This window comes from Malaclemys terrapin, chromosome 13 (assembly GCF_027887155.1).
Source record: "Malaclemys terrapin pileata isolate rMalTer1 chromosome 13, rMalTer1.hap1, whole genome shotgun sequence".
In the NCBI taxonomy this organism is placed as follows: domain Eukaryota; kingdom Metazoa; phylum Chordata; order Testudines; family Emydidae; genus Malaclemys; species Malaclemys terrapin.
Window position 1 is genome coordinate 4,845,445 of NC_071517.1, and position 144,179 is coordinate 4,989,623.

Consider the following 144,179-nt stretch of genomic DNA (forward strand, 5'->3'; position numbering starts at 1 on the left):
CTCTAGACGTTAAGTCTTCTGACATGCATTTTCGCTTTCCACACGAGGTTTTCCTCAGGCACCCAGAATTTTGCAGACAAAGTTTTATGTTGTCTGCTCCAAATCCCCCTTTTAGGAGGCAAAGTGTTAGCAGATCCATCCTGGAACGTGTAACCAGAGAGGAGCATTTCCCATCCTGCCCCAAAGAGTTTCCAGCTCATCGTAGTTGTTCATCTTGGACTCAGTTCAGATTCGAATTCGAGAGTGGGTGGACAGCAATCTGTGTTTAAATCTCCTCTTTGCCAGGGTGAGACGTTGCATAACGCTAAGGAAAGTATTATAGTATCCCTGCTAAGCATCCTATCTGAAGTGTCAGATACTGACAACAGCTTAGAGACAGAATACTACCGGATGTGCGGGTCCAGTGATGCCTCACGGCTTGTTTACTCAGTGGGGTAATGCACACTATGGGGTATGATTTCTAAAGTGTACTATGTGTTGCGCATTAATTGGTCCGTGTGGACCCTGCTGCTGTGCACTAAAGGTCCCCTAGTGTGCTTTAACATAGCAATGTGCAACACATTAGTGCACTTTAGAAATCACACCCCTGTAGCGTGCATTGCTGCACTGTGTAGACAAGTTCCACTATCTCAGACTATTTGTTATGAATATTTGAGCAATTAGTTATGCGGAGTTCATGAACTACAATATCTAAAGAAACATACAGACATTACAGTGGGGATGAGCACAGAGAAAGCAACCAGATCTGATCATTCCCGATTGTTACATGAGTATGGATCTACATTTGACCTTTGCACCCTCCGCTAGTCTCTCCAATAAATATTTAATACGACAGTCCTACTAAATGGATACTAATGGGACTGATAATGAGTAGAACTGTCATTTGATTTTTTTTTTTAACAAAAAAAATTCTTTTTGTTTTTGAGCAAAAATTCTGTTCCTTTGCTAAATGTCCAAGATTTTTTTAATAAAAGTGGATTTTAAAGAAAAATCATTTGGGTTTTGTTTTTAATTAAAAAATTTAAAATGGTAAAAAAACATTAAAAATGGATGTTTTTTCCATTTCTTTTGAACATTTTACTGGAAAAGAATCACTTGCCTTTCACCTCGTTGCTGGTTTGAGCCCTCCCCAGCTGAGATGCATCAAACATGGCTACTGTTTTCTTTTGATAAACCATCTGATAACTCATGGGTAGCTCATGTGATCTGAATTATTTGTTCTATGTACCAGTCTATGCAGCAGTGGACCAGTGGGGGGATTTGATAGCTGCTGTCAACTCCCTGAAAGGGGATTCCAAAGAGGATGGATCTAGACTGTTCTCAGTGGTACCAGATGACAGAACAAGGAGTAATGGTCTCAAGTTGCAGTGGGGGAGATTTAGGTTGGATATTAGGGGGAAAAATTTTCACTAGGAGGGTGGTGAAGCACTGGAATGGGTTACCTAGGGAGATGGTGGAATCTCCTTCCTTAGACGTTTTTAAGGTCAGGCTTGACAAAGCCCTGGCTGGGATGATTTAGTTGGGGATTGGTCCTGCTTTGAGCACGGGGTTGGACTAGATGACCTCCTGAGGTCCCTTCCAACTCTAATCTTCTATGATTCTATGATTCATAGAATAAAATTGGGGGTTGGGTTGCAGGGCTAAAAATTGCAGGGTACACATTCCCGAGCGGGCTAGAGCCAGGGCTGTGAAACGTAAGAGTGAGGGTCGTTGAGCCTGGGTTCCAGCCCAAGTAGGAATACTTACACTGCTACTTTTAGCCCCGCAGCCTGGGCCCCACGAGCCTGAGTCAATTGACCTAGACTCTGAGACTTGGCGCCACAGGGGGAGAGGGGTGTTCTTTGAAGTACAGACATATCCACTGAAAGACATACACATAAGTCCGTCCACCACAGGAGCTTTTAGGATCTTAGAATGATGGTAGTTAGAGATAGAAAAGAGATATTCAATCTTCAGGTCCAAGTAAACGTGAGAAGTTTCCACACTCCTATTTTTTTCTTCGTTGTTCTTTTTTTCATGCAAATATAACCCATATGTGTTTTTAGTTAAGATAGAGGTAAATAAGCTTCTGTTTACAAACTATGGTGGGGACCATAGAGAGAGAGAGAGGACATCCAGTGAAATGATGCCTTTGGATGGGTCATCTGCAGCAACTGAATCCAGGACCTCTGGATCTGTAAAGCAGGAGTCTCCTACATGAAGGACTGGAATCAGTAAAAGATCATTTCTTTTCCAGAAAAGGGTTAACAGGATAATTTGATCCATTGCGCATGATCTTTGATAAGTTTGAACAAAAACAAAATTTGAATGCAGAATTTCTCCAACCATAAGGCATCCCCCTAATATGTGGGGGAATAAAGCAAACATCGCAGAAACCTGATTCTGAGCAGTTCTATGTGGTTTGTTTATGTTTGAAGAGAGGTATGCAAACTGGTTTGCCAAAATAAGTCACTCATATCCTGACATGGGGTACTAGCTTTCCCCTAGTGTTCAAGTGTTTAGTTATCTACATTGATACTTAGGAAAGAACCAAACGAAGTGTGTGTCCACCTGGTACGATATGCTTAAAATGTGAGTCAAAGGGAAATGCATTGTCATGTTTTAAATCCATTATCTAGCTGTACCCTGCTGTAACTAATCAGACAGTGAGCTGGTTGAATCATTAATTGTGAATAACTTCTGTTGTACATTCAGCCTTTCTGTTCTGTTTGCAAACCATCCCCGATCTCTACAAAAGAGTTTGTTATTCGTAAGAATTCGGTGGCAAAAATTGCTTGAGCAAAGATCATACTATCGTTTGCTTGTGCACTCTTCTCTTTGAATATTCATTACTCATCATTTGCAGAGAGTGATTCGTTTCTAAAGTCACATGGTATTTAGTCGGCTTCCTCATAGGATAATTAAAACTATACACAGGAGCATAACTAACGGTGAATAATGAATAGTGAACAATGCACTTGCCAGTCTGCATTTTCATTGGTATTAAAACTTCATGAAACTTCTTCAAAGCACAAAGGTATCCACAGGGACCTGGCAACCTTCCAAACATTTGTGAACAGTGAATAATCTGACGCAACAGGTAGCACAAATCTGAGCTCTTTGCTTTTATTTGTAAAAAATATTTGGAAATTTGTGTTATTTGACCAGCTCAGTTAAACAGACATATGGATACACACATGTGTCAAGGCAGATACTGCTGGATCACAGCAGGAAAAGAGTCACTCCAAACCATAAAGGAAAGAGGATTTTTTAATCACAGGCTGATAGAAAATAATATTTCTCAGTCACAATACGATATGTGTGACTAGGATCTGAAAGTCCCTCTCTAACACTGGCTGTTCAGTGCCACCTCAAGTAGGGAGCCTGCAGCCAGACTCAAACTGTAGCAGGCAGGCAGAGCTTCTAGACCTTCTTTCCGAAGCTTTTGAACTCACTGCCACTGCTCCATTTAATTGTGCTCAGAACGAAACGCCAGCCCGGAAGCCGCTGAGATTTCTTGAATGGATTTGACAGCTCCATATGGGTCTGTCAGTGAGTCAAAGAACCAGAAAGATTTCACAAGCCCAGAAAAAAAAAAGAGGTGTTTTTTTTTCTTCTTGGAGATTTCTGCATTGCCTTTGAGTTTCCTTTAAACTTGGAAAGCTTTGAAAGTGTCTGAGGTTGTTGGGTTGTTCTTACAGCTCTCCTCTTTTGTAGTATATCACAGTCAGGGACCCAGTGTGCCTAAGTTACACCCCTGCTACCTTCTAGCTGCCAGTGGGGTTGTGTTAGCAGACTGTGGTTCTCTGTATTATCGGGGGATCTGACTTAGCACTAATGGATAGGACTGGTTCACAACATTTTGAAGGAAACATTTCAGAATCAGGGAGTTTAAGATCCAGAAGGGATCTCCAGATCATCTAGTCTGAACTCCTATATGCCACAGACCACTACACAACCACCACCACGGAGAGTTCAAAGTATTACAGCCCTCAAGAGACTAAGTTTTTGTGTGCCAAAGGGAGAGAACAAGAGGGACTGAGGTGCCCCAAATGCCTGAGGCCCCTGCAATGGCAGAGAATTGATTAAGTCAGTGTGTGATGGGGAACACCCTCCTCCCAACCAGAAGAAGGCTAACAACCTCCTCTGGACTCAACTTTTACTAAACATTCAGAGATTGAATGTCCCCTTAATTGAAAGACCCTTTTACCCGTGAATTCTGAAATACAGGAAGAAGCTTCCCAAAGGGGGAAAGGACTTTGAAAGGGAAAGAGACTCTGAAAATTCCCAACTGGGACCTAGTAAAGGTCCATCCCATCACAGAGACATACACAGATGATTCTAGCAAGTGACCCTCGCGCCATGGTACAAAGGAAGGTGATAAACACCCAAAGTCTCTTTCAATCCGACTTGGAACAAATTCCTACTCACCTCCAAATGTGATGATCAGTTAAACCTTGAGCATGTGAACAAGACCCAGCAGCCAACTCCTGAGAAAGAGCATTCTCGGTACCACCTCAGAGCACTATCCCACCCCTGTTGGGCAGTGTGCTTTTGTTGACATCAAATTTTCTGTGGGATTTCAGTGAATTCACTGTCACACTCCTGAGGAGCTACAAGTTGATTTTTTGATCAACAAACCCCCCAAACTAGCTGTTTTGATCTGGGAAACAGATGTTAGTCATATTGCTTAAGGCACTACCAGAAAGTACTCAGATGATGCAGTGAGCAGGGTGGTGGAAGAGAACAGAATAGGAATCTGTCATTTCAGTCAAAAGGAAAGGTTTTGACATTCCCAAATCAAATTTTTTCCAGAACTTTTTGCTTCGTGCAAAGCTTGGCTCTGAATTTTTGTCTTGATTTGGGGCACAAACAAAATTGGAATTTCCTATGGGAGGAAAATTCCATTTTTGGCCAGCTCTGCTAATATATATTCTTACTGAGCTGGAAGCTATAGAGTGAAGGAATAATCCTGCCAGTGTTTATTCTTTCCCGGAATCTCACTGGTTTCAATGGGATTATGTCCTGTACTAAGCATATTTGTGGAACCGTCTGTAGATCTGGTCACACGCAGACTGGGAATAATCAACCCTGCATGTTTCACTTACCATCTAAAGGTATGCTGCTGCTGCCCACAATTACTCTGCTCACTGTACCTAAGAGAGTCTCCGCTGTGGTTTTAATTATAACGGTGGGTCACTGCTTTCATCCTCTGCTGACTCAGATCTAGTGCCCTCCTCATTCTTCCTTTTATCCCATTCATGTGACTGTCTGCAGTGCACCAGCCTGCATCAAAGGAAATGGACGCACGTCAGCATTTCTGGATCCCTTAGAGAAGTTTCAACAGTGGGGTGCTCTGGTCCAAAGAGGTCGCTCACATCTGATCAAGGGCTACATGATGCACTATATGAGTGAATGGTTGTTTTTTTTAAATGGAAGATAAACATGCAAAGTAAATATTTACCTGTGAGTTTCACATTGTATTCTACATCCCCTCCCCAAACCCCCTACACAAATAACCTTCCCATTGAAATCATTTTACAGTGTGTCACATTAAAAACGATGCAAAGGGAATTTAAACTCTCTTTTTAATCAGTAGAACTGGGCTTCATAATCTACAATCCGTACAGTATATATGCTGCTGGAGTCAGGGCCGTAGCAACAAAGAACGTGGCCCCCTCCGAACGGTGGCCCCCTCCGAACATATGTCCGGGCGGGGCCCCTTACAATGCAGAAACTGGAATGCGGTATTTATTTTGCCACTTTTAGGGGCCCCCTTCCTTGCGGGCCCCCTCCGGTCGGAGGGTACGGTGGGCTCTCGCTACGCCTCTGGCTGGCGTGCCACGGATTATCTATCATGCTCACAAGAAGAACTCATCAAACTATTTGTTATATATATTATGTTTTGTCAGCAAATTATTGGCAACCCAATCCTGATTTCAGCCTAAAATTGCTAGCAAACTGTTTGCTTCAAATGTTTTAGACATGTAGTGTAATGAGTTACATGAGATTGCGGTCCTTATTAGATACCTGAAATGGGAGGCTAATGAATGATGAATAATGAATAACAACATTTAGTTATGGATTTTTGGACAAATAGCCATTCATACTAAAGTATGTGAAATTTGGAGATTTGTGAAAAACAGCTAATGGCTTCAATGTAGCAAAGCACTTAAGCCCATATTTAAGTTTAAGCTCGAATCCCTTCTTATTCAGCAAAGCACTCATGATATAAAACATAATGCTTTTATTAGCAAAAATGTTTAAGAACATCTGAAAATTTGACCAGCACTGGTTGCTAAAGAGTCGCACCCATGTGGCACAAATTGCTATCTCTATTATGCTACCAATGCTTCCAGACCCTTTTTGGGAAGGGTATCCTGATTCAGCTATTTACTTCCCACCTTAGTAAATAAATCTGGGGTCTGTTGGACTATCAGTACATGACAAATTTCCCATTCCCCAGAAAAAGTCTGGAATAATAGAAAGGCAAACAGGTGAGAATGAGAAACAGAATTTGGCAGGTTTGGAAGGGTGTTTTAAGCTGGAACTAATGGAATTCTGAGTTATTGTGATATGTAGTAATGGTAGAAGCATTCTGAGCAATAGGACAGAACAATGTTTTTAAATCAGCATAAAATAAATATATAAAATTCCAATACAGCTGGCAAAATCTTTGTGATGCAGCAAAATTTTCCAGGCATTTTCTCTCCTGATTTGCCTTCCTTTCTTTTTGGAAGAACAAGATTCTCATGTGAACATCTTAGCTACCCTGAAATCAATAGGTATCCATCACTTTGACACACTCTCAAATGACTGATGCCCGGCAGGAGGCACAGACCTTGCACTATATGGTCAAAAATTATATATTCACAGAGTTTTCTTTTCTTTTCTTTTCTTTTCTTTTCACTTGTGTAATAAATGAATTGCACACAGATCCAGGATGGAGTTTCCAGCCTGAAAATAAAGATCTGCATTTGGTATTGCATTTAGTCACAGATAAAAATTAAATTTATAACACTTCATTTCGCAGGATATTAACCCCCTGAGAGGTGAAAGGGAGACCTTAAGTGAACAAAACTCCTTAGTGCAGAGCAGGTAAAAATATATAGATGCCAGTTTTGCCTGTGCATGTTACAATGGTGTTAAGGTGACTAGCCCAGCTCCAATGGGTTTGTTTAACTTTCTCAGCATTAATCACAGCACTCTGGGATTAATAATTACTTAATCAAATAATCGCATCGTGATGCCAACACCATCTTCTTTTTTTCAAGGAGGCTGGAAACAAGACTCGTGAATATGTAAATTGGAACTGATTAGAGGATTAGGTTTCACTTTTTTTTTTTAATTTGGAATAAAAACAGCCTGAAAATCCCTCTAAGCCAAGCCAGGTCTCTGAATTACAACACCAGCGCCTGTCAGCTGTGATAATTTCACTTCATTAAGTTCCAGATATAAATAGAGAAGTCTCCCCACCCGCCCCCTCCATGCACCACCTTTAATAAGAGCAGAGACTGGAAACACAGAGGTTTATTGATCCACTCAGCTGTTTGCTGTTGGGTCTTTGAGAGTCTAATGTAACAGTGAAGCAAGACGGAACACCTTATACCTGTTCACTCATGCAGCGAGGGACAATTCATCTCTGTCAAACCCATTTTAACACTTTCACTTAGGCTGCCAAGGAAGCCTTGCAAGAATGAAAGCTGTCAGCTACCCCCAAGAACTGAAATGCAAAACAAATATACTTCATAGGTCCTGCACAGTATATAGCACTGAATAATATTAATAGGAATAAGGCCAACATTTGCAAAATTGGGTGTATAAAGTTAAGCCGCTAAATGCATACATAGACACCCAGATAACTGACCTGATGTAGTGCTAAGCTACCACAATGCCCACTGAAGTCGGTGGTAGCTGCATGTGCTGAAAATCAGGCTACTTCTTCATCTATCTTAGATATTCATAGGGCCTCCATTACATTAATATCTGAGAACCTCATAATAGTTAATGTACTCACAAAACGCCTGTGAGGTAGGGTAGTGCTAAAGCCCCTGTGGTACAGATGGGGGAAAGGGCACAGATAGGCTAAGTGACTTGCCCAAGGTCAGGAATTGCCCTTGAATTTTACAGTGGAAGAAGGGTACCATATACTGATATTTTCCTGAGGGATTTAAAGATTCCTATTCCTACTTTTCAGATCTTTGTGAAAATTAGTCACTGCCTTTTGGGGGGATAACATAAGGAGAAGGAGGTACAGATGTTTGACAGTGAGGGTACAAACTTCCAAAAGACGTGGTGGACTCTCCATCTCTTTGAATCTTCAGAGCAAGTCTGAATGGCTCTCTGGAAGAGATGATTTGGACAAACACAAGATATTGCACGCAGCATAGGAATAATTGGGTGAAGTTCTATGGTCTGTGTTATACAGAAGATCAGACTAGATGATGTAATGATTCCTTCTGCCCTTAAATCTATGAATCTAAGATCCAGAGACTCCATAGAGATGACTAAGGACTTTGACTTGCTAATGCGTTTTTTGTCTGAAAGTCACTCAGTTAGTACAGTGCTGGGCAACAGGAGGAACCCAAAGAGAGATAAAGAACACAGGAACCTCCCGGTCTTCAGTGTTGATGATTGAGACAATGGGGTGTAATGTATCGGCTTGGTCTAATTTTTCAGACCAATGTTTTTTTCTTTTTTTAATAAAAGGTTTGGAGATTTTTGTTTTGTTTTGTTGTTTCTTCATCGTGTCTGTAATTAACCCCTTCCCCCAGGAATAACAAGTTAAAATGAAAGAAAAAAAAAGAGAGAAAGCTCAGGTTCATGACAATGTGGCAATATGATTGAGTGGGGGAAAGGGAAGCAATCTACTGCACATGCCGCACTGCAAATAAAGCTCTCTTTGTTTTAAAGCTAAGAGATCTTTGGGGGTTGGGGACTGATTGCTGCTCTGGGCACCTCTAAAGACCTAGGTTCAAAATTCTACGTAGGTCAAATGTGAAAAGGAGGTTGGAGGGTCTCTTAGTTTAATCCCTATTGCATGTCACAAAAATCAACACAAAAATTGGCACAGTCTAGTTTGAGTGGCAGTCTTTCTAGGCTAAGGAAAGAACCCTGAACTGGAATAGCAGGGATTGCTGTAGGGCAGGATTGAGGTGCCTTGGTAAATCTGGTTTGGAAGGCGTGGGGAGTAACCCAGGACTGAATAAGTAATAAGTGATGTCCTGACAGAGCTATACGCTGGGGGAATCTTGCACAACGCCTACCTACACCAAACCGAACGCCAACCAGTTATTTCTATTAATCCCTTATTTTTACAAGCATTAATTTTATACAGAAAAATAAAAATAAACAGACTTGGTGACCAGAAGCCACAGGGGATTAGAAATGGGATATAAATTCTTTCACCTTGTGGTCACAGTTTTGTTAGCTAAGGGAGACATTGAGCTTTGCTGAAACACGCCTTTACTGTATTTATAACTTGACTCCTGGGGGGCAGAGGGGACGAAAACATGGTGGATTCCAGGCCAGGGGGCCTAGAGGAAGGATCAGTCACTTGTACAGTATCAGGCCCCTATATGTGGAAGTCTGTTGTAATCCTCAGATGGAGAGGGAGAAAGGGGTAGACCCATGAACTGTTAAGCGCTGACAGAGGAGTTGATGTATCCTGACTGGACTGTTTAGTGAAGGGTGTTTCTGTGTTCTCTGGCTCCTCAGGGCAGCTGCTGACCGAGCAAAGTGAAGCTGTGCTGATAGGTGGGGTGGGTTGAGAGCTGCAGGTTGCCAAGAGACAGGGTGGAGGCCATGCCAATGGCCTGGGTTTTTAGTGCATCCCCAGCATTTTGCCTGATGTCAGTGGACTCGTCAGTGCCGGGTGTCCTTAACAGAATGATCTGTTGGAAGCTCTGACAAAGAATCAAGAAGGAGATTCCTGTCCTCGAAGAGCTGAGACTCTTTCCCCTTGCAAATGTACATCTGAGAAGATTTTGCAGCTTCAGAAGGGAAGAGCCAGTCCAAGGTGGCGACAACTGAGAGCATAGGTGCTGGAAGTAGGGGTGCTGGGGTTGCTGCCACACCCCCTGGTTTGAAGTGGTTTCTATCGTATACAGGGTTTGCAGACTGGTTCAATGGCTCTCACCCCTGATTGAGAGTAGAGGAGAGTGGACAGGTTCTACAGGGGTAACTCTCAGCCATACTCAAGCCTGGTCTACACTACAAAGTTAGGTCACCTTGCGTCGACCTATTTGCACACGTGCCTACACTCAGATTTGTCTCTAGCCAACGTAAGCACAGCCCCGCTTTGTTCTGTTAGCAGCTGCCCTGGAGATCCTTTGGCGACACGGTAAAACCATCTCCCCGAACAGCACTGAGCCATGGTCGACCCCCTGAAGTTGATGCAGTACGAGTGTAGGCGGCATGTGACCTCTGTGGACCCTAACAGACGTCCAGCAGTTGTCCCAACTGTGACTGCTCTGGTCACAATTGTGAACTCCACGGCCCAGAGGTCATGGAGATCAGAAGCCCCCCTGCCCTGGACAAACTTTGTGTATTTGTGAAATGCCTTTTTCTGATTGCCCACTTTATCAACACTTGTCCCACAGTGGGCTGAGATCCTTTAATTGGCAGGCTTTTCGGGGGATGGACTGTGTTTTCTTACATATCTGAAGAGCCATGCACACATATCTTCTCATACCAACAACACTAATCATTTTTTTTATGATCCACCAATGGATTGAATCTGGTCTTCCCAGGTAACAAGCTCAAAAATACAATTATTATAAGCATTATGAGGCCTGAATCTATTCAGACTTACTTGTCCAAATCAGAGTAACTGCATTATAGTCAATGGAGTTATACCTCATACACCTCTGAACCCAGCCCGGAGTTTAACTACAGATACACAACAGGAGAGAATCCCATGGCCCTGGTAGCCCTAAAAAATCCAGGAGACACAGAAGAACTATTGCACTTATGTGAACAATTGTATTAGATACATTGTCACTTGCCTTTCCTGCGTCACTATAACAGTACATGGTCTAAATGCAGACTCAGACCTGGGATACTTTGGGGCAGATGTTTCGTATGTTACAGTTGTGTATGAAAAATCAAACAGCATGGCATCTTTCCAGACTGGTACTGTGGCTAAGTGACAAGGAGAAATTGAGTGAAAGACTTGGCTGGATGCTCAGTCTCTGTAGGATCAAGCTAAAAGGCGTTGTTGTTTTTTTTTTTTAATAATGTCATACTCATGGGGCTTGTTATATGTTACTGACTATTATACCAATTCTTATGGAGTTAGGAGGGCCTGAAGCTCTGTGGTAGAGTCTTAGCCACTAAAACCAATTCTTATAAGCACCTTGTGGATTGTGGATGTTTTGCAGACACTGTTCAGGGGACTCTGATGGTGATTTCCTGGGGGGAAAATGCTTTGCTGTTAAACTGTAATAATGCTGCTCAGAAAACCTTGATGTTTTTAACAGTATTCCCAGGTACTTTAAAGCTAGGTGTGCTTGAGATTGGAGTCTGGGAATTAGAGAACACAAACTTCATTTATTCAGGAGCAACTGGAAAACGTGAATGTGTTTCCATGGAGATGGGGTTATTTCCTTTCCCACAATTCAAGTCTTTTCCACAGGTTCTGTTTCATTCTGGTCACCCTAATGTTTTGGTGAGGGGGATTTTTTGGATTTTGATCTCGGCAGTTGGCTGGGCTCCAGGCAGAACAATGAAAAAGTCGTAAATCATTTTAATAGATATAAGAAAAAAAGAAGGTAGGGGAATGGGGAGATTGAAATACAGCAGTCACAGCACATCCATCAAACACAGAATACTCTTCTTGGGGTGGAGGGGAACACACCAATTAAGAAAAGTTTAGAGCAAGCTGTTATGGTGTTATAAGTGGCTCTGATGCATGAGATGCCATTTAAATTTATTATATATATATATATTCATTGAGAGCCAAAAGGAGTCATTGTGACTTGGTACATTAATCTCGAGGCCCAGTTTTCCTTCTCGGTGTGGTGCTACTTGTGAGGCAATACGTTAAAATTCACCTGGTGGATATCATAGGTGTGCAGAAGAGATCTAGCTTCCTTTGAGGCTACAGGATGGTTTGATATTCCCAAAGCTCCATTCTCCGCTCTCTGTGTGAGAATCAAGAACATGGCACATGCTGTAGAAGACATGGCTTCTGATCTTTGTAACCCTAATGCATAAAACTCCATCAGCTTCTGTGGAGTTAATCTGAATTTATGCCAGTGTAAATCAGAGCAGTATTTGGGCCTATACATGGAAAACATCAAGTGCAAGAATCTGGCCCTGTAATTATACACTGAATGTGGTCAGATAATATTTGTCAAAATGTATTTGTCAGATTTCTGCACCTTTTAAAAATGAACAATTTGATGGATAATTATTTTCGCTACATACAAGTGTTGAGAATCATTCTTTTATAGAACAGATTACAGTTTGCAATCTGAAGAGAACTATATGCATTCAAACCCTTGGTTTGATTATAAAATCTTCAATGGAGTAACTACGGTATGGCTTTAGCTCCACTGGAAAACCATGGGAGATGGTGATGGTCTACAAGCAACACCAAGCAAATTGGAATACTATTGGTTGAGGGATCCCAAGGCATTTTACAAAGCAGTTAGGTCGTTCCTGTGTTAATGCAGTGACTCTGTAAGTTAAAGCAGCAAAAACTGAGTCAGCTCCTCAAATGATGTAAATCAACATAACTCCATTGAAAGCACTAGATAATCTATACGCAATATATAATCCTGCTATTTTACATCAGTTCAAGTTCTGGCCCTGTGTGTTCAACAGCTGCTAAGACACAGTCTAAGACATTAGAACTAGAGATGAACCCATGTAGCAAAGTTCTGATCCAAAATTGGGTCTGGTGGTCCAGCTCAGGCTATCCTAGCGATAGAGCTGAATTGCAAAGTTTAGGTCCAGATGTGAAGCTCCTGAAGTTTGAGGGAAGATGTATCTAGTACTCCCATGTTGGTCCATATCTACTTTGAATCTGTTTTTATTGAGAAAATGATGGAAACGAGGATACGGGGGGGGGGGGGGGGGGTTTAAATGAAAAATGGACTTTAAAAAGGGTATGGAAAACTTTTGTTTCATTTAGAATTCATGGGAAATATTTATCATTTTCTGGCCAGCTTCAGTTATCATTCTGCCTCTTATGAAAAACATCTTCAGATATCTACCTTCTACCTATTGGGCCACCAGAAACGCTAAAAAGCGCACTTGGCTTGATACTACATCTAAAGAAGAGCACTTTTGAAAACGCAACACACCCTCTCTGGTGCTGTAAGACAGCATCAGCACTGCAAAGTAGCCTAAGCAAGCCAAGGCATGAGACCTCAACCAACAACCTCCTGACTCACAAACAAGGCGGCTACCAACTAGTCCTTTGTGATAAAGAGGGGGACTCTGATGTAGGAGGCAAATCAAAGCTTTGCATAATCAAAGCTTTGTGACCTCTTCCATTGTACACAGGATTAAAAAAAAGAATGTTGCCAAATAAAGGCAATCAATTGACTTATTAATTGTGCTTACAGAGTGCCAGTCGCTTTAGCATTTAGGAATCTCTATATTGTTGATTGTTGGAAAGTTGTGCAATGATGTTTGTTTTATTATTTATTTGTATTACACAAACCCTGAGTGGGTCCGAACACTTGCAACATCCAATGATATCAATGGGAGTTCACAGCAGGTGCTTAGCATAATGCAGAATATTTTGTATTCATACTTTGACCTTTCAGAAAATGCAAGCAAATCTGAAATGGGCTTGTAGTGATTTTGAGCGGCATAACGGGGAACAAGAATTATGGAGCATATTTTTATTTTAAGACTGATATTTTTTTTCAAGTCTACTCTAAAAGTACAGTATACACAACCTTTCTTCTCAAAAGCTGATAAATGGTTTAGCCATTATTTAAAGTTTGGGAAAAGGCAGCTACAGAAATAACATTTTAATGTATTCCAGATTAGACTGCATGCTATATTTGTAATAAAGACTTGTTTCCAACATTGGTTGGCAGATCACTCATACGAACAATTATCCAAATAGCTATTAGGATATGATTGCACTCATTTCCAGGCAATGCAAGAGTGCCAGAACTCAGCTTGGCTGGCAGTTGGATTTTGGTTTGACTTTTGGAGAAAACCACAAGAATTTGTCAGTCGTCTTGGCTGCAAGGGAGTCACCTTGTCTTGAGGCTATTCTTTTTCCTCTTCAAATATAGAAAGCAAACTTGTTTTTTTGTCTCTTCCTTCAGAAGCCATTAAAACAAAACCAAATAAAAATTTAAAAAAAGAATTAATACCAAACATGAAACAAGTTGGGGGGGACAGTGTGAAAAAATTCCAAGGGAAGAGGAAGAGGGATGTGAGAAGAGACGAGTATGGATTCCAGAGGGTAAAAGCCAAAGAGGAAGTCAAAGGTCACGAGTTTCTGGTTCTGGCGGAAGGGAGCTTAAGGGAGAGAGTATTTAATGCCAAACTAAATCAGTGTTAGTTGGGAACGGAGACTACCTCCTTTTATACATTAGGCTTGTGTATAGTTTGGCAGTTCTGAATCATGTTGGCTAGTTTAGTCAAATACTGTAGTCTAAGAACACTAACTGCCTCAGAAAAAAAAAACATATCCCTTTGTCTCATGGAACATGTTCTGTGTCGAGATGACGTACTTGCTTAAGACACAGATGAGGTGGTCATCAGGAAACCTTTCGATATTGAAAGGCAATTGAGGTATACGATGATCTAACAAACTCAAAGGCTGTGAAAGCTGTTTGCCCCTGTTATAACTAAAAACCAAAAACATGTTCCTTATTCTTACTCAGTCTAGCATGGTGGTGGTGGGAAATAGTAATCAAGATTCCTAGCTTTCTTTTCTCCCAGAACTCCAAACAATTCCCTGTACGACCTTAAACAAGTTATTTCCCTTTTCTGTGTTCAGTACACCTATATGTAAGATGAGGATAATGATACTCACCTCCCAGGGGGCTGACTCTGTTGGAATAACTAACATTTGTGAAGTAATTTGAGATAATCAGATACCAAAGTAAAGTATTAATTAATGATGGTGCTCAGAACTTCTGAAAATCACCTCCAAGGAAACCTCTCCTTCTCGTTAGCTGGTTATTGGTGTGGAGAATACTAAAATCATTTTACCCATATGATGGATAATCAAAGACACACCTCACTGTCCTTCAGGTGACAGGACTAGTGAAAATGACTTCCTGTAGGCTACAAGAATAACCTACCATACCATCAATTCACATGAAACTCAGATCCATATGTAATTGCCATGTAACAGGAATGTCAGCCCATTGCTACTAAGACCATTTTAAAATTTTCTCACTAAACTCAGCCTGGGTCCCCCTCAGAGAGTTTTCCATGGGGCGAATACTGCAATGTTTTCTGTGTAGAAAGCCTTTCTTGCTGGCTATGTTCCAAAAGGGACTGCACCACAAGGGCTGAGGTATATCTTACCAATGGAGCAGAAAATTGCTTCAAGGCTAATTGCAGTAATACCTTGGTGAAGCGAACAATGTAATTAGCAATAAAGCAGCTCCCATGTCCAATGGGCCTATTGAGTCCCATATATGATCTTGCTCTTTGGTCCAAAGGAGAAATGTGTGTGTATGTGAGAGGGCGCATACAGAGGTAATCCCATACAGCGTGTTAATGATGAATGTGCTGGAGTTGGCATAAAGGGGAACATATGCCAACATGAGGCCCTCGTGTTCCTTCCAATCCCCCCCCTACATTCTCCCAAACACTGCACTATATTTTTAGCATTTTTATTTTCTTGGAAAAATATATAAACTGCAGTTATAAAATGTGTTTAAGCAAATGAAATGGAGCTAGCAGGTGTACAAAAAGTCCTAAAATGCTTCCCATGGCTGCAGTTAAAAAAAAAAAAAAAGTAAACTTAAACAGTTCCATAGCTGGAAAAAAGTCTATATGTACAGTGTAAATGTCACTTTTCTATACCGCCCAGTCATTCCTGTTTTTGACTCCTAAAACATATCAAGAATCAATTTCCATCACTTTATTCATGTTTTTGTTCTTCTCATCTCTCCTAATTTAAGGAGTTATTTCTCCCATCAATGCCTGGGGTGGGAACAGCACTCAGAGAAGTACCATGAGCATAAACTCCAGCTGAAATCCCCAGCACATTATATGGAAAGCAAATTTCCAGAGATGTAAAGTTATATTATCATGTACTTATTACTTTTACTCTCACAGCAGATGGGCTAGAGATGAAAATTCAGGCTCAGAATTTGGGATTGTTTTTATTCTTATTTTGATTATTATTATTTATATTACAGTTAGGCCAAAAGGCCCCAGTTGAGGCCCATTGTTCTTGGCACTGTATGAACATAGTAAGAGATGGTGCCTAAGAACTTATAATCAAAATAGACATGCTGGCCAAGAGATATAAGGATATACAGAGAGATACGTGATTTACTGGAAGTCAATAGCAGAACTAGAACTCAAACCCAAGTCTTCTCAGTCTCGGTCCAGTGTCCCCTTTGTTGGATTACATCGTGTCTTGTTGGTTCATCTATTATAAAAATAGGGACCATTTGTGAAATTTAAATTTGCATGTGGTTTTGGATTCTGCCATCTCCTTGCTCTCCGGAAACTCAGAGGTTTGGGGATTCGGGTGTCGGGGTCAGGGCTATTTCTAATTCTAACAACTGCTGTGCAATGCTAATTTGGGAAGGGGAAAGAGAGAGAGGAAGAGTTTCATTAGCTAAGTGATAAATCATATTTTGCCATTTTCACTCCCAGTACGAGATTTTTTGTCCATATCGTCTAAGACAATTCTTTCCCTATACTTTGACTATTTAGCAATTCATCCTTCTTGTCTAGCCTGAAATATTCCCCTCTTCATCTTCCATCTCAGAAATCTTTCCCTTCCCATCCTTGTCTTCTTTTTCTGTTTTTGGAGTGAACTGGTAATAAAAAGTGCCAGATGAACAGCTGTGGAAATTGAAAACCTTTATGTATTCACAGATCACGTACAACTCCTCACATGCTGGTGCACGTTTGTGTCTCAATCTTATCTCTGTCTCTAGGGGTAACTCAGTATCCATGTAGGATTGATATTTTGTGATGTGGACCCATCTCCACCGATAACTGCAGTGACACAAATATTCATTTCACACGGGCCACCAAAGAGCCATGAGATGGCAACAATTCTTTGTCACTTTCAACAGTCTCCTTCATTCTTAAAAAAAAAATCCCTTCATTATCTTCTGCTAAGGCTCCAGAATTCTGCTATAATTCCTAGGTTCTCTCTAATTTCTTTCTGGCAATCAAGCAAAACATAATACATTATTTTTAAATTAAACAAACCTTGATTTTTTTTTTCCATGGGAAATTACTCAGAGTGCAGTAAAAACGTGTCACATTCACATTTCCAAACTTTCTAAAATGGGTTGGTTCTCTGAGTAATTTTTTTTTTTTTTTGTTGAACCCACAAAGTTCAAGTAGGATCAAAATTTATTGAAACATGTTTTTCCATTTCTAACTTCTTTCTCTTAGTGCAAGACATCCTGTTTAACTCTATTTCCAGCCTGACAGAATTGTTACAAAGATTCTTCTTTCTAGCCAATAAAGGTCATAATTATTATCTGAAAATATGCACTAATCACTGTTGTTTTTAATAAGAATTAATGCTTTTCACGTGGAAACCAGCTTTCAGCCAAGGATCTCCAAGTACTTTATAATTGTAATTAAGCTTCATAACTATCATGTGACCAGCTTCATAACTACCAGGTTCTGCTCTGGCCCATTAATTTAAATATTATTATCCCCTCCACTAAGTGTGCTAGAATGAATATTAATGTGGCTATGTTTACACATGAATATGGATGGAGTTTTTACATTGCCTGTCAAATTTCCCCTTTGTAGATAATTGTTATTTGAATGGATAATTCACTCTGCCACTGGTCCACAAAGTTAAAGAAACATATTTGAAATGCGCTATCAAGCAGATGATTGATAGTGGCGACAACTTCTGCAAACTAATGTGGATTCCACTTATTCCTAAAACGGGTATGCTTGTGAGAGAAAGAGTCAGAGTGGATGATGACAACTCTATAATAATGCCAAGTGTCATACATAAAAATAAAGACAAGCTTCAATGACTTAAAGTATTCTAATTTCTATAGGGTAGTCAAAAAGGTTATTCCCCTTTGACTTCAATGCCAAAACTCCGATTGACTTCAATAGGGCCAGGCTAGTTTTTGGAGGGAGGGAGGGGGGAGGTCACAGTGTAGACATATCCTAAGTGTTTTGCTTTTACATAGTACCTCTCATATAAGAATCATAACATAATTTAGACACAATTAATTAAGCTCCACAACTTCACCATTTTACAGATCAGTTAAGGCAAAGTGGGATTAAGTGATTTGCCCAAGGTTGTGCAGTGAATCAGCAGCAGAGCTGAGAGTAACGCTTGCCAGGCTCCTGCTCTAACCACTAGCTCACCCTCTGGAATCATGTGTAATTGCATATGTACATTGAAATGTTTCTGGAAGTCTTTTTGTTTCTCCTTCTCACCCTCTTTGAATAAAATTAGAAACCTAACCATTAAGAGCCATTCAAAAAAACTCACTAACGCGCCCAAGCAGAGCAAAATTGTGGCTTCATTGTGCTCTGCATTCCAATTGGCAGATGACATAAGTCGGACACTAAGTATATTTACTACAAATCATGCTAAGCTTTATACGACATATGGATCATGTGTCATAAGTAGTTTCCCTCCTGAAACTTTAAAGCAGTAGAGCAATATATTAAAGATTGTCTACATGCACAGACAAATGAAAGCTCTTTAAACAAACTGGGTGAGAATTCTTGGCTCCCAACTGGTGTCGCTGCTCCAAGTCCCTGCTTCGTGGTTTGGAATCCCAGTCCGCCGTTGGCATTCCAGTTCACCCTCTGCCTGCCACAGCTAGATTGAATTTGCTATTTCTGGACTGGAATATTGAACAAAATCCCAGTGCCTCAGGTAGGGGATGTTTTACCATAGAGGAAGAAATCCCTGTCTGAAGTCTCCATCCCCTGAAGAATGGAATCTCCTGGCTAACAACTGGCAAACCTACAGTATAGGTATTAAACTGCAGTCAGTAGCTAACATACTGAAGAAATGGCATTTCATTTCTCATATGGAAAAAACGATGCATTTCCTCAAAATGGTGGCCAAAACACAGTAAAGTGCAAGAAGAAAGGTAGCACAATTTCATAGCATTGGATGTTGAAAATCAGCCTTGTGTAGAGAGTCAGCAGAAAGCCAACATGCCATTGCATCAGCCTTGGGCTACCCCTCTGCACAGCAGTGAATTTCACACACTAGCTACTCTGAAGCCAGTGAATGTGCACCAGAGAACAGTTTCTCCCCTAGAGTTTTAAGAAAATAGCTATATTTTGGGTAGTAGTGGATAAATCTGATATACTCTCACTGGGCTGGAAACAGGTCTGCAGACTGTTGTGACCAACAATAATATTTGCATCCATTCACCACTGCTGCTTCTGGGAAATGCTATTTGCTCTTCGCAGAACCAGCGAAGGTAACTGTATCCCGGAGAGGAAGGGGATTCATCCCTGGGCCGAGACAGGTGGAAGACATGAGTGGATTTTGGTTAAATTATCTGGGATTGAAACGAATGGATCGTGATTGTGGTAGGGAGGGTAATGAGAAATACAAAAATCCTATTTTGAATAAGGCTCCTTTAAATGCAAATAACTCATTTGTAGCCACGGGTTGCACAATATGAAATTTTCATTGGCTGGGGACCAAATTAGGGACAAAGCTACACATGAAACCTGCTCATTTGACCAATGTTATGGTTTGTTTTCATCAGCGCTGTCCTCAGAATATTAGATATTCTGGCAGTTATTAAATAAGGCAAATGCACACAAGGAGCTCTTTAAGGTAAAAGTAAAATAATCTCTATTTTCTCTTCAGGAGGTTTTGGCAAATGTGAAAAGATGGGAAGGAGGGAATCTAAAGTGTATGCGAAACAAAAGGTTTAACAGTCTGTCTAACCAAATAGGTATAATTAAGTTTTACTTTAGCCCTTGAAAGACCCCAGGGAAGTTTGCGGCTTCCCAGTCCGTGCGCATATTAAGCAGGGGATTATATAACTTTCGTGCAGTGTTGGAAAAGTTCATTTTTTAAGAGTTATGTTCTGCTCTCATTTACAGAGGTGGAAATCTGGGGTAACATCACTGACTTCAACAGAGTGACTTTGGATTTATATTTGTGTATGGTGACTGAAGGCAGAACTGGGTCCACCGAGTTTTCTGAAAACACAAGCTGAAGCAATTTAAATCAGTGGAGAGATGTCTGTTTTGCTAAATGAGGGAAAGTCATGGCCAGAGACCCTTATACAGGGACTAGGGGAGCAGGGCTGATATAGTGATGGGGCGTGCATATTAAACTCTATAAAAAAGGTGTATAAAGGTCACTCTGGCTGTCTTCCCCCATCTCTTCCAGAGACAGCAGCCCCAATTCTCCACTGCCGCCAAATGCCAGTTCTCCACTATTTCCAAATGGCAGTTCTCCGCTATTTCCAAACTCTGCTCGGTTATCATGGACAACAGCAGCCTCGAGGAGCTAGCTGTGTCTCCCACATCACCAGCAACTCAGCCCTGGATGACATTAGAACAGCAGGAGAACTACACTAGTTTCCACTGCTGTGTAAGCTCCAGGACTTGCACCAGTGGGGGATCAGATATGCTGGAGCTTGGGACCACTGGATCCACACCCCATTCTCAGTCCACACCCCTCGATGTTAATGGACAGAGACTGGGGCTTCTTGTGTCTAAGGCCTGGTCTACACTAACCCCCCAATTCGAACTAAGGTACGCAACTTCAGCTACGTGAATAACGTAGTGAAGTCGAAGTACCTTAGTTTGAACTTACCGCAGTCCAGACACGGCAGGCAGGCTCCCCCGTTGACTCCGCGTACTCCTCTCGCGGAGCAGGATTACCGGAGTCGACCGGGTGCACTTCTGGGTTAGATTTATCGCGTCCAGACAAGACGTGATAAATCGAATCCAAAAGTTCGATTGCCTGCCGCCGAACCAGCGCGCAAGTATAGACAAGCCCTTAGGGAGGTACAGTGCCTCTCAGAGCTCCTGGTGGGGTGGCAAGTGGGCCACATGCCATAGACTTGCCCTCAGCATATATCACCTGTGACGATATAACAGTTGCACTATAATAAATATCAGAGGGGTAGCCGTGTTAGTCTGTATCCACAAAAACAATGAGGAGTCCAGTGCACCTTAAAGACTAACAGATTTATTTGGGCATAAGCTTTCATGGGTAAAAAAAACCCACTCCATGCATCTGAGGAAGTGGGTTTTTTACCCACGAAAGCTTATGCCCAAATAAATCTGTTAGTCTTTAAGATGCCACCGGACTCCTCGTAGTTTTTACTATAATAAATGAATATCATGAATAATAATTCCCTGAGATAGTTATCAATGGCCTCTCCTAGCAAAATAATTATTGAAGAGATTACTCCTAGTACTAAGGCGGCATTATCCAATAACGGGTTGGGTTAACAAATAGGTATTATCGCCTTCTTCTAAATACACTTATCTGCCCAATATAGCCCATGCTGCTCACCCTAAACACAACTCAATTACTTATTTAGTACAGAGGATCTAGTGTCACATCTTCATCCTGTCTTTCCTCAATACTTAAAACTATCAGCTTACACTAAAATTATTTATTCAGTTCAGCACTAAATACATGGGAGAAAATCCTCATCTGGCACAAATCATTGCAGCCTCACCGAAGTAAATCAAGAAATCAGAGCTAACCTAGAACTAGTTGAAACGTTTCATTCCAAACATTGTTTTTCAATAAAAGATGGCTTTTTTGTGAAAATGAAAATTTCCATGGGAATTTTTTTAGCTAATTTTTTCAGCTTTTTCACCAAGAAATGAGAAACGCTGAAAATTTAATTTTCTTTTCCATTTTCAGCAATGGCAAACTAACCATTTTTGAAATGTTTTGGGTTTTTTGAAACCAAAAACTGAATTTTTTCCCAATAAAAACCTCTCCAGAAATTGTAGAAAATGTTGGTCAGGAATTTTTTTCCAGCAAAATATTTGGCCAAAATCAAAAACGGTTTTCATCCGTCTGTCAGCGACACTGATTTACGCCAGCTAAGGAGCTTGCCTTGTGTACTGGTGTTAAAAACCAGAAACACCTCACACTGAATATGCCACTGCTGGCATTTTCCCCTTAGCAACAACCAGAGAGCATTCTCCAATTCTGCCATGGCATTTCCCAGTTTAACTTTGCCATTTCCCCCAATGGTTCTTTCTTCCAGGTATGACTCAAGTCATATGATAGTGCCCTCTGTTGATTAATATTAGAACTAGTGTGAAAATACTCATGAACAGAGCTGAAGAGAATAGGGGAATATTTTTTCTCCATGATATTCATTTACATTTTAAAGCTAATTTCAATATGAGTATATTTCTACCCCTTTGGTGTTAGCTTTCTTGGAACATCTGAGTGCCCGGATTCACAGGGGAAGACTCACAAGAATTGTTAAGCTGTGATGCTCCAATATTTGCCGAAAGTGAATTTTGAATTGCCTATTTTAGCTGATTATAAGATTCATGGTTAGTTGCATAAACCTTGTGGTGTTGTGCCTGCTCCTTGACTGCATGATTCATGCAGATAAAAAGCACAATGCAAGTTGCGAATAATTCTGACAGCTACACAAATGGAAATTCAAGCAAGGTTGATTAGCTAAGTTAATTAAAAAAAATAGTTTTGATTTTGTTTGAATGTATTTCTCTAGGTTTCTTTTAAGAGGTCTGTCCCAATGGCAGTATGTACCTTTACAATATATCAGACATACAAATAGTCACACAACGTAGTTGCATAATTTATGGCACAAATTGTATAATGCATGTTCATTGCAATTGGAAATGCAAATTCCCGGCAGACCAAGAATTCTTTGTGGAAGAAATAATTTCATTTTATCAAGATTTTTTTCCCCATTTTAATGATTGTCATTGAAAAGGGAAGCATGAGTAGATTTTGTGTGGAGGCTGGTAACCTTTCATGACAGTTTGCAAGGCTGTCGTTGGAGTGAAGTCAACATTAGTATGCACCATTTTGTCAATGGGGATAGAGGGGAAATCACTTGAGGTGTGACAAAGTCACATAAGTGTATGAACCTAGAAAAGTTGCCTATCCATAAATCTCCAGTTCCTTTTTATAACCAGTAGACTACATTCCTCACTGTATTCAGACCTAATAATACATAGCCCTAACCGACAGACATTAACTATAGAAGCTTTTTTGTTGGGAAAATATAGGCAGAAGGGGGAAAAAATCATCTGAACAAGCAACAGTGTTATCTGACATGTCCTTCTCACAAGATGTTCAGTCCTTGTTCATTTACATTTTGGGCTTGCAACCAGAGATATCTGAGCTCTATGAAGCACGATCGTTGGAACACAGATGTAGCCTTTCCCAATCTTCCTCCCACCCCCAACAGCTGTGGTTCCTGAATGAGCTGCTCTTTACTGTGCATATAGGTCACCTACACACCAAAGATGACAGAGGGAACTACAAATAGATGTTTTGTGCAATGCAGTCTGTATGAAACATTCCTTAAAAGAGTGCTGTAAATTACTCCCCACCCTAGTGCTGCCTATGATTTTATTATGAATCTCAAAATATTTGGCACATTTCTTAAAGTCCCAACTCCTGGAGTCATGTGAATCTCAACTTATATTAAAAGTAAGTGCCTAGTCCTCATGCTTGTCGATAAAAGCCTGAAAATGCAATCCTGAGTGTAACCTAAAAGATTCAAAAAGCAGAAGTGAAATGAAAAGAAATTGAAATGTATTTTTTTAAAATGTTCATGATTTTTAAGCCACTCGCAAGATTTTGGAGTCCTGACTCAGGATATTAGAATGCTTGAAGTTGGCAACATTGTCATCCCTGGGCTGTCAGTGGCTATTTTAAGTGCAGAACACAAGAATTCTGACTTCCGGTGACCTGCTCTAACCATTCCCCCTATATCAGATTTTCATCCTTTACACCTTTCCTTCTGTGATCAAGTTGGCAGATAACTGTGTCTTGGAATGCAAGGCATGGAAGAGAACAGCCCTAGTTTCTTTATATCTGTAGATATGTAAATAGAGGGGAAAGTATAACATCCGATAGACAGTGCGTTACACCATGGACTATATTAATGGGCAGTTTAATGCAGAAAAATGGCTGTGTTTGTATATTTCAAAACTCTACCATTTGTGACATAAAACTGACCATAAACGTACTCCATAGTGTAACCCACTGTTCATTGTGTGTTAACTATTCCTATCTAGTGGTAAGTCCACAGAAGATATGTGTGTTGTTCAGTTATTCCTTTATCTCAAGTGGTGACAACTTATGCCTTTGGTGATTGAAGTCCTAGGTTCAAACCCCTGTGATGTCATTTGCTACAGCAGCACTTCCACCGTTGCCCACTCAGAATGGTAACTGATGGCCTTTTATAAACACATCTTTCTCCCTTGTCCTTTAGGTTACTCAATCCTGCTCCTCTTGGGTCTCTGGTGGAAGCTATTTCTTCAAGGATATTTTCCTTCAACTTCACTGTTAAAAAGCCTCCAACCCTTGACATTGCTGATGCTTTGCCTAGTGCGTTAAGTCTTTACTTTGATCCCTCTGGCATCAAGTCTTTATTCCTCCTGTAGCCCATTAGCCCCTTTGCTTCTCCCTCTGAGCAACAATCCACTTCGAGGACTGAAAGCATAAAAATCACCCCACGTATCACATAAGGGTTAAAAACGTGATAGGTGGGCGATTCCTTTGCCTCCCCCCACCTTTTTTACAAGCTTGGTTGAAATTGTGAATAGAGACTGACAGCTCGCCTGAGTGTTTGTGGTTCAGTTCGAAACCACAAGGTCCAGAAGCACATGGTTTAGATTCAGTGTCTTTCTCTAGCTAACATGAACCATTTGTTCAAGCAGCGTGGTTATCTGTTGGAGAATAGCTTTGCACTGGGATCTGCCTCGATTCACCCCAGACGGCCAAATACATTCAGATGGAAACAAAACAAAAACAGGGGGCGGGGGAGAAATTTCCCAAACAAAAGCCTGCATTTACGTTTTCTTGTTTATTTTTGCAGCCTGTAAAGGAGCTACCAATATCCTGCTTTAAAAAAGTATGAAAATGCCAATCAAAAGTAGGTCCAAATTAGGGAATGCTTTTTTTCCATATGCATAACTTTTTTTTGCAGCTAACTCCTGTAAAATAATAATGTCATGGAGGGCAGGGACAGTACTGACATTTTAGTGTCCTTGAAATATCCTTAGACAAACATTTCAAATATGGGTGCCTAAAGTGAGGCACCTAAGTTCATACCAGGCACCTAAGAAAGGTCCCCATTCAGTTCATTTCTCTTCATCAAAACACTTAAGCATATCCCATTCAATGGGCAGTGGGACTGAAGCACATGAGCATGTGGTTAACTTCACGTAAGTGCTTTGCTGAAGAGGGTTGGACTGAAGCATGTGATTAAATGCATCGTTGAACTAGAACTTGGTTATTTTCAGATTGTCTGAACACCCTCACATCAAGTTGGAAAATTAAGATACTCAACTATGGATGTACGTACCTCACTTCTAGGAGCCCACGTTTGAACATCCGACTTTACTGCACATCTGCAAAGTACTTTATGGGCATTAGCTAAGTGAGAGTGAGCCAGCTAGGGTGACCAGATGTCCCAATTTTATAGGGACAGTCCCGATTTTGGGGTCTTTTTCTTATATAGTCTCCTATTATTCCCCCACCCCCGTCCCGATTTTTCACACTTGCTGTCTGATTACCCTAGCACAAGGTTTATGCACCTACTCAAACCCTGACTAAACTGGTCATCTACAGACACCCTCCCCCCTGACTTATGCAATTGCTCCGTTCCGGAAAGTCTTGCATAACTTGAATTTTGCATAAGTCGGAAACGTCTACCTGTGCATCACGCAAAAATTTCCCCAACTCGAAAATCCTATTTCTGGCTTATGGAACTTTTTCCGTAAGGGCGAATTTTCATAAATCGGGACTTGTGTAACCCGGGAACCATCTGTACTAGTACTGGTCCTCTGCGTGGGGTGATTGTAGTACAACACCTGCATAGACCACATATGATTATTACCATTGTACAGAGAGATAAATGAAGTTTCCAGGGGCACAGTTAGGATTAGAAGTCATGAATTCCTGGTTTCCGGTCCCGTGGTCATTCCTCTTGGTCACAGTGGTGGCTCCAGGCACCAGCACTCCAAGCGCGTGCCTGGGGCGGCAAGCTGCAAGGGGCGCCCTGCCAGTCCCTGTGAGGGCGGCAGTCAGGCTGCCTTCGGCGGCTTGCCTGTAGGAGGTTCACTGGTGCCACGGATTCGTCAGGAATTCGTCGGCGGGTATGCCGAAGCCGTGGGACAGGCGGACCTGCCGCAGGCATGCCGCCGAAGGTAGCCTGCCTGTCGTGCTTGGGGCGGCAAAAAAGCTAGAGCCGCCCCTGCTTGGTCATGCTGCTAATATCACATCACCTACCGTAAGGTTTTTGCCTGTGTACCACACATGCCCTGTACTGTGTCACTGCAATCTCATAGGTAGTTCTCTTTGCAGCATGGCAAAAACAGACCAACAGACCCAACCTGCCAGAAGTACAGTGGGAAGGCAATGACACAAGTAACATAGTATCTACTATAGCCCAGCATAGGAAAGGACAAACCAAAATACAACTACATTATTTCAAATAGTGTGACCCAAACCCTTATTTTGAATGCCTTTGAATTGGCATCTTGGTATTTAGTGCTGGCTAAGATACCTATTCTTATAATAAGAATGCCACTAAGGTTGGCCTGTTAGCCCAATTTTTTAAAAGCATGCTTTTACGTTGCCTGAGTTGCCTGCACAAAGCACCGTATGGGCATCCATCAGTTGTAGAGTTGCACACACACATGCGTTTGCAAGCATGCAACTCTGACATACGGGAATAGGTTTGGCATTTTGACATGATAAATTGGAGAAGGTTCAGGGAAGAGCTACAAAAATGATTACAGGATTAGAAAACATGCCTTAGACTGATAGATTCAAAGAGCTCAACCTATTTAGCTTAGCAAAGAGACAGGTAAGTCTGTAAGCACCTACAGTGGAAACAAATATTTAATAATGGACTCTTCAGTCTAGCAGTAAAAGATATAACATGATCCAATAGCTGGATGTTGAAACTAGACAAATTCAGACTGGAAATAAGGTGTAAAATTTTAATGGTGACGGTAATTCACCACTGGGACAATTTACCAAGTGTTGTGGTGGATTCGCCATCAAAGACAATTTTTAAATCAAGGCTGGATTTTTTTCCCCCTAAAAGATCTGCTCTAGGAATTATTCTGGGGAATCTCTGTGGCCTGTTTTATATGAGAGGTAAGACTAGATGATCACAGTGGTCCCTTCTGGCCTTAGAATCTATTAATATGAATTTTGTGCTTTTAACACGGTCATTAAGCGTGCACTCAATAATGCGTGTATGTTTGCATATCTAGGGTTTGTCTTGATTAATATAAAAGGATTGTTGTTGTTTAGAACATGCTAACTAGCACATTACAACTAATACATGTCACCCAGCTACCATGTGCTAAAGAACAACTTGCCTTGTCTACACTAGAGTTTTAGGACATGCTGTGTACAACATGCTTGCTAACAGGTTCTAAGAAACCAGTTTTTATCCTTGTCGACACAAACCCCAAAAGAGGCCAGGATCATGGTTTTATATCTTATCTGAAGCATTGGGGGAAGTGAAAAGTGAAGTAATGCAATGAATTACTGTGGCTTGGCAACAAACCAAGCATTCAGTCACCCCAAATCACAGGTATTAGGGGTTGAAATGAATTCTCCTAAAACAATTTCCCATCATCTGAACCTTGGAATTGTTTGCTTTATCTTTTTCTTTTGTGGTATAAATGTGGTTCCTGGCTATCACATTACAATAAATTGAACTACCTACTGTACTTATAAGTTAAGTACTTTGGAGGGAAGAAAGAATACTTCTCTGCTATGTATCTCTGCCTCCTCTGACCGTAAAATCCATGTATGTGTGAAACCACAATATATTCCCCTGTTCTTTCATGAAAAGCCACTCAGAACACAAATTGGTGTTTGGAGGAGGGAAAATGGCCATAAGATTGTATACCATGAATTTCCTTCCTAGCAAAGATGATTCCTGGGAATTGGTTTTAATTTTATTTGTATTTTACTATTATGGGAACGTTGACCAGGCTTCTAATGATACCGCCCCTTAAACTACTATATAATCACAATATAATATATATTAACAAAAAAAAAAAAAAAAAAAAATCCAAACCTTCAGAGACCTGCAGCAGTAGCTGCAAAGTTAATGAAGTGAGTGTGAGGCATTGTGGGGGGTTGACACTCCATAGGTACAGGATCGGGAAAAGTGGTTTGGCAACCTCAGAGCTGAATGGAAGTGCAGATTTAACTTTCACTTCAGTTGTTTAAATCACTTGGCGAGGCATCAAGAGTCGAGCTATGCTGAGCTGTTCACCAGAGATACAAACTCTGGTGAGTTACATTCTCCTCCAGGGCCCTCGCCCCCACCCCACACAAGGTTGCAGCCTTTAACCTCACCAGTTCCCCCTCTGCAATAGAGTGGACCTAAAATAATGCCCCAGAGGTTTGTATTGTGAAACCAAACATGCAAAATAACCTGCTGAAAATGCTGTAGTTTAATAACTGGAAAAGGCAAACTGTTCCAAGCATTCAGGCCCATTAGAGTTACTGAAACCATAATGTAATGCTTGTAATAAGATTGCCACATCAAAAGCTCACTAGGACCATAGGGGTTTATATGTGAATGCCAGTGTATCAACATTTGGGGATAACAGAAAGATGTGCCTGAACTGAACCCCAAAGTGCATTTCATAATTATTCTTAATTTAGTTGGCCTCAATCCAACCTCCTATCATTTGAGAGTCAATGACTGCACCCCTATCATTCGCTCTCAAAATATGCATCATTCAAAACCTGCTGAAGAGAGAGAATGTGTCACTTAAAATGTGTTTTATGCTCAGATTAATAATCTACTGTGCATACAGAGGGAAGTAGGGTTCATTGAGGACTGAAAAATCCATCTCACTGAAAGCGGTAACTCTCTGTCCAACAATGCAAATGCTGTTATATGTAGCATCGCAGAGGTAAATGGCAACACTGCCCTTCTCTGGTTAAAGTTGTGGTCAAAGAGGCTATCACAACAAAGGATAGTCTTTCAGGCATGACACTACTTTTCTAAAACATTAGGAAGGAAAGAAAACCAAAATTGGTTAGTTCTTAAAACATTTTGTTTCCATTAGTGTGTTTCACTTGCAAATGTGACTTCAGATGTCTGGGGTTATCAGATGCCTTTTGGTGGATGACAAATTATTTCGATTGATGTTTTCTATTGGGACAAATTATGTTTATGGAAATACAGAAGGGAACATAAGAATATAAGAATGGCCATACTGGGTCAGAGCAATGGTCCACCTAGCCCAGTATCCTGTCTTCCAACTGTGGCCAGTGCCAGATGCTTCAGAGGGTATGAACAGAGCAGAACCAATGGTACCCTGTCTTCCATTCCCAGAGACAAGCAGTCAGAGGTTTAGGGACACCCACAGCATGGAGTTGTGCCTCTGATCATCTTGGCTAATATCCATTGATGGACCTATCCTCCACAAACCTATTGCATTCTTTTTTGAATCCAGTCATACATTTGGCCTTCAATACATCCCTTGACAATGAGTTCCATAGGTTGCCTATGTGATGTGTGAAGAAGTACTTCCTTATATTTGTTTTAAACCTGCTACCAATTAATTTCATTGGGTGACCCCTGGTTTGTGTGTTATGTGAAGGGGTAAATTACACTTCCTTATTCACTTTCTCCACATCATTAATGATTTTATTGTCCTTTATCATATCCTTTCTCGGTTGTCTCATTTCCCAGTCCCAATCTTGTTTAATCTCTCCTCATATGAAAGCTGTTCCATGCTCCTAATCATTTTTTGCCCTTCTCTGTACTTTTTCCAAATCTAATTTTTTTTTGAGATGGGGTGACCAGAACTGAACACAATATTCAAAGTGTGGGCTTACCATGGATTCATATGGTGGCATTATGATATTTTCTGCCTTATTAACTATCCCTTTCCTAATGGTTCCTAACATTCTGTTGGCTTTTTTCACCACTGCTGCACAATGAGAAAACATTTTCAGAGAACTATTCACAATCACTCCAAGATCTCTTTCTTGATTGGTAACAGCTAATTTAGACCCCCGACATTTTGTATGCGTAGTTGGGATTATGTTGTCCAATGCACATTACTTTGCATTTATCAACATTGAATTTCATTTGCCATTTTGTTGCCCAGTCGCCCAGTTTTGTGAGATCCTTTTGTAGCTCTTTGAAGTCTGCTTTGAACGTATCAGTCTTGAGTAATTTTGTATAATCTGCAAATTTTGCACCTCACTGTTTACATCTTTTCCCAGAGCATTTATGAATATGTTGAACAGCACTAATCCCAGTACAGATCCTTGGGGAACCATGATATTTACCTCTTTCCACTGTGAAAACTGACAGTTTATTCCTACCCTTTGTTTCCTGTCTTTTAACCAGTTACTGATCCATGAGAGGTCCTTCCCTCTTATCCCATGACTATTTACTTTACTTAAGAGCCTTTAGTTAGGGAACTTGTCAAAGCCATTCTGCAAGTCATAGCTCAGTGGTTTGAGCATTGGCCTGCTAAACCCACGGTTGTGAGTTCAATCCTTGAGGGGGCCACTTGGGGATCTGGGGCAAAATCAGTACTTGGTCCTGCTAGTGAAGGCAGGGGGCTGGACTCGATGACCTTTCAAGATCCCTTCCAGTTCTAGGAGATGGGATATCTCCATTAATTAAAAAAATAAAAATAAAGTCCAAGTACACCATATTCACTAGATTATCCTTGTCCACATGTTTGTTGACACCCTCAAAGAATTCTAAGAGATTAGTGAGGCATGATTTCCCTTTACAAAAGCCATCTTGATGTTTCCCCAACATATCATGTTTATCTATGTGTCTGATAATTTTGTTCTTTAGTACCTGGCAAAGTGGCTGAAACTATAATAAAGTTAGGTTTACCAGCCTGTAATTGTCAGGATCACCCCTGGAGTCTTTTAAAAAATTCATGACTTTTAAATGAAGAGATATATAGTTGGATCCTTTTTATTTCCCATCTAGTGTTGGAAATTTTCAACCTTCTCTTGACAACCTAGAAGGGTAGAAATTTACTGTCCCCTCCCCATACCTCCCAAATGACAGCTGAGGTTCTCAGCTAATAACATAAGTCCAGGAGTTGGGGCTTTAAGAAAAATGCCAAGTATCACAAATTGCGCCAGAACATCTCAAGAGTAGGTAATGCTAATGTTGGAAAAGAGGGTCTACTACCCTAATTCCCAAGAAGACTATTCACAGCTCAGGAGGTACATGAGGGGCACATTAGTTGCATTTGCTCATCAGTTAAACAAGGTATAAGATTATGAGGTATAAATGACTAGCACTGTTTTCTCCACATAGAGGAAAGATAATTCGGAGGATAGGGAACTAGTCGGGGATTCAGGAGACTGAGTTCAATTTGTTGCTCTGGCACAGACTTCCTCTGTGGTCTGGGGAAAGTTACTTAGTCTCTCTCTGCTTCAGTTCCCTATTTGTAAAATGGGGTAAGAGCACTGCCCTACCTCACAGGGGCATTGGGAGGATAACTACACTGAAGATTGTGAGTGCTTAGTTTCTACAATAAGTGTGTGGGGGGAGCATATAAGTATCTAAGGGACATAGAAGCTGTTGGACAAAAGTCTTCTTTGCACTACTCCAGTCCTGGGGTGCTCAGAGATTGTGTTTATTTCCTGTGTAAACCCGTGCAGTCAATGCCTTCTCTAGTTTACCCAAAATGCCAACAGACTCAAGAATAGAGCTGGGCAGGAACCAAATTTGATTTCTTTTCCCTTCTGAAATGGAATGAAAGCCAAAAATTTCAAAATTTTGTACGAAACAAAATTGAAACAAAACAAAAAAATTGGGTCGGTCAAAACATTTTGTTCTGATTTTGACCTTTATAATGTTTTTAAAATATATATACAACACAGTGAATTTCAGTTTGAAAAGTTGTTTCAAAATGAAAAATTGAAATGTTCCATTCCAAAAAATGTTTAAACTAGAACGTTTCCAAATTATTAAAATGCTTCATTTTGGTTTTTAGCCTAAACAAAATTTGCTCAAACTTGACATGTTTTTCAGTATGCTTTGATTTTTTTTAAATGATTTTTTTTATTGAAAAACTATTTTGATTAAAATATTGTGAGCAGCTCTACCCACGCAGCCATTATTATATCAGGGACCATTCAGGGATGCCCTGGTCAGTTACTCCTCTCCCCCTCCACTCGGAACAGGGGTGGCAGTTAAATCAATGGGTCTACTCCTATGCATAATACTTGAATCTATGTGTTTGCAAGATTTGGCCCTTTGATTGTAAGCTCTTTGGTGCAGAGACCTTTTTAAATTAAAAATTAATGGAGATATCCTATCTCCTAGAACTGGAAGGGACCTTGAAAGGTCATCAAGTCCAGCCCCCTGCCTTCACTAGCAGGACTAAGTACTGATTTTGCCCCAGATCCCTACGTGGTCCCTTCAAGGATTGAGTTCACAACACTGGGTTTAACAGGCCAATGCTCAAACCACTGAGCTATCCCTCCCTCCTTTTCTTTTTGTACAGCACGTAGTGCAATAGAGTACTGATCCTTACTGGAGCACTTGGGCACTAATATAATACAATTGATAAATAATGATAATGACAACACAACAGGGAAGAAATAGACTTCATCGAACAGAAACTACGAGGGAAATGTTAGCCAGCAGAATGTGGTTACCCAAACTAGAATTTCTAGTAACAAACTATAATATTTTCCAGATCACATGAGCTGACAACCTTTTTCTTGCAAAAAATAGTGCCAGATTTTTAATGACTGCAAGTGATCAGAAACCAGAATCATGGTATAACATCTTACATGAAAGATGGTGCCCACTAGCAGCATAACACTTTCAGGAGAACCATTACACAATGGTAAGAAAAGTCCCAATGATTGCTATGAGGTTTTTTATCCTTCCCCCTGTTTCCAAGGCAGGGTACATCAGTTGTATATGCTCCTCAGTTATCTAAGGCAGAAGATTAGGAAGTATAAATGTCTAGCACTGCTCTCTCAAGAGAAAACTGTCAATAGAAGAGTTGTTTAAAGATCATATGCACTTACCACTGCAGGTAAATGAGTATGTGACATTATTGAAGAGTGAATAAGAAACAAGCAAATTAAATATTTGCCTCCTCTTTTCATTCAGTTTTCTACGTAAGCAAATTACAGGCCTGTTTCCCATTTATGTGGTGCAAAGGGGCCTAACTGGAACCTGGCCCTGTTTCCACTTGCACATCGTGGCTATAGCACTGTTTCCAATCTGATTTTCTCTATGTGGATCCGATCCTGTGGAGAAGCTGAGCAACACAGCGAGTACCTGGTGTAAAAGGTGCACAGGAATTTACAAGGTCAATCTCTGTGTGCCTCTGCAACCATTCTCTGTGGTGAACAGGTTCCCTTAGCTATAGGACATAGCAGCACTTCCCAGGATCAAGTCCAGAGTCTTTGTGCCCTCAATTGGAAGATTGGGCCCTGATTGATCTGAATCACTATTTCATTTCTCGATTGCACAATGGGCTTATTTTGTAGCAGGGCTGAGGGTGCTTTCTGCAAGACAGAGAGAGGAAACCATTGTGTTTGCAAAGCCCTACAGTGATGAACCAGAGGCTTTATGGTTTAATGTAACCTCCTGGACCAAGGGCCGTATCTTATTTAAGGAGCTGTGCAAACACCCGTGTGAGCACAAAGGAGACTGGGGGTAGGTGACCTTGAACACCCCAGACAAACATTCAACTCCAGGTTACAGCTGACTGGAATCCTGAGGTTTCACTGGCTTGAGGCCAGTTTGAAACCCACTCTAACCACCCTAGTATTTTATAACATTGTAAAGACCGTATTGTTTGAAACATTTCAAAATTTTAACACACAAACTGGCAGCCTCCCAAAACCATCTCAAATGAGCCAAAACTATCACCAGCCACCCACCTTCCTGTCCATTACCCTCTGATTAATGACATTCCACCTACAGGGTCCGCCATTAAGAATATATCTACTGAGGGACCTCTGCATAAATAAGATCATTGAGACTTGTAAATTGTCTGTATAGTTTGCAGCTGTGTTTTATATAGAGGTGTCTCTTTTTATAATGTGGTGACCATACAGGAGGGGATTCTCAGTGGATAGAAGGAGAGAGATCAATGCTCCTAGCATCTCGTAAAACCTTAATTGGACACAATGAAGCATGAGAAATGTCTGGAGAAAGCATTTGCTTCATCATGCTGGCTGCACCATAGTGTGTCTCTGCAATAATTTTTGTGTTGCTTACCAGTTAGCATCGTACCTTCTAGGCTGAAATATCCATTGTAATATTTGTTGTGAATAAATTACCCAACAGATCTAGCCTTGTTTTTTAAATATATGTATTGTCTTTTATAGATGCGCCAAATAAGTTATGGGACAGATGTTATTCAACCAGATTCAGCAGTGACCATGATGTTCCGTTTTGGATTCTGGAACAGCAGGGTATTTTCCAGGTAGGAAGTTCAGAGACACACTGCCACTGGAAATTATGTTAAAACATCAATCAGAACTGGTGTTAACCGGTGAATGTTTCCAATGAATCCAACCTTGTTTTTTATAAATAGCACTGGAGGGGCTCTATGTGTGGGATTAGCCTCAGAAATCAAGTGGGCTGAATGTACTTCAGAAATAATATTCATCTTGTCCTCTGGCCTCCAGAGCAGGTCAGTCCCAAATCTTATCTCAAGGAAATAACTGGGGGTCTGACACTATCAGCCTTCCTCAGATGGCTAATTCCATCTTCAACAAAGGGAATATTTGTGTGAGGACGAGTTTTAGACACAGGTCCTGGGCGATGATGGGCTCTCTGTTCTCTTCGGGAAGTGCAATGCTTGTATTGAATTCTGAGGCGGTTGCTCATTTTTCACTCAGGCTCAGCTCATTGACGTCCAAGGGAATTTGCCAGAGGATTGAATAAAAACTTAGTATGCTTAGGAGTTGGACTTTGTTAGTAGGATATCCCAGAATGCATTGCTCTAGGTGATTTTGAACACGTCAAGCACTGTGGCTAGCCGCAGCATGGCCACCGCTGGCCCAGGTCAGCTGACTCAGGCTTGTGGGGCTCAGGCTGCAGGGTTATAAAATGGCGGTTTGAGCTGGAGCTCGGGCTCTGAGACCCTCCCCTCCTCACAGGGTCTCAAAGCCTGGGCGCCAGGCTGAACCTGAATGTCTAATAGCAATTTTATAGCCCCACAGCCCGACTCAGTTGACTTGGGCTCTGAGACGCCCTGCCACGGGTTTTTTATGGCAGTGTAGACATACCCTATGTGACACTTACACCCGTGTCTGAACGCAGTACATCAGCTGATACAATATCACAACCTGGCATTTTAGCTTTGCATGTAAAGGAACCACTCGTTACGATCTAAAAGCTTGCAGCTGCAGTATTTTTTTGGCTATATGACATTTCCTTTTCTATTTTTTTTTCTCATTTTCCATTACTCTGCCACTAGCCGAATTGAAATACAAAGTAAAAACATGAACAGAGCACGCACTGCTGTTAAGTCAGAGGTTCAGACTTACTGAAATACAATATAGTTTTTAAGATACTTGGGGTATGGAACAAACTATTAATAACATGCTTGAAATCTTGATGTGGTACAGGTGATCGAGCAAGAAGCCAGGAGCCATGTTAAACGTACGGACACTAGATAGTAATATTAAACCTCTAGTACCAAACCATGGTATTGTTTCAGAATTTAGATTACAAACCATTTAGGAGATTAGTCTCAGATTTCAGTGGGCAGAGCAAATTGCAAGTTATTTTTCCATCCATACTGATTATTTTGTCAGCTTAAACCTCACTGCAGGGAACTTTCTTACTCAGACACACTGAAGCCAGCTGGGTTTTGCCTGAGAAATGGCTGAGGGATTAAGCCTCAGATGTGTGTAAAATCATGTGTCCGGACCCACTATGGGACAAATTCTGTCGATAGTTTAATTTGGTCAAGACTGTTAGTCAGTTTAGTTTACAGCAAGGAAGATTCAGTTAGATATTAAGAAAAGCTTCCTACTGTAAGGATGGTTAAGCACAGGAACAGGTTACTCGGGAGGTTGTGAAATGCCTCTCATTGGAGGTTTTTAAGAACAGGTTAGACAAACACCTACCAGGAATAGTCTAGGTATACTTAATTTTGCCTCAGTGCAGGCAGATGGACTAGATGACTTCTTGAGGTTCCCTTCTATGAGATCCAGTCCCGTTTATATTATTGGTGGAGTTTGTCTCAGTCAGTTTTGCCACTGTATTGTACTTAACTTTTACTCATCAGGGTGATTTCAAAACATTTGGGTGGCAAGTTATACCTACTGCTTTTAAACAGCATGAGCTCTTGAAAATGAGGCTTGTGTCAGATACAGTTTGAGCAGGCAATATGCAAGCTTCCCCAGACAGATCCACCAATACACTTCAGTTCTGACATGCAATATTCCCAGCAATTCCAATTCTGGTCCTCCTTGAGCAGAGACCAACAGTGGTGTTCAGTTGTAGCAAAGAGAATAGCCATTTTTTTTATGTGGACAACATTCTTTGTGGCCTAGAATAGGTGATACAATACACTCATTTTAACACATAACCCAAGCCAAGATCTGAATGAAAATCTCAAGAGGAGAAAGACTAATGCGCCAACTATCAAATTCAATTTGTTGTTGAATAAATCAGTACCCAGAACAATCACTAGGCTTATTCTGTAGGTAAATATAACGTTACTCTCGAAGGCAAACTTGACTATTTAATGTCATTTACAGATGTATCATTAATAAAAAAAGACTTTGTTTTTACAGAAACATAGGATAAAATATTAAAAATAAGAACATCTCACCTTTAAAACATTCTCATGATCATTAGAAAAAACCTTTCCCCTCATCTATGAATGCAAGAAAGATGGTTAAGTGTCACTAATATTACTTGACACATATCATCTTTAACTTATCTAGCATTATGAGGTATTTTGTATGTATATCTCTTCATGGGTGTCCTTTAAAATAAATGTTTATGTGTGTATGTATATGTATGTATAGTGAGTGATAGTCTGTAAATGTTTAAAATGATACGACAAAGATATGCAGTAGTCATCATACTACTTGGGAAGCCAACATTTTGACTCTTTGATTTCCATATCCAATATGGAACAAAATATGTAAAAGGTTACTTAGACTTCATTACATTTATAAAAGGTTCAATTCCTCAACGGCAGTAAAAATATGAGGAATTTGTTTACATTGAAATAATGGCAAAAGTGTTTATTTTTCCCAAAGCAAGAACTCTATTTGATAAGTAGGTTGGACTCCCACTCACCTCTTTAGACTGTTCGGAGCATATAGGATTTGTTAGCATGGATTTCATGTCTATCAACCTGTCAGGATGCTTTTGCTTCAGGCCCCACCCAAATCAGAAGTCTATGTAGGGGACCAGACATCCTGATATTAGGGGCTTTGTCTTATATAGGCAACTATTACTCGCCACCCCGATTTTTCACACTTGCTATCTGGTCACCCTAAGTCCATTTATATTCATAAAGCACGTAAGCACATGCTTAACAAAAAGTAGGACAGAATTTATCTTTTTTTTTAATTATTAGCATTTTCCAGCCACCAATAAAACTGATAAAAAAAGAATCGGGGAGAGGGAGAGGGATTTCTCAGGTATATTAACAGAAAAATTATTTCACCTTTTCACTTTAATGTTGAACTCTTCCAAGCAGCCCTACTGACAACTGATACTGCATAAAGAGGCTTACAGGCTAATGGTATGGTATCTTAGACTGGATAATAAAGGTAGACATCTTGGGCACCTGTGAAGATAGTGTGATCTTGTTTTAATACCATATTATAAACAGAAGTAGGACAAGGGGCTTACTTGGTAGAATTATATTTTCTGGCTTGCAGCCCTAGTAATTTGACTCAATAATTCCACAGGAAACAAGGTTTTGAGGAGAATTCATCCAGTCTTGCCTAGACGCACAATACCTGCTGAACTGAGTAATCAAGATAAAGGCAGTATCACAAGAATTCTCCAAAGTCCCCTTCCTGTCCTCACATACGTTTAGACTCTTGACATGGTTGGATAAAGTTTATTTTAGTCCCTTCTTTCATCATGGCAAGAACTTTACATTTAAAAGCTAGTACCTAAGACTGAAGGTGGGAAAAAACTTTTGGTATGTAGCTTTATACCTTTACATTACCCCTTAAAGGTCATTCAACTAGGATATAACATATTTGGGTAATGTAACTTTCTCTGAATATTTTTGTTTTTTTGAATTGTGTGTGTGGGGGGTAGGGGGTGGCGGGGAGTGGAACACTGACTATTATTACATAACACATTTTTTTTCCAGTGATCTGGTTTTCCTAAGGATATACACATGTAGCAAAGGGAAAATGTAGTAGTTGTTGAAACCACTGGAGTAGTGTCATTTCCAATTCACTGTAACAAATTTGGAGACTTCTTTACGGTGTTTTTAAGTTATTGATGTGCAAGTTAACAAGCCACATGCAGGCTAATATGAGGCAGGTGGTATAACTGTTTCTTGAAACAAGCCCAAATACTTTGAAACCGGTGTTAATACTGTATGTGGACCAGTCCTGGCATGGATTTGGAGCCACTCTGTATTAATTTATGGAGAATGCATATTGATCTGGATATTGGGATCTTTATTGTATGGATACATTGGTTTTGTTTAATACAGGCAGAGGGGTTTGGAGTGTGGGAGGGGGCTCTGTACTGAGCCTGGGGCAGGGGTTTGGGGTGCCACTCTGAGGGAGGGAGTTTGGGTGTGGGAGGGGGCTCAGGGTTGGGGCCGTGGGTTGGGGTGTGAGGTGCAGGCTCTGGGAGGGAGTTTGGGCTCAGGGATGGGGCAGGGGGTTGGGGTGCAGGAGGGGTGAGGGCTGCAGGTGCCAGGTGGTGGTTATCTTGAGTGGCTCCTGGAAGTGACCGGCATGTCTGGCTCCTAGGCTCAACGCTGGCCAGCTGGCTCCACGCGCTGCCCCTGCCTGCAGGCTCTGCCCCCGCAGCTCCCATTGACCACAGTTCCTGGCCAATGGGACCTGCAGAGTCGGCGCTCAGGGCGGGGCGTGGGGGCAGCGTGTGGAGACTCCCTGGCTGCCCTTGTGCCTAGGCAGCCAACATGCCGGCCACTTCCAGGAGCTATGTGGAGCCAGGGCAGGCAGGAAACCTGCCTTAGCCCCACTGTGCCACTAACTGGACTTTTGGCCTATTAAAATCTCCCAGATTGCTTTTAATAGTCACAGGGAGATTGAGGCTGATTTCGGTAGATTCCTGGCCAATCCAGGAGGGTTGGCAATCCTACTTAGGTAAGATAGACATGTGTGTAGGCTGTTTATTGTGCAGTAAGAACAAAGCATTTAGAGAAAAAAAGGATTTTTAAAACAACAAACAATACTTTGTTTTAAAAAAGATTTTTTCCCCCAATATATATTATTGGTCACAGATTCCTGAAGGAAAGAAATGCAGCTGTTTGAACTCAATCAGACCTGATTGGTAAGCATGGTTAATGCACAGAGTACTGTAGATCAGGGCTTACCCTAAGAGTGGGAGAATTGAACAAATCCACCCTGAGATAGTTTAAGGCATGAAGCATGATACCTGGGCGTGGGGTGGGGGCTCTGGAAGACCTGAAAGGGAACAGAAAGGCAGCTAGATCTGTATCTATGAGAAACCCTATGTTTAGCTCCCCTTCCTAACCCAGTTCTGCACTTCTGTACCTCACAGAGGTGTTGTGAAGATAAATACATTTAAAATTGCAAGGTGCTCACATACTATGCTGATGGGAGCTATACCAGTACCTTTCAAAGATGGTAACTTCTTCATGACCCCATTCTGCAATGTTACTCATGGTGTCCCCATGACTTTCTGAAGGAGGCACAGGTGGAACAGGTGACTTCTGTTGAAGATTTCCATTGCAAGACAAAATAGCCATATGGTAGGTGCATATGCATATCACCATCCAGAATTTGGTCCTATATATATATATATATATATATGATATGCATATGTATGAATATAGGGAAAATATATATATAATATATAATTTTAATAATGCTTGACTTCTGTGAGAAGCTACAGGGTAGGTTTTCATTTAGCAGTGACTCATCTTTGTTAGCTTTTTTTTTCTTCTTACTGCTTCATCCAAGAAACTCTGACTAAGTCAGTTTTGCCACGTCCCAAGTGTAGCCGGGATTCCTCACAGCTTTTGATGCAAACAGAGACTAGTAATTCTCCTCAGAAATAGCAAGAAATTGCTATTTGTGGGCTCATGCTTTACGCAATGATGACCTTGGCTGAGGCAACCTAAACAGAATGGGCCCCAGTGCATGGAGTCGATGCCATTGTGGTAAATAAAGGCAGCGCCAACAGGGCATGATTTCAACATGCATTGGCAAATGAAACCTGCTTGGGCAGGGGCACTATGCTCGTAAGCTATATTTTCATAATGACAGACTGGGAACCTGATGACATTATGTCATAGTAAGACAATCCAGGTTTGTGTCTCAGCTCCTTTTTTGTTTGTTTAAATACAGTTGCTTTTTACACTACATATATTACAGTTTTATTATCATGTGTTTTAACATGATGAATGGTAGAGATAGGCTAGAAGGGAAATGACAGATACTTTCAGCAGCTCAGCACTTCAGGTTTTGAGTTTGACTTTGTGGCTGATCACATAATGCTTCTGTTTGGGGACATAAACCAGCTGTTACCTGATGGAGGCTAGGAAGAAACTTCCCTTTGGGGCAATTTATTCCACTCTGAGGGCTCTTATCCCTTTCTCTGAAGCATCTCGTGTTGGCCACTATCAGTGACAGATGGACCATGGGTCTCATCCGGTATAGTAAGTCCTTTGTCCCCCCAATCCCCACTGCCACCCCTCCCCCAACCACGGTTTTTCTATATGAAATTTCAGGTACCTGTGAATGTACTAAACAGCCTTCTAAAGGTGGAGTGATATTGGCACCAGAGTATGTTCATTTCTCAGGGGGTTGTGCAAACATTGTTTTACCCAGAGTTTTGTTGCATGTGGCTTTTTTCTTTTGGTTTAGGACCATCCTTACACTGACATTCAAATAAAGCCAGATTGGGGCTCAAAAAAAACAAACCTGTCCCAAAGATGTAGGCACAGATGGAACTGGAGCCAAATGTCCCACAGGTTTGGAGAGATTCAGATTTTGTGTTTTGTTTCAGCATGCTGTAGAGTTAGAACTAAGCCAGGACATTTGTAACCCAAGATTCAGAAAAACTTTCCCACAGTTCGGAGCAGATGGGTTCAGAACAGGAAAACCATATAAAACCACCAAGTTTGTCAGGGTTTCTGCCTGAAACAGTAAGTTGAATGAAAACCCAGCCCAAAGCAATGTGAAACGTAGTCCAGATGCACCAAAAGGCTAACAAACTTCCGTGAACCTGGCCCAAATTTCAGATCTGTAAGGTTGTCCTGGCTTTGGGTGTCTGTGCAAATTATCCCTTAGTAATGCTAAGGGCAGCCAAGGCAGAGCGATTAAGATGTTGACCAAGGGTTCTCAAACTGGGGGTTGGGACCCCTCAGGGGGTTGTGAGGTCATTACATGGGGGGTCACGAGCTGTCATTCTCCACCCCAAATCCTGCTTGCCTCCAGCATTTATAATGGCATTAAATACATTAAAACGTGTGTTTAATTTATTGTGGGGGTTGCACTCAGAGGCTTACGATGTGAAAGGGGTCACCAGTAAAAAAGTTTGAGACCCACTGATGTTGACTTTAGGCTTTGGAGATGATCACAAGACACGACAAAATAAAATCAAACATACAGAACCCTTCCTCTTGTTGTGCTCTGGTGATAAGCTCCCAGATCTTGGGCTTTTTCTACATGACTTTGGGGAAGTAACAAGCCTCCTATTAATACCTGTGTCCTAGTGACTGGCTTTTGGAGCTTGGGCTTTCCACCAGTCGTTGCTCCACTAATTGCACTCCACTCTATTCTATTCTAGTTCTTATACTACACCCATCAACACTGTATCCAAGTACCTTCAAATAGCTTTGGTAGCCCTGACTGTTGGACATGGACACTGTGTGCAAAGATCTTGTTTCAAGTGAAGTTAGATTTTACCCAAACTATTCACAAGATAGGGTCGCTGTATGTAGAACTTATGGATCTTCCAAATTGTTCATTGTAACTTTACTAGGTATGTTCTGGGGTCTGTTAGTGGGTAGTTTTTATCATTGTCTCTCTCCATATCTATTTACATTGTGGTTATTTCACTTGAAGCATATTGTGTGCTCTTTAGCTATTCCCTATTGTTTTATAGCAAGAAATATTAACTCAGAAACACACTCAAGGTACATTGTTTATGTTAAGGTTTCTCCCTGATTCTCAGCTTTCTCTCTTCAGGACAGTTTTGTTAAGATGATATTACATCTCCGGGGCCTACTTCGTAGCAGCATTAAAGTTGTGATGAATAAAACAACTGTGGTGAGTCTGCAATAAATTAATTGCTCCATTTTATATGAACAGGAGAACTAGCAGGAGACTTGAGGCTGAACACAAATATGACTATTACTTGGGATCCATGGTTGAAAGAGTGAGAGGAAGGGAGAAAAAAGATGCCATAGCGGGTCCAGGAGAAAAGGGAAAGAATTTGAGAAACAAACCTCTGCCCAGAGCATTGTGGTTAATAATAGGCAATTTGGAATGTCATTTTCCATTTGCCTCAATAAATGGGAAATCTGAAGTTGCTCAATGTTCAGATTTTAATTTTACAGGGATGTAATGAGCTATGAGAGAGTGCCATTCTCCTTTTCTGGATAGAAACTGAACTGCTCAACTGTGTTTCCTAGACCCTCTAACTGCTAATGGAGATTCTCCTTAAACTCAAGAGGCAAGTGCCTTTTTGTTTGTTTGTTTTTAAGGTAGACGCTGAGTTCTATCCCTCCTGTGACTGTAAAATTCTGCTGACAAGATCAGTCTGGAAGACATGCCACAGAGCTGTTACACTACTGTCCCAGAAGTGAGATCCATGAAACTCAGATGCTCAAGGATAAGTTTTGTCTAAGAGGAGTAGGCAATGAATTGACTGATGTGCACTCCCTTCTACCGGGCAGAATCAGAACCCTTTGTCATGTACTCTACATTGCTCAAAGCCATCCGAGATTCCCCTTTATTTCTAGCACTTAGGACTTTTGCTTTCAGAACTTCTGATGAGAGTTTTCTCTCTGGTGCAACCACGAAGTTCAGCGTGGCCATGATGTGCAACATAATAAAAATTGTGAAGATCCTAGGTGACCACCTATTTATTACAATAATCTCTCGCTATCATAAGGCCAGAGTTTGCCTCCTTTACTCATGCTATAAAATACCTCATTCTGGAAATAGTCCCATTTTTCATCAATGAGACTCCTCTTGAAATGAGGTGCTACTCAAGGTGCATCAAGGTAGCACCCTAGCCCTTAGTATCCAAGTAACCTCAACAGCTGGCCTCTTGTATCTTGGTATATGCCATTTTTCTGTCATTCCCCCACCCAGAAGGAAAGAATGGTATGTTCTGGGAGCGATTGCTAAAAGGAAGTAAGTTCTTCAGATGCACAGTAATTGTTTGACAATGCACAGTTTGTTTGCAGAGGGAACAAGCCTGAGTTGTCAGAGGCCATTACTGTGCTGAAGAGACAAAAAATACAGAAAGAAAGAAACCTTGGCAGGGAATCTCTAGGCAGGACAGCGATTTCTCTCTGAAATTCCCTGTGTCTGCAATGCCATTAACACTGACTTCGCTTGGGTCACACTTGCTTTATTGTTTTCCAGTACAGTAAGTGGTGCATGCAAACTGGTTAAAGGGCCCACTGCCCGCTAGTGAACTTCGGCCTCGTTCTTTCTTTTTTGTAGATAAGCATGTCCTTCTTCTGCTGTTGCCACTCTCTCTCAGCTACTCCAGGAGAGGTAAGAGAGCAGCTAACCTGTTGTGTGCAAAAAATTCCTGCATACAGAACTCTTGGGAGAGCAGGGATAGGAAGGAGGAAGCGGGGGAAGAGGGTTATTAATGTGCACAGTGGGGGGAAATCAAGCAGACTAATAATAAAATATTGGAAACTGATAACTCCTTTCTTGCCCTAGAATGCTGGACAAGGATGATCTTATGTGGGCAGAGCATAGTTGCTGAACTGATTCCACTGTACAGAGAAAGTTAGAGAGAGGGAAACGTAGGTGTACTTACCCAGAAATCCCATATATGCCTATGAAGGGTCTAATTGTGAACTGGTGTATGTGTCTACGCAGGGATTTAAGATGACGTACGATGACCCATTACTCCCCTCCACAGGCTAATCTCATTGCAGATGGGGAACTGCCACTCCCTCCTACTACACAGGTGGCCAGGGACAGACCTCTGGCTCCACTTCCGCATGGTGCTGGTCTGCACAGCTGCGTCTATGCACTGTGAAAGTAAGCAGTGACAATTTGGTGTCTGCTTTGCTCCCAGGGCAGCCTAACTGTGTGCTGTCCCTTACTCAGGGCAGATTGCAAGGCGCCAGTCTGACCATAAATAAGAGCGAAGGCAGACCGTAAATTACTACAGCTAAGCACATTTACCAAATTTGTGTTTGGTACGTTATTTTGGAAAATGTTTGTATTTATTTTGTGGACCCTGCAGAGAGCGTATGAGCTTCTAAGCTCTTTGGGGCTGGGTCCCTCTTTTTGTAGCCCAGTGTGGATCCTGGTCCATGAATAGGGCTCATGGGCCCAATTGCCAAACAAATTAATACGTGAATAATAGTAATAATTAAAGGGGGGGATCTTTCATATTATTAATTGTTAAATATGAAAAAGTTAAGAAAAGTCAATTAGCGCCTTTTTGCATTCACGTGCCAAGGGATAACAGGCTCCAAATTGTACGCTCCTTAATAGCTGCTTATTTTTCTGATTAGTTCAGACACCCAATTTTCTATAAAATAGCTAAGATTGGGAAAAGTATTCTTGGTACTAGATTGCAAATAAACACATGGGGGCAGAGTCTCAACTAGAGTAAATTGTCCAAGCTACACCATAATTTACACCAGCTCAGGGTCTTCAGCATTTGTTGGTCACCTTGAAACTTTTGTGATCCGATTGAAAAAAACCTCCCAACTTTTAGAGTTATACTTGTAAATAATATCCAGTACATTGGGAGACTTCCTCTTGGCTAGTCTTTAATATTCCCCTCCAGGTAGGAATACACATAACCTTAGGTGAAGATGTCAGCATTGATTTAGCATAAACAAAGCTCTTTCCCCTTCAATTTGACCCCTTGCATAAGACATAATAACTTTTCTTCTCTTTCACAGAGGGAAGCTCTTACTGCACACTATCCAAAACGACCCTGTCAAGACATTGGCAGTGGTAAGATTTTAACTATTTTCCTTGGATGTTTTATTTTTAGATGATGGTTGAAGTGATAATTAGTAAGTTCTGGTATTCACCCCAAAATGTTTCATTGCTGAAAGCATATATGTGTGTGTGTACATAGATGCACACGCCTACATATTCTCAGGCTCCCAGCTGACTGCCCCCCCTTCCCCGGGATTTGTAAGCATGTGGTTATAAAAGAGCATATCAAAGGGTAATGTTCTCACATTTGTAAAAAGCAACAGAGGGTCCTGTGGCACCTTTGAGACTAACAGAAGTATTGGGAGCATAAGCTTTCGTGGGTAAGAACCTCACTTCTTCAGATGCAAGACATCTGAAGAAGTGAGGTTCTTACCCACGAAAGCTTATGCTCCCAATACTTCTGTTAGTCTCAAAGGTGCCACAGGACCCTCTGTTGCTTTTTACAGATTCTGACTAACACGGCTACCCCTCTGATAGTCCTCACATTTATATAACAATTTTTATCCCCCCAAAAAACTAAACTACCAAACATGTATAGGAATTCACTTCAGTGCTGCTGAAGTGGAGCCATATTTGGGGTGGAATGCAGCAGTTTAGGTCAGGAAGTGAAGAATACCAAATTTAGTTGAAACTGGAGGATCATTGAAGGAGGGAGAATAGAATGTAATTGACAAAGGTGGATTTTCCCCAAGGCTAAAAACTCTGTTTAATATGCAGTATGTTCAATGGAATATTTAAAGGGGTTAGAAACGATGGTGATAGACATTATAGTAATTTATGAAGGGAAGGCAAGTGTCAAATTGGGACAATTCTTACAGCATCAGATAGGTCTTCAGCTAAAAATCAAAGTGTTTCCGATTTTTGGTCATTTGGTTTTTTGACAAAAGCTCAACATTTTTTGCAGAAAGCAGAGACTTACCATGATATTTTTTTTTGTCTTATTGAAATCTCTATTCTCTGTCAAAACCCAGCCCTAATATTTTACCTGGAAATGGGATAACTGACAGCTAGCTGTATAGTAAGCTATCAGCTTAGCATTCATCACAGGTTTCACAGTTTCTCAAATCACTTTTCTACAGTATTCAACAAAGCTGCCAAACAGGTATTTGTTTCAGACAGACTGAATAAGTAAATAAAAGATCCACCTGGAACTAGATAAATGGCCATATTCTACTTTCAGTTGACTATGGAGTAACTCTCCATTGCGTTCAGTGGAGTAATTCTGGGTTTTCCCTGACATCTCAGAGAGCAGACTCAGACCTTCTGTTTAGTTACAAATGGATTACTTGCACTCTTAATTTTCCTTTTTGTTGAAGAAAAGTATTTTCTTTCTCTCTTTTTTAATAGAACTAAGACACTTCTTGAAAACCACTCTCAGCATTAATCTGGCAGTAAGGAAGCATACTGAAACCTACTTTTGGAGAATAAAATCTGACTAGAGTTTTCCTTCTTTTAAAAAAAATTGCTGTGACATTTGTTAGAAATATTACTAGTAAATGGATCATGTGTTCCATCACTCGGGAGATGCAATTAGATTTTCTGCAGGTTTGTAAAACAAACTATGGTCTAAGTGTGTTGTCATGGAACCATTGGTCTGATTTCCAGTTAGATACCTCAACTTTTAATTAGGATTCTAGTACTTATTTTGGTGCAACTGTTTTTTTTCAAAATCACCTAAGGGATTTGGTTCTCAAATCCCCATTAAAGTTATTGGGAACTGGGCAGCCAAATGCTCTAAGTGGAGTTGAAATTCTTAGCCTACATGTTCTGTTAAACATTATGTGCAAAGAATAAGAAACATTTGCTTAGTGGAGGAGATTTGAGCATCTCACAGTCATTAAAGGATTTTATCCTCCCAACACCTCTGTAAGGTGAGGAAGCATTATCTTCAGTTTATGTATGGGAAAGTGAGGCATAGAGTAGATTAAATCTTAGAATCATAGACTGTAGGGCTGGAAGGGACCTCGAGAGATCATCTAGTCCAGTCCCATCCACTGAGCCAGGACTAAGTATTAACTAGATCACCCCTGAGTAGGTGTTTGTCTAACCTGTTCTTAAAAACCTCCAGTGACAGATTCTACAGCCTCCATAAGTCATTTCATAGAATCATAGAATCTCAGGGTTGGAAGGGACCTCAAGAGGTCATCTAGTCCAAACCCCCGCTCAAAGCAGGACCAATTCCCAGCTATGTTCCAGTGCTTAACTACCCTGACAGGAAGTTTTTCCAAATGTCCAACTTAAACCGTCGTTCCTACATGTTCCAGTTCCCACTTTGTTCCAGTGCTTAACTACCCTGACAGGAAGTTTTTCCAAATGTCCAACTTAAACCGTCGTTCCTGCATTTAAGCTCATTGCTTCTTGTCCTGTCCTCAGTGCATAAGGAGAATAATTTATTGCCCTCCTCTTTATAACAACATTTTACGTATTTGAAGACTGTTATCATGGTCTGCCCCCATCCCAGTCTTCTCTTCTACAGACTAAAAAAACCCAATTTTTTCAATCTTTCCTCCTAGGTCATGTTTTCTAGATCTTTCTCTAATTTGTCCACCTCTTTCCCAAAGTGTGGTGCCACAAACTGGACACAGTATTCTAGTGGAGGCCTTATCAGTACTTAATAAAGTGGAAGAATTATTTCTCATGTCTTGTTTACCTCACTCCTCCCAGTGCTAATACATCTGAGAATGATGTTCACTTTTTTTACAACAGTATTACACTGTTTACTCATATTTAGTTTGTGATCCGTTATCATTCCCAGATCCTTTTTCTACAGTGCTCCTTCCTAGCCAGTCATTTTCCATTTTGTATCTGTGCGATTGGTTATTCCTTCCTAAGTGGAGTACTTGGCATATATCGTTACTGAAATCCATCTATTTATTTCCGACCATCTCTCAGTTTGTCATTTGCACAAGGTCTCACAGGATATCTGTGGCTAAGATGGAAATGGAGCCGAGGTCTCCAAAGTTTCAGTCCAATGCCCTGTCCAGCCTTCCTACCCTAAAATGGGATCTACTGGTCAAAACTCTAAGTAGAGGATAGGAGAAGGATGATGATGCTGTAGTTAGCGTAGCACTCAGGAGATCTCAGTTTAGTTCTCTGCTCTACTTCTTGTGTGACCTTAGGCAAGTCATTTAGGGTAAAGTTTTTAAAGATGCCTAAGTGACCAATCCCATTTTTAAAAAGTGACTTAGGCACTAAAGTCTCTGAAAATTGGACTTGTGTTCCTAGATCACTTAAGCACTTTTGAAAATCTTACCCGTCATCTCTCTGTGCATCAGTTCCCATCTGCAGAATGGGGTAATAGCACTTTGCGGCTGCACAGGGGTTTTGTGAAGATAAATGCACTAAAGATCATGAAGTGAGCAGATACAATGGTAACTGGGACTTGATAAGCACCAAAGTAGATAGACAGATATCTGGCTCCAGCCGGTAGTACCAAGAGGACTGCTAAATATTACTATGAGTTTGTAATTGAGCATGGCCGGTAGCCCAGAGTCTTCCATATATTTCATGCAAGTCTTTTTTTTTCATTTCCCATTTGATTTATTATTTTGCTAACACTCCAATTCCTGTGGGTCTTTAATCTTTGCAGATGTCTTCAGTAAGGAAGGGACCCTCACTATGAAACTGGTCAATGTGCAACAGATTGACACACTCTTTTCAGATATCGCTGAAACTTTCAACAAGCAGCACGGGGATCACTGGGCCATGAAGGAAGCCATCCAAAGGCTGAAAGAAGTCTCTGGCTGTGCTCCCACTAATAGTCTTGCAGCCTGCATAGAAAATATAAAGCAGGAGCACGGTAAGCAGACAAAGACTAAGAGTGAACTGAAGCCAATGGTAAAACAGTGAGTACCAAATCCTCAGACTGAACTAACAGTGCCCTCCTGCAAGTTGATGTGGGCACAGCATTGGCTGGGCTCTGTAGGGAATCTATCTAGTCCTTGTGGCTACTAGGAAGGTCAGCAATGAAGAGGCTGCATTTTACAGGAGAGCAGCAGAGATTAACAAGTGTATTAATAAGGATTAGCCCTCCGAAGCGGTGTGTCAGACTATGGTTACCTTCGCTTTCTCCCAAACAACATGTTTCACACTATTCAGGAGGGCTATGTTTCTTGGGGGCTGCATAAGAACACTGCACCTAGTCCGATTCCATCCTTTCACAAGGTTTCAGATGACCAGTGTGTGTGTGTGTGTGTGTGTATGTCACTGTTCCAGGATAGGAGTCACCCCACTTGTGGGTGGAATTGCATTTACACCGCTTCTTGTTCCTGCTGTACTCATGAAGTCCAGGAGTGGGATTGAATCCAGGTCTCCCATGTGGCAAGGAAAACCTTAGACAACTGAACCAGCCCTGTTTCGAACTTCCCTGTTATTTAACAAAAGCATATGACTGATTTGCTAATTCTTATCAGACCACTTCCTGGTTTTCTGTCGCAATGTGCCATCAAGATGCTAAGAATTTTGGACACCCTTTTCCACCTGCCATGCTTCTAGCTTGGTTCTACATTGTAGAGGAATACAATTTTTTTTCCCAGACAGGTTCAGTGACCTTACAAATCTGTCTCAAGTTCCCTCTCTTTAGATTTGGCTTTCTAGTGCAGTAACTCTTCACTTGGCAGTAAATCCAAACCTTCCTATGTAATGTTAACCTTCTGAGCGACTGCAGCAAAAAAAGAAAAAAAAAATCTAAACAAGGAGCTAAACAAATCCCATATGGAGCTAGAAGCACCATCTGTTTGTGAAGCCAATAATAAGAAGAACAATGATGCGTCTCATGGAAGATTAGACCAGATTTTCAATACACTTTTTATAAAGACTCACCCAACACCTGATGGTTTGCATTGAAAGAATGGCAGGTAAAAGACAGAGGATTAAGGGTCAAATTTACTCAGGTTTAACTCCAATGACTTCCCTAGAGGGAATATCAATATGTTTGTACCAAGGATGAATTGGTCCACGTGTGTTTAAGCAAGTGGCATGGAGGAACTTGACTTACTACTGGGAAATGGTTCTATTGTACAAAACACACACACACACAAAACACAACCACAGATAAGGAAGTTGGAAAGAACCTAATTTTATGGCATTCCTTTCCCAGTCAGTCACTGTGAATAGCTCAGTGGTGCCAAGTTTAGGTTCCTAGTGACAAAAGTATTTAGACATCTTTCTTGGATCAAAACCAGAACCAGCTAAATCCCAAGATATACATTGTTTTGTCTTTTAGGTGCCTGCAATGTACAGGTGCACATGGAGGGCTATAGGTTTTCCCTCGTTGCAGAGGAAAAAGAAGTGCCTGAAAAATTGGAGCAGGCCCAACGGCAGGTGGGGGAGCTGAATCATGCCACGAAGTGTGTCCTTGCTACGGAAATGAAGCTCCAGGAAATGGTCCACTTTGTGCTTCAGCGTCAGAGTCATCTGGAGGAGACTGTGAAAGCTGCAAACCCAGAGTACCTGGACCAAGTACGTCTAGAAGTTAATCTGAGAGAGAACTTCCAGAAAGTAAGCCTGGCCAAAGACCTCTCAAAGCAGTATGGAGAAGATGCCAGCAGGGTGCTGAAGGAAATGGCCCAGTTAGCTGGCCTGACCCTATAAAGGGGCTCCAGAAATAGGGATAGAATTGGAGTTTATGCCCTGCATTTATTACCTAAGGATTGTGTACATAACGATGAATTAGAGCCCACCCTGGTACTGCAGTCATCATGTGGACAACAAATATGCACTCAGCAAATAGCTTATGGGTAGCCCTGGGTATTAAGTTTATTCTGTACACTCAACGAACCTTAGCCAGGGCACAAGCATTTGTCCCCAGAGGGCCTTTGACTTCCATCTGGAAAATCACCGATGGACAGAAGGTACCTCCTCCCTTTAGTATAGCAATGTCAACACTTGAGTTCTAATGCAGGATTTCCACCCCTACTCTGTCTTTCTGGCTGGAGGCCACCCATAGATTCCACTTTGTGCAAGGTGAATTCCTGAGTAGCAGGTTAAGTCAGCTTTCCAGCTGCGTTGCCGCACTAGAGCAATGCAAAGCAACCAGAACTAGGCCAGAGAGTGTATGTGACTTGTCTAAGACAACCTGTCTGTCACAGTTTGTATTGGAATTCAGTAGAATTCCCACCCTTATTTTCTAGGTCAAACTAGGCTGCCTCTCAAATCTTAAACACAGCTAGTGTGCTAAAACCAGGTGTCCAGATTAAGGGCGGGAAGTACCCATTGAAGGTATAGAGATATACTCTACATTGCTTATTATTGCTACAGATAATCATCTGAATTTAAAGGCACGTATCTCCTGTGCTACTAGTTGCTGCTTTTCCTCCTCACTCATCTCTTGAAATTCCCAAAGGTGCGCGTGCTTCCCACTTTCATTGAGACAGAACCTTGAGGCAGGCAACACGTTACTAAAATAGCATGGGTGTGTTGCAAGTTGGTATTAAGATGCATCAGCATAGCAGTACAGGGCCCCAGGACTGGGATAACAGGAGTTGTTACAGATGTGGATTAAACTGCATTGGAAAGGTTGGCAAGACTAGGATTTCAGGAGTGCTTCTCTTTAGGTATGAGGTGTATTGACATAGATGTGTGGGGATTGAAGAGCATCAGGAAAACGGTGATGGGGGAGTAGGACTGGGACAGCATGGATTGGTATGCTGAAGGTCAAGTGTGAGGGGCATTGCCAGACTGAATCGATTAGCACTATAGTGGATTATTGATAGCACTATTCCATCACTTCTACAAGAGCACTACATGAACTCAAACAATGGAAATAGGACAACCTGCAAATATCGGGTGCTTGTCATGAGAGTAATGGGATCTTGGCTGAACCGTTTGCAGGGTTGCTAGCCTTTGAAGTCCAACTGGATCACAGCTGCAGTGCCTCACGCACACTCAGCTGAGCCTGAGGGGAAAGGAAGGTCAGAATAATTCCATAACACTTTAGACCAGGAGGCCTGTCATTAAAATGGGCCTCTCTGGAGAAAGGACTGTGTGACTGGGGGAGGGTGGGATGGTTTTGCAAATGCTGGACCTGGCCGGTGGTTGAAAAGCTCATTGAATTTGTCACATTTTTGAGAGATGATGGAGAAAATAGAAACCACAAGTGAAATCCTATCCAGCCTGCTAGAGCTCCACAAATAACTACAAAGGGAGCTCAATCTCTGGGTTTTTAGACTCTCGCTCCTGTACCCCATACTGTTGTTTTAAATGTTGTTCTCATTTGCCACTGCTCACTCCCAAAATACATCAGAGATCCCAAGAGACTTATCTTGCCCTTAAACGTCCTCTCACCATCCCTCAGCTCATCACACACCTCACTGGGGCAGCGTACTGCAGGTTTCTTTGCTTTCTCGGCAGTGAGCCGCTCTCTGTAAATATCCACCAGACTCTGTCCTGCCAGAAATCCAAACTATTCAGACATTTCCTTTTGGAGTTTCAGGATGCCCGCTTGCTAGACGCCGGCTTGGCACAAACTCACCAAAACCCAGCAGAGAAATGCTGATCGCTATTATTATTTTCTTGAACCTCAATGCAAGCAAATGCTCCTGCATTCAGATCAGACTGGGCATATGTCTCCCCTTCCTTGCCTAACTCCCAAACTTTCTCTCTCGCTCTAGTTCTTTTCATTTTGTTGTTGAAGGAACTTGGGAAATAAGGACATTGCCACAGCTATTTCCTGCTGCTTTGCCGGTAACATCTTGAAAACTGCAATATATGCCTCTGATAGTCTCACAGGCATGCATTTTTCAAACAAATGGGCATTTGCAGTTGTCAATGGCTCTCAAAGCTCACCTTCTGTATTTACTTGCTTGGTGGGTTGAGTTCTCTGTGGCCTGTCACTGCCCCTCATGAAGGAAAATAACCCAGATGGTTTACCCCAACAAATCCTGCATTCCCTGATTATCATAGCTAGATAGCTGTGATCACACTATGTTGTCTGCTAGGACTGTGTTGCATTGTGTGTGGCTCTTCCTGATTAGGGAGGGGGTGGGTGAGTGTGTTAGTCAACAGGGGGAGAAAAACTGTCTTCTACATACTGTGTTTATGATCCTTTTAACAAAATATACATAATGTACACAAAATAAAGCGTTAGTTCAGCTAGTTTTTGTGACATTTCCTCTGCGTTTGATGCTACATTTCAGATGCATTCTCCCATGCCAGACATTTTTAGTAAGAGCTGGGTGACTGTGCACAGTGCATTTCATGAAACATATATGGGCTATATTAGTCTTATGTGTCCGGGAATTCTCATATAGGATTCTTTTGCTATTGTTACACTCAGACACACCACAAACCTCATAATGTCTGTGGTTATTTCAGTCCAATGCACTCAGACATGTCTAAGGCTATTTGGAAATGGACATTCTGGAACCCACCAGCATTCCTCCCCTGCCATCTTCATGAGAAGAGGGTTCTCCATCGTGATTCTTTGAATCTAACACATACAACAGGCCAAATTTGGACCGGGGGTAAACGTCTCTAATTTTTTTTTCTAAAAAATGTTGTTTCATCAAAACCAGAATGGTGTGGGAAAATGTGTCAATTTGTATTAAAGTTTTGAAGGGACAGTTTCTCGAGTCCAGAATGGATGAGGGAGGGAGAGAGAGAAAGAGGTAGAAAGAGATCAAAAGCCTGATTTTTTGGATCTGAGAACAGATGTTTTGACACAATTCCATTTTGCAAAAACCATCAGAAGATTTTATTTTTGTTCAAAAATATATTTTGAAACCTTAAAAGTTGTCGTGAAACAGAATTGTTGTTTTCTAGCCAGCTCTGGTAACTACGGATACAAGCAGTCCCATTAAAGACAAATGAGTATGATTGCTTTTCATGAGTAAGTGTTTCTCAATGTGCGGAAGGGCTGTAAAATTTGGCCCATGACAGGAGTGGAGTTAAGTGTCCCTGCCCATTGGTCCTGAAGTATATTACATGAGAGAGCAAGAGAAAGGCTGGCCTAGCAGTTAGTGTGCTAGCCCGGGGCTGAGGAAACCTGGGTTCAATTCCCTGCTTTTCTATACACTGCCTGTGTGACCTTAGACAATTCAGTTAGCCTCTGTTTGCTAGCTGTAAAATGGAGATAACACTTCACAGGGGTTAGGGGAAGAGCAATATAATTGTAGATTTGTGAGGTGCTCAGATGCTGTGGTAATGGTAGCTATGCGAATGAGCAGCTTTTGGGATTGGAGAACCTCAGAAGATTAAAATCAGTTGCTCACATACCCGAAGGTAAAGTCTTGGGTCTGCAAAATGAGGATGGAAACCTTCTGAGCTTCCCAGTACTCACTACTTCTGCTCAAGTTAGGAGTAGGGCATTCTTTCACACAGTATTACAGTTCTTCTGTTTCTGCTCATGGCCCAAACCTGGGAGAACGAAGGCTGCTGCAAAAATAAAAAAAAAAAAAGATGGGGGTGGGAGTCTGATGAACCAGAGTTTTTCAGCTCTTGAAAAATAATTTGGCTTGGGATAAAGCTTGGAGTCAGAAGAGGGATTCAAATATCTCAATCCCTGCTGAATCCCTCCCATTTTCCTCCTTCACATCTGCAGTTACACATTCAGGGTTCCAGGGATCGCAAGGCTGACCTGAGTCTGAAGTAAAAATGTGAGGCCTCCATTGCTGCTCAGTCTTTCTAGGAAAAAGGGCATTGCACACAAATATTTGGATCCCTAATTGGCTTTATTAAAGAAGCTGGCCATCTGGAGCCCGCTCGGTCTAATTAGTCATCAACGGGGTGGTGTTTCTGTCATAAGAAATCCTCCATTCTTACCCTGTCTTCGTACACAGGCGTTTCCAGGCTCTCTCCTCTGCTTTCATACCATGGAGAGTGGATGCGCTCCCATTTAATAGTCATCCGCCTTGGAGCTCACAGGCCAGTAACTTGTTACTTGGCAGGGCCGCCTGTAAATTGCAACAGGCTGGAAAGGTTGCAGCTAAATATGGTAAAGGAGCCAGAAGCATGTGACTTACCCCACCCTCATTTGTAAGTCACTCAGATGTAAGGTTTCCAAACTTCATTACCCTGCAAAAAAGCTAGTGATGGGGAAAGCAGGTCAGGGGAATAAGCGGGGTGAGAAGAAAGGGGAGGAAAAACCTGGACAACAAATGAAGAAGGGTTCCGTGCATTGTAGCTGTTTTGCATGAAAGTTCTGGGTTTTTAGTTATTCGCTTTACTTTCCAAAACAGTTTCTCTCTGGTCACCATTTCCTCCTCACACTAGCGCTGCTGTTTAGCAGAAGTGGAATTAAGTGGATTGAATGAAATCTTTGATTTTCATGCCTTTCTGGTATTAGGACAGTGAGTCTATGACTTCCTGCCTCCTGTCCTCCTTACGTTCCTCTTGGCTCAGACGGTTTCTACATAGGTGGAATAACCATGTGTAGCCGTTCCAGTGCCTTTATCACAGGCTGTGCTTCATCTTCAGCCCAAGAAGGCTCACACTGGGTTTGCCTCTCGTAAACTAAAAGATACATAAACCAAAACAAGAACAAACAACAAAAAGTGCTTGATTCAAAATAAATGCTAGGAAAACTTTGAAGGAATGTGGGTGGGGGGTGAGAGACTGCAGCAAATGAATCCTGTTTCTTCCATCAGCGGTGGAGTCAAGTGTAGGAATCAGTGGTGAATGGACTTGTATAGGTGTAGAGGTTTCTCTGAAACTTTCTAAGGATATCTTCTTATGTGTGGTCCTTCCACAATTTCTTGCTCTCCCCTCCTCTGGAACACTCCATCTTCCCACCTCTTCCTCCCATAGAAGCCCTCCCCGCTTCTTGATGATCTGGCGGCATAGACTACATCCAGATTCCTTAACCCACTCCTGCCCAGAATACATGACTTCCCAATCTGTAAACAGAAAGGTCTCTAGCACACAGTGTAGGTACAATCAGTCAACGGAGCAGGCTCTAGTGTACACTACAATAAATGTTTAGAGGTGAGCCCAAGATCCAGAGTTCTAATCTGAATCCAAACTTGTTCTGTAAAACAAGTGCTTGTCAAACTCCGGGGTTTGGTTTGATTAAAGACCTGGGATCTGCCTCAAAGTTCCAAATCCAAATCCAAATTCAGTTGGTGTGTTGGTTCAGACAAGTTTTATGATTAATCTTCCTTTATTTTGAGGGGGGGAAGCAACTAGTTTCTCCCTGCCAAAGAGGAACTTCAGAGTTCTAGACACAATATTAAAAATATTATTCTGGCTTGGGGGAACGGAGTTTGTATCAGTTTATGAGTCATTATTAATTATTATTATTTCGCACCACCTCTAACATATAGGAAAAGGCCCATAAAGGCAAGACACCAAAGGAACTTTTCGATTTCCTACCCATCTGCATTAAAAATACCCATCATTTTTGAGTAATAATAAAACAAAGAGCATTGAAGAGAGCAACAGCAGAAGGCTAATGTAAAGTGATATATTTCAGGCCCAGGGAGTATGGTGTAACTTACTCTTGCCTCTGCAGCTTGTTTATTGTGTTTGTCTGGTTGCCCTGGGAACCAGCTCACGCCGTTTCACTCATTTTATAATGTTCCTGTAAATGTTAGGTAGGGTCGGGATTTATTATACACTGTCAACACCTAAAATGGAACGCGCCGCTTAGCATCGTTTATTTGGCGAGACGCCTCTCCACACTCCTAAAAAAAAAAAAAAAAGTCTTTCTTATACAGATATATACGTGCATGTGTATCTCTGTAAAAATAAATAAACCCTGTCAGTTTTCCAGCAGAGCCTTCGTCCAGGGAGAATTGATGTCGGGTGGTATAAAGCTTGTGTCAAAGGAACGTCTGAGCTAGACGGCAGCCGTGACCTGCTATTGGGTGGGATCTCTGACTCACATTATTTGCAAGAGGTGAATGTTTAGGGGACAGAGGGAAACATGTTTACCAGCAGTGTTTACCCTCCCTCAAAAAAGCAGCACGACCCCATCACGGCTGTCGCAATAGGCCTCTGTTGATTCAGGAGATGAGTCATCAGAATTATTAGGGCTGGAACGGGCTGGTTTCCTTTCCTTCATCTGTCCCCCGGCATGACTGGGCAGATTTGATTGCAGACTAGCGGCTGGTGAGATGAAAATGGGCTTTTGGGGTTGTTGGTTTTGGGTGGTACCAGCCAAGCTGACATATTCCATTTAACTAAGGAGGCCGTTAACCCTTTAAGTGCTAAAGATGAGTGCAGTAGACATCTATACTCCTTACCGAGGTACTGGCGGTGAGCGTACATGTCAGTAATCCACACTTCTTCTCCTTCACCCCCAAACTGGAGCCTCACCTTCAGCCCAGCTCCTGCTTCTTCCCTCCCAATGCCCACAGAACAAGTTCTCACATCTCTCTGTCTCCTGCAATGAGTATCAGACCATCCTCTCAGAGACCGATAGAAAGCTTTATGGCTCCCCACCAGCCTTCCCACACAATGCCAAGTACTAGCTCTATATCAGCTCCTTCTTGCCATTAGCTCCTGATGCAACTTGCCTTTCCACTACAGAAGGGTTGGGACGTGGCAGCCTGTGAAGGTTGGTCATGCTGGGAGCACAGGCCAAGGAAGGAGGAGGATCTATAGTGGGGTTAGAGTCAGGAAGGGTGGACTTGCTTCTCTCTACAATCCCAAGATGGCTCTGCCTTTCAGTGACCGGAAGCCTGCTTCTGCTTCTTGGCACAGTGCTCCCACCAATGGCCAGCTTCAAACCTTAAGAAACTAGCCCATGCCCAAAGCACTAAACCCCCCGGGGATCAGCCATTGCCTTAAGAATTAAGGCAGAACAGATATAGAATCCCAAACAGGTTTAGAAATAGTAAAGGAAAAGGCGATACACTAGGCAAAACTAATGGTGACAGTACAGCCCTGAGAGAGGAAAATCACATAGGGGCATGTGGGCATCCACTTGAATGCTCAGTTGCACACAGTATAAGCTTTCCTTTCATTAGTGTCCGGGAAGCTGGGTTGACCAATAAACATCGGACTGAGGAGTGAACTCAGTTGCTTTTTGTGTGATGCTGAGTCACTTAACTAGTCCGTGCCTCACTTTGCCCATCTGTAAAGCAAAGCCGTGTGAGGCTTCATTAATTCATATTTGCAAAGAGACTTAAGATTTTTGATTAAAGACTCTACACCAGTAAGTGCAAAGTATGTGTGTTTTGTGTGAGTATCTGTATTTGTACAGATAGGTAGATCAATTAATTTTTTTATTTGTTTAAAGTAAATCAGGGATTAATAAGTGCCCCCCTCCTTCTCTTTTTTTCCTGATGCACATTTTGTAAGGAAAGTGTACCGTGTGTTGCATTCACAAATATGGATAGCATTTTTTCTTAATTTTGGGTTGAAATTAATGTAGGTGATTTGTGTATATGTGTGTGTGTGTGTTCATCACAATAGTAACTCCTCTAGTTATAGTTGCAGCTCACACCCCATATATCACATTTAAGAAACATTTGTCCTCAAATGTTGGATCAACACAAGAAAATGTGTATTTTCTCTTTTATTAACATAGAAGTTTATTGTTACAGGGAAAATACATGGCAAAGCTCCCCGTTTAATCAGTCTAACGTGCAGCACATGTGACAGCAACAGTGGCAGGACTGTGTCAGTGAAATCACAGCTGCTCCTTTTAATTACCTCCTAATTTGCTCTCTGGTGCTGGCTAATTGGAACAATTTGCCTGCAGAAACCTGTGAGGTCTCAGATGCTAATTGATTTTGTCTTGTTTAATCAGCCCCCGCAAGAAACAGACCCTGTTTCATCCACTGTTTCTTACACTGAGTGCTGGCATTGTGTGATACAGTGGAAAGAAAATACACACACGCACACGCGCGCACACACACACACACACACACACAGCCATCCACTGTCCAAAATCAGATTACATCTCAAAGCCAACTCCCTGTATTGAAAGGTGAGACTCCGCAATTTATTAGGACAGCCCTAGAAAAAGACCTCAAATGACTCTGCAAACTGTTTGTGTATATATACCAAATATAAAAAGGCAATACCTTCAGCTCATTGCAGGTCAACAGTGCTCAGAGATGTGGGCTTGTGAGCATTTTTCTTCCTTGTGCTTGGTGGCCAGATACGTTTCAATGGAAAAATAAGTCATACCTCACAAGCATAGCAAAAAGAGAAGAAATCATAAAACAGGCTATTTAATTTTCTTTTAAAAAACTATTCAGGTTCTCAATGCTATGATTTAAGGAAGCTCTGTTATTCTATTTCCAGAGGATTTATTATTATTATTTGGTATGGGGGAAGAATGGAAGAGGCAGCTCACAAAATGCTGATGTATCTAATAATTTCACTATTTGGGGATGGAGACTCTCTTTAGTGTCTCATATCAAGCTATGAAATATTTTAACATTATTTTAAAACCATCTGACTGCTGGTAAAAATCATTGGCCAGTGTCACCAGCCTATTAAGTCTGCTTTGCACTGATCTCTTGGTACCAAGCAGACTTAAAATCTGCCTCAATCATCTACTTCAGGATATTTCGGAGAACACCAGTCCGCACCTTCTGTGGTGCAGGGCTGGTGGAGCTGCGTCAAAATAGCTTGTGACTCAGCTGTGCTGCATCAAACCAGTGTTCCATGTAGCCTAATATTCTTTCTATGGCAGAGGATAGCACTGGGAGCTTCAGAAGAAGATGCAAGAAACTCTGTATAGAACAATTATGGAATGCTCAATCCATTCAACATTGGTGAGGCCTCATCTGGAGTACTGTGTCCAGTTTTGGGCCCCACACTACAAGAAGGATGTGGAAAAATTGGAAAGAGTCCAACGGAGGGCAACAAAAATGATTAGGGGTCTGGAGCACATGACTTATGAGGAGAGGCTGAGGGAACTGGGATTGTTTAGTCTCCAGAAGAGAAGAATGAGGGGGGATTTGATAGCAGCCTTCAACTACCTGAAGGGGGGTTCCAAAGAGGATGGAGCTCGGCTGTTCTCAGTGGTGGCAGATGACAGAACAAGGAGCAATGGTCTCAAGTTGCAGTGGGGGAGGTCCAGGTTGGATATTAGGAAAAATTATTTCGCTAGGAGGGTGGTGAAACACTGGAATGTGTTACCTAGGGAGGTGGTGGAGTCTCCTTCCTTGGAGGTTTTTAAGGTCCGGCTTGACAAAGCCCTGGCTGGGATGATTTAGTTGGGAATTGGTCCTGCTTTGAGCAGGGGGTTGGACTAGATGACCTCTTGAGGTCCCTTCCAACCCTGATATTCTATGATTCTATGATTCTATAAGGGAAGTTTCTTCCTGACACTCTAATCTCTAAGAGAGAAATTTTCAAAGATGCAGAGACAGCTGAGAAACCTCTTTCATGCATGGACCATCGTTTTATGTTTGTACAGTGCTACCCCTATCCAAATTGTACTACAACTAGTAAAGATCAGTTAAGTGCACAGCTCTCTTTGAATGTTAATGAGTGTTGGGTGTCTAACTCTCCTCTGTGCCTTTACATATCTCCCATGATGTATATATTTTTTAAAGTTTACCTATTTAATGAATCCTTGTTACTTCTCTTTGTGTTTCCTTTCTTCCCACTCGCATAGACTGAGAGTGCTCCTGAAATTACTGATGTTTCTGAGGTTCTTATCATTGCTATAGGTAAGTTATTGTAACAAGAACAGGTGTCACCCATCTTTGGTTAAAGCTTAGTTGGGCTATTGACCTAACAGCAAAAAAAGAGCATTAGAAAGACGTGGTGTGCTGTGGCTCTTTCAAGGTGACTTTCCCTGCTATTGCCAGTGGGACATTAGGAAATGAAAGCACCTTTGAAATTGGGGCAGGTGAGAAAGAGCTAAAAGTAACTCCCTTACAACATTCTGAGCACAAACCTTACAAAATGGGAACTCAGCTAAATCTGAACTGGTGTTTGTTCACCATAAACTCATCCCATGTGCTATTTCCAACTATTGCTTTTTTTTTTTTTGCACTGTTGGTCAATGGAACTGATCACCATGCATGTTTTCAGCATCAAGTCCAAAGACTAACCCCACTGATTCAATTGTAAATTTCCATTTCCCATTATCAACATAAAAAAAAGGAAGCAAATTCTAAGTCTATAAAGATTTATAGTTCCATTGTAAGATATCTATCATTTTAAATACAGCCTTGTTGCTGACAACTACTGAACTGCCAGGGATAGACTGGTAAAGTACTTAACAAAGAAAGAGACATTACATAAAACAATATCTCCAAATATGTTTAAAGAACCTTTAAAGAACTTTGAAATATATTTCTCAAACGCCTGTGTATATTTCAAGTGGATTGGTTTTTGTTGTTGTTGTTTCTTCTCCTTACCTATAATTCCTAATTACCAAGGCTTTTGTATAAAGAGATGTCTTCCCCTTTTTAAACAACCAGCTTTCTCATCCTATGCTGACATCACAATATATGGTTTGTGACATCACCAGGTGTCACGTGTGTCACTACTATGTAACAGTGTCAGGATTTTTGTGGCATCACTATTGAAGGTGCTTTTTAAAAACCATTATAAAACACAAGTCAGTAGATTTAAATTGCTATATAAGAGTTTACCGGAGTTCTCACAACAGTCTAAGACTTGAGGACATTGAGAATTGTGCTCCAGTACGAAGCAAAATTTGAAAACACTGCCCTAAAGTTGTGTGAAATTATTCTGGCAACAAGAATATTTACCTAACATCAAACATTAAACATTAACACCTGTTAAAATTCGCATTATGTTTGCCCTGGGGTAGGTGGGTAAGAGGGAAGAGAAAGAGCAATTATCTTTTCCCAAGTTATGCACCTGGTCAGGAGACCAGTCATCAATTTTGGGACAACTACTCCTTTGAAAATAGGAATGGGAAACATGCCCCTTCTTTTATTCTGGAGAATTAAGCCCCACCAGCCTTCTTCTCAGCTCACACAATGTTGAAACTCACCATGCACACAAGTATCAGAAGGGTAGCCATGTTAGTCTGGATCTGTAAAAGCAGCAGAGTCCTGTGGCACCTTATAGGTTAGGTCTACACTGGGGAGGGGGGTCGATTTAAGATATGCAAATTCAGCTACGTGAATAGCATAGCTGAATTGGACGTATCCGAGCTACTTACCCCGCTGTGAGGACGGCGGCAAATCAACCGCCGCGGCTCCCGCGTCAACGGCGCTTACTCCGACCTGCGCTGATGAAGTACGCGCATCGATTCGGGGATTGATTGTCGCGTCCCAATGAGATGCGATAATTCGATCCCCGAGAGATCGATTTCTACCCACCGATCCAGGCGGGTAGTGAAGAAAAGCCCATAGACTAACAGACGTATCGGAGCATGAGCTTTCGTGGGTGAATACCCACTTGGTCGGATACATGTAGCGGCATAGACTAACATGCCACTACATGCATCCAACGAAGTGAGTATTCACTCACGAAAGCTCATGCTCCAATACGTCTGTTAGTCTACAAGGTGCCACAGGACTCTTTGCTACCATGCACACAGTTTCCCCATCTAACAAGACATGGAAGCCCCATGTAGTCACTTCTTATTAACCTTGCCCAGTGAAACAGAAAATGCTTTTATATTGAAGTTACTAGCAAGCTGCAGACAGTGTTTCAGCCAACGGTGCAGATTAGTTTTGTAACAACTGGGCATGTTCTTACATTTGTCCTTTTTTCTCCGCCTTCCTTATGATTTTTTTTCTTTAACCATGTGGCTTTTTTCCCTCACAAAGACAAGCTCGGTGGAGGTACTAGAGTGGTCCTACATACCTGCAACATGTAATCTCATTCCTGATACCCAGGAGTACTCAAAAGAGCAGAAAATCCATCAAAGCCAAGTCTCTGTGCAATGCAAGAACCACAGCTCCCAAAAGCGGGGGAATGGAGAAGGAAGGGCTTGCAAGTCTCTTGGTGTTAAGAACCAATGAGGCAGAAGAACCAGGGACATGTGAATTGTGAAGACAGATACTTCCTTCCCACTGCCCCATTTTCCACTTTTCCTTCCTTTTCTCTTCTTTACTTGTTGGGGTAATTTAAAGCCCTACTGGTTTTATAATGGCGCTCTTAACAAAGTTATGAAGTGGCTGTTAGGAAGCTCTCCTGAACGTCCTGTTAGAACTAAGGAAAGATTAGCACAAAACCAAAAATGAATCAGAGTCAGAATAAATTAGAAAATGGAAGAGGATTCCCAAACCCCTAGCCTGAAAAAGCCCCTGACCAGGAGACAGAATTGAGAAGTTTCTGCACAGGCATCATGTCTTGCTGTTTAATCATTTCTATGAATTTAAATGTCCTTTGTGCTATACAAAAACATTTCACACAACCACACCCATGCTGTGTATGCAACATACCATAAGTTGGCCTTGATTTATAAACTATTTAGCAACTTACTTAATCAAACACCCTTGCACTGTTATTTAAAAAAAACCAAACAGGCAATATTCAGATTTTCCATGCATGTTGGGATTTGGCCATTCATTTTCAAACTCTTAACTTAACCCCAATCAAGGCAGAAGTTTGAGTCAAACTCTTATCTTCACTTAATGAGGCTTTTGCCTGAATAAGGATGGCGAAAACATTGACAAACGCGTCAGGATTTGGTTTGAAAATAGCATATTTTAGGACAAGGTGAGCTAGGAGCCAGGGTACTAGTTCTTCACGTCTGAAAGTCTTGGTTTAAATTCAGGTTTTAAATCACAAGCTGTGGCACCTAGCCCCATAGTCCATATCACAAAATGTAAATATAAGTTACACTTTTCATCGTGGGAGCTGGTCTCTGTTAAAAAAAAAATCTAGTATAAAATTATAATAGCTGGGGATTCTTTAGATCCAGATTTAGTTTCATAGTCAGAAGCTGGGAGAACTCATATTTATTCAATCAGCCAGCGACATACCAACCCCTTTGATATAACTCCTCCACAAATACCAGATATTAATCTAAGAGATGCAATTCAGAATCAAAATCCAATATCCAAACATCCCCAAAGTATGAGGTCATTTGAAATCCAAAACCATTCCATACAGTAAATGGTGTGGACTGAACCAAACCCATTGGATCCAGCATCTCCAAACTTTCAGGTGTTTGAAATCCAGATCCAAATATTATGACTTGTTTATTGATTTCACTAGGTGCATGATGAGGTTCCCATATTTGAAGCGCCTCTTTCTGCAATTCATTGGCCAAAAAAAAAAAGCAGAGAAAGGCAAGGTCAAGTCAGCATTCCAATTCCTCTTCCAATTTACCTTGGACAATGCCTTATTTTGAAAACTTTTGCAAGGGGGGAGGAGTGATGGTTAGAGGAAAAAGAACAAATCCAACAGACCATAGTTGTCTCAATCACAACCTCTTTTCTTATTGGAGAGCTGTCTCCTAAACATTTCTATGGTGATGAAGTAACTGACAGAGATTAGGAGATTTTTGAAGGTGACAGAGAGGATTCTGGAGAGGGCTGTAATGAAGACTGGACTGATCAAAGTGTTTGACTCCTGACCGGGTCTTGCTTGGCTTGGAATTCCAATTGCAAGGTATTTACAAAACCTCCCTCTAATAACCTTGCCCGTTTTACCACCATACGTTCATTTGGGCTCCTTGGTAATTGTGTTTGATAGTTAATAATGGAAAGTAATCATAGCCACTGCCATTTTCTTCTTGTCCTCCTCACTGTGTGGGCTGCTGTCATGAAATTAGCATAATGTCATTAATGAAACAAGTCTGCAATCAAGGGTCTTGCAGGTCTATTCTGGAGATTGATTTTTCTTCGTTTTGTCTCAGGAGGCCTGTTTTTGTATTCATAAACAACATAGCCAAAGTTCTAACTTGAGCTCTGAAGAAGGAATAGGATCATTATGTTGCCATTTAAATATATGTAGAAAGACATCAGGAGCAGCAAAATACTAGAATACTAGTTGGGTTTTTATAGTTTTGGAGTATACTGCTTTTACTTTCTTTCTTCCCCCGCTTCCCGCCATCATACAGAAACTTAAATTAAGGCCCAATCTGAACTACTGTTGAATTCATGCTGTACCTTCCTTGTGAAACCAAACTTCCCATTGACTTCAACAGGAGTTTTGGGTTGGTAAGAAATACAGGATCGAGACATAACTTTAGGCACTAATGGATATTCTCACCACACTTCAAAGCAATGACTTAGTCAGCACTACTGTCATCATCCATGTCAGACATTCTCATCTTGCTGTGGGGTGAAGGCCTCTTCTGTTTCACTCATGTCCATCAATATCAGTCACTTCCAGGAATACGGCCTCTATCTCAACTGACATATGGGGTAGACCTTTCTATCTGCAGTGGACAGAGGTGAACAAAGCACCTCAGTAGCCGCAGAAGCAGTAACTCTTAAGTTCACCCTTTAAAAGTCTGTAGTGTCTGCTCCCTCCTGTGCTGGCCCTGATCATTGCAGAAAGGAGGTAGGGCTATGATAAATAGAATTCATATTCAACAAGCAAGAGTAAGAAGGCTTTGCCCATGGACTGGAATGCTGTCCAAGGCACAGAGTTGACTTGGCAGTGAGGACCAGGCCAGACAAGTGGCTGATATCACAGAACTGGATGATGTAGCTTCACATCAGAGAGAACGTGGTGTTGCGGACATGTCTGGATTGGAGCAGTCAGGTGGAAGAGAGCCTGTGAGTAAGAGAGTCTAATAAGACCCAAAAGTGAGTGCGGGTTTAGGTGAGTGGGGTTGTCTTGGAAACACCAAGAGGTGAAGTGACTTGCACAAGGTCACCCATCAGGTCAGTGGCCAAGCTGGAAATAGATCCCAGGTTTCCTGAGTACCAATCCAGTACTCTGCCCACTAGACAACACTGTCTCCCATATATATGTGCTTATCATGTATCTTTTGTTTGTTCCCTTTGTTCTTTTCCCTTGAACTCCTCAGTGGTTGTATGTGTGCGTGCGGGCAGCAGAGAGAAACAGATGCACAACTCTGTATGGGCACTTGAACCATGTTATTATTTATTTTAGGAAAGGACCCCCTAGAACACACTGAACCCGGCCCTTTTTATTGCTATTGGCACCTGACAGAAGGCTTGCAATATATAAAGAACATTTTTGTCCCACCAAAACCAATGGCCTGTGTGCTCCCCCTAAAGTATCTGCAGCAGAAATTAACTAGTGTTTGTAGAATTCACTGGGATGATACAAAAAGCAAAAGTCACTGAAAATTCCATCCATGGAAGGCTACTAATATCTTAGTATGTCTAGCTCATTTACAGACCAAGACCGCACATTGGTCAAAATCCTGAACAACTTACTCATGGGACATGAAATTAACTCATGCACAAGGCCTGTGATCAGCAAAAGGCCTATAGACTCAAAGTCTGTTTCAAGGTCCTCTGAACACTTAATAATGGTCCCAACAAAGACCACGGGGTAATTTTGATCACGTATAAGAAAGGACTTGGGGTTATTCCAGTGACGTCTGTTTTAACAAAACAGTACTGATCCACTGCTTTTAGTGAACATTCTGGATGCAAAGGTTGACAGTATGACAGTTTGAGGATGTATCAAAGTTTGCCTAGTTTTTACAGAATTTAAAATCTTGGTCTGAGATTAAGTTTCCTGGCTGGAATCCAGTTGTGTTCGTTCCTTTTAAAAAAGAAAAGTAAACATTGTGGCTAATTAGACACAAATAAATGTTGTTAAAAACTGTGTTAAATTAATATCAAGGATCTTATTTCACTTGTAAAAATATCTATTATAATAACTACTGCAGTATACTAGAATAATAGAGCCTGTTGTAAGATGGTAGTGTTGGGAACCATAAATTCATAACACTGTAGCCATCCTTTTTTCATAAGAGTCAAATACACAAAACTAGGTCATTCAGAAATAGGTCTCTTATGCTGCCATTAAGCTATCAGGCCAGATCCTTAACCGGAGTCAACTAACAAAACTACATACATTTCAGGGGAGCTACACTGATTGAGACCAGCTAAAGATCTGGCCCAATGTGTCTACAGATGATGGAGAAGGACCAAAGGAAGTGTATGACCGTTCTTAGAACGGATGTTACCTTTAGTCATTAGTAGTCAGTAACACAATGGCATGAGTCAAATCTGAAATGAAAAGCCTTAGCCCTAAATTTCATAGTCTCTGAGGGGGGTTAAAACCAGGTCCCTAATGTTGCTTTTTTATTTTATTTTCCATTTTATTTAATGTAACAAAAACGGTAGCAATTCTATGTTAACAGTAGGCAGAGGGGACTGTGTCTTGTTAGCGTTCATTTTGGGGATGCCAAATCTGCATGGGACATTGTCGTTATTATGGCTTAAAGTTGGCTAAGGTCATCCCGGTTCATCTGTTTTATACATTGGTAGCCTTCTACTTGTTACTTGCCAAACAAACCTTTTTATTTTTGAACACGTTTATGTTGATTTTGTGGTTTCTGAAATTGGATTCTGGCTCCTACAGTCCTGTGTTTCCACGGTAACTACAGGCCTTATCTGCTACTGCTCTTTGGCAGACAGACAACAAGGCCTTTCAGTTTACTTCTCTCTCTCTTTTATTTTTTTACTTTTTTTATTTTATTTTATTTTTTGTTTTTACTTTTCCTAACTCCTGTCATTTAAAAATCACATAATTAATTGAGTACATCCTGTGCCACATGGGGTTGCCATGGCTTTGATGTCCCAATAGATCATTTTATAGAGCCTGGGTGCCTTTTTTTTTTTTTTTTTTTGTAAAAAACACTGCACCAGGCGCCAGTGTAAAGGCTTGTGGAATTTAGCATATCCTACTCCAGGTATGATAAAGAAACCTTGCACCTTCTGTTTGTTTTTACTAATTTCCTTTCCAAACTGCCTTTTCAATATATAGGAAATACCTCAGGACTTAAAATTTGTTATTTTCTCTCCAAAGTTAATTCTGTCCCCTCATCCCTCTCCTCCCCACCCCTCCGCCCCCTGCAAAAAAAACAACAAAAAAACCCCTCAGCTTGAACTGCTTCTTCATTTAGTATTAAGTTTTTCTTTTTCTTTTTTCTTTTTTTTCTCCAAAGTGTGGTCTGATTTAGCATCATGTAGCTTGGAGCTGTTACTGATCCCTGCTACAGCGGAAAAACCAACCGGGGGGGGGGGGGAGGGGGCGGGGAGAGGTGGAAACCTTGACAGGCTCCATTAAACCTTAAGAACAATAAATGATCTCATCACCTTCTTAAACACAGAAAAAAATAATAATACAATCATTTACTTCAGGGAAGGAACGAGTCTGATGGGACAGGTAATCAAGTCTACCCTGAAAGCCACTGCTGCTGGCACAGATGAAGAAGAATAATTCTTTCTCTGTGCTGAGTTTATACTAATATGTCTCTCAGCAGAAAATAAAAAGAATATCTGTCTATCTATCTAGATAGATATAGATATATATAAAACATGTTGATGAACTGTGTGAGAAAAAGCAGTGGAGGAAGAGATAGGTAGAGAAAGGTGAATTCCCTTGTGGAAAAATCATACATTCTTCTAGAGTATTCAACTATTGGGGTAGCATCTCTGTAGTGTTTGCAGTCTTGCTGTAAAATACGCTAGCAACTTTTAAAAAGAGAATTATGGATTCCTGGAGATAACATGGATATAATATTAATAATAATATTAATAATGTCACATTGCTATACGTTTAAAAGCAAAACATCACTGTGGACCCTTTTATAACAAGAGGCTGATGCAGTATTAAATCCCAACAGAAAGCATCTCTGGTATTTAGAAAGATGGATATTAAGTCCTACAGAATTTAATAGAAAAGTGGGATCCTTTCTATAGAATTTTAAAAATCAATCCATGGCATTTCATTGAGTATTATGTCCCTGCCACAGAAGGTTTTTTTAAAAATGATTTCTGTATGATGGATTCGTGTTTCACTACTAGTGAGGGCCTATTCCAAATCCCACTGAATCAAATGGGCAATGGGCAATGATGTTTTCCATAATGATATTAATGGAATACAATGATCTGTTAAATATAGGGGACATCATTTTCTATTCTCTATTCATTCTCTATTCAATTATATAGCAAAATATGACATATATAACATAATATTGTATTGGTTCATGCCTGCAGTTAACTATACCTATATCTACAAAATGATTTTCTATAACATTATAATATGACAGTATTGTAATTAATATTTTGTATATCTCCAGAAATCTATGATGCCCTTATTTTCAAAGGTGCAGGATTCTACAGTAATGACCCCATGCACTGTAGATTACAATAGGGCCACTGCAATCTTTTGACTGATTACTGTAAAAAAAAATAGCATTTTTTCCCATAATGGTATTGATTACTCACTTTTCTTCCCAATCTTTGCCTACCTCCTTCTCCTCTCCTTTCTATTTGCTACTAACTTACTTAACTTGCTGGGTAACCCACCAAATTGCTCTAATCAAGAACATACAGGATTATACATAATCACATAGTTCCAAATTCTGCCAGTCTTAGTCATACATGTAATAAAATAATACACTAAACAATAACAGTGTTTCAGTGGGACTTCTCAGGTGAGTAAAATGTACTTGCCTGAGTAAGGGATATAGGTATGTGCTCTATACACATGCAAGAATCCCTTCACCCACCTCTGAAATTCAGCCACTTCTGGATCGTGGGCAGCAGCCATGCAAACCACTGATGCACAACATGGTGTTCAACAGCAAGGTTAGGTGAACATGGGAGGGAGGATGGTAAACATTTTTAGAGCAAACGAAAAGTTATTGTTATAGGTTTCCTACAAAAGAGCCATCTGGACCCTGCTGGAACCAAAAATCTATGATATCAGGACACACCCTTAATGAAAAGTAGGGATTTCCCACAGTAGCTGGTCAAAATTCCACCTTGCACCCTACTACCTACAGTGTGCAGGTTGCTTATCTGGCTTTCATCATGTACTCCAGAGTAGCTACATTCCGTTGATGCTATCTATGTGTACAGTGCTTTGGGATCTTTCCATGGGGACAAAAGGCATCGTGTAAATGTGAAATGTTATTGTTATTATCGAGTCATTTCAGCAGCCTGGGTTGTAATATGACATGTTCAGGGCTATGGACTGCCTTCAGACCTTCTGAAGGTGGTTTGTTCTTAAGCACTTTCTATGTCTTTAAGTGTATTTTTTTTATGCTATGCAGAGTTTTGAAGAGTCACTTTGAACTTGGGTGACGTAGCCAAAAGTATATTAAATAGTAGATGAAGAGCATGCTAACTAGTAGCAAAGGTATTGTAATGAATTCCATGATGGCCCCATACCCATAACACATTCATTCAATGGTGCAACCTGTATTTGGAATCTTTTCCTAGCAGCTTCTGAGTTCTTAAAGCAGGATTTATACCGACATCACCACAAGTTAGCAAAAGTCATCAGGAGCGTCTGAACTTAGCTCAGTGGTCTGTCTCATGGTCCCACTGAGGTCAATCGAAGTTTTGCTGTTGACTTCAATAGAAATGAAGATAATAACCGCAAATGAGCAATTCAGTGATCAGTTAATTGGAACATGATTGACTCTGATCTTCAGGGCATCATTTTACATAACTAACTTTACTCTCGGCTTCCTCTGTCCTGTCTTGCTACAATAAAGAAATTCCCCTTATTCTCATCTCACCACTGTGCTCTGCTCCTTCATTTGGACCTGTCCCACCACATTACTGCTTTCCCATCAGGTCCTCCTGTTCCACTCCCCAGACCAGACCAGCACTGATCCCCATCTCCCCCTTTTGCTCTGAAGCATTAGAAGGACTCCCCTTTCTTTCAATTCATTCTGATCAGTGACTATGAATGGGCACGTGGGTGGATGAGGCACCCCCGTTACAAGTATAAGTAATGAAGGTTATAAGCTAGTGATACTCAGACCTCAGTGGTTCAGGGGTCAAATTAGCAATCAACATTACCCAAAAGAGCCACAGTAGTGTGAATTCATTGATTAATTTACTATAGTACTATGTATTCATATTTAAACAGTATGACCGGGGAAATACAGATATCAGGGGTCAGCAACGTTTGGCACGTGGCTCGCCAGGGTAAACACCCTGGCGGGCTGGGCCAGTTTATTTACCTGCTGACGCGGCAGGTTCGGCTGATTGCGGCCCCCATTGGCAGCGGTTCGCCGTCCCGGGCCAATGGGGGTGGCGGGAAGCGGCGCGGGTGAGGGATGTGCTGGCTCGGCTTCCTGCCGCCCCCATTGGCCCGGGACGGCGAACCGCTGCCAATGGGGGCCGCAATCAGCCGAACCTGCCACGTCAGCAGGTAAATAAACTGTCCCGGCCCGCCAGGGTGCTCACCCTGGCGAGCCGCATGCCAAACGTTGCCGACCCCTGTTATATATTATTCTCACAGCAAAATGACTGACCAAGTATTATTATTTTGTCAACTGCACTTGGTTAATACCATAGTAAAACCATCCTGATTGGTTAATAACTTAGAATGGTTAATAATTAAATCACACAGTGTTTTAATATCACATGCTGCAAAGAGCCACAGGAGACACATTAAAGAGCAGCTTGCATCTCACGAGCCTCAGTCTGAGTATTGCTGTTGTAGACAATCTGAGTGGCCTGGAAATCTTGTAAAAGTCTGGCAAGACTCTAGTTTCTTTCTGTTTCCTATGAAAGGCCCAATCACATCAAAAGAAGGTTTTATAAGGTGTTAAGTTTGGAGGATACCAGACACCCAACTTGCACTTTTTCAGATACTAATCAGCAATCCCTCGGAGTTGGAGGATGACTGTCTTCCATAAAATGATAGCTAGTTATCGCTGGTGGATCCTCAGGTGACTAATGAGATCAATCTGGGATCCACAGATCTTGCCACGGTTGGGGCAGATTTTCCAAGTGGAAGGGATGGCTGGCCTACATGTAAGCTATTTTAATACCCACACATCCCTACTGTTATCACCTCCTGGCTCACCTCAATGGAGTAGGTAGAGTTCCCAGATTGCTTTCACTATGTGGGTTCTATCATTCTTTCTTTCTAATGATCTCTTATAGCAAGGAAGCTAGTGCTGTCATTTCTGTGCTTGCAAGATAAGTTAAGGAATTTATGTCCACAGATCATTTTTTTCTGATTAATCACAATGTTTTATGAGTATTAATCAACTGAGAAATAACTATTTACTATGGATGGGCATACCAATTCAGGTAAAATGGCAACTGGCTCAAAACTAAGCCCATATATCAATTTGAATTTCCACTATTTAAAGACTGGAAAAAGTTTGGCGAACACTTTAAAAAAAAAAAAATTCTTTTGCATCTCCTAAGTTCTTCCAAGACAGGAGTTAGAAAAACTGCAAGGCCAAGATAGAGCTTATTGTCTAGGCATTTCTATCCTTAATGAGACCACAAAGTACTGGAACTCCTGCAAATAAGCATTTCCTCACAGATTTCTAGTCAGATTTCCAAACTTTTGGAGCTTTGCCCACCACTGTGTAATCGTTTTGGCTTTGTTTTAGTGGCATATAAAATATTCGGTGTTACACAGACCAGACCCAAGGAAAATATCAGTGTCCGTGCTCACCAGGGTCTTGTCTAAAATCCATTCAAGTCAACAAGAGTGTACAGATCAGAAGGGTGGGTGGACTTTAGATTAGGCTCTAGCTTTTTGAAACACCATCTTAATTGTGCTGAAAATTCAAGCCAAAAATTTGCTTGACCAAAAGAGAACAGTAGTTAAGGCAGTGGAGCAGGACTTGCAAAAGCGGGGTTCAATTCCAAGCTCTACTACACAGACTTCTCTTTTCTCCTACCCTTTGTCATATCTATTTAGACAGTACACACTCTGCTGGCAGCACTATGAATGTGTGGAGCACCCTATTGCAATGTGGTATTGATCTTGGTTGGGTCATCTACGCGCTATTGTTATCCATATTCTACTAACAACTTGGCCTAAATTGATAAACCTTAACAAAACTCTGACCCAGATTTCAGTTTGTAACAAAACTTGAGAACGGTCAAGTTTCACATAGCTTTTGTGATTTTGTGACAGACATTGAACACCAATTCACCTATGTCCCTATGTCTCTACCAAAGTCTTTAACAGGATTGAATGCAACAGTTAATCCAGTATGTTGCTATCTGAAGGGTAAATAAGTGTGATGGGTTTTTTGTGATAGTTTCTTAATCTATAGGACTATTAGGAGATCTGTAACAAATAGCGACCACAGTTGCCAACTTTCACGCAGTAAATAAACACCCCGATTTTCACAATAAGACAAAAATCAAGCTAATCCCATTTCAAAACAAGGCCAAAACAAGCCAATCCCTAAGAACCCCAACACTCTATGTGACTAGATCTCCCCCAGCGTGCAGTCTGGGACTGTGGTGGGCCTGCGATGCACCCCTGACTCTCTCCCCACCTTGCCCCTGATTGCCCCCGCTTGCCCCTGTTTACCGGGAGCCAAGAAAAAAAAAGAAGCAACAAGCTACAAGCCAAAACCTAGCCAACAAGCAACTCACAAGCCAATTAAGCCAAAAACAAGCCCAATTTCTGTGTTTTTGCCACGGGTTTGGCATGTCTGATAGAGACCTGTAACTCTTTCACTGTGAGATATTAAGCAGAGAATACAATTGCAGAAAAATGTAAGAGAATGAACATAAGAACTGCCACACTGGTTCAAACCAATGGTCCATCTAGCTCAGTATCCTATCTCTGACAGTGGCCAGAAACTCTGGGGGGAGTGTACAGAACAGGGCAATTTTGCAGAGATCCATCCCTATCTTACTCTCTTAGCTTTGGCAGTCAGATACATAGGGTCACCCCAAGCATGGGGTTATATCTTTGACCATCTTGGTTAATAGCCATTGATAGATCTATCCTCCATGAACTCATCAAGTTCTCTTTTTTTATACTTTCAGTCATCACAACATCCCATGGCAATGAGTTCCACGGGTTAACTGTGTGTCATATGAAAAAGTATTTCCTCTTGTTTGTATTAAACCTGCTGCCTATTCATTTTCATCAGGTGACCCCTGGTTTTTGTATTGTGGGAAAGGGTAAATAACACTTTTCTATTCATTTTTTCTACCCATTCATGATTTTATAGATCTCTATCATATTCCCCCTTAATTGTCTCTTTTCTAAGGTGAAAAGCCCTAATCTTTTTAGTTTCTCCTTGTATGGAAATCATACATTACTCTCGATTATCTTTGTTGCCCTTCTCTGAAACGTTTCCAGTTCCACTAGATCCGTTTTTGGAGATGGGACAACAGTACTGGACACAGTATTCAAGGTGTGGGCGCACCGTGGATTTAAATAGTGGCATTATGATTTTTTTGTCTTATTTTCTATCCTTTTCCTAATAGTTACTAGCATTCTGTCCACCTTTTTGACTGCTGCTGCGCTCTGAGCTGAAGTTTGCAGAAAACTATCCAGGATGATCCCAAGATCTCTTGCTTGATTGGTAACAGCTAAGTTAGATCCCACATTATGTGTAGTTGACATTATTTTTTTGCAATGTACATTACTTTCTTCCCTCTTATTCTATAACTACTTAATTTTCTTAAGAGACTTTGGTGAGTGATCTTGTCAAAGACTTTCTGAAAATCCAACTACACAATATTGACCGGATCACCCTTATCCACATTTTTGCTGACACCCTCAAGTAATTCCAATAGATTGGCTTCAGAGTGGTAGCTGTGTTAGTGTGTATCAGCAAAAAGAATGAGGAGTACTTGTGGCACCTTAGATACTAACAAATTTATTTGGGCATAAGCTTTCATGGGTGGGTTTTAGCTCACAAAAGCTTATGCCCAAATAAATTTGTTAGTCTCTAATAGATTGGTGAATCATGACATTAGCCATGTGGACTCTTTCTCCAACAAATTGTGTTAATCTATGGGTAGGTCTACACTTACCTTCGGGTCCGGCGGTAAGCAATCGATCTTCTGGGATCGATCCCGGAAGTGCTCGCCGTCGACGCCGGTACTCCAGCTCGGCGAGAGGAGTACGCGGCATCGACGGGGGAGCCTGCCTGCCGTGTCTGGACCCGCGGTAAGTTCACACTAAGGTACGCAAATTCAACTACGTTAATAACGTAGCTGAATTCGAAGTACCTTAGTTCGAAGTGGGGGGTTAGTGTGGACCAGCCTATGTCTGGTTTAGTCTTACTCTGGTCTTCTCGATTTTCTCCCCACTGTCATTGCCCTCTGGATGTTTTGGGGAAAATAAAGAAAGCATTGCTTTTGTATATTTTCACTTTGCATGTTGGTTGAGTCATTTGGTGATACTAATTTAAAAAAAATTCAGTTCTATTTTGAATATCTCTTCTAAGAGAATGTAAGTCCAGAAGAAAATAATAAAATTGCAGAACAAGGGACTTTCGTACATTTTTTTCAAGGGGGGGGGGAGAACACTTGCCTGTCATGCTGCACTCATAAGTCTGCAAAATGACAGAATTAATAAAAAAAAAAAAAAGGAAAAGGAAAATACATGGTAAATGCTTAAAAATGAGACAACCAAAAACGGAGAGCTTCAGGCACCCAGCTTTGCAATTCTGGGCTGTGACACATGATAACAAAGGTCACGGAATCAGAGTCATGTTAGTCTTTTGCTTTAGTCCCATTCTACCTCTATTGAACTGCCTCTCCTTATGGCCAGAGGGCATGCTCTCTCCTGAGATCAGGAGTTCACTCAACCACAGGCAGACAGCTGGTAGGAAATTGGTGGCAACTAAATTGGTGGCAACTACTGTTATCAGATTCTGTGGTAGCTTTAGGCAGAACTGCCCCAGACAGCTGTGAAATAATCTGGAATCTTCCCCAAAATCAAAAGCCCCAAGGTTATGCTTTTTCTGAATCTCAGGAAGCTCTGAGGAAACTCTGGAAGGAATTTGGAGATAATACAATAGTCCTGAAGTTGTGCTAATAGCTACCCAGCAACTCTGTTGTTATTTGTCAGCTCACGGAGAGAGGCTCTCCCTCCTGCTCATCACTAGTGGGCCTACCTCTATACTTAGCCCCTTGGTCAGGGTGGTGAAGAAAATTTGCTCCTGTCTGAGCAGGCTAGAAATGCAAGAAAGATAGACCTTGAGATATAGCTTACTCCTTTAATCTCAGGAGTTCTGGGTTTGGTTCTGTCTGGTTTGGGGCAAGTCACTTCATACCTCTGTCCTTGACTTCCCCACCGGTATCATGAGGGATATCCAGGTTCTGCCTCATCTTTTTTGATTTCAAGCTCTTCAGGGCAGGGATTCTCTCTTGGTTTGTGGTTGTACAGTGCCTAGCACAGTGGGGCCATGATGTCTTTGGGTCTCTTAAGTGCTACCGAAATACAAATTATATTAATGGCCACAGTGTTGACTATAGCCATGTGAGCAGTATCACCAAAACAAGCTGTGCCTTCATAAACCAAAGATTTGAGTTCTAATGCTTTCTCTGAACATGGTCTCTTGACTTAGGACCAATTATACCCCACGCTAACAACACCCCCTCTGTATAACACTGAAAATTCTCATTTTCCCCAGCGTAGCGTTGTCCTGAGGGTAGAAGGTTCCATATTTTCTTCCATCAGCAGCAACTATGTAGAACGGCACCATGAATTAAAGCCAGAAAATGTCCCTATTTCCCAGTTCTTGCCTTGAGCCAGACCATACATATTCATGAATAATTTCCCAATAATTAAATTCTTTGGGTTTTATTCTTGCTCGCAGGAGCAGAGTAATTTTGGTTCCCTTATGAATTAGATTATCCTGAAAGGTTATGATTCAAGCCTTCCCTTTTTCTCAGATGTGACTCTTTCAGACCTTGGGACTGATAGGGCACTGCACAGCACGAGGTCTATATTTTCTCTGTAAATACAGGCCTACAAAATCTCAACAAGTCAGCCCTTGTGTGCCATGCCGAGAGATTGATGACAAACCACATTATTTTTCCCCTCCATATAACAGCCCACAATTACAACTGTACTCTCTCCAAACACTGGCTTGTTTCTGTCCAAGGTGCAGTACAAGCTCACTCTAATATCTTTGTAAAGAACTGCCCTTAACACTGGGTAACCTTATTTGAAGAAAATGCTTTTTCCCCCCCTTTCTCATGCACAGTAAAATATAGGACCTGATTCTGCAACACCTCTGCAGAGCAACCTTTACTCATGAGTGTAGGGAATGCAGATAGTAAGTACTCTTCAGTGTGAATAAAGATTGCAGGATCAAGTCTATAGTGGGGCAAATCTGTCGTCCTTCTTCACGTAGAGTAGCAGTTTATTTGGTTGTACGTGGAAAGGCAAACCTTTTCTGCTCAGACTTGCTTGGATTGTGACTCTGTCCTCAGGAGGAGGAGATAGTGAGGAAAATCAGGTGAGTAGCTCCTATTCTGAGAGCTAGTGGATCAGGTGGGCCCAGGAGAAGAAGCCTTAGTTGCACCCTGCCCCTGCTAATTTCTAGGCATAATAACTGGCCAGGTGCACACTCTATGGAAAGGGGTGAAGTAGTTTACTTGTCTCCCGAGAAGAAAAGTGGACAGAGAAGGAATCATGCCTGTGTGAGTTACAATTGATTTGCTGCTCTACAATGGGTTGTGAGTTCAATACTTAAGGGGGGCCATTTAGGGAACTGGGGTAAAAATCTGTTTGTGGATTAGTCCTGCTTTGAGCAGGGGGTTGGATTAGATACCCTCCTGAGGTTCCTTCCAACCCTGATATTCTATGATCTACACCCCATTCTTTACCAAGGGTAGATTATGACATTACAATCTTGCCCTCTTTGAGTAGTGCCATTGATTTTCTTAGGTCTTTTCACAGAGTGGGATTAGCATGGGGTTCTGTTTCTCTCTGGTACGGATTGGTGACATATCTAAAACACATGCAGCATGTAATATGGCACACATGTTCGCACATTAGGGACACGGCATGACAACACATTGAATGCTACTAAATAGAAATCTTTTTTTCATTCAAGTACAAAACAGCAAGGCCAAACAGTGTTGGGTAAAAGGTATCTATTTCCCCAAAGGAAAGGGAAGCAATGCTATTTTGTTACCCCTGACTCTTTTGATCATCACATCAGCTTGCCTTATTACTCCAATGCCATTCCCATTGCCCTTACACAGTATTTGGGTAGAGGTAATCATATTGCAGCACTGGAAAACACTGATTGTTGGATGCTCTGATGACATTTGCAGAAGTACCGCCAGCTTCCAGATAACCAAATTCCCAGACTCAACTGCAAACATCTGAGGAGAGACAGCATCTGAAAGCAACTTTTCTTATTTTAAAATAAAATAATGAACATTGCATCAAACATTCATCACAGTCTATCCATTTGTCATGAAACTGCTATATGGTAATATAATAAATAATCATGACATCCCATACTTTAAACAGCACTGAAGATGAATGCCATTTATTTATAAAAGTTTTCCTTACCCATGGTTACTGTTACCAACTTCCAAAATTTAATTGAGAGAATTCTTTAAAAAGTCAATTTACTATTTGTTTATTGCGTGGTTTGGATGTTGTCAGTTTCACACACACACACACACACTCACTAGCACATTTCTTCAGGGCTCATGACAACATTCTAAATGTTAAAGGTCATATTTGTATTGATTCTTTTCTTTAAACTGCATGAAAATTTTCTGTTCATGGTAGATTTTTGTAAAAGCCTATTTGAGATTTCCAGCTAAATTGTGGAATTTGAACAGACTTGAATAATTTAGATTAGGTGGGGATAAGAAACTAAGCTAGTGAATATTTTATCCAACTCATATCAGCACATGCGATTGCTGTCTGGCCATCACTAAAAGGAGTTGTTCATGTGGTCTCTAAAAATTGATATACAAAGATATGTCTCACTGGAACCAAAGCCTTTATTGGATATTTGGCACACGGGTACAAAGTTTTTATGCATGCTGGCCTCATAGGCATGCATTATATTTATTCACATTCTCTTGAGATATTGCATGCCACAATAGGCACCTCTAGAGAGTATGTTGCTCCAGGAGAGGTGCCCAGGCTCATAAGGGAGCAGTCCAAATTTGCTGTAGACATTTTAATCTGTGTAGATCTTGGAGACTGAGGTTAAATGATGCAGAAATCTTGCATGCTCAGTCACATCTGAACCAGTACCAGAATATGGACCCTTAATTATTTTGAGTCAACCAGAACCCAAACTGAAGGTATGTTTTAAGAGCTGGGGATCAAAATATGGATTTACCACCTCCAATAATTCAAATTGGTTCTAATTCCCATGGAAAGGTAGGCCAAATGTTATGCTGGATCCCAGAGGCACCATGCACATTTTGAGCAGCTGCAACATATAAGAATTGTATGTTATGCTAGTTATTGTATACGTTTTGCGGTCTGTGGGAGGGGGAGGAATTTCAAAGGTGTTCAGCAATGGAGCCATTGAAATTAGTGAGAGCAAAATAGGCCAATGCACCGAGGTCAGATTTTTAAAGTATTTAGGTATTTGCTGCACTCAGTATTGCATCATCTAATTGATGTAGGTGTCTCAATCTCATTTTCAAAATGACAGCAGCACGTAGGAGCCTAAACTCTATTGACTGTCAATGAGACCTAGGCATCTAAGGTACTTGCGGGGATTCTCGAAAGCGTTTTATGTGCTTTTGAAAATCCCACTCAACATCCCTTTAGGTGTTGAAAATATATACCTTTGAAAATCCCCCACTCTTTTGATCCCTCATTTGTTACAACTCCATCTTTGTACACCTCTTTGAAAAGGCAGTTCCCAGCATTAACCTAAACATGTCAAATACAACTTGAGTGCAGGACCTTCCTGGTCTACACTGGGGGCGGGGAGAGGGATCGAACTCAGATCCACAACTTCTTAGATCGAATTAAAATTACTTACTTCGCGTCCTCGTGGCGCTGGATTGACGGCCGCCGCTCCCCCGTCGACTTTGCTTCCGCCTCTCTCACTGCTGGAGTTCAGCAGTCGACGGGAGAGCGATCGGGGATTGATTTATCGCGTCTTCACTACACGCGATAAATTGATCTCCGATAGATCTATCGCTACCCGCCGAGGTGAAGTGCACAGAAGCAGGACCCTCTGCAGCAAACTCTGCTGGAACACTTTTAAAAAGGAGTAGCACTTGTAGAATTTTTTTTTAAATGTGTAATGGCCTAATCTACAAGGCCATCTGCAAGCAGCTTGGGGGGTCTCCAGCAAAGATGACAGGGTTCATGCTGTGACTTAGTGGAGACCACTGAGTTGGGATAGGGAGGTGAAAAGAGAGGGAAGAACCTACATTGTATTTCTTTTTCCTTTTAACAAGAAAGCAATAAACCAAAAAGCATTTCCTACAGGTAGCCATTAAATCATTCAACACGCAGGTCTCCTGAGATTGGCGAGGTTCCTCTTTCCTTTCCAGAATGGACTTTTACTAACCATTTCTCATCTAATGTTCAGTGTCTTCACCTGGCTCTCTTAGGACTTTTACCCAGACTTGCTCCAGCGTGACAGCACCACAGCTCTTTCTGAGATGGACTTTGGCCCATGCATAACTTTCAAAGAATTTTTCAATGGGTCCCCAATGACGCCAGCCAAGGGCTCTGTTTTGCTCGTGATAATGTGCTAATGCTCCGAGACCTGGCATAAATTTTCTCTATGAATCGTCATTTGTCAAAGTCACAACATGGGGTTGGGGTGGGGGGGAAAGAAATCTTGGCTTTAGTTTTGTTTTCTCTCCCATGTGACTTCCCCCTCCCCCACTCTCTGTCTCTTAATCTCTAAAACATCTGATTATACAGAAAGGGTACATAAGAAAAATAAAGACTTTAGTTTTTTCCCTTCTGTCTCTTTCTGTGTGTGTATGTCTGTTTGTTCTTAACATTTTTATAATGGAAAATAAGAGTTCATTAAGGGAGCCTTCACCACATTTTGGGTAGGAAAATGCTTCATGAGATTTGGTGAACGGGCACTCATTCCAAGTGAAGGCATCATTTGGACCGATAACATTAGATGGAAAAACATGATCATATTTGAAGTGGGGCCAATGGCTGGTGTGATTTGTTTTTAATCAGCTCTGCAGGAACAATCTAACAGAGCACATCAAATGTTCACTAAGGCTAGTTAAAAACAAGGATGGGGAAGAAATCATATAACCGTTTTCAACATATTTTCCATTTGCTTTTTCTTTGAAATTTTTCAAATTTCAAAATTTGAAATTTGGAAGAAATTAAATACTAGCTCTGGAAATTATTGAAAATATATAGAAAAAAAAACACCTATAGATGTTGTCAATTTGCCCTGTCCCTCTGCCCCATATGACACCTCCACCCCCCCCCCGCACACACACACACACCATCACCAAATTTTAGATGTCTAATGTTCACTGATATCCAGTGATATCTGGCAGCCTTCTCCAAATCCCGTCTGCAGCCATTTGTTAAAAACAACAGCAATCAGTGCCATGGGTGATTGTGATCTTGCTGATGTTAAACTCAGACGTGCATCTCCTGGGACCATTGAAGACTCACTGCTGCTTTTATAAAGAAGGAAAGGAAGGGGAAAGAGGGTAGATCATCTTTTTGTATCCTGGGATGGGAATCTCAACCATTTTTTCACACATTGGATGCTGGACTCCTCGTCAAACAAGTGACTCCTCAACCCAAGCCTGGTTTCTTCTTTCTATTAAATGACAGTGCAACCTCAAATGAGCAAGACAAAATCGGTTGCATAATGGAGGGGCCCTTCCAATAAAGGTAGAGCACACTGGGCCAGATTTGCATACTCCGCTTATTCATACTCCTGAATTTTGTGTGCATTTGCTGTGATTGCATGCACACTTATAATTGTGCATACAAACTACCCGTGTATGGGCCAGAATCTCAACTGTTCAGAATCACCATAGCTTCACTGAAGTTAATACTGTAGATCTCTGCCAATGTACACAATCTGAAGATCTGGCCCTATGTGTCCATGTGGGCATTTGTGCCAGTGTCCTCAGGCACATCAAAGATGTGAAATTTATCGTGGAGCTATAAAAATCTAGGATAATATATTTGTAGATAGGCTCTTAAGGGGGATAGTTGCCTACTAGAGGTATCTTGTACTGATTTCATTGTGGTTACAAAAAAAAAGAAGATAGTACATTTCTTGGGCATCTTAATCCGTGGAGTATAGTTGCAATAGTTATAACACATCTACCGCTGGTTTAGAGGGAGATTTTACTTTCTGTGTTAAAACATATTCTCACACATGCACATCACTGTTCCGGAGGAAGGATTTACATGGCAGCGGATGCCATTATCTGATGAACAAATCTTTTAACCACTTTATGTGTCAGTTTACTCGCTAGTACATGAGAACCAGAGACTGATGTGTGCTGAATTTTAGGTCATATTCTCCCACTGACGCAGTATTCTTACAACCATAGATAGGTAGGTAAGCAGAAAGATAGATAGATATGAAAGAAAATAATGTTTCTTAATATGTTGTAGGTTAAAGTTACTTATATAATACATTTGGAAGAAGTATGAAATTAGTTTCTGGAGCTTTGTTTTTCTCTAATAAACTGCACAGACTAGATCTTCAGCTAGTGTCAAATGACGCAAACTGATATACATTGATATAAAAAGTTTCAGAGTAACAGCCGTGTTAGTCTGTATCCGCAAAAAGAAGAACAGGAGTACTTGTGGCACCTTAGAGACTAACAAATTTATTAGAGCATAAGCTTTCGTGGACTACAGCCCACTTCTTCGGATGCATATTTGTTAGTCTCTAAGGTGCCACAAGTACTCCTGTTCTTCTTTTTATTGATATAAAAAGTGATGCAACATTTTTTTTAATTAATGCATTGAAGTCAGTGGATCTGTATCAGTGTTGTCCAAATATAAAATCCAACTATTACTCAAGTATTATAGGCATTTGTTGAAAACCCAGGGTCCAATTCTGCAACCCCTTTCTGTGCAAGCAGTCTCCCATGGGGACTCGTTTTTACCCCCCTTCCCCCCCACTCATGTTGAGTAGCACTCATTCACATGAGCAGCACAGTTGCCAACTTTCACGGGGTAAATATGCACCTCAATTTTCACAACAAGCCAAAAATCAAGCTAATCCTATTTCAAAACAAGGCCAAAACAAGCCAATCCCTAAGAACCCCAACACTCTATGTGACTAGATCCCCCTGGCGTGCAGTCTGGGACTATGGTGGGCCCTCTGTGCACCCCAACTCTCTCCCCCCCTTGCCTCTGCTTGCTGGGAGCTGATCAAAAAAAAAAAAGAAAAGAAGCAACAAGCGACGAGCCAAACGAACAGCAAGCTACAAGTCAAAAACTAGCCAACAAGCAACTCACAAGCCAATTAAGCCAAAAACAAGCCCAATTTCTACATTTTTTTTCGTGGGTTTGGCATGTCAGACGAGCAGTGTCATTAAAATCGATGGGATTATTCACATAAAGTGATATTCTTTGAGTAGTACCTTACATTAACTACAGTGACACTAGTTGCAGATCAAGGTACTACTCTACATGAGTATGGCTAGCAAAATCCAGCCTGTAAAATCTTGCAGAATGGGGCCCCTAGTCTGTAACGCATAATTTCATTTAAACCATTAATGGATGGGCTTTGCAACATCTGCTGGGAACAACTGGATTTCCATAATGACCGAGAGAAAGCACAGAACCTCAAACTCAGCGAAACCAGGCATTAAACCTCTCCTTTGTTGCATTCTGTCATTTGATATGTAGCTGTTTTGCTTTTAAATATTATATTTAATACCGATTGGTCTCTCTGCATTGAAGTGGCACAGTTCCTACTTTCAGCTGTTTAACAGGCACGAAAGCTTTATCTTCAAAATATCCTAACAGGCTGTATCCTAAATCATGGCATGAAATCGAGCACATTTCTGTGATTGTTCTCCGTGCGTGAGCCACATCAGTTTTGCTGGCAACCCTCCCAACCTCTGGCATCCTTCCTCAGCAGCCTGAAGTCCAATTAGACTTCACCTCAGGTAACTCTTCAAAGGAAAATTCTAATAAACTTAATGTGATGGGCGACATGTCAGGAAAAAAAACAACAAAAAACCCCCAACCCCATTAAGTCCGGTTTTAACCTGCAGTGGAAAACAAGCCATGGGGTATTTCCACGAGAAATCTTGGAAACCATACAACGGATGGAGGGTGAATGGATGGGGAGAAGGGAGTTCTTCGCCGAGGTCTGCTTCTAACTGAATGTTCATGGGTTAGGTTTAGTGTTACATACCTCTGCTGACAATTTGCTACACTTGGTATCAGGAAGATTAAGGGGGAAATGTTAAGAGAGGTCTCTTACCTGAGCAGAAGGGCCACATGAGGCTGGAGGGTTTTTTTGGAAAGTTTCTCTTTTCATCAGGCCTCATTCTAAGCTCATTTATGCCACTGTAAACCCCACTGACTTCAGTGGTGTTACTCCTGATTTATTATGACAGGAAGTGAGATCAGAAATCAGAAAGTAACAAGGTACTTTCTCCATGACAAAGATCCTGGAAGGAGAAAATAAAGAAAGACAATCCAGGCAAGCTCTCCAGTCCAGCAGAGTTGTGCTCAATACAGGGCCAAAGGGACTGGAAGGGAGCAAAGACTGCTGATTTAACCCACCTGATTCTGGGGCTGGGAGTTTACTGGGCTGGTCTCTGCCATCAGTTAGAGCCACCTCTGGGTGGTTCTAACGTAAGTCCAAATGCCCACAGCCCTGTTCCAGCATCCAGGGATCACCAGGGCGCAGAGAAGCCTCATAAAAACACTGCCCCAAATACAGCGTGTGGGAGAGAGAGGTTTCTTTGCCACCCAAAAATTCTTCTACACAAGAGGAGTCCTCAGGGGACCAGATGTCTGCCAGTTTGATGGATGCTTTGCATTGTTGGAATGGTGCAAAGCAGTGGGTGCAGAGCCAAGTACTGAGCCCAAAAGCGCTCGATGCTCCTCTTGGTCACACCAATGTCCATCACAAGTCATTGAAGCTAATAGGAGTTACTCCAGTGTAAAATGAAAATAAACTGGGTCTGAAACAGGCCCAGTGTAATGACCATTTAACTAGCTCTTAATTTCATATAAACAGAGATGAAAAGAACTAATTAAACTGGAATTACCCTTAGGAAATTCGCGCCTCTGATTCCTGATAAAAGCACAGATTTTATATATATATTTTAAGAGATTAATTTACTCAAACTAATTACATTAATGCACATAATTACATGTTTATACAACACATTACATTCAATTTTTCTTACAACATATTAGATGTCATGTCAGTTACCTCTTCTGAAAAATGTAGTTAGTTTAAAAAAATCCTAGTTTTAATAGTGAACTGTTAAAGCTAATTGTATTAATTTACATCATTATATTAATTAATGTACATTTTATTTAGCACAGATTCTGTCTGATGTAATACAAAATAAATAGTTTTTATTTAGCAGGAAAGGCTGCAAACTCATGAACCTTTCTAGAGATGTATCCTTTTGAATATGGTTATCAGTAAAGATACTGCCTGATATCTCTGGGTAAATACAGCAGAATTAGCTGTTACCCACACTGTGGTGCATTATTTCAGTTCGTAGCTGGCCCCTCTGTGTAATTTTTCTTCACAAACTCATATGGAGGTGAGTTAGTGATATTTAATATACCAAAGAGATCCACACTTCAGATTTAAGAGTTCTAAGGTTAAGAAGAAATTGTCTAAAACATAATGGATCAGAATTTTGAAAGTGAATCTTAGAAGCAATTGCTAACTCTGTTTTCTCTTTACTTGAGCTGGTCCTTTTTTGGTCTAATCAGGGAATTTTGATAAAACTTTGAAATTTGAAAAAAAAATTCAGGAAAAATGTGATAAAATGTTCACAATTTTTAAACCTGTTTAGAGCATCTATAGAGGTAGTCAAAATTTCATTAAAAAAATGTTAATGAACATTTCCCCCCCCCCCCTTTTTTTAATTTTAACATTCTTGTGAACTTTCCCTTTTCCCCCACAATCAAATCTTGTATTTAGTGCTGCTTTGTAACATTTATTTCCAGTTGCTAATACTTGTGATTACAAGTTCACAATATTCTGCAACATTCACTAAAGCACCTTTGACTTCAGCTTGCTTAAAGTTAAGCATGTGCTTGAGTACTTTGCTGAATCAGAGCCTATATGAACATTCCCACTATTATAACTTATTCAGTACAATATCCACAGAGAGAAGATACATAAGGGACATGATAGAAGCAATTTAAAAAATGAATTAATAATCATGAATAATTGTTTGCAATACTATCCCAGCTCTCATGTCATTTGCTAGGAACCCAGACATATGAGCCATCATATCCAAAAGGTTTTACTGATTATGGGTACCTCAATTTTTAGATGCACAACTGGAGACATCTTAAAAGGCCCTGAGTGTCAGAAAATGGTGAGGAACCATTTTATGAAAATCAGGCCCCTTTCAGGAGTCTCAAGTGGGATACTCCAAAACTGGACCCTCAAAATCATTATTAACTTTTGACAATCTTGGCCAAAGTCAATAAAAAACATAGGTGCTAATTTATTCATTTCCTATTGATCAGGGAGAAAGGTAATTTGATATATTCCTTGATTGTGCATTTCAAAATCTTGGAGAACATTGTTTTTTAAACAAAGAAATTGGTTACATTATAATTACACTTGGAAGAATTTGTTTTTATTAAGATAATTTTGACAGAGAGTATCAATGCTAATTTTTAAGCTTTTTTTATTTTTATCAATTTAAAATGTCACAGATATTATGGGGGGTAGATAGTGAGGAGGTCGGACAATAATTATTTAATGACAGGAGATGCTGAGATTCAATTAATGAAAGGTTTACGGCTGTTAAAATACAAATTGTCAACATCATATATCAGAATATACAAAGTAAATATACATAAATCAAAATCCAATAAATTCTCAAGCAGTATTTTTCATACTTTTCCTATCTGTAAATGACTATTATTGATGGAAATACGTTTTTTTTGAGTGTGTACCGTGAAATCAACGTTTACCGACATCTACCGGTAAAAATCTAATCCTTCCAAGCTTCCAAGCTTAATTATACAGTAATTTCCCAAGGCATCAGTGATTCCAGACACCCATTTTTTACAAGAAAACAAAATTACCACACAGTTTCTAACATCAATAGTCACCTTTCCTCATGCATAAAGCATATGAGCACATTTTTGGCCAAAGGTATTTGAACAACCGAAAATGGGAAGGAAGAAACATAGACATGTTTTAGCTTTCTGACAAACTGTCTTGATGAACAGATTCCTAGCACCAGCCAAAGAGTGAGGACAGAAAAATGGTTCCCCGTGGTGCAGACTGAGATCTCCTCTAATAACAGAATGAGTGAGCAAATCAAGGGAACCACAACTTTCCTACTGTGTGGAGAGACCACAAATAATGGAAGATAAACAGATACAAAAAGGAACTATTTGTTTTCCATACACGTTTATTTTGTCAGGCATCAATATATTTACAGTTTGGCCTCTTATATCTTCACTATAAGCTCATTTTCTTCCTTAAGAAGCTTGAACTTGGATTTTGGGTCTCGGTCCAGTTTGTAGTGGGTTTTGGCTTTATTTGAGTGGGGGTTAAAATGAATGTTTGTAAATCAAGCTGTATTCATATAAACCATCTCTATATGGGGGTTTGCCCCAATGTAGCAACACCAGAGACTAAAATCCCAATGCAGGTAAGCACTTTTGTGCTAATTCCACAAGACAAACATAACTGGGTTTTAGCCCACGAAAGCTTATGCCCAAATAAATTTGTTAGTCTCTAAGGTGCCACAAGTACTCCTCGTTCTTTTTGCTGATACAGACTAACACGGCTACCACTCTGATAACTGGGAACATTATTCAGAAGTTTGTTGTTATTTTAGTTTATTTTGTTTTAAAATATTAAAAAGGCACCTACCCAAAGCTCTAAGCGCCCTACCACCATTAGAAACAATAAATTCCCAGCAGCATTAAAGTAGTCATTTCTCAGGAACTCAGCCAAACATCCAGATACCTACAGAACCTCCTTTGCAGCCCCTATGGTATAGTGCATTTTAAGGAAATAGGACCTCATGATGACAGACAGAAGCATATATGAGGTGTCATGTTGGATGGGACCAACGGCCCATCTATGTCAATAACATGTCTGTGGCAATAATTTAGGCTGGAAGCTTTAATACCATGTGGTATTGAGGCCACGCGTAACCCAATGATCAATGTGTGCTATGTGTCCCCCTCGGTGCCCAATCCACAGAAGATGAAAGTCTGTTACAGACCCAAGCTGCAGAGCTTGGTTCTTTAGCAGAAACTACACAAACTCATGCTATTAGCTCTGGATGTCCCCACTTCAATCCCCTGTGTCAGCCATGATGGCTGCCGACACATATGTGACAGGATACCTACACTCACAGATGACCCTAAGTGCCTCTGCAGTGTGTCATTTGTGGACACATTCCTTCTTTTAAGTGCGCTCATAAAAGGTATATTAGAATTGGAAAAAGTACAGAGAAGGGCAACAAAAATGATTATAGGTATGGAGCAGCTTCCATATGAGGAGAGATTAAAAAGACTTTTCATCTCGGAAAAGCGACGTTTAAGAGGCATGATGATAGAGGTCTATACAATGGTGAATGATGTGGAGAAAGTGAATAAGGAAGTGTTATTTAGTTCTTCACATAACACAAGAACCAGGGGTCACCCAATGAAATTAATAGGCAGCACGTTTAAAACAAACAAAAGGAAGTACTTCTTCATACAACGCACAGTCAACCTGTGGAACTCCTTGCCAGGGGATGTTGTGAAGGCCAAAACAATAACAGGGTTCAAAAAAGAACTAGATAAATTCATAGAGGACAGATTCATCAATGGTTATTAACCCAGATAGTCAGGAATGCAACCCTCATGCTCTGAGTGTCACTAGCCTCTGACGGCCAGAAGCTGGGAGTGGATGAAAGGGGATGGATCACTCAGTGATTGCCTGTTCTGTTCATTCTCTCTGAAATATCTGGCATTAGTCACTGTCAGAAGAAAGAATACTGGGCTAGATGGACCATTGGTCTGACCCACTGTGGCCATTTTTACGTTCTTACGTGCTGACCGAACTCTGAGTTTAACATGATTTCCTGGCACATCAACACAACTCGTGCAGTTCCTTAGCTATGTCAAATTATAGGTTCCCCTCTTTTCTGTTTACCAGGAAACACACAGAGATGACCCTAAATACCTCTGGGATTATGGAGAAGAAATTAGATATGTAGTGTATCTGTGCTGTAACATGGATACCTGCCTTGAGAAAGGTAAGAGTATGCATGTTCTATTGTATTAGCAATCAGATGACAAAGCATGTGACCTAGAAAGACATCAGTCTTTGGTACTTATATATCACCCATCTTCATAATATCTGAGCACCTCATAATCTTTAATGTGTTTAGCCTCACCACATCCTTGTGAGGTAGGGAAGTGCCATCATCTTCATTTTGCATATATCCTCATCTCAGGCACAGAGACATAAAGCGACTTGTAGCAGAGAAAGGAATTGAACCTGCGTCTCCCAGTTCCCCAGCCCAACTACCAATCCTCCCTTTCTTGCATGCAGCATGCATATATTGTATACATATATGATATTTACAGGAAAATCAACCTAGGTACTGGAGATATATACGTATCAGCCTGAGTAAAGTCACTTAAATATTAGTTCATAAAAGTTTCCAAACAGTTAGTAAATCCTGGGCTAATCTTCAACTCATGTTCCTGAGATAAGAAGCAAAAGAAAAAGAAAGAAAGAAAGCAGCAATCCTTTTATGCCTCCAGCCACATATGGTAGGTCTATTTCTTTCAGCAGATGTGAATAAAAATAGATATATTTACAATTATAGTTGGATACAGAATTGAGGATAAACGAACAGAGCAGCCGTTTTCATCAATGCTAATGCCATAATAGTCTGGATTATGCAGTGTGCTCTTGCTGTAATAACATTCGTTTGCTGTCAGCGCTCCTGTGTAAAAACAAATTAGCAGGATGATTAATGAATATCAAAAACAGCATGTGGATTCTCCTCTGTGATGCCTCAACCCAGTGTGAAATGGGCTGACATGAGAGCTGTCTGTACTGTCTGGACATCACTATGTCTCTTCTGCAGATGCTGGGATGGAGCAAGGGGCTTTCTAGCCACATTGTTTAGGGAAAAAAAAAAAGTCGTGATGCCATATAAAAATAGCAGTAAAAGACAAAGTGTGTCAAAACACACGGTTCTACATAGGCTCTGATCTTAGCATTGGAATCTAGTGGGCAGATTCTCGTGCTCCCACGCAGGCCTATTGCCCTCAATGAACTCGAGACAAGCATAAAAGTCCACTCCTGTGGATCCAATTACAATCCCTTGAGGGCAGCATTGTGACAACAGGCACTATAGAAAACAGGCAGGCAGGCAGACAGACAGACATCTAGGCAGGGTTTCTCAAACATCATTGCACCATGACCCCCTTCTGACAACAAAAATTACTACACGACCCCGGGAAGGGGGACCGAAGCCTGAACCCCACCACCCTGGGTAGAGGGACCAAAGCTCAATCCCTGCCACCCTGGGGAGAGGAAGCGCCAAAGCTTGAAAGCTTCAGCTCTGGGCGGTGGGGCTCAGACTTCGGCTTCAGCCTTGAGCCCCAGCAAGTCTAACAGCAGTCCTGGTGACCCCATTAAAATGGGTTTGCAACCCACTTTGGGGTCCTGACCCACAGTTTGAGAACCGCTGATAGAGCAATAGCACTATGTAAGTTAATGCCAGAGATTGATTCTGGCAATAAAGACAGTATGGAGCCAGACTCCTGTCTTTTATCAGAAAGGAACATGGTCCAGTGATCAGGGAACTAGTCTAGGACTAGGAGCTGCAAATGCAGTTCCATACTCTGCCACAGACTTCTTGTGTGACCTTTGGCATGTCACTTAATCCCTCTGTGCCTCAGTGCCCCACTCATAAAATGGAGATAATAGCACTTCTTTACCTCATGGAATGTTATGAGGATAAATATTTTAAAGATTGAGATGTGCTCTTGTCCTGTGATGATGGGAGCTATGTAAGCACCTGAGAGAGTTTCAGTAGTGTTAATCCAGACACACTCCCTTGACTTTGCTGCAGCTAATTTGGTTTTACATCAATGCAAGTGAAATAAAAATCTGTCTATCACAGGACAGAATGTTTTAAGTAGTTAGAAAAATAGACTGAGTGTGTGTACTCCCTGGTTCTATTCTTGGCTCTCTCACTGACTTCCTCTGTAACCTAGTAAGTCACTTAACTTCTCTATGCATTAGTTTAAAAACGCCTACAGACTTCATAGCATTGTTGTGGGATCTAATTAATGAATGCTTTTATGGTGCTTATGGAACAGTATAAAAGAGCAAAATATTTGAATTGAATTGTTACAATGGTGATATTTTAATGCATTATATATGGGATGACTTAATCAATGAAGAAAACAAAATCTATGCTTCTAATTAGAAAAAAATGTCCTAATTTCCAGGACATGTTCAATGGCTGAATAGATAAGGACATAAAAATGGCCATACCGGGTCAGAGCAGTGGTCCACCTAGCCCCAGTATCCAGTCTTCTGAAAGTGGCCTGTGCCAGATGCTTCAGAGGGAGTGAACAGAAATAGTAATTTATCGAGTGATCCATTCCATGTCGTCCAGTCCCAGCCTCTAGCAGTCAGAGGTTTCGGGACATCTAAAGCATGGGGTTGCTTCCCTGACCATCTTGACTAATAGCCATTAAAGGACCTATCCTCCAGAAATGTATCTAATTCTTTCTTGAACCTTCTGGCTTTCACAACATCCCCCGGCAACGAGTTCTACAGGTTGACTGTGTGTTGTATGAAGAATTACTTCCTTGTTTGTTTTACACCTGCTGTCTATTGATTTCATTGGGTGACTCCTGGATCATGTGTTAGTGAATAAGGAAATGTTATTTACCTCTTCACATTTCTCCACACCATTCATGATTTTTATAGATCTCTAACATATCCCCTCTGAGTCATCTCTTTTCCACGCTGATAAATCACAGTCTTTTTAATCTCTCATCATAGGGAAGCTATTCCTTACCCCTAATCAGTGTTGTTGCCCTTCTCTGTACTTTTTCCAATTGAAATATATATTTTTGGAGATGCACCATGGATGTATATGGAGACATTATGATATTTTCTGTCTTATTATGTATGGTTCCTAACATTCTTAGGTTTTTTTGTTTGTTTTTTACTGCCATTACATATTAAGTGGATGTTTTCAGAGAACTATCACAATGATTCCAAGACCTCTTTCTTCAGTAGTAACAGCTAATTTAGACCCCATCATTTTGTATGGGTAGTTGGGATGACGTTTTCCAGTGTGCTGTGCATTTATCAACACTGAATTTTTTGCCACAGTGTAAATCATTGTCGTCTGCTTTGGACTTAACTGGCTTCTTCAGTAATATTGTATCATCTGCAAACTGTGCTACCTCACGCTTTACCCCTTTTTCCAGATTACTTATGAATATGCTGAACTGCACTGGTCCCAGTACAGATCCATGTATGACCCCACTATTTTCCTCTCTCCCCTGTGAAAACTGACCATTTAGTCCCAGCCTTTGTTTCCTATCTTTTAACCTGTTATGGATCCATGAGAGGACCTTCTTTCTATTCCCATGACTGCTCACTTTGCTCAAGAGCCTTTGGTGAAGGACCTTGTCAAAGGCTTTCTGAAAGTTCCAAGTACACTATATCCACTGGGTCCACCTTTGTCCACATATTTTTGGTACCCTCAAAGAATTCTAATTGATTGGTGAGGCACGATTTCCCTTTACGAAAGTCATCTGGACTCTTGTCCAACATATCTTGTTCCTCTGTGTGTCTGATAACTCTGTTCTTTTGCTATAGTTTCAATCAATTTGCCATGTATTTAAATTACGCTTACCAGCCTGTAATTGCCAAGATCACCTCTGAAGCCTTTCTTAAAAATCAGCATCACATTATCCATCTGCTAGTTACCTGGTGCAGAGGCTGATTTAAGCAATAGGTTACACACCACAGTTAATAATTCTGCAACGCCATATTTGAGTTCTTTTGGAACTCTTGGGTGAATATCATCTGGTCCTGGTGACTTATTACTATTTAATTGATCAATTTGTTCCAAAACCTCCTCTACTGACACCTCAATCAGGATAGGTCCTCAGATTCATCACCTAAAAAGAATGGCTTATGTGTGGGAATCTCCCTCACATCCTCAGCAGTGAAGACATAGGCAAAGAATTCTTTTAGCTTCTCCACAACAGCTGTGTCTCTCTTGAATGTTTCTTTAGCACCTCGATTGTCCAGTGGCTCCACTGATTGCTTGGCAGGCTTCCTGCTTCTAATGTATTTCAAAAAATGTTTGCTGTTAGTTTTTGTGCCTTTTGCTAGTTGCTCTTCAAATTCTTTTTTGGCCTGCCTAAATATACTTTTACACATAGCTTGTGACAGTTTCCTTTCCCTTCTCTTCAGCAGGATTTTACTTCCAATTTTTAAAGGATGTCTTTGTGTCTAACCACCTCTTTCACTCTGTTGTTTAGCCATTCTGGTATTTTTTTTTTTAATGTCAGGTATACATATAGTTTGAGCTTCTATTATGGTGTTTTTAAAAAGTTTCCAGGAAGCTTGCTGGTATTTCATTCTTGTGACTGTTCCTTTTAATTCCTATTTAACCAGCCTCCTCATTTTTTGTTTAGTTCCCTTTTATGAAGGTAAATGCTACTGTGATGAAGTTGTTGTTTTTTATTCCCCTCCCCTCCCCCCCCCGCAAGGATGTTAAATTTAATTACATTATGGTCACTATTAGCAAGTGGTTCAACTATATTGACTTTTTGGATCAGATCCTGTTTGCCAGTCAGGACTAAATCAAGAATTGCCTCACCCCTTGTGGGTTTCAGGATGGTCTGGTCCATGAAGAAATCATTGATGGTGTCCAGAAATTTTATCTTTGCATCCTTTTGTGTCTCTTGTGTTAGTGGGAGCTTGGGAGAAACCAGCATATTTGTTCTGAAATTTCAGTTGTGTCATATAGTGCACATGAATCAGACCAATGTGTTTTCTTTATTAATGAAATACCCCTAAAAAGCTTACAGCCAAGAAGAAAGAAAGCAGGCATGTGTTCTGTTGCTCTTTTGACGCATTTTCCCCCCTTTATTGTATTTTCTTTTTTAAACATCTACCTTTTTTACTACTTCCTAGATCACATACCTGAACGGAATCAGAGCGAAATCTGACCACAGAGAACTGGCATCTGTCATCAAAATATACCTCCAGAGAGCTCGTGTTTGTTTTTCTTACTGTACATATGTGGTCTGCAGCATTGTGGGTACTTTTTAACCTTTTTGTGTGAAACATCCACCTCTCTGTTTCATGAGTGCTTTAGATGGTTCTATGCAATGCCATCCAGTCATACACAAGTTATAAACTTAGTGTGTTTCATTTTCCTGTAGCTTTCTATTTAGATCTTTCACATATGGTCAATGAAGTAAAAGAAATACAAGTAAATGCCAGTTGACTGCATTTCTCAGTTAAGGAAATGCTTTTATTTTTACCTTAGAGAAAATCCTCACCATTAAAATCTTACACATTTTTATATTGATTTCCAGTATGTATATTCACGAATAAGGCATACTCATGTGAATAAAGATTGCAGGGTCTGGCCCATGAGACCTCAAATAATTAAAATGGAAAGAAATTAGAAAACCGTCTTTGCTTTTCACCAAGGGTTTGCTGTTTGTTTACTTTTTTTACACTCACCCGCCCTGGCTTGCTTCACTTTTATATAATCATTTGCCTTCACAGGTTCTCCTGCACTAGCTCATTTGTACTGTCTGTCATTTTAGAATGTTCCAGAGGAATGCTTTATATTAAAAAAAAACCAAAAATATTATTTTCACAGACATTAAAAAAGGACAGTTTCTAATGATAAGCTTTGTAAAACCCTTTTAATGTTATTATATTACTAGTTTCCAGTAGCACTCGCAATGTGTTAGGTGCTGTACAAACATAAAGGAAGGCATGGCCACTGCCCCATGGGTTTACACTCTTTTTAACAAAGCCTAAATGTTAAGTTTTAAAACTATGTGTGTCCCTTTAAACCTGGGGACTAATACTGTTTGATTCTGGTTCTAACAGTTAAGGCTTTAGCATAGCAATGGGATAGACTAACTTCCCTTCTGAAGTGCTAGTACAAATTTGGTTTAAGTCAATAGTGTCAGGCAGTCATTATTGGGCCAGAGGCCCAACTGGTGTAAACAGCATCGGTCCACTGAAGTCAAATGAGTGATGCTGATTTACAACAGCAGAAGATTTGGCTCATTAAATTTGGAAGGCTTCTCAGAGGCCTGTTTGAAAGGAGCTGATAGTTTCAGTCCTGGTCCTAATATACAAGGATCCACATTTCTGTTGGCACTAACTGGCAAACTTGGAAGACTCAGTAGAGAGGTCTACTGAATGGGCTACGTAGAGTGAACTACCTCCCCATCTCTGGGAAAGGCCCCTCCCAGTCAAGAGAGTGTGTATTGTTGCTATCCATACTGTACATATTCTGTGGCTACACAGAGGACTTTAGTCTCTGGGACTGTCAGTCTGGCACCTTTCACTACCCTAAAATGCACTCTGAAAAATAAAGCTAGTAGGATATATTCTATTTCACGAGACTGTTGCAATAAAAATGAAAAGAACATATATGACTTAGGGCTTCTTCCCTTTCCGTGCATGTGTGTTCGTTTTGTTTTTAGTTACAATGACAGCCGCAGCAGTGGTCAGAGGCAATGACAAAATAATGAAGAGAAATCAATTTTAGTCGTGCCGATGGGCAGACAACCAGGCTTGTTGGGAACAGAGTGGGAATTTGAGAAATCTCAAGGCATTTAAAAATTTGTTTTCCATCCCTTTTCCTGCAAAGTGCCGCTTTACTCTAAACTTCTGCTCCAGGATCTCAACTGCATGCCATAGTCCTGCCCCAAGCAAACAGAGACTCCGGATTGGCTTTGCACAGATTTGTTATAAAACATGCAGACTGTGCTTTTGCCTTGTGATTGCCACTGGTGAGCATTAATCTTTCCCTTTAAGGAACATCAGTGAAGGGTCTTGTGCTTCAGGTTTTTAGCATTTATGGGGTTAATGTGTGTGTGTGCGTGTGTGTGTGAGAGAGAGAGAAGTAGTTATATAATATAAAAAGGCCCTTTCTCATAACCCCGCAGCGTGCAACAGGACTCCACATATAGCACACCAAAAAAATAAAAAAATAAAAAGTCCAAACGCTGCCAAAATCTACATTTTCATTTGGCGAACTAGTTAAATCTATTCATAATCTGGTGCCTGAATCAAGTTTCAGACCAGACTAGACTGACTTGGCTCCTGGTTTTTGTTGCTCAACCTGTCTCTGACTGAATTTAGCTATGATGTTACATCTTTAGCTGTAGAAATTTCTAATAATGGTAGCCTGTTTTCTTTTGCCACTGGAGGCTATATAGCCCAAGCTCCAGCATTTCCGTGTTGAAGTCCAATTGGAGCCAGTTTTTAACTCTTTTTTTTTTAGAAACCCTCCTTGTTGTTTTTGACTTTCTGTCTTTCTTTTAATGTTCACTCTAATGGCTTTTCAGAAGGCAGCATTAAACAGAAAATGCACAGAAAAAATGACCGGTGTCAAAAATACACAAGTGATGAGGCCCTGGCGAACTTTCTCAACACAGTATTAAAAAGTCACCAATTTCAGTGTTTCCTTCATGCTGAGGAATGCCCTTCCTACCCCTGTGTAAAATGTATCAGCTGCAAGTTAGAGGTACCATGGTGATGGTTGTAGGATCATCTGTTGCTTAGCAGATTGTAGTATAGAATTCCTTTTGGGTAGTGGGGAAAGGAAGCAGAGTTGAAAACTATGAAACTCATCTCCATGCACAAAACACAGGCCCTCCACTAAGAATAAACAAACTATGAATTTCAGGCAATCTGCACCCTTAAGGTAGTCAAAACCTAGGTTTAGGATCACATCTGCGTAGCCCCAGCAACATACAGTTCACATTCCCTCTATGGCTCTCTCCTGGCAATTGAATTAGAGAGGCGGCAATCCCCCTCTTTAATATAATAGTGTGAAATAACGAAGGATACACAATAAAAGGTAAACATGTAATGGATGGAAAGAAATATGAAATTTGGTGCCAGTGAGAGTCCCTGGACAATGGCAATTTATACCATTTGAGGATCTGACCCCAAAATGAAGAATCTTGTTGATAGCCTTTTCACAAAGCCCAGAAAGTGCTTGATTAAAGCTTTATTTCAGAGATGAGAGACATAAAGGGGATACACACTGCCAAGGGGGATACACACTGCCAATTGCTAAAGTTGTAATGCAGTTAGAGAATCCTGCATACATGCAGTATAAGCCCTTGTGGCAACTCTGATATCTTGGAGCCATCTCATCCTGGCTCCCCTCTGGGACTTTGGAAGATCTACAGCTGAGACTTCCCTCAGAGAATCCATTCCAGATTTTACATAAGACCTAGTGTACGCTGAGACAAGACATTTTTGTCCTTTTATATAGTTCTAGGAAGGCCATGAGAAATGTTGGGTATAGCATTAAAGAATTAAAGAACATGAACCACATTCTTATCTTAATTTGTGTAACTCTACAGAAACCAATAGAGTTACTTTGTATTTGCATCAGTGTAATTGACACCGATGTAACCCAGATAGGAATTAGGTCCATGAAGTGTATAATGTAGCCAGATGACTCTCAACAGTCCAGGGAGGAGTGGAATCTAGAATATGGGAATCTACTTCGGGGGGAAGAGGGGGATTCTTTCTTCTATTTCTTTTAAAGTCATATTTCACTTGTATGGCAAGCCAGGTAATGAGAATGGATTTGGGCAATGTGACCATATAAGTTGACCTTACAGAATTTTATCACGGAAATCTCTCTCCAGCGTTTTTGTTTGTTGGTTCCTTATGAGATTTTATAGCTGTGCACCTTGGCACGCCTGATGGTCTAACCCAAAATCAGAGTGGTAGGAAGGGCAACGTGATAGTGTGAAGGTAGTTTTTAATGGTGAAAAACACCGATTACAATGAATCAAAGAAATCACCCTGAAGCAAAGAGCCAATAGGAACAAGGCAATATTGGAGTAGGGATGCTTTATTGATACCCAAGTGGTAGGGATGGCATGATTCCTGTTGACTGACGTTATTTGTCCATAGAAGGATTTTGGGGAAGGAAGCAAAATGAGTTTAAACAACACCCCCCAAATCAACATGGCTCATAATTTGAATATGCTGACAAACATTTAAGAAGGGCCTGAGAGGGACATGAACTGGCGGTTTTTTTTTTTTTTTTTCAGAAGATCACAGGCTCTCATTGGAGGAATCCTTCCTCGGTCTCTGGACTGTAGCATGATGAGAGGAAGTGGAGAAAAAAGAATCAAGGTTTCAGGAAGTCCTAATTCCGTGTGACACGAGGGGCAAGTCAACACTCCAGGGCTACATTGGCACGTTGGTGAAGACACGCTATGCCAATGGGCGAGTGCTCTCCTGTCAGCTTAATTACTTAACCTTGGTGAGAAGCATACAGAAGCTATGTCAATGGGAGAGTGTCTCCTGCCGACATAGCACCGGTGCGGACTGCGTGAAACTTGCATCGCGTGGGGGGGGGAGGGTGTTTTTTCACATCCCTGAGTGACGTACGTTATATCAACTTAGGCAGTAGTGTAGACCTGCCCGAGGGCTCAGGAACACATGTTGGAGCAGTGTGTGATTCTGCAAACACAAAGTCCTTTTGGCATGTAACACAGGCCACTATGCACGCTCAATAAAGATCTTTATTCTACAGCTCTGCCTGCCTGCTGTGTCACTTATTGCTAGCAAAACATCGATGCTACTGTGCTCTCTAGAGAATGGTAGGGACCTTTATACAAAGTAAGGTTCCCAGAAATATCATTTTTAAAGTGGTCACAAGCTTTTTTCACCCATGCTTCTGACACAATGACCTGGAAGGGTCTTACTTGTTAAACCAGTTACCCTTGAATAATGGGTATTCCAATCTAACAGCCCAAGTACCTATGGCTTTCTACTACATTAACTCCTCTGACCATGACCAGCTGGCAAGAAAAAGAGCTAGGGAAGACTTGAGAAACAGCCTCCTTCCCCCCGGGAGACCAAATGCCAAGTCTCCATGACACACCTTCCTCTCACTTGTTTGTGGGAGCCTTGAGGTTATTTCCCCAACTGGGGGTGTTTGAGGAGCCATCCCACATGAAAGCAAGCAGCAGCGTGCCGCCAGCCCACAGGGCCTGTCTGCTCTCATGCTGTTGACACAACATGATGTTGATCAAGGGGACAAGGAGGGCACACAGTCCAAAGCTAATTTGGACTATTTAGAGCACATGTAATCTAAATAAGAAGCCAGGATTTGGGTTTGGCTGGGGGTGCTCCATCTTGCCAAGTTTGGGTGGGTTTGCATTAAACTGAGCTCTTTTTTTTTTTTTTCTGCCCAACCCTAATCATTACATTCTGGCATAGAAAATTAAGCTACCACACCTTTAATGAACTTAATTTCCTTATTCTGACAGAGTTCCTATTTCCAGTGATTCACTCTTTACTTCTTATACACTTCTTCTGTAAGGGTTAGTTGTTATATTTTGCCAGACAGGTCTCAGTGGCCAAGCACTGGACTTAACCTTTTCCTTCCTCATTAACTAGTTGAATCACGCTAAATTGACAAAGCCCTGGCTGGGATGATTTAGTTGGGATTAGGTCCTGCTTTGAGCAGGGGGTTGGACTAGATGACCTCCTGAGGTCCCTTCCAACCCTGATATTCTATGATTCTATGATTCTAGATAATAAAAGACCGCATTTTACAGAAGGGAGTCCGGCAACATTTTCAATCTGCAGGCACTGTAGTAAGGAAAGAACATTCCCAGAGACCCTCAGACCCATAGACCCCAACTGCTTGGGTCTCCAAATACGTTGCCCTGCAGACCACCAGAATGCACACTGTGGAGCAATGAGGAAGCACAGATCACTGCTGGCGAACCTCTGTCCTACACTTTTATAGCGCACATAAAGCGTGACGCAACTTTGTCCTTTCAGAGTAGCAGCCGTGTTAGTCTGTATCCACAAAAAGAACAGGAGTACTTGTGGCACCTTAGAGACTAACAAATTTATTAGAGCATAAGCTTTCGTGGGCTACTGCCCACTTCTTCGGATGCATATAGAGTGGAATAAATATTGAGGATATATATATACACACATACAGAGAGCATGAACAGGTGGGAGTTGTCTTACCAACTCTGAGAGGCCAATTAAGTAAGAGAAAAAATTTTTTTGAAGTGATAATCAAGCTAGCCCAGTACAGACAGTTTGATAAGAAGTGTACGAATACTTACAAGGGGAGATAGATTCAATGTTTGTAATGGCTCAGCCATTCCCAGTCCTTATTCAATCCTGAGTTGATTGTATCTAGTTTGCATATCAATTCCAGCTCAGCAGTCTCTCCTTGGAGTCTGTTTTTGAAGATTTTCTGTTGTAAGATAGCCACCCGCAGGTCTGTCATTGGATGGCCAGACAGGTTAAAGTGTTCTCCCACTGGTTTTTGGGTATTATGATTCCTGATGTCAGATTTGTGTCCATTAATTCTTTTGCATAGAGACTTGCGCTACATTGATGACATCTTCATCATCTGGACCCATGGAAAAGAAGCCCTTGAGGAATTCCACCATGATTTCAATAATTTCCATCCCACCATCAACCTCAGCCTAGATCAATCCACACAAGCGGTCCATTTCCTGGACACTACTGTGCTAATAAGCGATGGTCACATAAATACCACCCTATACCGGAAACCTACTGACCGCTACACTTACCTACATGCCTCCAGCTTCCATCCAGGACACACCACACGATCCATTGTCTACAGCCAAGCTCTAAGATATAACCACATTTGCTCCAATCCCTCAGATAGAGACAAGCACCTACAAGATCTCTATCAAGCATTCTTAAAACTACAATACCCACCTGCTGAAGTGAAAAAACAGATTGACAGAGCCAGACGAGTACCCAGAAGTGACCTCCTACAAGACAGGCCCAACAAAGAAAATAACAGAACACCACTAGCTGTCATCTTCAGACCCCAACTAAAACCTCTCCAGCGCATCATCAGAGATCTACAACCTATCCTGAAAGATGATCCTTTACTCTCACAGATCTTGGGAGACAGACCTGTCCTCGCTTACAGACAACCCCCCAACCTAAAGCAAATACTCACCAGCAACCACACATCACTGAACAAAAACACTGACACAGGAACCTATCCTTGTAACAAAGCCCGATGCCAACTCTGTCCACATATCTATTCAAGTGACATCATCATAGGACCTAATCACATCAGCCATACCATCAGGGGCTTGTTCACCTGCACATCTACCAATGTGATATATGCCATCATGTGCCAGCAATGCCCCTCTGCCATGTACATTGGCCAAACCGGACAGTCTCTACGGAAAAGAATTAATGGACACAAATCTGACATCAGGAATCCTAATACTCAAAAACCAGTGGGAGAACACTTTAACCAGTCTGGCCATTCAATGACAGACCTGCGGGTGGCTATCTTACAACAGAAAAACTTCAAAAACAGACTCCAAGGAGAGACTGCTGAGCTGGAATTGATATGCAAACTAGATACAATCAACTCAGGACTGAATAAGGACTGGGAATGGCTGAGCCATTACAAACATTGAATCTATCTCCCCTTGTAAGTATTCTTACACTTCTTATCAAACTGTCTGTACTGGGCTAGCTTGATTATCACTTCAAAAAATTTTTTTTCTCTTACTTAATTGGCCTCTCAGAGTTGGTAAGACAACTCCCACCTGTTCATGCTCTCTGTATGTGTGTATATATATCTCCTCAATATTTATTCCACTCTATATGCATCCGAAGAAGTGGGCAGTAGCCCACGAAAGCTTATGCTCTAATAAATTTGTTAACTTTGTCCTTAAAGATTTCCATCGAGTAAGGTACTATGTAGTGCAAATAACAGTGGCACAATCTGACTCCGAGAGATTGTCTCATTGGCCCTCACCCTCCCATTCATTGTCACATGGGCCACCTGTCCCTCCTGTTCGTAATCACATCCTATTTGTGACATCTCTGTGGTGGCCACGGCAATTCACTTACATGGGAAAGCAACATTAGGTAAACATGCCAGCACCCTGGGACCAGCTAACTCTCTGCAGACTGCTAATGATGTAAGCACCACAGTTTTAGTAGCCTTTGTTCTTGGGTTTTCACACAACACCACTGAGTTCTATCAGCGTACAAACCTGAGGTCTCTCTATTGATGTTGTAAGGATTTAGGACCCGATTCTCCATGGTACCTGGTATAATCACCATAGATTTGAACACAAGGTGGTAATCACCAGCTTGCAAGCGCGTACCCTCAGCAAAAGAGCCTCCACTGTTTAACCTGATTTTCGACAGTCTATTTCCACCATTTCCTCTTCTGTCCCCATAACTATTCTCTCTGTGCAAACCCACCATTTTTGGAAATCCCATCAAAGGTCTCCTAGGAGGCACTGCTTCTGGAAATGCTTCTATCCAGGAAGGTACATCATGGTGCCAGTATGAACTGCCCTTCCAATCCAATTGGTGCATTGTACAGGCTCTGCCTTCCAATTGTGAGGGGGCACTGCCCCCTAGTGGACAAAGGATGAGGGGTAGGAACACTTTTATTGCTGTTGTGGTAGCCAGCTAAGGAGCATGTTTACAAATCAGTGCATGGGAAGTACAGACAGAATAAATCCCATTCAGAAGTTACAGGGGATTTATTTGCAGAGGCTTTGAAAATTTGCCCCATAAGGAGTCTGTACACATTCTGGAAACCTGAAACATACTTTAAAATGCAGTCACAGACTACTAGACACTGTTGATTCAAAGAACGCTTTCATTGCAAGAACTCAAATTATTAAAAGTACAGTACACTGATATCAATGATGTATTTATGAAAAATTATCTTAACATAGGAATACTGTGTCCTCTCTCTCTCTCTCACTCACCCACACACCCCTACCTACCTACCTATCAACCTTCTGGAATTCTCTTAACATCTGCACCTGGCAGCAACACCTAGAAAGACGAACTCTTGTCCCTTTATTAAACAGAAGAGTGAAAATTTGCATTAATGAGAACAAATCATACTGCTCAAGAAATCACTTCTAAAATACAGTATACATATTGATAGAGCCCATTATATAGGCAAATTCAGAGACTAGGTGTGTTGTTCTTTATATATGTCATTTTGATGAGCAAAGATATATGCACCTTTCACGTGTCTTGTCTTTGCTAGTTCTCAGATTTTCCATTCCTATTATACTGTCAGTTGTTCTGTGAAATGATATTGGAATTTAGCAGATTATGGATAAACTATAAAATTGAGGGCCTGAAGATTAAATATCCGGTGGCCCTTTAAGGACTAATAAAATTGAGCCAAACTGTGATATCCTTATTTACATTGACTATTATCATACACCATGAATAGTCTCTTTGAAATCAATGGGATTACTTGTGAATAAGGTACTCTTCAATATGATCTAATATATCATAATCTGACAGAGGGTTAGTATCCATGTCCTGGATGAATTCTGGTTTGGATAACATTTTATCTACCTAAATCATCCCTGTGTGGTTTTAATTCTATAAGGAATTCTTATATGGTTCTTGTACTTTGTCTGTGATATTGCTTAAAGAGGTAGATGCATTTCAGTGTAGGGGTAGGTAATTCTCATATACAAATAAGTACTGCAAATATGTGGTGATACCCAAGTGATACATTTCAGAACGAGGTGATACATTTCTTTTATTCTTGGATCCTTTCACTTTTCAACTTGTAATAGGTCTGGAACTATTAAAGGGAAGGGGAGGCAGGAAGGTATGAAGAAAAAACCATGAGAGGCAATGGACACTGAGTGAAATTCTCTGGCTGTGTTATGGAGGAGGACAGACTAGATGGTCATAATGGTCTGAAAATCTGGGGTCAAATCCTGGCCTCCCTGGATGCAATGGCAAGACACCCATGGATTTCAATGAGCCCAAGATTTCATCCCTTGAATCTACAACACAGCTGATACCATGCCCCTTTCCTTGCTGTTCCTGGTGGGATCACAGAGAAGTCGAAAGGTTGCCTTTGCCCCACATCAATATTCAACATTATGGGGAAGAAAAACAAACCCACAAAACCCCAACACAGTTGTGTCATGAGAACCAAGTGTTTCTTCACATTTCTATCAAGAACATGTCCAAAGAGTGCTTTTTGATTGGGGTATGAAATGAAACGATTGTTATTTGCCTTCCGGAGGGAGAGTTTACTTTCTTTTGACCCTCTTTTGGAGTTCTTCATTTTAAGATAAGCTCAAATATTGACAGACCTGGGGCTGAGATTAAAGCACATATAAAAAGCATTAGTGTTGTGCAGAGAAAACACACACACACACACCTTGCAGTAAACTCTCCCAGAGTAAATAAATGGAAATGCAGATACTTGAGAAAACACTGCTGATTTTTACTTGGGTATATTATTTAATGAATTATGATTCCAACAGACTGAACACGGGGCTAAGATATTCACCCTAACTCCCTCCACAGGAACACATTATTACAATCATTCCCTCCCCCCGCCTCTTTGCGTGTATGTGTCACACACACACACACACACACACACACACACAATTATGCTGGCTTAATGAAAAACATTTGTTTCCTATCCCTCTCCCAGAGGGAAAAAGAGCTACATACATTAAGGTTCTCCCAGCCCCTACAGACTGGGATCCTGCTATCTTTGTCCCTAGTTATTGGTAGAGCTATGTGGCATGTTTGCAATGAATGCATGCAAACCGGCCTGACTTCAGACTTCATTACAAACCCCAAACTCATGTCTAGGGAGAGGGTTGATTGAAGCTGGGCTGTTTTCAAGAAACATTGGGGCGATATATGCTTTTGCAAGTTTCTTGGGCTGACGCCAATCTCCAGCAGAAATGCTCATCCCTTCAACGCTCAGGATTAATCCACTCAACCTTTCATTCTGCCTCCATCAGGATTCAATAAGGGCTAGCTTTTGGCTTTGTCACAAGCCTTGAATAAGGGGAAGCATGTGATTGGACTCTCCAGAAGCAGATCAGGAACGAGGGTATGAGTCACATTCTGGCTTCTGGTTCCTGCGCTGCTCTGGGGTGAAGAACGTAATCTGTGGCAACCCTATATGTGTTGCAAAGTACTTCACCCTCCATGCTGTCTCAGGTGCTGGGCAGTACATGGAGGAATGGAGTCAAGGATCTGCGTGGGGTGGGGTATAGCAATTCTTGGTTACAACCCATGATATGGGTAGCCCACGCTGGGGCATATGGGGGTAAGTAGTTCCCTGTACAGGTTCCTTACACAACGTGTCACAATTGTACTCTAATTTCTCTACGAACTTGTACCACTCCTGCACACTTCTTTGAATCAGAAATCAATAAATAATGGCCCAACGTCTGCAGTCCTTTGTGGAAGAAAACTCTCATTAAACTGAAGCGAATCATATTGCTACCTGAATAAATGCAGTTCACAGAAAAAGTTGGAGATGAAGGAAACAGTGCTTTGGAAAAATGAATATGGGGATAAGGGCTGACGTGAACAGCACAATGAATTATTGGCAAATTCAGATTAAAAAGTAAATTTTGATGCAATCACATCCGTGACCAGCCGTGGGCAAATAATGAGAATTATTATCTTAAGCAATTGTCTAAAAAAGGGATGGTTGAAAAGAAGAGTTGTGTGTGTGTGTGTGTGTGTGAGTGCGTGTGTGTGTGTGTGTGTCAGAAGAACATGAAACAATCCACAGAAAGATGACTCTGCCATGTTACAAATGACCATTAAGAGGAATAAGGGTCACTTCTGTCCAGGGCTCAACAGGAAATTCTGTTTCATTGAAACATGGATATGTCTGACAATCAGGCAGACATTTCAGGTCAAATTCTCCACTGATGTCAATGCGTGAAATTTCACTGAAATCAGTGGAGCTGAGCTCATGCACCAGCAGTGAATTGACCTTACGCTTCTCTCTCAATCTAAACCGAAACCAAACAGGCCATATCATCAGCTGGTGTAAATTGGGGTGCAAAAGCTGAAGTCAGTGGAGCTAGGTCACAATTGATACCAGACGAGAATCTGACCTTATTGTTTTAGGTTTAGCAAATATGTGGAGCCAGAGGTTATTGCCATGTTCTGCAATTGCTTGCCAGCTCGACAGTACTTGATTCCTGCAGAGATAAAAATTTTGCAGACATTAGAGCCTTATGCTACAGTGCTGGGCATGGATTTTAAAAACTAAAGCGATCAGAAATATGTATTCTTATTTTATTAAAATATTATATTTTTAACACACTGACAAGGTTAATCATCTTAATAGCCACTGATGTTTACATACCACTGTCCTGAGCAGCAATTATTTATGTTATTACAAATTTGAGGCCACTACTTGTCCTCTTGACCCCATTCCAATGTACCTTTTTCGTGCCTTGTCAGTGATATTAGGGCATCAATAGTTTCTATTATAAACAACTCTCTGACTGTTGGCTGTGTTTTTCCTGCCCTTAAAACAGCAGTTGTGTTTCCTCACCTTGGGGAGCATTCCCAGGAGCCTGAAGTCCTTGGAAATTGTAGGCTTCTTTCCAACTTACCCCTTTTTTTGGCTACAATTTTGGAACAGGAGTCGGCTGCAGGGAGCTGAACGAGCATTTATCAAAATTGTCTTTTTTTCTATGAGAAAACTCAGCCCAGGTTGCGTTCCTAGCACAATAGTAGGACTATGCTTGTCAAGGTTCTAAATGATTCTTTTTCATAAATGCAAATTCTGGTTTCCCTCCCATGCTCATTTTACTCCATCTCAGCACGGCGTTCAATGATGTCAGCCATGATGGTCCTTTCTGTCACCAGAGTATTTACTTCTGTCTGGTACAGCTTGAAACGGGCTAAACTTACTAACAACCAGATATGATTGGTGGCCTCATATATGATGGATCATGGGCCATTTTTATTCTTCCAGGAGGACCGTTGAATGCCTCAGGAAGGTTCCATTTGGGGTTTGTGCTTGCTATTTATTTGCTTTGCTTGGACTGTATTTTCGCCGTAGACACAACACTGGATTTATTTCCTCTGTCGATGATCCACAGAGATATTTGTCAGATAAACGATGTAATTTATGCTATTACCTTGCTGCCAGCAAAACATATGGATTTGCGTGTCAATTTCTACAGTTAAATTGAAATAAATTAGTTGTGCTCATGATTTTGGACATCAAATTAAGGCCACCTAAAGTGTTGATTTTATTTCTGATGAATCTATACTTAACTAGAGACTTTCACTTTAATCTGTCTCTCTCTCTCTTATCCGCCAGCCTGGAATCTGAACACTTTATGGTGTCTTTAATATCATTCTCAGAAAGCTTCTACTATCATGTCAAATAAACCATTGGACTTTGTGTTTATTTTTGTCTGCCACTGAGGGATTCACCCACAGTTTTATCTGTTGAATATATTAGAAAGAATATAAAGATCAGCCGGACTGATAAACATGTTGGAAGATATGACTTATGAGGGAATGTTAAAGGAATGTTAACTTCTGCAGCTCAAAGGAACGAAGGCAGAGGCCTAAAAGAACACTACACAAATACTCAAGAGAAGATAAGATAAATGACAGGGAGTGACTTAGTAGCGATTGAAATAAGACTTATTACAAAAAATAATAGCCTTAAAATAAAGAAGGGTGAACTGACATCAGATATAAGAGGGAAATACTTCCTACCAGTAAGAGTAAATGGGTAATGGAGCCTCCTATCAAGGGATATTGTTGAGGAACCATTAATGGACATTTCAAAAGCAGATTAGATAACAAATTCAGGGGGCAATAGGGTAGAGGATAAATCTGCATTAGGTACATGGTGGTTGGACTTGATAACCTATTGTGTGCCTTTGAGTTCCATCTCTATGAATCCATTATGCGTTAGAATATGTAATGCGATATTTGCTAGCCTGCAGAGAAATTAACCACTGGGCTTTCGCTTGTCCAATTCATTGCTGCCGTCCATCTACCTAGCAGGGAGAAAAGCACTTAATGCAATGCTGGAAAAGACTGACTGGGTAATGACACATGATCCCTGTCCTGACAAGCTTACAATCTAATTAAAGAAAAGTTCCAACAAGCAAACATAATAAACTATGATGAAAGGGAGAGAGTGAGGACAAAAGTGATAAGACCATACTTTCACATGGGCTGACTATGTACATAATATGATATTTCTGGACAATTTCAAAATATTTTATTTAAAATAAAACTAAATGGCCACAATTCTCACTAGTCCACGAGCTAGGTGCGGCCACCAAGAGAGTCCCAGTTGCTTACCCCGGCGTTGAATTCCCCCCTTGAAATGTGGGATGCTTAGCCAAACCCAAACTTCAACCCTATTGAGGTTTTGTACAAGACTCCTCAAAAGGTTCCAATTCTACTGGAAAAATCTCATACACACGACATTTATTAAGTGGTTTCATGTTTTGTCCACAAGAAAAGCTTTTTCCTCTGTTTATCTTTTCAATAGCCAAGTTGCATTTTGAAACAACGAAGCCTTGTTGACTGTGACCTTAAAAATTGAGATGGGGCCCAAACCAAACCCACAGATCCAAACGCCCCCAATCTTGGTCTGATTCAAGTGTTTGTGGCTCAGATCACATCTACCTGAAAAGGCTCCTTTAAAAAAAGACTAGTGGAGTTTGACCCAGGTGATGGTCCAGGTATTAAACCATTACCCATAGCCAGTGGCTGAAATTACCTGTGCAGTACCACAGCTGAGGAGTGATTTGAGGCAGTAGAAGGCTGTTGGGAGTTCCCCTTCACAAACCACTTGAAATTAGGCTAAGATTGTTTAAGGTGTAACCTCTCTGTTTGTTTAGGTTAATTCCAGCTTGATTTTAAACCAGTTTAGGTAGGTTATTGTAACTGATCTTTCTAATGTCCCTGGCTGGAAAGCAAGCTCTTCCCACAAATCTTTGGGGGAAGTGTTGAAGCCTGAATAATTTCAAACGTGGAAATCCTGGTGCAACAAACAAAATGAAGTTGTTTGCTTTGGACCACAGTGAGAGAAAACATTTTTTTTTTAAAAGGAAATGCACGAATAAATAAACCAAGTAACTGAAGAAGAAGAAAAAACAGAAAACAAAGCGGGAGGAAGAAATAAATAAGCAAACCTATTTCTATGGTTTTGGGTTGGGCAATTTTCACTGTCAGTCAAGCCGTTTTGCAGATGGGGAAACTGAGACACAGAGAGGTTAAATCATGAGCCCATGGTAATGAAAAACACAACAACAACAAAACCACACTAAAAACAGATATTTTGGTAATTTAGAAAGTTTAGTTTGATTTAGATCTGATACTCAAATTTTCCATCACTAATTCTAAGCCTTCTGCTGTCATGTTTTAAGCCAAGATCATTTTTGCCCCTCCTTGAATTGACAAGGTGGGGCAAAAATGATCTTGGCTTAAAACATGACAGCAGAAGGCTCAGAACAACAACAACAAAAAGAACAAAGCACAAAACCTTATAAATCCTGCTGCCTACAAACCAGAGAGCTATTCAGAATTTTTTTCTAATATGCTTATACCATTACAATAGATCAACACTACAAGTACAGCGCTTTTTCGCAAAGTGTGACAAAAACACATTGTGGCTATGCTTTATGATATCAGTAATGATCACAAATTTGTGTAACTGGAAGGTTCATTACACTGTAAATATAATTCTGTTAGCATACCTGAATTCTATTACTATCTGTATTAGGAAGAACATTAAAGGGTAATAACAAGTACGTCACTCACGTATCTCACCTTTTGATTATATTGGTTAGTAGTAATCACTGAAGAGCAAAACCACATTGTAATTATTCTGTAATTACTATTTAATTACATTGTTATTACAGTACCCTTATTATAAAATGTGACCAGAATTCCTTTATTCACTACTCCATATCAGCCCACAATTTTTTTGGTGGGGAGAGCACTTAGTGCAGCTCTTTCTCCATCCACAAACTTCTACCTCTTGGCCCCACACATGTTTTCCTGTGTGACCTTTTTTTCCAGAGCAGGGAAACCAGCTAGTGCACTTGTGGTATGTCTACGCAGCAATTAAACACCCGTAACTGGCCCAGGGCAGCTGACTCAGACTCACGGGGCTTGGGATTCTGGACTGTAAAACTGCTGTACAAGATGTTCAGGCTTCGTCTGGAGCCTGGGCAATGGAACCCGGGCAATGGAACCCCAGGAGGAGGGAAGGTCTCTGAGACCAGGGTCCAGCCCGAGCCCAAATGTCTACCTAGCAATTTTTAGCCCTGCAGCCTGAGCCCTGTGACAACCACGGCCATGCCTCGGGTCTTTGATTCCAGTGTAGATGTGCCTTTGGAGAACATCCCCGTCCCACAACCTCTGTCCCCTTTCCCCTCAGTGCATGGAAGAGAGCAGGATGGCCAAGATGTTCAAAAGTAACTAGTGATTCTGGGTGCCTCAATTTTGGGGCCCTCAACTTAAGATACCTTAAAGGGATTTTCAGAAAGTGCTAAGCAACCCCCTCTCTGAAAGTCAGGTCCCTTTAAGGTAATCAAAAATTAAGACATGGTAAATTACTAGCCACTTTTGAAAGACTCCTCATGAACCCAGGCTTCTTCTGGCTTTCTACAACAAGGGAAAAGGTTACATGTGGAATCCAAGACACTCTTTCCCCCATCCTCCTTCGCCCCCCAAAATTTTTCTTCAGGATAATGCAGATGCATGCAAAATAACAATAATAATAATTATATCCACATTAGCTATGACAAGTCACTAGATTATATACACCCACATGGTATTTTAGTTGAAAACAATCCCATCGAATGGGAGGCTGAAAGGAACGTGGGCGACTCGGCTGGACTTTTAAATATTTTTTTATGTTAAGGAAATCTAGCTGAGCACGCACTTTGAAGGGCTGCTCAGAGGCTGATGCTAATTGCTCTGCCAAACCCCAAAATAACTTACAAATGCAATGGGACAAGGGCTGCTTGAAGAGTATTTGTTGAATATTAAATGCAGTGAATTGAGGAGCGGTATCTTGGCTTCATGAGATTGTCCTATTAAATGCAAATCTATTTGGTATTTGAAAATATTTGACCTGGATAGAGCAGAGTAGAATAGAATAGAGAAAGCAAAAAAAAAAAAAAAAAAAAGTCTTCTGATGGATTATATCCAAACTATCTAGTATTCCTAATTGAAGAAATACAGTGGTATGCACTAAGCAATATGGGTGGAATGTTATCTCATGGGATGTCTTCATTCTTGTCTTTTATATTCTCCCTGTCTTCCCCTATGGTTTCAAAGTGAAAACCAAGCAACTTCCTACCTGCTATCAGGTACAATTGGCATATATCTCAGAGAAGTTCTATCAAGTGCCCCAGACTGTACCAACCAGCTTTTACCCATGTTTGACATTCATGGACTGTTTTAAATGCGCTGTATAACTGCAGAAAGGGTGCTAATGGGATAGCTCATGGGCAGGGGATATTCAGTGTGGAAAATGGCCACACTAACCTTGAAGGCAGTGGTCCCAGATTGCGCAGTCAGGCCCATGATGCACAGAGAAGGGCTTCCTCCTGGAGCCTTGCCTTGGCTCTGATGAGAGAGGCTCTAACCAAACAACTAAGACCCAAAATGGCAACCCAGATTGGAGCTGGCAGCACAGAATTTAACTGGCCTGGTGGAGTGGGGTCTATGAACCAGGCTGGACCTGACAGCTGACAACCAAAAAAAAGCTGGTTGGGCACTGGCCCAGCTGAAAGGAGCTTACACATCAGAAGGCTGGAGCAAGTCCACTGGGGAGGGGAGCTCCTGTGCCCACTTGACTGAGGTGGGGTTGGAGGGGGTGAGGCCATGGGAGGGCTTTTACTGGCAGCCAGAATGTTGGGGTGCTTCAACTTCCTGGACACTTAGTCTGTTTTCCCAAATAAAAATAGTGGTGTTGCCAGGTTACCAAGACTGCCATGTGTAGTTGTGAGAGGGAAAAGAAAAAAACCCATTAAAGGTGACCAGGTTATTTAGGTGTTAACGTCCTAGATCAGGAAGTATGATTCCAAGGTTGGGGGGCTTGAGCCGAAGGCATTATATGTTTTCAAAAGGGATCCCCCCACACCCTTGGAAACGGCCTTGTTACTGCTGATAAAATAGGATTATATACTGTTTTTCCTTGTGTTTCAAAGCCACACCTTCTTGTCCACTCTCTCCCCTCATGTCGCTTAATAAAATTGTAGTCAGACTGAGCATAATTTAAAATTTTGATGAGATTACCCAAAATATAAATAAACTTTTGGTCTGCATCACAAAGCGAGAGAGATTGTATACAGAAACAAAAGAAAGCAAATATCGACTTCCCCTTGTAACTCTTGATGATAATTGCTGACATAAAAAATGGGCATAGGTTTAAATGAATATGAATGTCCTGGTTGCCTGAAATATATTTGTGTTTAAACTATACTAATAACAGTTTGGGGAAATCAACTTTCCACCTCACCTACTTTTACTCATAATCCTCTTTATACTTAGAACTTGTGTTCTGGATAGAATGTGCTGATCATCGGATACCATGTATGGAGGGAAAAAATCACATTATCTCCTGAGGGGAGGCATTATTTAGAGTCTTCAAAGAGAACAGAGTACCAGAGATATGAATACAATAGTTCTAAAACTATTCCATCAAAGGAGGTTACCATTTCCCCCATTAGTGAATACACATACATTGAAGGTGGCTACAGTTAATGAGATATTAACTGGATCTATCATCTGCAACTCTCCAGATTATTGTTGTTGTAATTTCCAGGGGCTCCAACTAAGATCCAGTTCTGATCGAGCTGGAGGGTGTCTTTGGCTACAAGAGCTTACCACCTAAATATACAGGACAATCAAAATAAGCCCTGTCTCTATTTTACAGGTGGTGAACAGAGTCACAGAGAAATTAAGGCCCAGTGTCATGCAAAAAGTCTGTGGCAGAGGTGGGAATAGAACCCAAATCTCCTGAGTTCTATTCTAGGGCCTTAAATCCTTTCTCCTCTAAGAGCCTGAGCCAATGCACACTGAAGTCAATGGAAAGGCTTCCATTACTCTCAGTGGATCCTGAATCAGGTCCTAAAATTAGTAACCTGAAAATTCTTAGTCCTCTCTTTGCAGGAGTCAGCACCAGATTTTGAACTAGGCTCAGGGAGTAAATAAAGGCTGAGAACACTTCACCCAGCTTTCTTGGAGCTGGGTCAGTGTGTCATCACAAAAGACTCCAATTAGAAAAGGAAATGTGACAGGGTTAGCTGCTAAACACTATCAGCAAAATCACTTGATTTGGAGGCCATAGAAATTAATAATTAATCTCTTAATGCCAGACAGTGGAATAATAATTCAGATGGCCCAATGCGTGCCAAGAATAGAAGCAGTGTAACCCAGGTAGGTCTGATTATCGAGAAAGAAAGGAGGGGCAGTTTCCTTATCATTATCTGAAGTTTTCATACAGTTTGTTCCCAGTAGACTTAAGAGTTTATGGCAGGTTGTGGCATTACAATGGCAGAGGCATTGTGTTGGATATTTCCTGGGGGTAAGCAAGCAGCCAAATCTTCTGCTCCTGAAAGAAGAAAGGGTGTCCATTGTTACTGTGAAGAAGCCACCTATTTGGATGGGCGATAAAGGGGTCTGTCACATTTCACATCATTCAGTCGACTAAATAAACAGTCTATACACACTTTCCATCCTTACTTCTTTGCTTAGTTTACCAGCTACAGAACAGCATCGGGGTTCAATGAAGCTGTAGATCTGAATATCAGCAGCACATTCATGTCACTACAGTCCATGGTGTTAGGAACATAAGAATTGCTAAACTGGATCACACCCAATGTCCATCTAGTCAAGAATTCTGACTCTGACACTGATCAGTACTAGCTGTTTCAGAGGAAGGTGCAAGAAACCCTTCTGTAGGCACCTAAGGATACCCCGATAACCCCTGATATTTATAGGTTGGCTTAAGCCCTGAAGCATGGGGGTTTATATAACATCTTGTGTATTTTAAAGCATTTACTGTTATAACTCTGGATAGTCTTGTTCATAAGTGACATGCATTTAAAAGCCTAAAGTCTCACTGAAAGTCAATGGGTGCTTTGAACATGTTACCCCAAATCACTCAGAACTTTGGAAAACCGAAGTGCTGAAATATTACAGTGATGAGAGCCAGCTAGTCAGGATTTTGATCCAAACCCAGTTCTGAAATGCACAGCTCAGACTCATCTCTAAGGAAATCAGAGGCATTGTGAATGAGGAATTCTAAATTTAGCAAATAGTTTGCTAAATCACAGACAACTTTTGCTACTTAATGCATCCAACTGCACAGACCATTAAGAACAACGATCACACAGGGAAAGAGAGGTTAAAATACTGCATTTCTCTCTTCTCAACATACACACACCTCCTCTGATAGACACTGAATGAGATCCCAGTCTCTTATTTACTTCTGCTTACTGTCAAGGGTTTGGAAAAAAGACTACTGCAGGTTACATTTTGCAGACACCATTGCCATGCCAGCTCACACCTTCTAAATCCCAACTCTATTTACATGAGGGTGGGGCATATAAATACACGAAAGAATTATTCTAACGAAGTGACCTACTGCCACCACTTGATCAGAGTAAGCTTTGCAGGACAAAGTGCTCAGTTTGCTTGCAAATACCACTGAGTGTAGCCAGCGAAAAGGCGAAGACATAATTGTAACGCATCTGATTCAATGCGCTATACACAGAAATATGTTTTTTTGTCAGTCTGGGGAGATCTTTTTGTTGTTGTTAATATAACACAGAACTCATGTCTGACATGGGAGCTAAAGGGAGAGGGTGAGCAAAGGACACATGAACATATAATCTCTGGAATGTCACACTTATGTGCCATCTAACATGCACTGGAGAGTCACAGTGGTCTACCTGTTTGTGCTGCTCTGCCGTCACTATTTTTATTAGGAGATTTTTTTTCCTCCTGCAGCACTACTGAGGGTGATGTGGTGTACAAGAAATGTGATAGTGGGAACAAATAGAGAAGAAAATGTTGAAAAGAATTCAAAGAAAATATCAGTGCTGCTGTGTTATGTGGCTAATGTCATAAGACATTTGTTGACAGATTGGTCTGTAATAATTTCATGAGCAAGCGAAAGAAGCACCGTCGCTCAGAAAATTTAAAACTGGATTGGACAAGGTCATGGGGACTATAAAGCCAAATTTTCAAACTTGGATCCCTACATCTGTATTTAAACAGCTGCATGCTGATATGCCTAGATGCCTGGATTAGCACTTAGATGCCTGCCTGTAGGCACATGGGTTTGAAAATTTGGTCAATACTGTAGGAAAGAATTCTAAGTACCAGTTTTAAGGATCTGCCATTGTACTACTCTTAATAACACAATGCAAACACAGGGGTGACCTAGCCACATCGTGACCTAGCCAAACTCCAGAACATCACCTTACACTGCAGCGAGTGGGTAGCATGAAGCTGGCTATGATGGCTTTCTTGTCACTCAGATATGCCCTATGTTGTTCCCTTAGGGCAACTTTCCAGCTGCTTTGCACAAAACAGGTGGACAGAAAGATAATGAACTTTCCCTAAGGCTTCCAAAATAAATGAAGACAGCCCAAAGGGTGAACCATGGCCGTGTTGAACTCAATGGGACCAGGATTTCACTCTATATTACTCTCTGCCTGGTCTTCATTACATTTTTGATACTCTAGGAAACCGATTCTGCAGCCCTAACTCATGCTGGGTATCACTCACTCACATGGGAAGGGGAATGCTTCTAGAACTGCAGTAGGCCTCTCTTTCCATAGCTTTGCAAGTATCTGCAGCCGTTGAAAGAACGTTGTAAAGTGGTTGCAGTATCAGTGTCTCAGTTGATTTCACCATTTTTTTTTTTAATTTAGTGCTGTTTAACTGACCTGGAGGCAGGCGCTGTCTTTCCAAGAAGTATTTGTACAGCACCTAATCCAGTGAGAGAGTCTCCCATAGTCTCTGGAACATACAATTTCCAAAAGTTTTCCTTTGGATTTATTCATATCAGGGAGTTCCCTTCACACATGTGAAAAAAAAAAAAAGTTTCCTTCTTTCAAAAATGACTTGGTAACTACTAAAATGATATTAAAGGGGCTGTGCCAGAAACAGCCATGCTACAGCCTGAAGGATCAGAAAAACATAAATGCAAACAGAGAGCCCATTAAAAACGTGTGGTAAAATGGAAGCACTGGAATCTCTCCAATATAATTAAAAAGCGATCCAAGGCCCTAGTGATTCTATGGTTTGTTTTTTGTCTGTTTTCATGATTGACTTATTGTGGCTCAGGAAGAAAATGATATAATTAATAGAGCTGATGGACATCTTTGAAGCAAAAAGATGTTTTCATTGAAGAGTGGACTTCTTCCCCAAAATGGAAATTGTCCACCTTGCTGAAGTGCTTTATTTAAATAATGCTTTTGACAAACTTTCTTAAGTTAAATTTTAAACAAAGTGATCAAAATGGTAATTGAAGGTTTTTATTTCCAAAACCAGGTTTGCAATATTGGCAGCAACCATTTCAATAGCGTTTCCAAGAATATTTTTTCAAATTGTGAAAAAATGTAGAAAAAGTGAAACATGGGCCCATTTTGAACACTTCAGAGTGAGAGCAACAATGACATTTTTTGTGGAAACTGTGTTTTTATTTTCTGAGCAGCTCTAATAACTAATCATCCGAAAGGTGCTGTTTGCACTACGTGGTACTCGAGGCCCTGAAGTACAAGCGGGGGAAGGGCTATGTGGGAGTGAAGTGGGTCAGCAAAGCCATCGTGAGCACAAAAAGACTTTTCCTAAGCAAAAGCCAAACAAATGCCAGAGCACCAGCTTTTCTAAAAAACGCCTTTTGCGGTTTCAAAATTGTGCACAGTAGGAAAGAAGTAATGGAAAGGGGGAAAAGGATTTACTTTGAGGCGCCACTCAAACCTGTTCTTTAGATTTCTCTTTGCTTTACCTAACCCCACCTGACATGCTTTGCTCCACAGCTCGGCGTTGTGCTATAGGTTATTATAATATTAATAATTTGTATTAACATATGTTCCATTGTGCTAGACACTACATATACCCGTCGTCAGAGACAGGACCACGCAGTGATATCCCTAGTCACACTGAGTAGTATTTTTAATGTTGAATAGTCCCCCTGAATTCAAGATAAGGTACCATGCAGCATGAGTATCACAACAGAGCTCTACACAGACAGTGAAGACAAAGGGTGAGAGAAAGAGTGCATTGTCTTCCTCATTTTACAGATGGGAAACTGAGGCAGACATCAAGTCTTGCCAACCCTCTTCCTAGGCTTCGGAGCCTGAGCTCAAACCTGAGCTGTAACTTCAAAGCACTGTCTGTGTACAGCTATTTTTAGAGTGCTAACACCCCCGCCCCCTCCCTACCCAAAGTCTCTCAGCACTGTCTGGGAGGCTTACTCCAAAATGCTATGTAGACATGTTCCTTCAGTATTTTCTGAACGTCCAAAGCCAGTTCAGTCCTTGAGCCAACCCTACTGCTAAAATTGTGAGCAAATCTATATGGCAGGTAAACTACAACTTGCAACTTTAATTTGTTTCATGTCTTTTCTTGGGTCTATGATTAACATGTTATTAACTAACTGCACCGTTGACTCTTTGCATTGCAAATGTCAAATGCTTTTCACGTGCACCATGGTGCCGAAAATAAAACATAAATAAAGAGAATTAAGGAGGACAGCAAGTAGTAAAATAGGAGCTACGGAAGGATAGTCTAGAGGATAGCACTCCAGGTTGGGATTCAGGACACCGAATTTCAAAACCTCAGACAGCTGTAGACTTCCTGTGTGACTTTGGACGAGTCATTTAATCTACCCTGTGTCTCAGTTCCCCCTTGGTAAATGGGAATAATATTTCCCTACTTCGCACAAGTGTTGTGAGGATCAAATCTATAAATAAGTGCAAGCCATTCAGATGGTCTGATGATAAGAATCTTTGTGGATATAGCTGAAGGTGCACAGTACATCCTAATGTGTTGACCAGCAGGTTGGCCAACCCGGGGATTGCACCAGGAACCTCCAAAGCTAAAGGTCATGAGCTTGCTACAGCTTGAGTTAAAGAGCCAAGCACGTCTATCTGGGTTACAGACTTTGGTCTTGTGCAGACCTGTCATACACAGTCACCAGTGGATTACACTAAGATTGGGCGTGGCAACCAAAAATAGAATTGTCTGTTGTTACGGAACAGAAAAGAAATAGAGAAATTGATTTACTGGAGGTGGATGGTGACAAGGGAAGGCGGACAAGAGGTTCCTGAGCTATGTGTTAAAGAAACATCTTAATTACACTAATGGCTTGATTTTTTTAAATGTAATTACAAGCCTTTTTCCACACCTCCCCCCGGCTGCTGATTTTGTATGAAGTGTATTCACGCTAAATATTACCTACGGTATGTTTATTTACACAGATGCAATGCATTTGAAAATGTTTGGGGGGAGAAGGGGGGGGTCACTGGAGCCAGAACCCAAAGCCCAGCCCCACTCCAATGGTAATTTGTGGTTTTTCTTCCAACGCTTAGTAGCCACAAAGAAGTCTTAGAATTTGTTGGTCAGACCCAGAACTGCCCTGTTCCTTTATATATAAAACACTGAGCCCTTACACTCATAACCCAATAAATATTTCATCTGGTTTGGGGGCAGAAGGGGTGGAGGGTAGTGGAAATGGTGGTTCATAAAATCAAATCACAGCTCAAACTGTACTGCATCTCCGAAAGTTTAGCGTTATCTTATCTAACACCTGTTTCTCCGTGCGTCAGTGAGTGTGCCCGGTTTCTCAGATGGGCTGAGCATGGAGAACACCACATTATCAGCACCTTTGGAAATCAGGCATATCTCATCTCCCCAGACAGAAATCTATGCAAAGATGAAGTTAAGGTTGAGAGTATAGATCAGTAACTAAATGGTAAAATACATGATATGCTCCGGAAGTTCAGAGTTAAGGTTAATCTTTATAAAAACAATCAAGATAGGGAAATACAGTTAGGACACTCAAAGAACCTTAACCTCTGCCATGTGATACCAATTAATGCATACTAGTGTTCATGGACCCAGATTAAACAGATTTCCAAAGAGACACTCTCTCCAACCCTCCCCCTCAACATATTTTTTTTACCCTCTGGGAGTTACTTCAACTAGATTCTCAGCTACAGAGCAGCTACGTCACTTTCCATCTGTGGTGGAATCTGGCCAGGCTCGAAAAGGATCATGTCAGTGGAAGGAGAGTTTTTTGGGGCAGAAGAGGCTGCTATGCTATGTCGAGAGGAAAGAGTGACAATTGATTGTATGTATATTAGATACATACCACATTGCGACAATCCCTTATGACTATTTTGGCCCCTTGGGATGCCTCCAATCTAAAAAAGTAGTGGAGAAGTGGAGAGTGAGTCTCAGATCCTGGGTCTTTGGGCTCAGGCTAGAGTACTAAAAATAGCTGTGTAGATATTCTCACTCAGGGCTGGAGACTGGGCTCTGAGGCTACGTCCTCACTACGGGGTGGGGGGGGTCGATTTAAGATATGCAAATTCCAGCTACGCGAATAGCGTAGCTGAATTCGACGTATCCAAGCCGACTTACCCCGCTGTGAGGACGGTGGCAAATTGACCTCCGCAGCTCCCCCGTTGACGGCGCTTACTCCTACCTGCGCTGGTGGAGTACAAGTGTCGATTCGGGGATTGATTGTCGCGTCCCGACAAGATGCGATAATTCGATCCCCGAGAGATCGATTTCTACCCGCCGATTCAGGCGGGTAGTGAAGATGTAGCCTGAGAGTCACTCCCCTCATCATGATTCAGAGCTCAAGCTCCAGCCCTGAGTGGGAGCGTCTACATAGCTACGTTTAGTGCCACCGGGCGAATCCGAGTCGGCAGACCCAAGCTCTGAGACCTGCTGCTGTGAGTCTTTTTTTTGCAGTGATGATGTACCCTTGGAGGTTAGAGTGGGTGGCATAAGTCTGAGCATCCCTGATGCTGCTCTAACTCAGTGGTTCTCAACTGGGGGTCCGGGGCCCCTTGGGGGGCTGCAAGCAGGATTCAGAGGTTCCGCCAAAATAAACCAGAGAGCAGGGCCAGCGTTAGACTCCCTGGGGCTCAGCATAGGAAGCTGAAGCCAAAGTCCAAGCAACTCAGCTTGGCAGGGCCCCCTGTCATGTGGGGCCACAGACAATTGCCCGGCTCACTACCCCTTAACGCCATCCCTGGCTTTTAATCTACTGGCTATGCAGAAAAACAGTTATTGTGGCACAGGTGGGCCATGGAGGTTTTTATAGCATGTGGGAGGCGGGGGGAGTGGGGGGAAGCGTCAGAAAGAAAAAGATTGAGAACCCTGCTCTAACTCACACCAGGAACATCATGAATATGGTAACCCAATGCTTGGAGAGATGCAAAGGCGAATTTCAAATCTACACACACATCATCCTGTGCTGCACGTCTTTCAGCCAGTCCTCAGGACGTGACCATACAGCCTCTAATTTTGTGCCTTTCAGTTAGGTCACTAAACAAATGAATTCTAATGTAAGCTCCCCCTTCCCCCCAAACTCAAGGCAGGCACAAAATTAAAGGGTCAAAATCATAAAGTAAGATGAAGACCCTTTGAAAAATTGGCCCTCTGAGTATACCTTTGTTCTTGACAGGAAATCCCTCACTCCATCACTCACTCTTAGGGTTTTTTTTATAACACCAAGAAGTTATATTTATACTTGAATACATGCTGCTCTGAAGAGAGATCTCAAACCACTGGGTTCATTTCTGTACATGTGAACCCAAATGAACCCAAAGACTCTGGGTTATGAATAAGCAATCAACCACCACTCATCAACTGAAAAATGTCTGAAGCCTATTTATGAAGTTAAACTAAACTAACTAACATATATATATATATATCTGTGGGTAAAAGATTTTGCTTGCTTTAAAATTATAAAGAGATTCTTCTTAGGTTTGGTGCCTCATTGAGATAACGTATCATAACTTATTACAGAACAGTACATTGGCACACTGTCTGCTGCAAATAGGGTGTAAGGAATCTTTAAATGCTAATAGTAAATTCTTGAAGGGCTCCTGTAAAAAAAAAATGGACAGGCAGCCAATAAATGTAATTAAGCCCTATTTTATGAAAAGCTGAAACTAAAATGATAAAGCATGGTGGTCTCTATTACAAAAAAGTAGTAGAGGAACTAGGTCTATATTCTTTGAAGAAGCTGAGAATAATTAAGTGAATAATATTATACAGCACTTTTCATCCGGAGAAAACCCGAAGTACTTAACATGCTGTTTGGCATTGTAACACACTGAAAAAGTGTGTCATGTTTTTCTCTCTGTGATCCATAGAAGATACCCACCTGATATTAATACTCAAGGCCAAATTTTCAAAAGCTCGTACGTGATTTAGGATCCTTTCAATAGGACTTATGCTCCTTAGTCACTTAGGCAGTTTTGAAAATTCTGTCCTTGGTCTTTAAGCGTGAATTGTGGAGGTCTGTGCTTTGGACCAAGAACTGTCAAATACAGTCCCTGCTGACAATCCAACACAAGGGGTTACTACACGAGATCTCACTCACCCAATGTCCAAACGAAGCATCTATTCTAGCTGTTGTGCAGAGATTTATACACATTATCAACGTAGTATGATGATCTTTAAATGAAAACCTCAGTGAGGTATTGCATTTTAAGCTATATGGGGAATAGAGAGAATAATTCTACTTATTTGCTTGTTTTCATTTCCAATGCAAGATCAAATGCATTAACATGGGGCTTTCAAGAGGAATTGTTTTCCTACACCACATGGAATAAATCAGAAGCTAAATGTTTTTTAACATTGAAGGAGAGTGCCTGCACGCTTTCTGTCACAATCATTCCTTTTGTAATTCGGTCACATTTTATTGATCAGGAAGATTATAACTCCTTCCCCATGTACATCCTCAACCCAAACTACTAAAGTCTATCTCAGAGGTCGGCAACCTTTCAGAACTGGTGTGCCGAGTCTTCATTTATTCACTCTAATTTAAGGTTTCGCGTGCCAGTAATACATTTTAACGTTTTTAGAAGGTCTCTTTCTATGTCTTTACATACAACAATAGTTTAGTTATATATTGAAGCTTCTTAAACATTTTAAAAACCTTATTTACTTTATGTAAAATTAATTTAAAATGCAGATCTCCCCGGACCGGTGGCCAGGACGCGGGCAGTGTGAGTGCCACTGAAAATCAGCTCACATGCCGCCTTTGGCACGCGTGCCATAGGTTGCCTACCTCTGGTCTAAGTGCAATCTTTAGTGGATGTCTAGCATACATAATAGAAGAATATCTACTAATTTAAGATAAATTCTGTGTTCTTCACCCTGCTAATCTCCCCCCACGAAACCTGGCCAGGTGGTTGGAAGATGATAAATAGCTTACTAATACAGCTCTCTGTAAATATCAAGAAGAAAGTTTTATGGACGAGGCAAACTATAGAAAAAAATGTAGGAGTGGAATCCAGCATAAAGGATAATCAGCTGCAGTGCAGAAGTCACTTACTAAGTGGCATGGTTAACAGCTTCTGAAGATTTAATGTTTTATCCCCTGCTTAAACTCCAAGTGGCCTCTCATATCACTTAGAGACTGAATGTTGCAGGTAAGTATGCTATCTCCTCTTGCTCCATTAGCCGTTTTGGCTGTCAATCCTTCTCTTGGGAATGTTGTGGATCTTGTATGTTAATTGTCTTTAGTGAATTTCAGTGCTGATGAAAAACACCAGGATCAGGCCCTATGGAAACAATAGAGCTATAAAATCCACATCAAGCAATCAGTGCCAGAGGATAACAAAGTAATAATTAATAATTATTCCCTTAGTGCAGATAAAGCTTGCCAAGCTCTGATTGGGTGAAGCTGCAAAGGGGTTTTAAAATCAGCCTACTGGTGGTTCTCTCTGGACTAGAAGGTTAGAGGGCTCTGGGACTGCTCTGATTTATCAGGCTTTTGTTTATTTTTAGACGGCATTAATTGGTGTAAAATAACAAACAGTCTTTCAGAGACCTGCTGGCAAACACTTTCCTGATGGCTCAGACTTTTGGGAGTCACATTGGGGGGTTAGTAGGCAAGGCCACTACATTCAGATGTAATTTATTTACTCTTGAGATCCTTTTAACCTGAAAGGGAGAAAAAAAAACATTTTCCAAAAGGGGCCCATGATACCTTCTCCCCTTTGCTAAGCCACAGAAGAACTGTATTTGGTTACAAATGGTCTTTGCTTTCGCCATTTTAAAAGGCTAGAAAAAAATTGAGAGAGAAAATCCAGTACTTCCAGCACGAGAAGTTTTTCTGATAGATAACACTTCCACTTACAGGAAAACCCTATAGAATTGAATAGAAAATGAGAACCTATCGGATTCATCTCTTTCCCTTCTACAAGACTATCCCATAAGAGCAATAGGATAGGATAAAAACAATGTAGGACAAGGTATGCAGTTATACCAGATACCTTCATGCCTCAAGTGTTTTACAATGAATGAGATTAAAGGTTAGTTACCCCAGCTGAGGAGCCGGCTCTGGCTATCGTCACAGCTCAGGAACTACGTATGTGTTTTTTTCAGGGTTAGGTTCTCCTGACCCCGGAATTGTAACTGACTAATCCACCAGGTGACATTGCCAACTTTTGTGATTTTTATCATGAGTCTTATGATGTTCGGTGCTTTTCTAAAAGCCTCAACTCCGGGAGTCATGTGATTAAAAAAAAAGCGGAGATGTTCATGTAAAGGAAGTTTCTAACAACCTTCATTTTCAAGAAAACCTTGAAACCTTGACTTAAGTATGCTCTAAAGGTTCAGAAACCATAAGGTTTCAGAGCCTAAAATGTAATGTTTTTTTTGTTAAAATCTCATGATTTTAAGACAGTCTCGTGATTTGTGCATGCTTGGGGTTGGCACCACTGTGTCAGATAGCACACATATTGGACCTGACAGTTGCCAACTGTTGCTAACTCTCATTGAAATCAGAGGGATTTGGAAGTGCCAGCACCTCCCAGGGAGGTGCACAGCAAGCATCTCACCCTACGGCCAAGTCTCATAGTCAATGAACCCCTTCTGGGGTAGCTAAAGTCCACAAGTTCTCTGCCCTCACCGGGGTCTTCAGCCCTGCCTCTGGTCCCTTTAAATCCCACCCGTCCCTTCCAAAGGAGCCTTATCCCCTTCTTGGGGTACAGGTCATTTTCCCAATGGACAGTGGAGGAGCCCAGTCCCAACCCAAGAACTCTATAAACAGCAGCCATGTATCACTGCTTTCAGTTTGCTGATGCTATTCCCTGGGACTTTTCCCACACAGCCCTTTTCCTTTCACCCATTACTTTAGAGCTACAGTTGTCAGGTCCTCTCATTCCCAGGGCCAGTAAATTTGGCCAGAGCAGAGCACCCTTCCTCACCTGTCTGGTCCCACCCACAAACTGGCCTGCTCAGACCCTGCTGCTCCTTTTATCTGGACTCCGATTGGCTGCTTCTGTGCAGCCTCTCTAGGCAGGTCTGGAGGAACCACCTTCACTGCTCCTTTCCTGCGGCAGGATGTGGTAGGACGGCAGGGACTCCAGAAGAGGGCCACAGGGGCTCTGGAACAATTTGTATAGGGATGCTGAGAACCATTTCACCCAACTGTAAACCCTGTATGTGATGAAAACACTTCAAGCCCCCTAGTTTCAGCACCTATGGGGGGCCAAAAGGGCCTGGTACACCCCGTCACAGGTTGTCATTCAATTGTCAGCATCTACCAACTGTAATGTCTCTTTTCCCTCCTCCTCCCCATTCCCACCAACCTCAGTGGAATCCAGATTTAAAATATTGGTGGAGATTTTCAAAGGCACAAAGAGCAAGTTGCTTCCCAGCTCCCATTGAAAGTCACCTAACTTCTTTAGGTTTCTTTGAAAATCTCACTTGTGGATCAATTATTAATTATTATTATTATTTTAAATAAAAGCCCTTCAACTTTTTTCTAGGGCAAAGGCCTCTGGAGCAAGAACTGTGTTGGAATTGTTCTTCTGGCCTGGCTCACACAGTAGCAGCACTTGTATCTAGAGCGGGATAATAATTTGCAAGGAATCATTCTTGTCCTGTACTTGGCTTGCAAGCAGCTTGCAGTGGCTGTGACTCAGACTCGAATCTATGTGCCAATTTTTAATAGAGTGAGTAATTAACAACAAACCTAGGGATGTTGTGCATATTCCTTCCCTTGCAGTCATTAAGTCAAGACTGGACGAACAGATAGGCTGCAGCTCAATCAGTAGCTATGGAGTTGATGCAAAAAATACTGGAGGAGGTTCTTTGGTTACGCAAGAAATCAGCCTCAATGATCATAAAGGTCCCTTCTGACCTTATAATCTACCAATCTGTGAGTATTTGATATTCAAAATGTGAATTGTTTTCTTTGGACATAGAGTTTGGAAGTGCCAGCACCTCCCAGGGTTGGTAATGTTCCTCATCCCTGATCCGAGGAGTGTAACACTCCCTCTCAGGTTTCCAGAACAAATATCCAAATAAGTGAATTCAAAATTAATTTTCTCAGAATATTCTGCGATGTTTTGCTTAAAATATGCTGCTTTGCTTGACCAGCCTGCTGGTAACCTCTTTTGCTAGAATATTTGCAGAGAGTGAACACAGGTGGGACGCTTTAACCTAAACTGCTTTAAAAGAGTATTTGTGGAAAATGGATTGTAGAATGCACCCAACCTGATTGCTCTGTCAGTTGAGTGCACTTTTCAGGCTCCTGCTCCAAAAATGACAATGACAGAGTCCAAAGTTTCATCTTCCAAAATACTCCCATCACACATCATGCTCAAGTGTTTGTTTTTCCTTTTGTGCCTTTGCTGTCAACTTTTGAGAGCTCTCCAGACTTCCAAGTCAAGTTGCTGGTCATTAGCTCTAAGGAAACATGGTCTCAGTTCCTCCGCCATATCAATCTGGGACCCTTAACTGTACCTGTCATGAGAAGACAGAATCCAATAAAACAGCGAGGTAGTTACAGTCTCCATTAGGCTTTGGGTAAATAGCTCTGTTTGTTTTTACACCCCAGACCGTGCATTTTTTCAGTAAGAGTCCAAACACTTGTGGGAAGACAGAGTCAGACTGTGAGCCACTTATCTTATTTCAGTCCCTTATGTAACATTTAGGACTAGACTGTGAGCTCCTTAGTCACATTACTCCTCAAGTAATCCCATTGAAATAATTTTATGGAGTGAAGTGTTACAGAACGCGAGAAAGGGCATCGGAATTTAGCCTGAAAAGGCAGGTGACATTTTGAATTGGAGGGTATAATTCCATCTTTGGGGATGCAGGATTGGGTGAGTGTGATGCAAATCACTTGTGCAGCACCCCCTTGGTCTATTTAACGTCTATTGAACCCCAAATACTATACAATTCCCAGCTACCTTTATTTACCCATAGGCATAAAAGTTCAGCTTTGTAACCCTTATATATGTCACATGCTTAACTGAATACACATATAAAGTGCAATATATAGAACATTTGAAATGGGCCAAGCAGGGTTTTGACGACAGGGAAACTTCAAGTATTCCTTGGATTAGTGAAAAATAAATGGGTTTGGCTAATTACTAACTCCGAATTATTATTGTTCACATGGTATCCAATTAAAAATGGAGAATAAAATAAATAGTTTTCCTACCTATGGCTCAAGGTGGAAAGCTCTAATCTGAGCCACCTGTGTCTTCACACTTGTATCCAGAACATCTTTCATTTTTATTAACACTTGAAAAGTAAGCCCGGCTCACAAGAGTCCGTGTTATGGCTCCTACAGTTTGTACATTTAGAAGAGTTACTTATCACAGAGATCTTTTGCATGCCTCAGCGGATGGAATGGACTGAGCAGAGATTAATCGGGTGTGACTGCCTAACCCGAGGACAAGGAGAAAGTGTTCCTCAGGCACTGGTGTTCTATGTAGCTGTTTTAATGGCAACTTTCTGCATACACATGGCTATAAAGAAAACAACTTCAGGAGGTGGAAAATAAAATAATGTATATAAACTCTGGAGAAAGCTAAGGGACCATAAATGAACCTGGAGGAGTCCTGGGCTTTTTGAAGTTAAGGATTTCTTTTAGTCTATGCTTTTTAGAATCGCTATTAAAACGATTAAAAATAACTGACCAAAATATTATGCAAATAGTACTGTAGTTTGGATCTTTATCATACAGTTTTATATCCTTTATTATGATAAAGTTACAGATGGATAGAAGACAGCACTTCCATCCACACAGAGGCCATCCATCTACACACACACATGCACACACACACCCCTGAGAAGGAAGCAACATTTTCTTATTTAAAGGAGAATGCCTAGGATAAAGCAGTTCCGAAAATGCTGGCTATGTTGAGAGCTAATAACTAATAATAATACCTAGCTCCTATACAGTGCTTTTCACCAGCAGATGTCAATTGTGGTATCATAGAATCATAGAATATCAGGGTTGGAAGGGACCTCAGGAGGTCATCTAGTCCAACCCCCTGCTCAAAGCAGGACCAATCCCCAACTAAATCATCCCAGCCAGGGATTCATCAAACCTGACATTAAAAACCAGTAAGGAAGGAGATTCCACACTTCCCTACGTAACCCATTCCAGTGCTTCACCACCCTCCTAGTGAAAAAGTTTTTCCTAATATCCAACCTAAACCTCCCCCACTGCAACTTGAGACCATTACTCCTTGTTCTGTCATCTGGTACTACAGAGAACAATCTAGACCCATCCTCTTTGGAATCCCCTTTCAGGTAGTTGAAAGCAGCTATCAAATCCCCCCTCATTCTTCTCTTTTACAGACTAAACAATCCCAGTTCCCTCAGCCTCTCCTCATAAGTCATGTGCTCCAGTCCCCTAATCATTTTTGTTGCCCTCCACTGGACTCTTTCGAAATTTTCCACCTCCTTCTTGTAGTGTGGGGCCCAAAACTGGACACAGTACTCCAGATGAGGCCTCACCAATGCCGAACAGAGGGGAACGATCACATCCCTCGATCTGCTGGCAATGCCCCTACTTATACAGCCCAAAATGCCATTAGTCTTCTTGGCAACAAGGGCACACTGTTGACTCATATCCAGCTTCGCATCCACTGTAACCCCTAGGTCCTTTTCTGCAGAACTGCTGCCTAGCTGTTCGGTCCCTAGTCTGTAGCAGTACATGGGATTCTTCCTTGCTAAGTGCAGGACTCTGCACTTGTCCTTGTTGAACCTATATCAGATTTCTTTTGGCCCAATCCTCTAATTTGTCTAGGTCCCTCTGTATCCTATCCCTACCCTCCAGCGTATCTACCGCTCCTCCCAGTTTAGTGTCATCTGCAAACTTGCTGAGGGTGCAGTCCATGCCATCCTCCAGATCATTAATGAATATATTGAACAAAACCGTCCCCAGGACCGACCCTTGGGGCACTCTGCTTGATACCGGCTGCCAACTAGATATGGAGACATTGATCACTACCCGTTGAGCCTGACGATCTAGCCAGCTTTCTATCCACCTTATAGTCCATTCATCCAGCCCATACTTCTTTAACTTGCCAGCAAGAATACTGTGAGAGACCATATCAAAAGCTTTGCTAAAGTCAAGGAATAACACGTCCACAGCTTTCCCCTCGTCCACAGAGCCAGTTATCTCATCATAGAAGGCAATTAGGTTAGTCAGGCACGACTTCCCCTTGGTGAATCCATGCTAACTGTTCCTGATCACTTTCCTCTCCTCAAAGTGCTTCAAAATTGATTCCTTGAGGACCCGCTCCATGATTTTTCCAGGGACTGAGGTGAGGCTGACTGGCCTGTAGTTCCCCGGATCCTCCTTCTTCCCTTTTTTAAAGATGGACACTACATTAGCCTTTTCCCAGTCATCTGGGACCTCCCCCGATCGCCATGAGTTTTCAAAGATAATGGCTAATGGCTTTGTAATCACATCCACTAACTCCTTTAGCACCCTTGGATGCAGCACATCCGGCCCCATGGACTTGTGCTTGTCCTGCTTTTCTAAATAGTCCTGAACCACTTCTTTCTCCACAGAGGGCTGGTCACCTCCTCCCCATGCTGTGCTGCCCAGTGCTGTAGTCTGGGAGCTGACCTTGTTCGTGAAGACTGAGGCAAAAAAAGCATTGAGTACATTAGCTTTTTCCACATCCTCTGTCACTAGGTTGGCTCCCTCATTCAGTAAGGGGCCCACACTTTCCTTGACTTTCTTCTTGTTGCTAACATCCCTGAAGAAACCCTTCTTGTTACTCTTAACATCTGTTGCTAGCTGCAACTCCAAGTGTGATTTGGCCTTCCTAATTTCACTCCTGCATGCCTGAGCAATATTTTTATACTCCTCCCTGATCATTTGTCCAATCTTCCACTTCTTGTAAGCTTCGTTTTTGTGTTTAAGATCAGCAAGGATTTCACTGTTAAACCAAGCTGGTTGCCTGCCATATTTACTATTCTTTCTACACAACGGGATAGTTTGTTCCTGCAACCTCAATAAGGATTCTTTAAAATACAGCCAGCTCTCCTGGACCCCTTTCCCTTCATGTTATTCTCCTAGGAGATCCTGCCCATCAGTTCCCTGAGGGAGTCAAAGTCTGTTTTTCTGAAGTCCAGGGTCCGTATTCTGCTGTTCTCCTTTCTTCCTTGTGTCAGGATCCTGGATTTGAAACCAAAGGCCTGATCTGATGCCTATTGAAATCAATGGGAATCCTTCCATTGAGTTTATTGGGTATTGGGTCAAACCCCAAACATAATGGTGTTCAATGCAATCAAAACAAGACTGATGTTCACAACGGCACCTACCATTGATCCAATAGTGTGACTTCATTCATCATGGAATTTACTTTCTTGTATTCAGGCAGAGTAACTTGTGTCATATGCTCTTGCAGGTCGGTGAAGCTACACTGCTTTGGAAGGACTTCTTACAGTTTTTCTTTTAAAATCATCATTCATATGATGATACCAACTAATCATAAGCTCTTTGGAGCAGGAGCCATCTCTTTGTTTTGTGTGTCCAGCGCCTCGCACAAGGGCTGCCGGTCCATGATTGGTCTCCGATGCATGATTGCAATACAAATAATCATACTAAGAATGAACAGTTATTCATTGATTACTAGTCATTGTTGCACAGCTGTCCTGTAATTAACATCTGCAAAGCGCGCTGGAAATAGAACTGAAAGGCAATGACTATTTTATAGATCTGTGCTGGCCACTTAAAAAAAAAAAAAAAAGCTATCATTCAGAGCTTGCTCAGCTTCTCCCACCTAGCCTCTCTGAGTGCTTGCAGCTGTCCGTTACAAGTTCATCCAGAGATCCCGCTCCTCTAACTTTCACTTTTTATTAAAACGTCGACATCCGGAGATTTGTTTTTACTGCCTTATGTGAGAGAGTAGGAGCAAGAGCAAAGCCCCCCTATGATTTATGAGAGTAATTTACTCTTGTGGATCAATGTGAAATCCCTTGCTCCATCCTACTAAGATATATCTCCTCTCTCACTCCTTCAGTCTGTCTATCTGCGTGTGTGTGTGTTAACGATAATGTGTAGCATTTTCAAAAGTGTCTGCGTGATTTAGAAGCGCATGTCCAGCTGATTTATTTGGACATGTGGCTCCTAAGTGGTTTAGATGCGTTTGAACATTTTACCCGGTATGTATGCATTTTCAGCAAAATCTGAACTGCTTTGGTACAATCCCATTGAGGTCAAATGGTACAAATGGTACAATCCCATTGAATTGCACCAAACAACCCTATTGACCTCAGTCAGAATCTGATCCCTTGGTTTAAAATCATGAAAGAGAACGGATGTGTTTTTAAAGTTACATATGCTATGACTTGATGTGCCCTTTTTAAAGGTTTCATCACAACAGGACAGTCCTCAAAACAGTGACGTGAATGGTCCATAAAATACCACTGCCTACTTAATTGCCACCCACAATGCAACAGTTGTGACAACGATGGGAGAAAGAAAATATTTTTATATGAAGCCATCATGTTCATTGCAGTAAACAGCTCTGGAATAGCATTTCCAGATACATTTGCTACTTCCAGGGATGGTAATAATAGACACACTATTCATGCGATCGTTCTTAAACTCTGTTTGTATGTTTAGTTCAGCACTGCTGACAATGGACCAGATTCAGATGTTAGTGGCTCTGGAGTAAATTAGTTCAATGCAGTTACTCCAGATTTACATTGATGAAATTAGGATCACAGTCAATTGAAGTTGATTCACTGCTCCACTACACTAGCATGACTTCATTAAAATCAATGGAGTCATATCAACAGACATGGTATAAGTGAGTGGTGAAAGAGGCCCTTTGTCTTTTTAAAATTGGGTTTAAGTCACTCTGAGTAATGTTAACTCTACTATTAGCGCTGAATTGGGAGTAGGCATGAGCAGTGTCAGCTTTCAGGATCTTATAAATGGTCAGAGCTGCCCAACCCATGTAATTCAAAAGCAGTAATTGTATTGTGTTTCATGGGTGGCCAGGACTGTGCTGTGTGTCTGGAAGAGAGACCAGGTGTATTATGAATTAAATGCCTTGTTCTCTTCTTCTCTTTCAGCCTACATCATATGCATAAGACTGTATCCTAGAATAATCCGAAGTTCCCCTCTCATATGATTCATCCCCACCTGTTGTTCCCTAATAAATTCACCTGCTGAACATTCATTAATAATGTGACTTCTAGAAATGTTGAAAACTTGACCAAAGCTGATGGAAATGCGTATTTTGTCAGATACCTTATCATTAAACAAGGTTTTCATCTTAGTAGACAGTGAAAAACTTCAGTAAGACACTGGATATCTAACAAGATTTTTTATTACTTACTTTTAAATCCAACCCAGATCAGAAGAGAACAAAAGTTATTACCAGCTAAAGGCTATTTGAGATTCACCAACTCAAGTAGGGCATCAATCAGGTTTCTACTAGAGAGCTATCCATAGAACAGAAACAAACACCACAGCTGGCACCAATTAGTACATTTATTGGCAAACTCACTGGAAAGCCCAAATATTGAATGGATATGGAGTTTTTAACCCCATATTTGCCTATAGGAGTTCCTGTCCAGACCAATGTGATGGAGTGACAAGGAGAAATAGTCACACTCATTCTCTTTGCTGTGTTTGTGTCATGGAGAAAAGGAAAATTTCATGGTCCAGATGTGTCAGCCTGGATCTTTACATAAGCATTCTAATACTTAAAATATCCCTGACTAGTTCTAATGGTTGTTTGTGTTTGTTTGGTTGGTTGGTTGGTTTTTTGATTTTTTTTCACTGGAAAAATGCCAGTTCATTGAAGCCAAACTTGTTTGCAGTAAAAGGGTTTCAACAAATTTTTTTTCAGAACATCCTATTTTCATGTTTTCAGAACAAAAATGTTCTGGGTTTTGGTTTGAAACAACTTTTTTGTTTTGTTTTGAAATTTAAGTTAATTTGAAAATCATGTTAATTAAGGAAAACAAACGTATTTTACAAGAAGTCAAAATTTGAAACAAAACATTTTGAAACTACCGAAACAACATGTTTTCAATCAGCTTGATCTGATATTCCCCGCCCCCCAAGATTTTCAATTAATGGAACATTTCAAGATTTCAACTTTTTGTCCTGATTCAAGACACGAAAACATTTTGAAATCTTGAAAATTCTTGAGAGCCAGAAAAAGTTATTCCCACCCAGGTCTATTATTCAACCTTTAAACAGAAATGATCCCAGTAGAATTGAGTTATTGGCAGATAATTAATTCTGCGGGAAAGAACATAAGGTTCTGGAGGTGCCATCCCTTGACATACCATTACATATAAATGACTAGTAGATACTATGATAGCCAAAGTCAGTGAACCTGGATTTTTTGGCAGGACATTGTGATTTACCCATCATTAATAATAATATACCAGTAGATACAAAGCAAAATCTTCATGATCATTTCAGCATTCAAATGCTTGAGATGGATACTGGAATGTAGTCAGTCCTCTTTGGTCTGCAATCTTCCAAGAACATGTATCTTTTAGTGTGGTTGATAATAAAAAGGAAAACTTTTCAAACATTAAAAAAAAAAAAGTTTGGGATTTGGTTTGGTTAGAATTTTGGGATAAAGTTCAGAATAGTTCTTATTTAATAACCCAATCCACAATTATTATGGGAACAAAATGAGTTGGTCTTGTATGAGCCACAAACAACAAGTGAAATAGACTAATAACAGATCATCTAGTTTCACTGTCCAAGCTGGCAAAATGCTAATAAATAAGGAGATTTTCTCCACAGATGGAACTTAATTATTCGGCTCCCACTGACTTGCATCCAACGGCTCTCTATGCCTTTGAAAATCTCCCCCTAAACTAAAAGCACAAATGGTAAGAAGCCAATGAGATTTTTCACACACTTGCAGTTTTAATAAGTTAAAGGATGGCTAATAACACAGGAGAAAGAAATGATTATTTTATTAAATATCTGATTTTTATCCTGACACTGTCCTTTAAGTTAAATAAATGAAGAAAGAGGCTGAATTTGGACATAGTATTATATTCGCAGCCTTACGTGTATATAGGAAAGATTGTGACTGTTTTAAATGATAATAAATCAGTCTGAATCCCAAAGCATATTTATTATAGTTGGAATTAACAATAATAAAATGAAAACCTTTCACAATTTAATGGAATTTAATGGAAATAAAATGAACCTGTACAGTTTGCGCTTAATGCATTGTCATATTTTTGGACCCAAGACACTTCTAAAATTACATTACTTGAAAAGTTGTAATAAGTGCATCAAAGTATAAATCAAGATATTTTTTTCTGGGCTTTATACACCCCCAGTGGTCTCACTTTACTACTCCTGCCCTTATATATATGATCACCATCTCCAGTTTCCGGTGTCAAGGCTGGGTAAGGCCAACTTCTGTTGGTTTCGTGGCTTTGGTATCTAGACCGCCAGCCGCCCCAATTCTAGGGCCATTTTACAGTTGTGGAACTAAGGCACATTTCTATATGCTGAAAAGTATTTTGCAATTTTGCTAATAGTATAATCCTCCTCTTTTTTTTTCTTTTCTCCACCCACCCCATCCCAACATTTCTGAAAATCTTCTGTAAAAACTCCATGGAACAAATGACCTGCATTTCTCTAGTTCCTTCTACCCTCTCTTAAGCACAATAGTCCAGTTCAGCAGATGCTATTATAAATATTTTCCAATATCATTATCAACCATTTAAACCATTTAGAGAGTAATTATTTGGAGTGAGCACCTTACACAATGGAGCCAAATATAGGATTAGTCCCAAACCCTCATCAAACTACCACCAGCTACTAAATGAAGTTCCTGTTTCATGAGAGATGCAAGTTTGATTCCTTTGAAGTTAAAATCAAAGTTTGAGGGTATTAATTTTGATCATTTGGTAGTAGAACCCAATCCTGATGTCACAAACAGAGGATTATGATATCATCTGGGAAAGAAATAGCAACAAAATTAAATATTGAAAAAGAAACAACCTGTTTTGCATGCAAATGTCCATATGAATTTAAAAATATGTGGTTACTGAAAAACAGAAAACCTATGATAATGTAAACGGAATTACTTTCAATATGAATGTTTTCCATGTGGAAGTGAAAGGGTCTTTAGAAGATATGTTGTAAACAGAAACATTTCACAACCTTATTCAAAACCAAACCTCCTTGGTTTTCATTCTAGTGTCATCATTTGTGAGATGCTGATACAGAGCTGCAAAATGTAGAACTTCCAATCAGATGCTTTTCTCCTAGGCCCGTGTGAGACATTTACAAAACACAAAATCCCAAGCTAGGCTTACTGAGAGATTCACTCAGGTTCACATTCAAACCAATCTGGGACAGGGTTTAGGTGAAACTGGGTCTCACCTCTGGTGGAAAATATGCATATGAAACATGGTGCCAACATTCAGTGATTTCAGCTCAGGTTTACTCTGAGGTTTTAGGTTAATTCAAACCTGAAAGTCAAAGCAGAACCCAGGATTGCCAACTGATGTGAACCTGAACAGTATATAATGTTTTCATGGACCTCAAAGCACCAGATTTCACTCAGCTCTACGTTCTTCTTCTCATTATATGGATTTGAATAGAACTTATATTTTTAAAAGGGCAACATTTGTTAGCACTGACAATATCTATAGCCAATTAGAGCAAAAAAGAAAGGAGCATAAAAAAAAATAACAGACACACCCAACCCATTAATCTCTGGAGACAAATTTGCTACAGGTTCAAGTCAGTTCATGGAGATGAACTGGTTCTGCATCTCCCAGAATGAGGAATGATGCAAAGAAAAATAAACAGCCTGAGAAAGGTAATGTTGGCAGAGCATGGAGAGCTGAATGTGTTGAGATGATGTTTCTGCATCTGCCTGTCATCTTTTTTAACAGGAATCCCTTCCACATGCCCCACTCATTCCATTGTGAACCTACAACATTGTCTCAAAGACCCAGTAGTCTCCAAAACAACATTACTCATCCCTTTGTGGGTGTCATTTACCAGATATATTCAGCTGAATATGTGTTGTTAACTTTTCTTCCATGAGTTGCCCTTGTGGAATATATGTCCTGTGCCAATGTGGCACTGGGCATCTCAGAAACATCTGCTGAAGGATTGCTTTATCACGGGTTTCTAACATGGCAAAATAATGATACAGCAATTGTTTTTCTTCCTTTGAGCACATAATTAAACAGTGCCCATTAATCAATGTAAAATTTACACACACACTTAAGCAAAGTATTGGACCAATGATGCCTGTGTGTTTTGGCATTCCACCATAGATTTATATAGAACTACATGACATTTCACTAGGATCACATCTGAATTTGGCCATAAGATTTGAAAACATTAACGCATCCATAGTGATAACTCACATATCCAGGAACCAATCATGTCAAGGATCTCATGTCATTTCTAAGAGCAACTGGTCTAACAAACTAGACATTTTGCCCTCAGCTGGTATTTCTATCCATGGAAGAATATTTCCACTGAAATAACTCAGAGGAAAAGCTGGCCAAGGAGGAGATGTATATCTCTGCCTTGCTGAATGGTCCCTTTTGTCCTGTTTGGATCTCAGGTGGTGTAAAGCTATCTCCCAACTTGATGTGCCAGTCTCTTCCATAACACAAGCCCCATGGCTGGGTATCAAAATCAATGTCGCCAGCCCAGTTCAGTGGCATCATCTCTGCAGAATCAGAATTTTTCCCCCCCAAACAGCTCCTCCTCATGGATATGCTTTGTGCATCTGCATCTGGAAAGGAGCTTAGTCATTTATTTTTCCTCTCGGTAGGCACATTTGTAGCTGTGGGTGGCCTCTACTGTTTAAAATAAAGCTAGGAGAAAGCTTTGTTCTTTTCAGACCAAAAAATAGAACATCTGCTCTGTGCTGTAAAGACTACAAATGTAGCCAATTTTGATATTGCTGGAAGGATCCCCTCCTTTCTCCTCTCAACTTTTTATTTTTTGCAAAGGGGTAGTGGGAATGTTAGCAGCAGCCACCACCACAACAAAAGAAATTTAAAAGCACAGAGTGAATTGCTCCCTTTTGAGAAAGCGTTTTGAACATGAAGGGCCGACTTATAGGAAAGCTTTACCTCTGCAGTAAATTGTTGTTTCAAGTGAAGCCCGAGATAAAAATGATCAATAGTGACACCATCTGGTGGCAGTTTAGACGCTTCTGTGAAAGAACTTGGATCTCCAGTCTAGTTCCTAGTGTTCTACCATCCACATCACATTGTCACCGAGAGAGATCCAGTTGCACTGGGGGCTAATCTCAGAAAAGAGGCCAACGACGAATGGACATAAACAATGAAAACACCTCTTCTCTCTGGAAGCAGACAGGCTCCCTGTCAAAACAATTTAGGGGGAGCTTGTTTCAGTCTTTCAGCTCTTTGTTCTGGTAGAGCTTCTTTGCAGCCCTTGTTCTCGGGAATTTTGGAAGCACATTTACCTCCAGTTCTGAGTTATTTGTGGTACAGAATTTGTCCCACTTGTATTGACTACTAGCCCCATCTGAAGACGCAAAAAAGAAGTAGAGCAATGGCAGGAATTTCTTCCTATGGCTCCTAACTTATGGCAAACCATGCTGGCAACCTTGGAGGGATCCCACCAGAGCTAATTCAGATCCTCATCTCTTTCCAAACCGACAGCCATGTACGTTATTCATTTACAAAAGGACATTACAGTCGAAAGCACCGGGCATGGGTGGTGTGTAATGGAGGCCAGGGCAGGGGGTCCAGTGGCAGATTTGGGTCCCCCAGAATAATCTCCCCCCAGCATGGCCCCAAGGCTGGAGGAGCTCTCACTCCCTGCTGTGTCTCTGGGTCTGTGATTGGGGCACAGAGCTTTTCCGGTCTCGGGGCTGCAGCTGGGGGAGAACTTGGTGGGGAAGAGTAGGAGTGGGGTGGAACAGGGGTAGGACCGCAGGGAAGGGGCAATGGGCAGAACAGGGGCAGAGTCACATGGAGAAGAGGCAGAATGGGGTTGGGGCTGAGGCCATGGGTGGGGCTGTGGGCAGAAGGGCTAGCCTCCCCAAGCAGAAGCTTCACCCACCGCCCGTGGTATTGGGGATTAGTTCACCTCACTGGTCCTTCAAACCAGGACATGTTGGCTTTTGCCTTCCCATTCATCATTTTATCCCACTTAATTTTACTATAAAATAACCCCCTTCTTGAGCTGAAAGTACTGTCCATTTGCACAACAAGACATGCTACTGAGAACTGAACAAATGTAATAATCACATCACATCTATATTGACCCTTCCACTTACTATCATTTCTGATGGAAAGAATGACTCCTGGAGGACGTTTCTGGTCCTATGTGCCACATCCTGCTAACCTGAAAATATAGTGTGTGGTGCCACTGTTCTTTGATTTACTCCCTATTCAGAATATCAGTGCTTAACCCAGCTCAGTACATCCTGCATAAAACCATTTTTCTGTCTGAAACTTGGGTAACTGGTGGTAATAGATGCTTCATTCTTGCACTCCTCTAGCTGGAACAGGATTCTACTTTTAAAATGACATTTTACAGGCCATTAATCCATACCTTGGACTTGAGCCTTTAGCCGTTTGTCTCCCTAGTGACTGAGTTATTTACCGAGCTTGAAGAATAGCTGTTTTTCACAGTAGTTTAAAAAGACGTTGTACATTTTTGAGGCATTATGGAGCATCATAGAAGCTCTCCATGATATGCAACAGCTTGTAGCCTTAATCCACCCTGAAAGATATACAGTACATTTTAACACTGAATCATGCCAATGTAATAAAATGAAAATTATGTAATGTCCGGAACAAGCAATGTGTATTATTCTTAGTATTCCTTGGCTACTTTCACTCTAATGGCTGTATATGCTATTAACACCGAACAATTATAACAGCTTCTTTGGGCTGTGGCAACATTAGCAGAAGATCTGTCAGAGTCCCATCGACATGGCTCTGGCCATGAATGGCTCTTAAGCCAGTTCCATAATTGTCTGGGGGAGGTGTGAATATGTAATTATCCTGCAGTACCAAATTTTCAACCTGGCCTAATAGGTGGATAAATATTTCTTGCACGTGCAAATTATATCATCAGTATGTGGAAATGATGGATTCTGTCACTTTTGTGTATAAGATACAGCAATCATCAAACAGCATAATGGTTTACGCATGCAAATTTGGTCATGCATTGATGGAGACCATCTTGGAAATATGGCCTTTTCTTTTTGATAGCTGAGCCCTGACTTTTTGAAATGTATATTTTAAATTCTCTCAAGTTTAGTTACCTTTGTTTTTAGATAGTAAGTAGAGACTTTGAACTAGGGTTTCCAGTACATCCTTGTTCATAACACTGGTATATTAAATATTTCTCATGAGTCTCAGAACAGGGATCTAATGCTAAATGCACTATGAAGTAGGTTAAGGTCATAACTCAGAGCTTCTTTTTATTGGTTCAAAAGGTATCTTGGGCATTTTGGCCTGCAAGTCTAGTTATGAGCAAACACTTGGACTATATAACATCTTCTGACTAAACATAACTGTTCCATATGCATCTCCTAGTCACATCAGCTGGTGTCCCCATACGAGTTTTCATGTCAGTTACCCTTGCACATTCAGCATAGCTATGGGAAAATGACCTGGACATCCCTTCCATCTCATGCATTGTCATCAAACAATACTGCAGGGTTACATTCTGATTTCCAAATCTTAGTTGCTGGTAATAATATGAAAAACAGAGAGAGCTTAAATTGATTATCACCTCTCACCCCCCATCTAACACTGTGATTCATTGACTGATTAATTTTAAGAAAGAACTCTTTTTGAAGAATAGGAGGAACTCGATATATTGTAAAAAGAAGAACAGGAGTACTTGTGGCACCTTAGAGACTAACGTGCCACAAGTACTCCTGTTCTTCTTTTTGCGGATACAGACTAACACGGCTGCTACTCTGAAACCTGTCAATATATTGTGTAGAATCATAAATACAGAGATGAAATAAATCATATAAACTTAACAGGTCTCTTCCACTAGCAATGCAGGGTTGTTCCCTATGACTCTATATATGTGTAATGTCCAGGATGGAATTTATGGACCAAGAATGAATATAGAGAATACTGACCAAAAAATAAAATAAAATAAAAATCACTTTCCTGGTAATAATGATGATTTAATTTACTTAATTTGAACAGGGTATAAAAATGGGGAGTAAGTGAATGATGGCTCAAAGGGACATTGGAATCACCAGACAAGACCAGAACAATGGTCCATCTAGTCCAATATCCAGTCTCCAGCATGCTGGAGTAACGGATGCTTCAGAAGAAGCTCAAGAAACTTGCACTGGGAAGATAAGAAATAACCTGCCCAAATGTTAAGTTTCTTCCTTATTCCCATTAATTAGAAGACAGCATTAATTTCATATTCCCTATGTTAACTCTCTCCATTTTTGATATTCCCTCAGGCTGCCTTCTGCATCTCAGTGTCCTTATCTTCAGGGTAACCACGGCATCTTCTGAATCATAGATTGAGGTGAGAACAAACAGTCTGAACATAAGACCAAGCCATTCAAACAGTAGTAGTAACGCTTTGTCACTTATCCCAAGACAGTGGCGAATTAAAAAGCATGGGATGGTGAACGAGAAGTCTCTCCAGAAAGATACTCTCAGCATAAGTTTCCATGGTTTCATTTGTGTTTTGGTTTAAGAGGGAAGAACTCCATGGCAGTGTGTTGTTTTAGTGGTTGGAGTATGACATATAGTGAAAAACCATAAGTTCAAAGTATCTAGCTGTTTACTGGAATCCCACCACCCGAGAACTGGCAGTTGAGTGCAAGATTACTCATCTGTGTTAACTCTTTGGATAAACATTTTCCTGTTGAGTGTAAGGTTGGGCGGCACATTCCCTGACAAAACCCTGAGTTCAAAAATAAACAGAATGTATGTCTGAATTATGGGTTTATTTTTAAAGATATATTTAGACAAGGGCAGCTCATCACAGCATGTTCATTCTCCCAACCAGCATGTTCTCCATCTGGGAGGAGATAGGACACCTGAAAAGATAAATGCTAAAGGAATACAGGCCTAAACTTTTAACAACGAATGTCAGCTAGCTTGAGAGTTGAGAATGGCACAACATCATACCATCCTATGGGAGACATGAGTTTGGAAATAGTCTTGTGACTCTGCATCTGTGGGAATCTGAGAAGAAAAGAGAACTGGCAGGCCTCCTGAATTTGCTGCACTGATTTTTCTATGGGATTGAAGTGGGAGAGCTATATAGTGCTATAGAGGAAGAATCTCCTAGTGCCCATACATCAGAATAAATCACGAGCAACTAAACTGGAATCAACTGAATTTTGCTGATGTAAAACTAGTGGCAATGAATCCAGAATTAGCCTAAGAGGTTGAGAAAAAAAAATCACGGGAAGATTCAGAGAAATAGGCATTATTCCAGCAAAAAGGATGCACATTTATAAGTGAGAAGAATTTAAGATATGACACAACATGTTATTGGATTCCTCTCTACAGATCCATCATGTTAGGCTGAAAGAGACTCAAAATCTGTAAAAAACAATCCTATACACCTGAGGCTTGTTTTATGAAGGTAAATATATTGATGAGTTAGTTGGTTTGTTTTTTTGAGATGTGGGTGGAAATTATGATAAGTATGCCCAATATTTAGGGTATAAATCTAGAGCTAACGCCAGCCTTGCATATAGTTAATGGTATTTCAGTAGTGGAGGCTATTTCAAAACGGGGCTAAAGATGCCCTGTCTTGATCTTCATTTCACTGGAAACATTCACTCGAGTGAGGGCTGTTGATTTGAGTTGAGTGTTTGCAGGACCAGGCTGTACATTTTAAATCAACACGTACACCTGGAGTGCTCCATACTTAAATGATTTTTACTAAATAAATGAATAAAGAGCAATAAATTGAATGAATTGGTGTCATTCTGGCCTTTTTCCCATTTGGCTTCCATAACAATGCATCCATGGGAAACAATGACCAAATGATCTCAATCTGTGCTTTTAGTCCCTTTGTGATATGATTCGAATGGTTATGGTAGCATGCTATCAAGTAACAGTTATTATCATCAACCCGGGTAAGTGCTGTCACTGCAGTGACAAGTACTAAAGGAAAAAACTTAGTACCATTACTGGGCTTTGGGTCTTTAAAGTGCTGTACATCACTAATGAAGTGATAATGCCTACATCCTAATGCTCTGGGTGTTTTAGGAGCCCAAATCAGAAGAAGAAAAAAAAGAGAGTAAAGTAACTTCTGGTTTTAAGCATATTTCCTGCAAACTAGGAACATTAGCAAGCTGCTGATTCCTGATGGAAAGATGTTTCCCAAAGCACCTACTGTGGGCCCCTTTGAATCTGACCTTGCTACCTAACTAATGTCTGACCCCATAGCAAATACCCTGGTCACTGAGAAAGGAAAAGCAACAAGTGAAGAAATGAATTAGTCAAGGTCCCCAGACGTGAGAGGTCATCTGGGCCAAATCCTCAGTTGGAGGGAATCAGCAGAGCTCTGTTGCCTTTAATATAGTTACTGCACATGCATAAAAAAATAACCGTCTCTCTCCCAATGAGCTATGCTGATTTAGAGCAACTAATTATGTGGCCCACTGACTCCAGTGGTGTGTGATTGGGCCCTCATCCAGTGTACTAAATAGACACCTACTGAATGGTATATGGATAGTCTGTATAAATGTCCTATTAGCCCGTCTCCCTGTATAGTACTTTGCTTTGGCCACATACACAGCTGCTAACAATGGCCACGCTGATTACCCACAGGTTTTCATCCAGGAAACCTATCATGGCTGCTACAGATATTTCAGGTTTTGAGACCAATAGAACTACATGGGCAAGATTTTATCATCTTTCTGGCAATCTACACCCGCCAGAAGAAGAAGAAATGTATCCACTCACTTAAAGCCAGAATGAGTGTACTGACATGACCTAAAATGCCAATATTTCAACCAGCATTCCCAAAGCTAACATTTTAAAATATGTTTATTAAGCTGAGTCCAGTAAGCCACCATGTCAAAAAAGCATTCCCCATGTTCTCCTAAAACAACTTTTTAAAAAAATTAGGAACAACATCGTTTTACAGGTTTGTTAGCTCTCTGGCAAGTGCCCCTGTTTAGAAATGGCTGGGCAGATGTAAGAGGACCTGCCTTGACTTCTAAATCTGCCAGCAGAACAGTATTTCTCTTTCTGGAGAAGGATGTGCTGATAGAGTGTAGGTTGGACCTTGCCAAAATACAGCATGGTAATGCAATCAAATACCCCTGATGACTCATGCTCAGTTTAAGCCTCTTTCCTTGGCTTACCAAAGTGTTCTGTAGCTGAATGTGTTAGTACATAGAACTATTGCTCTCTTGTTACACGCAGGAGACTGGACTGGATGACCTCTCAAGGTCCCTTCTGGTTCTATGATTCTATTATTCTATGATTTAAGATTCTCTCCCTGCCCCCCATTATAAGGGTTGGTAGCACTGGCCAAAATCAATGGTAGCATAGTCAGGTAGGAGCACACACCAGCACTAATGTATTTACTTATCTTCCTTTTGGGTCATAATGATAGGCAAGGGGAGGCTGGTCTGACCCTTTGCTCTGCCCCCCACCTCCCTACTTATACTCATCAGCTATCCAGTCAACATTATGTAACCAATAATAGGTGTATTATACTGTACACCTGCAGTGACGTTAACCCTCAGATCTTTGCAGCCCTGAATCCTCTACCTTACACAGGTGGGATGTATATAGGGTTGCCCTTATGTCTACTTTCAATCCAAACCTTCAGCACCACTATCAAATGCTTCTTCTCCAAAGGTAAGTAGCCAACTGTGCCAAATGATTAGGCTGTTCATTTTAAATTTGTGATTTGATATCCATGGGGAGCTAGATTGATACTAATGTGGAAACCCCCATTTTATGCAGAAACTTGGGCTGATTTGAGACTTATTATTATTAAAATGACAAATGAAGATGAAGACTAGTAGTTTCCCTAGAATA

At 41.0% G+C, this 144,179-nt stretch overlaps 1 protein-coding gene across 1 annotated transcript; it reads left to right on the top strand.

Annotated features, from left to right (window-relative positions):
- The first annotated feature begins 43,958 nt into the window (after positions 1–43,958).
- On the top strand, positions 43,959–95,064 carry LOC128847858 (uncharacterized). Its single transcript, XM_054047583.1, has 6 exons — positions 43,959–44,257; positions 45,637–45,691; positions 49,269–49,478; positions 50,904–51,178; positions 94,749–94,875; positions 95,000–95,064. The coding sequence occupies exons 1-6, from the start codon at positions 44,210–44,212 to the stop codon at positions 95,062–95,064; spliced, it is 780 nt and encodes a 259-aa protein (XP_053903558.1). The 5' UTR covers positions 43,959–44,209.
- Positions 95,065–144,179: the final 49,115 nt, after the last annotated feature.

What these genes read in the sequence shown, in the direction of transcription:
- LOC128847858 (XM_054047583.1), top strand. Translation starts at nt 44,210, where the DNA reads ATGTCCTTCTTCTGCTGTTGCCACTCTCTCTCAGCTACTCCAGGAGAG. An exon ending in AAATATAAAGCAGGAGCACG is followed by an intron (nt 49,479 to 50,903) that starts GTAAGCAGACAA and finishes TTTGTCTTTTAG; the next exon opens with GTGCCTGCAATGTACAGGTG. An exon ending in TGTGGTCTGCAGCATTGTGG is followed by an intron (nt 94,876 to 94,999) that starts GTACTTTTTAAC and finishes ATTTTCCTGTAG; the next exon opens with CTTTCTATTTAGATCTTTCA.